At 44.4% G+C, this 124,379-nt stretch overlaps 2 long non-coding RNA genes across 2 annotated transcripts; one reads left to right on the forward strand and one right to left on the reverse strand.

Annotated features, from left to right (window-relative positions):
• The first annotated feature begins 21,754 nt into the window (after positions 1-21,754).
• Positions 21,755-92,095, forward strand: LOC130277667 (uncharacterized). The gene is made up of 3 exons (XR_008845515.1): positions 21,755-21,945; positions 91,723-91,908; positions 91,980-92,095. It is a non-coding gene; the product is annotated as an uncharacterized LOC130277667 (long non-coding RNA).
• On the reverse strand, positions 77,009-94,209 carry LOC130277668 (uncharacterized). Its single transcript, XR_008845516.1, has 3 exons — positions 94,132-94,209; positions 91,695-92,036; positions 77,009-77,194 (listed from the first exon to the last, which is right to left on the reverse strand). It is a non-coding gene; the product is annotated as an uncharacterized LOC130277668 (long non-coding RNA).
• Positions 94,210-124,379: the final 30,170 nt, after the last annotated feature.

Below are 124,379 nucleotides of genomic sequence, written 5' to 3' on the forward strand. Positions count from 1 at the left end.
TGCTATTTTGTTAGCAAAATGACATTTTTACTTCCTGGAGGGGAAAAAAAAAAAACCTCTCTATGAACTGTGTAATAACACTATTTTCATAAAGCTTTTAGCAGATTGGAAGCAGGGTATAAAATAGACAATTTGTATCAACTCCTCTAATGCTTCCAAAGCAGGTATTACTGAATCCTGTTCAAAAGCGACATTTACAAATTACAATAACCTTCCACAAAGCTTCTAGCTTGGGATTTTTTTTTTCACTCCGCTGAGCACCGCAATGAATTTACATCTTTATAAGCAGGTACTGTATACTCAGGAAATAGCAGACATAAAGGGAGTTTAATGTTTAGCAACAGTTTTATGTTTGTCTTTCAGGTCTGCAAGGTGGAAATTGTAAGGCATCTACTGTAGATCTACATTGGAATGTCTTATCGGGATTAAAGAAAGTTGGATATATTTTATATTGATTGATTCACAAATGCAATATGTCTACTTTATGTTGGCATCATAAAATGGACATATTTTTACTTTTTGAAAAAATTAGAGGGCTTCAAAGTAGAGCAGCAATTTTCCAAATTTTCCAGAAAATTGCAAAATCTGAAGGGACAGATGTTACAGAACTACAACTCCCAGCATGCCTGGGCAATCTAGGCAATCTGTAATAGTGGTCTCCAAACTGTGACCCTCCAGATGTTGCAAAACTACAACTCCCAGCATGCTGGGAGTTGCAGTTTGGCAACCACTAGGAATGCACGGCATCTTCTTTGCAGGTAATGGCCGCCATCTTCTCCCCCCATTCTGCCCGACATCCAGGGGCGGGCAGAGCGGGAGGTTTCCATGGCAACCCCCCATCTTCCACTGCCATTGGTCAGCACTCATTGCTGACTAATGGCAGGGGATAGGAGGGGGCTGCAGCACTGCAACCTTGCTCCTATCCCTTAGGATGATCGTGGCTGTCACTGAGACCCGATCAGCCCGGAATAGCAGAAACTCGCATGTCTGAATTGACATGCAATTTCCTGCGATCGCCAAAATGGGGGGGGGGGGGGGTTCAGGACCCCCCTCGGCAATGTGCCGGGATGCCTGCTGAATGATTTCAGCAGGCATCCCGGTCCCCAACCGGCTAGCGGCGGGGACTGGAATTCCCAGGGGCGTATCCATATGCCCTACGTCCTTAAGGACTCGGGATGCAGGGCGTATGCATACGCCCTGCGTCCTGAACAGGTTAAAAATAATTCAAGGCAAAGTGAAGAAGTTGGTGTTAGCCAGGGTACTGTGGAATCACACTTGCCCAAATCCGTCACAATATTTGTATATCTTACAAGTGGATTTTGATGTGAATTTAAAGAGTATAGTTGCCAATTTAACTCTTGCAAAGCAAAGGTTGAAATCTAAATTCAAAGTCACACAATAATTCACAGGTGAGATGTATGGGTTCTGCTGTAGATCTGTTTGGCATATAAATTAAAATCTTTTCTTCAGAGTCACCCACTGCCCTTAAGTCGATGTATACTTAGTTTGAGATCCAATAAATGTTAAGTTTTAGTCTATTTTTGGTTTTTCACATACTTACTTTGGCCCAGTAAAATATAAATATATAAATCAGTGTGTATATGTTTGTGTATGTCCCTGCATCACTTACAAATGGCTGGGGATATTTTGATGAAACTTGGTAACATGTCACATATATGCATATATGTTACCTAAAAATATAGGATAGTTAAATTAACCCTGAATTATTCCCATTTACAAAGGCAAGGGTTTTTGTCTAAACTCCCACGCAAGTCTATGGCCCAGATTTATCAAACTGTGTGAGAGAAAAAGTTGAGAGATTTTCCCATAACAACCAATCACAGCTCAGCTAATGAGCTCTGGTAAAATGAAAGCTGAGCTGTGATTGGTTGCTATGGGAAAATCTCTCCACTTTTTGTGTCACACGGTTTTATAAATCTGAGCCATTCTGTCCCTAACTCCACAAGCTCCGCTCTGCATTTTCCGATCAGTGGTTCGATCCAGCTTGCAAGCCACGGCCCACCGTATGCCACACATGAGGATGGGATAGAAGCATGAGACATGAGGGCAGGACAGGAGGGTCAGGATATGAGGATGAAATATGTATCTCTCATTGGGAAAACCTCACAGAGGAGAGGGAGGAGAACACACTTATGCAGTACAGACACTAATATTGGGGAATGCTGGAGTGATGCCACCCCAACGCATGTTTTGGTGAATCCTTCGTCCTGGGGCCTCCAAAACATGCATTGGGGTGGTGCCAATGGTAGTAATTTGATTAGACATATGTTTGCCATGTGACATTGCTTTTGTTCAGTTTCCTATTTGTAAAAAACTATATATGAGGAATGGGTGTGTGTGTGGGGTAGGCTATAACTAGATATATAGGGGCATATAGGGGCCTATAACTTGGCTGGGAGGAGTCATCATGATGGTCTTGGCTGGATAGTGAAGAAAATAAAAAGTAAGCAACTCTAATCAGAAAAGGAGCCACTTATGATTGGGAGAAGACGTCACAAGCCTGGGGTCTGTATTATGCATGGGGATTGACACTGGTGTTTGTATTATGTTAGGGAGCCTGATATTGGGGTTTGTTTTGGGGTCAGTATTATGTTGAGGTCTGATTCTGGGGTCTCTATAGTGCAAGTGGGGTCTGATTCTGGGGTCTGTTTTGTGCACCGGGACTGATAATGAGGTCTGTATTATGCAGGGGGGTCATACTGGGGTCTGTATTATGCAGAGGGGTGATACAAGGATCTGATTCTGAGGTTTGTATTATCTAGGGGGGTGATTCTGGAGTCTAAATCTGGGGTCTGTAAAATGAATGGGAAAACAAAATGCAATATTATATTTTGTGGAAATTGAAAAAAAACAACACAATTTTGCTACTTTTGGAGGGTTTAGTTCTTACTCAATACACTTTACGGTAAAAGTGACACAGTGGGGGAGATTTTTCAAAACCTTTGTGAAGGAAGAGTTGAGCAGTTGCCCATAGCAGAGGCCTTTTTTAAATTAAAGAACCAATCTGATTGGTTGCCATGGGCAACTGCACCACTCTTCCTTTATAGAGGTTTTAATAATACTCCCCCAGTATCTTTATTCTGTGGGTCAATACGATTAAAATGATACCTATATTTATGTAGCTTATCACTTATTGTTTTATTGTATGGTATTTTAAAAAAAGTCTAAACTTATTTGACAAAATAAGTATTTCTTAACATTGCCCTCTTCTGACCCTAATATATATATATATATATATATATATATATATATATATATATTTTTTTTTTTTTTTTTTTTTTGCACCATGATCCAAAATTTTTATTGGTACTCTTTTTGTTTAGATGTGACTTTTAGAGATGAGCAAATGTTTGAAAAATTTGATTCGACTGGAGGTGAAACGAAGGTGGCAACAGCCTCATGAGACCATAGGGACAATTGAAAAGATTAACCCCTTAAGGACCGAGGTCATTTTGGCCTTAAGGTCCAGAGCATTTTTTGCACATCTAACCACTGTCACTTTAAGCAATGATAACTCTGGAATGTTTTTTCGTGACATATTATACTTTATGTTAGTGGTAAATTTTTGTCTATACTTTCATCTTTTTTTAATAAAAATTACAAAATTTGAACATTTTGCATTTTTCTAACTTTGAAGCTCTCTGCTTGTGTGGAAAATAGACATACCAAATAAATTATATGTTGATTCACACATACAATATGTCTACTTAATGCTTGCATCATAAAGTTGACATGTTTTTACTTTTGGAAGACCTCAGAGGGCTTCAAAGTTCAGCAGCAATTTTCCAATTTTTCACATTTTCAAAATCGGAATTTTTCAGGGACCAGTTCAGTTTTGCAGTGGATAAATTACACCATTATAAAAACTGCACCTCTCAAAGTATACATAATGATATTCAGAAAGTTTGTTTACCCTTTAGGTGTTTCACAGGAATAGCAGCAAAGTGAAGGAGATAATTCAAAATCTCAATTTTTTACACTAACATGTTCTTGTAGACCCAGTTTTTGAATTTTTAAAAGGGGTAAAAGAAGAAAATGCCCCCAAAAATGTGTAACCAAATTTCTCTCGAGTAAGGAAATACCTCATATGTGGATGTAAAGTGCTCTGTGGGTGCAATAGAGGGCTCAAAAGGAAAGGAGCGACAATGGGATTTTGGAGAGAGAATTTGTTTGGAATGGAAGTCAGGGGCCATGTGCGTTTACAAAGTCCCCATTGTGCCAGAACAGTGGAACCCCTCACGGAATGTAATAAGGGGTGAAGTGAGCATTTGCACCCCCACTGAAGTTCGACAGACAAAATCTGTCAGAAACCTGTGGGGTGTAAATGCTCACTGTACCCCTTATTACAATAAGTGAGGAGTGTAGTTTCCAAAATGGGGTCAGATATGTGGGGGGGGGGGGGGTCCACCGTTCTGGCACTATGGAGGCTCTGTAAACACACATGGCCTTCAATTCCAGACACATTCTCTCTCCAAAACCCCAATGGCGCTCATTCTCTTCTGAGCATTGTAGTTCGCCCGCAGAGCACTTTATATCCACATATGGGGAATATGGGGTTACAAATTTTGGCGAGCTTTTTCCTATTACCCCTTGTGAAAATGTGAAAAATTTGGGATAACACCAGCATTTTTGTGAAAAATAAAAAAATTTCATATTCAATGAAAATTCTTCAAACACCTGTGGGGTGTTAAGGCTCACTAATACCCCTTGTTACGTTCCGTGAGGGGTGTAGTTTCCAAAATGGGGTCACATGTGGGCGTTTTCTTTTTTTGTGTTTCTGTCAGAACCGCTGTAACAACCAGTCACCCCTGTGCAAATCACCTCAAATGTACATAGTGCTCTCACTCCTGACCCTTGTTCTGCACCCACAAAGCATTTTACGTCCACATAGGGGGCATTTCCATACTCAGAAGAAATTGTGTTACAAATTTTGGGGGTCTTTTTTTCCTTTTACCTCTTATGAAAATGAAAAGTATGGGGCAACACCAGCATGTTAGTGTAAAAAAATATTTTCTTTTTACAATAACATGCTGGGGTAGACCCAAACTTTACCTTTTCATAAGGGGTAAAAGGAGAAAAAGCCCCACAAAATGTGTAACGTAATTTCTCCCGAGTACGGAAATACCCCATATGTGGCCCTAAACTGTTGCCTTGAAATACGACAGGGCTCCGAAGTGAGAGAGCGACATGTGCATTTGAGGACTAAATTAGGGATCGCATAGGGTGGGCATAGGGGTATTCCACGGTGCCTCCAGCTGTTGCAAAACTCCCAGTATGCCTAGACAGTCAGTGGCTGTCCGGAAATGCTGGGAGTTGTTGTTTTGCAACAGCTGGAGGCTCCATTTTGGAAACACTGCCTTACCAGATGTTTTTCATTTTATTGGTGGGGGGGACAGTGTAAGGGTGTGTATATGTAGTGTTTTACTATTTATTATGTGTTAGTGTAGTGTAGTGTTTTTAGGATACATTCACATGCTCGGGTTCCCGCGCTGGGAGTTTGAGCTGCAGCAGAAAATTTGCTGCGTCTCAAACTTGCAGCGAGAAACTAGCTGTAATCCCGACCGTGTGAATGTACCCTGTACATTCACATGGGGGGGGGGGGCAAACCTCCAACTGTTGCAAAACTACAACTCTCAGCATGCAGTGACAGAAGGGCATGCTGGGACTTGTAGTTATGCAACAGCTGGAGGAGAACAGATTGGAGACTTCAACTCCAAGCATGCCCAGACTGCCCAGGCATGCTGGAGTTGTAATTTGGCAACATCTGCTGGGCCAGATGTTACAGAACTACATCTCCCAGCATGCCTGGACTGTCTGGGCATGCTGAGAGTTCAAGTTTTGCAACATCTGGAAGAGCACAGATTGGAGACCACTGCACAGTGGGCTCCAAACTGTGGTCCTCCAGATATTGCAAAACTACAACTCCCAGCATGATCAGACAGCCAAAGGCTGTCTGGGCATGCAGGGAGTTGTAGTTTTGAAACTCCTAGAAGCAGCCACGAAGATCAGTGACAATCTTCACTGCTGCCTCTGATGCCAACGGCGCCGCTGCCTTCTCCACTTGCCGGTCCCCGGTCATGTGCCGTGGTATCCCGCAGCTCTGGGGGTCCTCTTCACCCACTCTGCCCGACGTCTAGGGGAGAGCAGAGGGAGGGATCTGAACTTTCACCCCGTGTCAGCTGAGACACTGTGATTGGTCCACAGCAACCAATCACAGTGATGGCTGACCAGGACAATCCACAGATAGTCCTGGGGGGCTAACAGAAGTTGTCCCCCGCTGGTAACAGCGGGACTTCTGCCAGTCTGCCAGTAGGCCGCGCATCGCTGGGTTAACTGAATGCCGTTTATAAACGGCAGAATGCACGAAGGACCTGCACAATCCGCAGTTTATATAAGGCATTATGCGTGAAGGGGTTAAAGATATTTTTTATATTTAAATTGAAAATTTCAAATAGATTAACCTAAAAAGTTTTATTTAATGTGCCAGCAGCATGAGGAGACCACATGGTGGCACAGTGACACAGCCTGGAGGTGGAAGCAGCATGGGGAGACCATAATCTGGCTGAATGACACAGCCTGTAGTTGGTGGCAGCAAGAGGAGGCAATATAGTGGCTGGATGACACAGCCTGGAGTTGACGGCAGCATGAGGAGAACATATGGTGGCAGAATGAGACAGCCTGGAGTTGGCATCAGCATGAGGAGAACATATGTTGGCAGAATGAGAAAGCCTGGAGGTTGCATCAGCAGCATCAGGAGTCCTGAAAGTGACCCGGTGACAAAGTGGGTAGGTTGGTGGCAATACCAGTACCCGGTGAGGAAGGTGGGTGAAAAAAGGAGAACTTGGCATCAGATGTGTGGCATCAGGCGGGTGGCAGGATCAGAATAGTAGCTGAGGCAGGTAGGCAGAAGAAAACGGACTCTTTTGTAAAAGTGTTAGCGTGCACAGCACAAGTAAGTATTGAGGATATGCATTAAAAAAACATAACTTTTAATATTATTCTTAGAATAAAATATACATACCCAATTTTTTTTTTAAATTAACAAATGGAAAGGTGTGCAAAAAACACCAGGTGCCACCTACGCCACCAAGTATTGATGTGATGCAAAGACCTCTAAAATGTGGAAGGGAACAACGTATGGTCCATTGTAACTGGTGGGGGTAAAAACTTCCCCTGTACAGTGACCCCCCGACTTATGATGGCCCCGACATATGATCATTTCAACATATGATGGCCTCTCAGAGCCCATCGTATGTTGAAGGCAGCATCAACATATGATGCTGCTGTGTGTCGGGGCCATCATACAAACAGCTATCTGACAGCGCTGACAACTTCAGCAACTGACAGATAGTTGTTTAATGTGCCCCGTGTGCCCCGTTTTGCCTCCTGTTACTCACATGCTTTCCTGCTAACATGCTGTCCAGGCTTCCACTGTGAGCTCCGTGTAAGCCCCCCCCCCCCCCCCCCAGTGCAGCTATAGCCAATAGCCTGCAGCATCTTGCTGCAGGCATACAATGAGCTGCTGGCTGCCCTCCCCTTCCTTTCCTATAGAGCTGTAGTCGGCAGGATCGTAATGGAGGACATTCTGTCCCCCCTGAAGGTATTTAAAGAACTGTACAGTACTGTATGCAATGTCACACATCACATACAATACATATACACACAATAAACCCCATGCATCAATGTTTCCCTATCAGTGTGCCTCCAGCAGTTACAAAACTATAACTCCCAGCATGCCCAGACAGTCAATGGCTGTACATGCATGCTGGGAGTTGTAGTTGTGCAACAGCTGGAGGCACCCTGGGTTGTTAAACACTCCCCATACACTCCACATACAATGGTCATCCTAGAACCAATTAGCAGTTTCCCATAGAGATATGTATTCAACATACAATGGTTCCAAGGCCCCAGAATCAATTACCATTTTTACATAGACATATGTACTCGACATATAATGGTTTCAACATATGATGGTTCTCCTGGAACCAATTAATATCATATGTTGAGGGACCACTGTAAAGCCCTACTCTCGCACTATCAATTCCCATCTTGGCACGTGTTGCTCACCTTTAAAAGGATGGCCCCATACAGGAACCTCTCCCTATTTCCACCTACAAGCACTGCCATTTCCAAGGTTTTTTACTGTAGGTGGAAATAGGGAGAGGTTCCTGTGTGGGGCTGCCCTTTTTAAGACGAATAACACTTTCCTCGAAAAGGTGGAAGGGAACAACTTATTGTGGTGTTACTCGTAGGTGTTATCACGTGTGAGAGCTGGACAATATTCTAAGCTTAAAACTGTATAAGGCTACAGAAACAAGGGTGTAGCTTTGGCTGGCATTTCAGAGTAACTAGGCTCAAATTAGTTTTTCAAGAAAAAAAAAACGTACACTATGCAGGTGTACCTACACTTTACACTTATGAGAGCTGGACAATATGCTCAGCTTTAAACTGTATAAGGCTACAGAAACAAGGGTGTAGCTTTGGCTGGCCTTTCACAGTAACTAGGCCCCAAAAAAATTTCAGGAAAAAAAATGTACACGACATAGTTGTACCTACAGTTTAAACTTATGAGAGGAGAACTATGTGCTCCCCTAAAAACTGTATAAGGCTACAGAAACAAGGGTGTAGCTTTGGCTGGCCTTTCACAGTAACTAGGCCAAAAATTAGTTTTCAGAAAAAAAAAAAAAAAAAAAACGTACACCACCTATGTACACACAGGTTACACTTCTGAGAGGACAATAAGCACCGCTACTCAACCTGTATTAGGCACTGTAATCAGGTGACAATGGCTTTTCTTTCACTCTAACTGGCCCCTATTAGCTTTACAGTTGTTGTACAACCAACTGCAGCAGTATAGAATCGCTGTGTAGAAGAGCCCAGTACAGTACTATTAGGGACTAATAGCAGGTGACAATGGCTTTTACTGCTCTGTCTAAATGGCCTCTTTAAGCTTTAGAGTTGCTATACACCCCACTGCAGCAGTGGTGTCGCTGTGTATCACACCCAAAAGTGTACTTTCTCTCTCTCTCTGTGTCAGTGCTTTTATGCAGTGATTTGGGCTTGTGGCGAATCTCTGCTGTGAAGCTGTTTTTCTGTGCAACGCACACAATGCTCTATCTCTCCCTGCAGTGAAACACTCATTTTGAAATAAAACACTGATGTGACTGGTCACAAGATGGCTGCCGATCATCCTGCCTATCCGCCTTCCCAGAGTTCCTTGCTTCATGTCCTCACATGTGGATCCGCCATTTTAGATGCCCGGAAGCCTGGTCCGCACAATTTTAGCGATAGAATGGCAACAATATTCGGATTCGTTGCAAGCAAATTTTTCCTGAAATGTACATCCGATGTCCTGAAAAAGTTAAAGAGACTGTTAGATTTTTATTGTGTTTTCACATTTCTAAATAAGTGATATTCTTCGGCTAGATACAATCAGAAATATCTTCAACTATTCAAACTTGAACAAGCAAAGCAGCAGCAGTAAGATAACCCTATGTTCCTTCTTTTTTTCCTTGATGTTATTCTACTTTTAAGGATGTTTTATGATTCCGACTATTGCAATTAATGGAATGGAAATAAATCTCTAGATTCATGCAGCGACCCCAAATCAAAAGAATTATTTTCTACAGACTTAGAAAATTATATACTTCACAAAAATACATTTTAGATTTATCTTAATTCATAATGAGCTTTCATGTACTTTAAGTTCTTCTCAGGTCTTCTGGTATTTTCTTTGTAGTTTCTTTGTATTTTGTAGATTTTCCACTAGAAGACTTTTTTATGTTTTTGAGTTAAATTATTCAGTTTTTGTTTTATCATGTTAATTAGAAAACCTTGTAAATTACACTTCAGATCAAGATAATCTAATCTATGTTACAGTTTTTGTTAACAAGTATCTCAATCAACAAATAGACCACATAACAACATAGATGTTATCTTGTAAAGAACCACCAAGAGCAACTGTTCCTCTACCATTATGCTTTGATTAGGAAATTAGGAATAAGTTATTTTCCAATCTTTCCAATAACTATAAGCATGAACCCTGAGAAAAGGGACGTTGGGCTGAATCATGGATTAGTTGCTTCTAACCACTGCTAGAGGTGCGAGACCAACAGGGGTGCTCCATCTCACATATGTTGTTTTTGTTCGGGAATACGCTCTTTTATTATTTGAGATTGTTAAGATCACCCGACAAATCATGAATACACAAATCCACTTTACCCTGGTAGTTCTCCTTGAAGCACCCTCCTTATGTTTCTAATCTAGTTCCTCCTCTCTGGTTACGGATCTCCTGTCAATGGCTAGACAAATGATCCCCCTAAGGCTGTATTGACACGTACAGTACCCTGCGCATATTTGATGTTGCAGATTTAAAGCTATGTTCACTCATTTACTTTACAATAAAATCTGCTGTATAAAATCTGCAGCTTCAAATATGTGCTGGATCTTGTACGTGTGGATACACCCTTTCTACTGGCTAGGAAGTACCTCTCATTGGTGAGATAAGGTTACTAAAGTATGTTGGATGAAAGAACTTGTCAGTTGACAGAATTGTACTCATAAGTAGTTTGTAGATGTCTGGTCTCCTTGGAACACCTCAAAATCTAAGGTTGGGTCAGTAGTGGGATCCCCCTGCTCTAACCCGCATACCATACTGTAAGTATGAGATCACCTTTGGTTTTTCTACCCCCTACCAGCTACTTATGTACCGCATGTCTGTTGCTATACTTTCCATTGGAAACCCTTCCTACTTCCCTTTCCCTCTCTATAATTTCCCTCTTCCTTCCTGGTTTATTCTAGTTTTTTTGAGTGAATACTACCATGTGTTTATCTACAATGTTCGCCTTATCGTGATTTATTTTTAAGTAAGGCACTCTATTGAATTACATACTGCTTCAATTGTGTGTTGTTCTGTGCTTTCATCATTACATTTTGCTTGTTTTCCTTGTTATACAGGGTGGACCATTTATATGGATACACCTTAATAAAATGGGAATGGTTGGTGATATTAACTTCCTGTTTGTGGCACATTGGTATATGTTAGGGGGGAAACTTTTCAAGATGGGTGGTGACCATGGTGGCCATTTTGAAGTCGGACATTTTGAATCCAACTTTAGTTTTTTCAATAGGAAGAGGGCCATGTGACACATCAAACTTATTGGGAATTTCACAAGAAAAACAATGATGTGCTTGGTTTTAACGTAACTTTATTCTTTCATGAGTTATTTACAATGTGCTGTCCATTGTGTTGGATTGTCAATGCAACTCTCTTCTCCCACTCTTCACACACTGATAGCAACACCGCAGGAGAAATGCTAGCACAGGCTTCCAGTATCCGTAGTTTCAGGTGCTGCAGAATGGACAAAACAAAAATTGGAACAGGACCCTCAGTTTACGCAGAAGATTTTGTTCAGTGATGAGGCAAACTTTTATGTGAATGGTGAAGTTAACAAACAAAACCACCGCTATTGGTCTGACATTAACCCACATTGGATAGATCCCTCCAAGACTGTTAGAACACAAAAATTGATGGTATGGTGTGGTATATGGGGTACAAAGATAGTGGGGCCATTCTTCATCAATTGAAACCTCAAGGCCACTGGATATACGAAATTGCTACATGATCATGTGTTTCCCTCTTTATGCACTGAAGCTGGCACATTCCCTGAGTTTTTTCAGCAAGATGGTGCACCACCACATTATGGGTGTCAGGTCCGAGCATTCCTAGATGAACAGTTTCCTGGAAAGTGGATTGGTCGTCATGGGCCAGTTGAATAGCCCCCAAGGTCTCCCGATCTGACCCCCTTAGACTTTTATCTTTGGGGTCATCTGAAGGCAATTGTCTAGGCTGTGAAGATACGAGATGTGCAGCACCTGAAACTACAGATACTGGAAGGCAGTGCTAGCATTTCTCCTGCGGTGTTGCTATCAGTGTCTGAAGAGTGGGAGAAGAGGTTTGCATTGACAATCCAACACAATGGACAGCACATTGAACACATTTAATAAGTGGTCAGAAACTTGTAAATAACTCATGAAAGAATAAAGTTACGTTAAAACCAAGCACATCATTGTTTTTCTTGTGAAATTCCCAATAAGTTTGATGTGTCACATGACCCTCTTCCTATTGAAAAAACAAAAGTTGGATTCAAAATGTCCTACTTCAAAATGGCCACCATGGTCACCACCCATCTTGAAAAGTTTCCCCCCTCACATATACTAATGTGCCACAAACAGGAAGTTAATATTACTAACCATTCCCATTTTATTAAGGTGTATCCATATAAATGGCCCACCCTGTATAATTATATAAAATATTTTTGCAGCTGCAGCTGTTCCCGAAGAGAGCAAGGGAGATTGTGGGGGGTCCCCAGCGATCAGAACCCCTGCAGATAGGGGATAATATTTTGGTCATGATATATCTCCTTTAAAAGACTTTGTGTTTGCATATTGATTTATTGGGAATGTAACTGTGAGGCCTCTATGCAGTGACTCCCATAATAGGCTGCATAATAGGCTCCCATATAGGCTTCCAATTTGACTGGGCCCTTGACTATGATACCACATGTACGGTCCCAGTGGTAACTGGGCATCCTGTCCTCATATCCTGACGTCATATCCCGTCATCATGTCCCCTCCTCATATCCCGATCTCATATCCCGACCTAATATCTCAAACCTAAAATCTTGTCCTCATATGCCATCCTCATTTCCTGTACTCATGTCCCTACCTCATATCCCGTCCTCATGTCCTGACCTCATATCCCGTCCTCATATCTCATCCTTATATCGCATCCTCAGGTGGGGCTGAGAGTCATGTAATGGGCCTAGGCACCAGGAAGAGGGCTGGGCCCAGTAGTTCTCCTTTAAGCTTTCTTGTTTAAAATATTATCCCCTACCATTACATTCCTCCGAGTTCCACTGACTGTTATCATTGATAGGTAATCCCAATATTGTGTACAGCACAGCAGTGTTGCCTGACTGTGAAGTGCAGAGAAAAGATTCTATTTAAAGTAATATAAGGTAGGTCCTGGCTCTGATAGGGCTTGTTCTATCTGAACCAAGCTTTTTAAGGTTTAACAGAAGCTTGAAAAAAGTTTTGTACATCTCTATCTAAGATGATTACACATGTTTTGCACTTTCCAGGCTCTTGGGCCCTGGCATACCAAGATTGGTAGAATAGAATTCTAGTGTAAACAAAATTACTTCATAAATCTTTAGCTAGTGCTTCCATTACTTATTTATTGGGGTGCCAATGCTTGGCCATCAGTAGTTAAGCCTGTTATCACAACTAATAACCTGCTTTAAGGACAAACATATGTGGCATAGTTAATGCTTTTCTTTGTTTCATTTAATAAAATATTCCTTATTCTAGGTAAGTTTATGTGAAAAGTGAACTGTTTGCTAGGCACAACTATATTTTAACACTCTGTAGTAATGAAATTTTTAACACCCTCTGTTCTTGTGAAGATGTATCTGAATTTAATTTACAGACTTACAGTTTCCATTATGTTTTTTTTAAGCTATAAACATACTTTTTTTTGGTCTGTGTTATAAAATATGTGCATATGTGCAAAAACTTTAGCTCTATAATAGAAGACAAAAACTCCTCACCTGTCAATCAGCTCCTGACTGTTCCTAAGGGGAGGAGCTTAGAACAGTGCCCATTCAGTGATGTGATTAAGTGTAAGGCTCCTTTCACACTATGAGTATTCATCCGTTATTAAACATCCATTTTCTGTGTAAAAAGGGATGTATAACAGATGAAATAACGGATGAATATGAATATGAATATGAAGAGACTTCCATGATGGGAGTAGTAGTTCCCTGGCTGCGTGAGTCTGCTGGTGGCTGGGGAGGCTACATTAGTGTTTGTACTTCAACCCCCATCATGGAACAGACTCTGTTCCATGATGGGGGTTGTAGTACAGGGGCTGAGGGATTGATCGCACTGGGTCTCTATTCTGAGACCAGATGCAAATAGAAGTTATTAAACAGGTGAGATGGCGGCATGCTCCACCCCCCTGTGATGTACTATGTATTTTACTTTCATTTTTAAATTCCCCGCCGGGAGCCCTGAATGGCCGGTACGGAGGGGCCATTCAGGGCTCCCAGCAGGGTTTTTAAACTTCAGTGTTCCTTACTGTATAATCACATTCCCCCTTAAGTATATTCATTTTATTCTCCCCATGTGTATATGTATGATTCCCCCACTGCCTGCTGCCCAGTCATCATCACAACACACAGCAGGGACATGCCATTCCATTCCCTGCTGCTCATCTCCGTATCTGTCCCTCCTGTGCGCTGTTATAGCGCTCCATTCCCTGCCGCCGGTACCTGACCTGTACCCCCAATGCTCTGTCTCATTCATATATTGCCTACCGCCGCCCAACATGTCCCCGCTGTTGCCCTGCTCCAAGCGCAATCAGAGCGCATAGTGGGGACATGTCATATATAAATGAGGCAGCGCATTGGGAGTACAGGTCAGGTACGACGGTGGCGGGGAATGGAGCGCTGCTCCTCTCTGTCAGATACGAAGATGAGCAGCAGGGAATGGAATCCCTGCTGTGCGCTGTGACAGCGCTAGAAGACCAGGCAGCAGACAGGGAGGGGGATCATACGTATACACATGGGGGGAATAAAATTAATATATCTAAGGGGGAATGTGATTATACAATAGGTTTAAGAACCCCGCCGGGAGCCCTGAATGGCTCATCCGTACCGGCCATTCAAGGCTCCCAGCGGGGAATTTTAAAATGAAAGTAAAATACATTTTACATCGTAGGGCAGAGCAACATGCCACCCGCCTTCTGTTTAATAACTTCTAATCACATCAGATCCCAGAAGTGAGACCCGGTGTGCCCAATCCCTCAGCCCCTGTTCTACAACCACCATCATGGCACAGAGTCTGTTCCATGATGGAGGTTGTAGTACAAACACTAATGTAGCCTCCCCAACCACCTGCACACTCCTGCAGATGGGGAATTACAACTCCCATCATGGAAACAAGTCTTCCATGATGGGAGTATCAGAAGTAATAACAATATTATAAACCAAGTGCAATCCGATGACATAAAGGCTCATCTGTTTGCCATGGACTTCAATGCTAAAAAATAGCGGGCGTTAATTTACCTGTTTGTTGTGACAGAAGAAAAATTAGTGCATGTGCCGTTTTTTCTTCAGTCACAAATAATGTCTGTTATTCATGACAGGTTATAACGGGTCATAACGGATAATCAAATAATCCCATAGACTTTAATGGGATTTTGTAACGGCCGTTTAACATCCATTTTTAAGGCTTTTCTAATGGAAGTTTATAATGAGTCTTTTAACGGAGCAACTTTATAGTGTGAAAGGGGCCTTAGATGCTCTTCCATTATTTGTCTGTTAATCAGTATTGAGGCAAGTAAAAATTCCACCAAAAACTTACAATGGTAGTCCATTGCTTGGCATACAAATTGTCCACACATAAATAATTTTGCTATATAACAGCATGCTCATTTCTAGTCCCCCACCCCAAGGAACAGTTAGAAAGCACTTGATAGACAGCACTTGTGATTGCTTTCATACGAGGAGGTGCTGATAAGTCCTTAGCTGTGCAATCTTAATAAATGCATCATTTGGAAGCTTGCAATTCTCTGTGGGCAAATTTTATTGTAATATCGTATTCAATTGTCATGTTATGCAGGTTTGAAGACAACATGGCAGTAGATTTCACTGCAAAAAAGTGTGAGAAACTGGCTACAAACATTCACAGTGACATGGTGCAAACATTAGGTAAAATTGCCTTTCATACTTTACAGTAAAAAAACTGTGTTGCCAAATTTAAAACTGGCCATTTCAACACTGATGACAAAAATGGTTTTGGGAAACCTACAGTGGTAACTGATCTAGAAGCCATACACACAATCCATCATATGATTCTGGAACACATGTACATTTCTTCTTTAAAGATAGTCTCTGAACATTTCCTGAGAAAAGGTTGGGTCCAAAATGTATAAACAAACAGGCTGACCTGGGCTTTGAAGTACTAGATCCTACTTCTTCTTCACCTGATCTAGCCCCTCAGACTACCATTGTTTTCTAATATGAAGATGCTCCTCAAAGGAACCAAATTTGATGCCTGGTTTGCTTCCCAACCAAAGGATTTAAATCTGGGGTAGTTGAAGAAGTTGCAACATCACACTTAGAAGTACATTGATATCCAAGAGCACTATATGAAATAAATTAAAAAGTTCTATCTTATTTTTTATTTTTTTTGTGTGTGGTTAAAGCCATGAACTAAATAACACCCCTCATACATATCCTTAATAACTTTAAATTGTATGAAACAATTGGAAGTTTAGGAAAAATGTATCTAAAAAAAATAATAATTGAAAAATTGACCTAAAATGTATCGTTTTACATATGAAGGGTATTCGTTTTAAAAATAGCATCAATGTTTCCCGCATGCTTGACCACCAGACATCATAAGGGCCTGTCCACACTACTGAATCTTTGTTTAGATGTATTCAGGGCCGAGAGTCTTTGTGGAGCTGGCACTGCCAAAATCATTTTTATTCATAACACACAGACGTGCACCATCTCCAGAGACTGCAATGTAGTCCAGTGGCATTCGGCCAAAAGAATGAACATTCATACTTTTGATTGATGTCCGTTTCGCTGGCTGTATTCTGCCGAAGCAAAAGCGCATGGAAAACACTGAATTTCAGAAGGGTAAATGGGCACTAAATTTTGCTCATGTGCTCAATAGTGTTGAGCGGCATAGGCCATATTCGAATTCGCGAATATTCGCGAATATATGGACGAATATTCGTCATATATTCGCGAATATTCGCATATTCGTTATATTCCCGTTTTATTTTCGCATATGCGAACATTCGCGTATGCGAAAACTATCATATGTGCATATTAGCATATACAAAATTAACATACGCGAAAATTCGCATGTGCTAATTTTCGCATATGCGAATTTTCGCATATGCGAATTTTCGCGCGCCAGTCTCACACAGTAGTATTAGAGCCTTCTTTACACCACACAAGCTGGAAGCAGAGAGGGATGATCACTGTGATGTGAACTGTGAAAAAAAAAAAAAAAAAAAAAAAAAAAAAAAAACGAATATTCGTAATTACGAATATATAGCGCTATATTCGCGAAATTCGCGAATTCGCGAATATGCGATATTCGCGAATAATATTCGAATTGCGAATATTCGTGAGCAACACTAGTGCTCAACCACCACCGTTGAGGGGGCTGCAACTCTCCGAGGAGCTATGTAGTTACTAGAAACATCTACATACTTTCTAACTGTCCCTTTTAACCCACATCTCCTTGATCCTCTTTGCTGCTTAAATGTTCCCACTTTTGACCCAATAAATACATTTATATTAATATATTTTTACTGCCATCTTTTAACTATTTAAATAGTTGGAAGGTATGTATTTGACACATCATTTAAAGTAAATGATCATTAAAATCCAATTTGTAATGAAAGTGTCAAATAGATTTGCATTCTCTTATCATTTTAAAGAGTACCTGTCATGATCGTGTTACATTTTACAATCCTTCCAGGTCACTGCCCCCATCATGATAAACCACCCCTGCCTTTATTTGTATTATTTTTTAGTTTTCTACCTTAATATTGCTTTGTATTTTCTGCTTAGTCTCAGGCAGATTCACAGACTGGGAAGGGGCGTTACCCTGCAGCCATTAAATCATCTGAAGCCATACAGGGAAGAACTTCCTCCCTCACTCTGCTACACACAGCCCAGAGCTGAGATGTGTTAGCTATGATTGGATAAGGCTGCACACACACCCCTCAGCACTCCAGACTGCATTTCCTGATTTTGCATTTCTGCCAGGCCAGCAGGAGTCCAAAGTCTGTGCAAGAGATAGGGGGAAATGTGCTCTTGACAAGTTGGGAGACACCAAGTGGCAGCTTTTTTAAACACAAATAAAACATAGAAAACTTCATTTTTTTAAACAAAGTACATTGGAAAGATGTGAATCCTGGTAGAAAAAAACAGAACTGGCCGCACATCCACAATTTTGTATTATGATCTAATTACTTCTCAGCATAATTTCAAAAACTAACAGGTTGTTAGTATACATTTTCATCAAAAGGTACAAAGCCCACTCGCCATGTCAAGGCCACCTATTAAGAGTGGGTCCCTAACGTCCCTAGCCTAAAATGGTGTAGCACCGGACGGCGCCCACCACAGCCGCGACACCAGTGTCCACAGGGGGGAACGACCCACTGGCAGAGTGGCCCCAGTGCACTCAAACCAGTGTCCGGGCCGCATCCCCCACAGACATAGCACCACACCAGTGTGAACAAGCTGTAACAGCACACTTACCATGTGCTCCCAGTCAGACTGGGAGACTGCTAGAAAATGAAAAGGCCCAGGTGTAGCTACCTGCTACTTATATAGGGTTGGGCTGAGGGGGTAGGGAGGAGTGGGGAGGAGTGCAGGCCAAGTGGAAAAAACAAAAAAAAAGGAGGGGATAGAATACACAATGTGAATCCTGGTAGAAAAAACAGGCATGGCCGCACATCCACAATTTTGCACCCTGTTCACACTGGTGTGGTGCTGTTGCTGCCGTGGCACCGTGTCTGTGGGGAGGTGCGACCCATAGACTGGTTTGAGTGGCATTGGGGCCGCTCTGCCAATGGGTCGTTCCCCCCGTGGGCACTGGTGTCGCGGCGGTGGTGGTCGCCGCCCAGTGCTACGCCATTTTATGCTAGGGACGTTAGGGACCCACTCTAAATTGGTAGCCTTAACGTGGCGAGTGGGCTTTGTACTTTTTGATCAAAAATGTATACTAACAACCTGTTAGTTTTTGATATTATGCTGAGAAGCAATTAGATCATTATACAAGAGTGTAGATGTGCGACCATGTCTGTTTCTTCTATCTGAATTCACATTGTGTTTTCTATCCCCTCCTTTTTTTTTTTTTAACAAGTGTCTGCACTCTTCCCCACCCCCTCAGCCCAACCCTATATAAGTAGTAGTTAGCTACACAAGGGCCATTTCTTTCCTAGCAGCCTCCCAGTCTGACTGGGAGAGCATGGTAAGTGAGCTTTTGCACCCTGTTCACATTGGTGTGGTGCTGTGCGGCGTCCGTTGCTGCCGTGGCGCCATGTCTGTGGGGAGGTGCGACCCATAGACTAGTTTGAGTGTCATTGGTATATACAAAGATCCCCCATGGGGTACCCGGGGTATTTAATTCATAAATTCCAATTCCCTTCAGGGTTAACAACCCCTCCGGGACTAAGACCCCCAACTAGGGTCACCCTTTTAAAACTTCACTTTTATTTATTATTTGTTAAGAACAAAATGAGGTGCAAAAAATAATACAAACGAAAGTGTTTAAAAACACAATATATAGGAATTGGATTGGTCCATAACTGGTTCCACTAATTCTGATTCACTAGGGGTTATATGTTAGGGACTTTTTATCATTGATCTGGATCCTAAGATTCCAATCTACATAGTCCACCTGACATGCACCTCCTCTATCTAATTTGCCAATTCCTATTATTGCTGTTTAAAAAGTGTTCCCTAGCATCCCCCCGACGTTTCGCTGGAAAGACCCAGCTTTATCAAGGTATAGGACACAAATGTTGGGAGTGGGTAATCACTGTGATATATATGTCCTCTGTTTGTAGGTGTGGTCACTTACCAATTAGTTTTGACCAATCAGGGACTGCCACATCACTATTTTGTCTCTTAGTTATGATTCTATATCCTGTTAACTTCTATCTTATTACCGGATCACTTCCGGGTTATCTAGGTCATGTGATATCCATTTCCATCCGAACCTATCAACAATCACGTTCCATCCTTATTTCTTACTTGTTTATAATTCATGGTCCAATCCAGATAGGTCTTGTAAGCTTTCCTCTTCTTACGTCACTGAACCAATGATGTTAGTGCGATCAGGCATGCGCATTCGTCCCGTCCTACCCCTTCTATCATGCCACGACTTTCCTCTATGGTATTTCCGGCGCAAGCGCCGGAAATACCATAGAGGAAAGTCGTGGCATGATAGAAGGGGTAGGACGGGACGAATGCGCATGCCTGATCGCACTAACATCATTGGTTCAGTGACGTAAGAAGAGGAAAGCTTACAAGACCTATCTGGATTGGACCATGAATTATAAACAAGTAAGAAATAAGGATGGAACATGATTGTTGATAGGTTCGGATGGAAATGGATATCACATGACCTAGATAACCCGGAAGTGATCCGGTAATAAGATAGAAGTTAACAGGATATAGAATCATAACTAAGAGACAAAATAGTGATGTGGCAGTCCCTGATTGGTCAAAACTAATTGGTAAGTGACCACACCTACAAACAGAGGACATATATATCACAGTGATTACCCACTCCCAACATTTGTGTCCTATACCTTGATAAAGCTGGGTCTTTCCAGCGAAACGTCGGGGGGATGCTAGGGAACACTTTTTAAACAGCAATAATAGGAATTGGCAAATTAGATAGAGGAGGTGCATGTCAGGTGGACTATGTAGATTAGAATCTTAGGATCCAGATCAATGATAAAAAGTCCCTAACATATAACCCCTAGTGAATCAGAATTAGTGGAACCAGTTATGGACCAATCCAATTCCTATATATTGTGTTTTTAAACACTTTCGTTTGTATTATTTTTTGCACCTCATTTTGTTCTTAACAAATAATAAATAAAAGTGAAGTTTTAAAAGGGTGACCCTAGTTGGGGGTCTTAATCCCGCAGGGGTTGTTAACCCTGAAGGGAATTGGAATTTATGAGTGTCATTGGGGCCGCTCTGCCAGTGGGTCGTTCCCCCCATTGGCACTGGTGTTGCAGCGGTGGTGGTCACCGCCCAGTGCTACACCATTTAATGCTAGGGACATTAGGGACCCACTCTAAATAGGTGGCCTTGACGTGGTGAGTGGGCTTTGTACTTTTTGATCAAAAATGTATACTAACAACCTGTTAGATTTTGATATTATGCTGAGAAGCAATTAGATCATTATACAAGATTGTAGATGTGCAACCATGTCTGTTTCTTCTACCTGAATTTACATTGGAAAGATATTTTCTTTCCCATAAGGAATCCAGTAGCAAACGCTATGTGGTAAGCTTGTGAGGGTATAGGGTATGTGGGGTGTAGCTGTGTAGTGATGAAAGGGTGCTGGTTTAACCCTAACTGTTGTAACACCAGGGTGAGGGCTCCTCAACATATACTTGTCCTATCGCCACCCGTCCCAAGAACGATAGGGAGGAATAAATGATTGTCTACAACCGGAGATTCAGAGAACTGTAGGAAACTTTACTGCAGATTTTATGCAGAGGTAAAACAGGAACAGTCTTTACATATGTACAGTCCATGAGGATCCTGACAGTTGGTTGGGACCTTGTGAGTATAAGCTCTGGAGATTGATTTACGCTGTTCCGCTGGATTTAGGGGATTGGTTTTAGGTCCAGCAGTCACGCAAGCATTAGCGAGGATTTGGTTAGTAAGTTGCGGGATTGTTAGGCTTCAGGCCTAAGTTCTCTTGAAGAATTGTACAGAGTGATGCTTTCTCTAGAGATGATCAGGAACAAGAGAGCAAGGATTGGCTGGCAGCTCCCTTATATGGGCAGGGGCTGGCCTTGAGCTGATTGGTTCATCTCAACTGTCAGTCCTTTACACAAAGGATTATGGTAGAACATGTGACTACCCACGTGAGCTGGAAGGTCCTTTAGCATACCATCACAGTAGAAACATTAGTCATGTTACCTAAGGTCCTGCAGACACTATATAGATAAATACAATTACACTAATTATATACATGTAACACATAAAATTAAGGAACAAAGAGGTGACCAGGGATTATCTCAGCAAGCGGACCCCAACGGTACTAAGGAACTCTGACTTTGGGGACCCAGCATACCAGGTACAGTATGAAATACAGTACTAGGACACAACAATTAGTTTTAAAAACAGTGTCCATTTAAATGTATTTTACTGGCACATCTCTATGATATGTCAAAAACATATATTCTGTGTGCATTGCTCCTTTAAAACCAATTAAAATAGTTAAAAGCCATTACCAAGAAGCGCATGATGCTCTGGATTAGAATTTTCAATCAAGGCAGACATAGACCGTAGAAGGAACAATGCATGTCTCTCCAAGAAGGTCTCTCCATCTTTAATGGTGCATTATTTTTAGATTACATTTTCAATAGGAAAGAAGGAAAATGTACACTCCACTGACCCTACAGATCATTAAAATTGTGGAAGATTTGGCATTGCCGGCAAATTGGCAAGTACCAAATCAATACTGTGTTATGCCCATCTCCTGACATCTTCTTAAAAGTAATCTCAAATTGCCTAGAGTGCAGAATATTGAATTTTCACATAATATAACTTATTTGCGATGCTACCTTATTTTAACTGCATGAACAGTGTGGGCAGAAAACGGATTGGTTGAGAACCTTAGAAGTAGTTATCAAAATTGTTTGGAAATTACACATTTCGCAGTGTACCTGCTGGTATTCTAAACAACAGCAACACATTCTGTGATATGACTATTTTTAGATTTATTTTATTATATTTTTTTTTATGAAGGTAAATAAAAAGGCAATAGATCTATTGATCTTTGTAAGGCCGAGCAACTTCTTTGGTTGGGGTCAAACAGCTATGATCGTCAAAGCTTTCCTCTATAGCCTAGGCCAGTGGTCTTCAAACTGTGGACCTCCAGACAACTCTCGGGCATGCTGGGAATTGTAGTTTTGCAGCATCTGGAGGTCCACAGTTTAGGGACCACTGGCCTAATGTGAGTAGTGTGTGCCACCAAATCAGGTCAAGTGGGTCCTATAGGACCATTGATGATAGGCAGTCTAATCCTGGTTAGTTCTATCATCTTTGCTGTTTGGAGGCTACACTATGGAATTTCCAACAAAATCGCCTAAAAAATTCTGCTCTGAAATTCTGTTGCATCAGAATCCCATTAATTTATAATAGCATTCTGCTGCACCGTGCACACAACGGAATTTGCTCTGCAAATACAGATTTCGGCCTCCACCAAATCAAGTTACATATCAATTTTTTGGGTGGAATCCACTCAGAAATGCATTGCTGCCTAGTTAGACGGCACATTTCTAAGTGTTCCTGACACATTCTGCCGGCACCCACTGTCTACAAGAGGTCCTCCCGGAAATTTTCCAGGTGGGCATTGCTCTGTGTGAACATACCCTTGTATGGGGCCCAGTTTGATTTTAAGTTTGTGCCTCACTATTCTATGTACACAGCTGATAAAAAGGATGTTTCATGGTTATATGTTTTTATTACCTCTATATGAAGAAACATAAAAATATTGTGTTCGCAAATAAATAGGGAATAGGGGCTTTATGGTAACTGCGGCTATCCATTCCCAATTTTATAAAACAAAGAAATAGGAAGTATAAAAAAAAAAATCATAAATAATCAACATTAGCCCGTAATGCCAATTGAAATTTTTGGAGACTGTGAATGTGACATGAAAAGTGAAATACTCCTGGACAACAAATGGTTAAACACAATGTATATGTAGAAGGTTATGTAAAAACATTACAGTATCCGAGTTTCATAGCCTCTATGCAGAGAAGTCACTATCTGGAGCTAGTAAACGCATTTTGTTATTGATATTACCAGGACTTGGGTATATATTATCTCACTGATATCCCCTTAAATATATTCCTCTAGGACAGGGATTGCTAGCCTGTTTGTAAGAAAATGCTCATAATACAATGTCACAGATGGTTACTGTATATATTAGGTGGTATATAATGGGGGATTATTGGATATTGTATCTAAAACTGATTCCTATTGAGGTTCTAAGTGGAATATGGAATATACGAGGCATAAATAAATATTGAATAATATAAAGTACACAATGAAATATTCAGGATAATAAAAATCGGAGCAAGATGTCTTTATTTTGTCCATGGGGATTTAGATACAATAATAGGCTTGTAAATTGCTGGCTTCATTCAATGTAGATAAATGTCATAGCATACATCTGTGAGAATGCTATATACAGTTAACAAAATAATAGGAATACAGGCTTTGGCAAATAATAATCCAAAAAACAAGTATATTTATATAAATATTATTTATATATATATACACTTGTTTTTTGCATTATTCCTTGCCAAAGGCTGTATTCCTATTATTTAATAATTTCCTATTGCTATATATATATATATATATATATATATATATATATATATATATATATACAGCAATAGGAAATTAAAATGAGTAAAAATGTCAACAACAAAAAAAATAACACAAAACAAAAAAACTAAGATAGAAGAGGAGTCTCATATCAAAATGGGTTCCATTCTATGGAGTACATTTATCAAGTCTTTTACACTAGTTTTTATGTAAATTTTTCGAAGATTTGTCACCTTTGCCAAAAAGTGAGTGACTTTTTGCTAAAATTACTTGAGAGATTTGTATGGTGCGATTCTCAAAAAGTTGCAGATTTGTCGCATAGCTTTCAATTACACGACAAACATACACCAGCCCAGACCTGGCTTACAAAACTGGCTGTAGACAGCAAAGTCGCAGAGATGGAGTCCTACAGAGTTGTGTTCTTTCACAAAAATGTTTACTAGCCCTTCACCATTTAAAGGGGTTGTGCGCTGCCCTGACTTTTGGAGCTCAGCTCACAGTGTCCAGAGGTTCATTACTCCGAATGCTGTGTGAGGGCTTCCGTGTTCGCGGCCGCCGGACGTAACGTCACGCCCGGCCCCTCGTGACGTCTTGCCCGCCCCCTCTACCAAAGTCTATGGGAAGGGGGCGTGGCAGCGGTCGCGCCCCCTTCCCTTAGACTTTCATTGAGGGGGCGGGCGAGACGTCACGAGGGGGCGGGCGAGACGTCACGAGGGGCCGGGCGAGACGTCACGTCTGGCGGCCACGAACATGGAAACCCGCACACAGCGTTCGGAGTAATGAACTTCCGGACGCTGTGAGCTGAGCTCCGAAAGAGCCCTTTGATACTGGGTTTTACTACCTAAAATGGAAGGTCTAGTGGGCATTTCCCACTCTATAGGGGAGATTATCAAACTTGTGCAGATAAATAGTTGACCGGTTGCCCATAGCAACCAATCAGATTGCTTTTTTTCATTTTTAAAAAGGCTCCTGAAAAATAAAATAAAAGATCTGATTGGTTGCTATTGGTGACTGGTAAACTTTTCCTCTACACATTTTTCGATAAATCACCCCCCTTTGTCCTTTTTATTACTCTGTGATCAATTCATCCCCTCTGGATAGAGGAAACATGCAGAAGTCCTTGCCACTCAGTAGCACAGTGTATGAAATAATCTAGGAATGCACCCCCTCTTTCCAAGGGCCCCATTATAGCCACCTAATCATGTGTATGCCCTTGTTGGCTTTATACACAATAATAATCATTGGGGATTGAGGCGGGTCACTATATAAACATGATTATCAATATCATGATTCTAAAAGGTTAACCAAGAGCTCACTGGAGCTCCAAGTGTTAGAGGGACTATACACTGCTTTCTTTTTTGGTGATGCTTCCTTCTTAATGTAATGCCCAGTCACCCATTTCAGTGGATGCAGTAAGCAGCTCATTAAAGCTCCATATTGGGTTCTCTTAGGTTCCATCTTACAGATCCTTCTTTGGGTTTGAAGCTACTTAAAAAAATAATATTACCCCTACATGTCTGTCTGGGATTTGGGTTAATTCTTTGAACTGAAGGGTTGGACCCAAGAGGCTGGTTGGAAGGTCTTACTTAGATTGTATCTGGTCTCTACTAGAGTGGTATAAAATGTATTCATAAGCCTTCCCTCTTTGCTTTTTTGAATTCCAAACAAGGGGAACCAAGCTTCACATATGATGGGACTGCCCCATGTGCAATACTTCTGGATTCACATTTATCCCTCATGTTCTTGTCACTTGGGTTTACCTTAAAAAGAGAATGGAGTAAGCATTACTGAATGCTCCTAAGCCAGAGACAACTAGAGGAGATTGGAAACTTTTCTATTTTATGTTTTTGGTTGCCAAGATTGCCACTGCATTTGGTCAAATCCAAATTGAATTATCATCGCCATCATTAAGTTGACCAGTCTTGAATTTTCAGAAAGTCTTTGAAACAAATTGACAGCAGGAGATCTTTTTTAGGTTCCTCCTCTTGAATCTCTTTTCCAATTAACTTCCCTTACTCCTCTTGCACATATGAAGGGTTCCTGATTTCCCAACAGTGGATCTAATGTCTAGAAACCACAGCATAAATTTCTATGAGGCTTTTAGTTTTGGTCATTAGACTCCCTAGTCTCAGTACAAAGCTTCTGAGGTGAGGTATATGTTAGAGTTCCTAGAGCAGGGGTAGGCAACCTTTTGGTAATGCTGTGCCCACATTTTTTTTTAAGACACTTGGTGTGCCGACCACATTGGTGTGGCTTGTTGTGGGTGTGGTTTGTTATGAGTGTGGCTTGCTGTAGGTGTGTTTTGTGGGGGTGTGGCTTATCACAGGGTGGTTTTTTTTACACAATTGTCCCTATATATTGTTCTTGCTGTAAGACCTTACAGTGAGAACAACGATTTTAACTCAGACCTGTATAATACAAACCCCAGAATCAGTCCACACCACAATACAGACCCCAGAATCACCACCTGTCATAATACAGACCCCAGAATCACCACCCACCATAATACAGACCCCAGAATCACCACCCACCATAATACAGACCCCAGAATCAGACCCCACTATAATACAGACCCCAGAATCTGACTCCTCCATAATACAGACCCCAGAATCACCACCCACCATAATACAGACCCCAGAATCACCACTCACCATAATACAGACCCCAGAATCAGACCCCACCATAATACAGACCCCACAATCACCACCCACCATAATACAGACCCAAGAATCACCACCCACCATAATACAGACCTAATAATCACCATCCACCATAATACAGACTCAAGAATCGCCACTCACCATAATACAGACCTAAAAATCACCACCCACCATAATACACACCCCACAATCACTACCCACCATAATACAGACCCAAGAATCACTACCCACCATAATACAGACCTAATAATCACCACCCACCATAATACAGACCCCGGAATCAGACCCCACCATAATACAGACCCCAGAATCACCACCCACCATAATACACACCCCAGAATCACCACCCAACATAATACAGACCCAAGAATCACCACCCACCATAATACACACCCCAGAATCACCACCCACCATAATACAGACCCAAGAATCATCACCCACCATAATACAGACTCAAGAATCGCCACCCACCATAATACAGACCTAAGAATCACCACCCACCATAATAAACACCCCAGAATCACCACCCACCATAATACAGACCCAAGAATCACCACCCTCCATAATACACACCCCAGAATCACCACCCACCATAATACAGACCCAAGAATCACCACCCACCATAATACAGACCCAAGAATCACCACCCACCATAATACAGACACCACCATAATACAGACCCCAGATTCAGACCCCACCATAATACAGACCCCAGAATCACCACCCACCATAATACAGACCCCAGAATCACCACCTACCATAATACACAATCCAGAATCACCACCCACCATAATACAGACCCCAGAATAACCAGCCACCATAATATAAACCCCAGAATCACCGCCCACCATAATACAGACCCCAGTATCACTGCCCACGATATCAGACCCCACCATAATACAGAATCAGACCCCACATACAGACCCCAGAATCAGACCTCAACATAATACAGACCCTAGAATCAGACCCCACCATAATACAGACCCCAGAATCAACACCCACCATAATACATATCCCAGAATCAGACCCCACCATAATACAGATCCCAGAATGACCACCCACCATAATACAGACCCCTGAAACAGACCCCATCATAGTGCAGACCCCAAAATCACCACCCACCATAATACAGACCCCAAAATCAGACCCCACCATAATACAGACCCTAGAAGCACCACCCACCATAATACAGACCCCAGAAGCACTACCCACCATAATACAGACCCCAGAATCACCACCCACCATAATACAGACCCCAGGATCAGACCCCACCATAATACAGACCCCAGAATCAGACCCCACCATAATACAGACCCCAGAATGAGATACCTCCATAATACAGACCCTCCCCTCCACACACACACACAAACACACATAATACAGACCCCAGTCATGTCGCGCAATAATATACATACAGTTACATTAACTGACTCACAATTGACATCTTTTATGGTCGGCATCATCCTCTTTCCTTCTGTTCTCCATCTGGTTCAGACCGACATGATGACTTCTTCCAGCCAAAACCCATCCCTGCAGCATCTGCAAGACAAACATCTTAGTTTCTGCATTTTTCCAGTGCAGTCCCCAGAAGTCCAGAATTCAGTGGTGTTTATTCCATTTCAAACAGTGTTACAGAGCAGACTGTGTTTCAGTGACCTTTTTCTTCCCCTTTGTCAAGCACTAGAAGCGACAAATCATAGCCTGCTCTGTAACTCTGTTTGGAATGAAATAAACTCCACTGAATTCTGCACTTTATACTTTGGTGTTCTGCCTTGGATATAGGTAGCTAGCTAGGTTGGTAGGCAGCCAATTAGGTAGGTAGCTATGTAGATATGGAGGTTCATAGGTAGGTAGAAAAGTAGCTAAGTAGGTAGCCAGGTAGGTAAGTGGTAGGTAAGTGGTAAGGTTGGAAGCCAGGTAGGGAAGTTGCCAGGCAGGTAATTAGGTAGGTTTAAGGTAGCGAAATAGCCTGGCAGGTAACTTGGTAGGTAACCATGTAGGGGAATAGCCAGGTAGGTAACTAGATAGGTTGCCAGGTAGGCAAATAGACAAACAGGTAACTACAGTAGGTAGGTTGCCAGGTATGGAAGTAGCCAAGTAGGTAATTGGCTAGGTAGCCAGGTAGGGAAGTAACCAGTGCTCCTCCACATCATCCCCCCCCCTCACCTGCACACCCTCCCCCACACTTCCTCCACATCATCACCCCCCTCTTATCTACACCCCCTTCACCTCCTTCATATCATCACCCCCTCTCACCTGCATGCACACCCCTCACCTCCTCCACATCATCACCGCCCCCCCTCTCACCTCCTCCACATCATCACCCCCTCTCTCCTCCTCGTCATTATCACCACCCTCTCACCTCCTCCACATCATCACCCCCCTCTCACCTCTTCCACATCATCACCCCCTCTCACCTACTCCACATCATCACCCCGTCTCACCTCTTCCACATCATCACCCCCCTCTCTCCTCCTCATTATCACCACCCTCTCACCTCCTCCACATCATCACCCCCCTCTCACCTCCTCCACATCATCACCCCCTCTCACCTCCTCCACATCATCACCCCCCTCTCACCTCTTCCACATCATCAACATCCCTCACCTCCTCCACATCATCACCCCCCTCTCACCTCCTCCACATCATCACCCCCTCTCTCCTCCTCATCATCATAACCACCCTCTCACCTCTTCCACATCATCACCCCCCCTCACCTCCTCCACGTCATCACCCCCCTCTAACCTCCTCCACATCATCAACCCCCCTCTAACATCTTCCACATCATCACCACCCCCCTCTCACCTCTTCCACATCATCACCCCCCCTCACCTCTTCCACATCATCACCCCCCTCTAACCTCTTCCACATCATCACCCCCCTCACCTCTTTCACCTCACCACCCCCTCACCTCTTTCACATCATCACCCCCCTCTTCAACATCATCAACCCCCCCTCGTCCACATCATCAACCCCCCTCTTCCACATCATCACCCTTCCCTCTTTCACATCAGCACCCCCCCTCTTCCATATCATCCCTCCCCCCTCTTCCACATCATCATCACCCCCCCTCACCTGCAAACCCCCCCCCTCTCACCTCCTCCACATCCTCACCCCCTCTCACCTGCACACCCTTTCATCACCTCCCCTCTCCAGCTGATGCCAGGATGATTAAAATAGAAAAATAAATAAAATAAATGTATTATTGAGTATTGTTGAGTATTATGTATTGAGTGGATGAATCTGGAGTGGTTGAATCTAACCATCTAGCGAACAGACGGCGCACAATGCAACTAGCAGGACAACATGTATAAACCGGGGATACCTCGTATCCCCCTCCCCTCCTCCCTCTGGTGGTCATAATTGGTGGAATATCAGTGACTGTAGTGTGAATGGGACCCGCACCTCACAATGACCCCATATGTACAACTTTACAAGGCGCCAGTAATCAACTGAGTGAGGGCATTCCCAGACTCCATTATACAAATTTGTGAGTGGGGTACAACACTTAGGGCAGTGAGTGATCCTGTCTGGGAAAGATGGAGAGGACAAAACGTTAAAACCATATATGGCAGCATGGGCCACCATGAAATGTCTGTATGTCTGCATGGACTATGTCTGTAATGTCAGTATCTTCTGTCCACCGCTCTCATGTGCGGAACACATGTTTGGGGTTGAGTTTTAGAAAGCGGTTACGGAATACTACATACAAATCGGAAATCGATCGTCTCTCGGGTACACTACCTATGATGTCATCTAAAATATGAGTTAGGGCTTCCTTCAATAGATCCCGCAATCAAGAGGAGCAAAAGGTGGGAACCTGGTTGGCATATAGAGTATGAGACCAGGGAAGGTCTAACATATTGAGCATTTCCCCCGGGGAGAGCCATCTGTGGTCAACACTATGGATCAGTCGCCTCACCATCCAAACCCATTTATAGAGCCAAAGTCTAAGCCACAGGGAACAGATGTGGGAATTCTGGATGGTCATGCAAGGGCATCCATTTAGAAAGCAGAAACGGGACTTCACGAATCCCACCTGGTGGTCACCAACAAGGGACGGCAGAAACTTAGCAAGGCGATCAGCCAGCATCCTGGCCAGGCGATTGGAGCCCGGCTCCAAGGGGTCCTTGCCAGGCTTAGGGAGTTCCTTAATATAAGCTAGCTTTGCCGCCGAAGAGAGTACCCCAGTATGTAATATTTCATTAAAATATGCCACAATGGGGCGTGATACCTGGTCTACTAAGGGTTTGTAAAATTCCCTCGGACAGCCATCTGGTCCTGGTGCTTTCACAGCCACCACTTTCTCTAGCGTAACATCTACATTGAGTTACTGATGCTGCTCATCGGACAAAGATGGTAAGGTCAGCTTCCCTAGAAATTTCGCCACTTCATCAGTTGGGGTGAGGGGAAAGAATAAAGAGCAGCTTAATAGGAGCCCAATACATTGTTAATGGAGTGCCGGTCGTGTGTTTTGTGCCCTGTCGAGTCATGCAACGCTAGAACGTGTACGGTCATGTACGATCCCTTCGCTATACGCACAATTAAGTGACTCGCCTTATTGCCCTGTCTAAATAAATCTGCCTCAAAATGTGATCTATATTTGCGTGTACTCATGACCGTGAGGGTGTAAATGTCGACAAGAGTCTAGCAGTCCCTTGTGCGTCAGAAAGTGAGGGAGGACTTTGTCACTCTGGCGTGGAGAGGTAGAAGGAATGACTGAGCAACTCCTGTCCAGTAGCGGGTTGACCATGGTATTCAGGTCCCCTCCCAGGATGGTGAGCGGACCACTAGAGCCATTAACTGTATCTGTTAGGGATGCAAAGAAGTAAGAGTTATCACCATTAGGTGCATAAACATTATATATAGGAAAAGTGTCACCATTATGAACTAGTTGTAAATGTGAGAAGCGCCCCTCATGTAGGAGAACACGGTGCGGGAACGATTTACTAATCAATGCTAAAACTCCAGATCTGCCCTCCAGTGCTGGGCTGCCCAGTACCTTGCCCACCCACCCAGAGCTTCTGCATCCTCTGGAAATCCGGCTCCGTCAGATGAGTCTCCCGAAGATGTCCGGATGCAGGCATTTCAGGAAATGCTGAATTTTCATGCACTTGTGAGGTGAGCCCAAGCTCTTGACATTGCACGTCACTATCTTACACATGGCTAACTAACAGCCCCCTGGGGGCAAGGAGGAGATGCGGAAAACTGGACCAGACAATGGACGACTAAAATGTACCAGACATAGGGGAGCAGAGCGGACACGGGTGGAACATGGGGGAGAAGGAGAAGAGGGGACAATGGAGGGAGCAGTCAATGAACTGAAGATAGAGATTAAAGTGGACTAAGCATCTATGTAAATGCACAAAGGTGGGGAAGGGAGACCAGAATAGAAAGGCAAAGAAAAGAAACCAGGAGGAGAGCAATAACGGGGAAACAAAAACAACCAGGTAGACCAATCCCCAGAATGGAATGAGAACGGTCATAAATTTGGGTAAGGGACCCAAGAGAGCAAAGGCCCAGGATAACTGAAAAAGAAAGAGGGGCAGAAGAGGTAGACTTGTAATATGACTACCAGCGTGTAAGAGCAGCGAATGTCAACACATATATAATAGATAACATCAAAAAGCAATAACTACATAAGGCATTACAAAACACTATCCCCAAGAATTATGAGAAAAGTGACCCTGTGGGCCCATATCAACTGAAGCCACCTAAGAGTGATGCATCTCCCATGGAGAGGAAGATTGGCTGCTTCTACTCCTACTACGCCTCTCCACCGACTTGCGGCGCTTTCTGGATTCGCCCGGACATCTCGTGTGCCTTGATCTGCGTCGAGAGGGATTATGAGATAGTTCATTCCGGTCTCTGGGAGATGGTGTGTGGTGAGAAGGAGAGCAGGCAGGGTGGGCAGACTCCCTCAATAATTCCTGTAGAGTGGCATCCGCCATGGCCGGAGTTGAATTTGTGGAAAAGGACCCATCTGGGTGGAACACCTTCAAAACAGCAGTTTACTGGAGTTGGAAATGTCTTTTTGCCTTGAACAGTTGAGTGCAAATTTTACCATATGCCCTCGGGCGCTTGGCAATTTCAGCAGAAAAGTCCTCAAAGAGCATTATTTTTTTATTGCGGAAAGTGAGAGGAGAGGAGTGTTTTCTGTAAGCTCCATTTTGTCGTTATAGTCCAGCAGTTTGAATATGATCTGCCGCGGGCGGCAATCTTCCACCTGCCGAGACTGTGAGGGGGTTGACTGGGGCCTTCCTAGTCGATGAGCCTGCTCAACCCTGCATTTATGTGCAAGACCAAGGGCTTAGGGTAAATCGCTTTCACAGAAGTCCTGTAGGTAAGAAGGGGGAAGAGATTCACTGACCCCTGCAATGCGTAAATTGTTACGGCGTGATCTGTTTTCCACAACTTCTAGCTTCTCATTGACGTAACAGAGGTTTTAGCTAGACCACTGTTTTCATCTTCCAGAGCGATAATGCGCTGTTCTGCCTCATCCAGACGGCCTGTCTGAACACCTAGATCCACCTGTAGTTGAGTTAACGTGGAGCACATGTTGTTTTCAAGAGTCAGCTGTATATTAGGGGTAATCAGCTTGACCAGGGTAACCGCCAGGGTCTGTAGATCCATTGTAGAGGCGAAGGAAACCTATGAGGCTCCCACCAAGGGGGAAGTTAAAGGGGGGCGGGTAGTACAGCGGCTGGCTGTCAGGAATTTCCATAGCCACAGGGAGTGACTGTGAGCCCGCAGAAGGTGCAGGTAAGGACCCCTTCTGGCTGGCGGTACAGTGCGGCGATGAGGTCTGGGGTGCGGGAACTCCGGTCCTGTGCTACTCACAAACCGGCAGTGGAACCGGAAGGCTGGATTTGCACTTTAAGGCATAGCCACTATTTAAAGCAGTGGTCTCCAATCTGTTGTAGAACTACAACTGCAAGCATACAACAGCTTATACGCTGCAGGTAACAAGTTTCCACTAATTTAAAGTATCATTCACTGTGCACTTGTATTATTGTTATGTCTTGTGTATAGATGAAAACCCTACAATTATGTGACTTTTACAAAGCTGTAGTCGAAATATGAAATAAACAAGAAACGTCTGGGTCATATTTATTTTATCTCACTGAAAAACAGACACCATAAATTATGTCGGATGAAGGATTTGTGGAGCATTTATAATAAATTATACTCTGAAAGCTCTGCATGTAATTAAATTGTTCCTCAGGCTTCTACAGTAGGATTTCTATTGACCGACTGTAAATTTTACATATACCAGTTTATTCAGGCAACTTCATGCCATCAATCTCTCTTAAACCCTCTTTATTAGATCTCAACTTTGATCAAGACCCCCTCACCCCCATTGAGTTTAGTATTCATTGCATTCCATAAGTATAAGATGTGCTTTGTCTCACCTGTTCCTATGATATATTGTTGTCAGGACTGACACGGCTGATATACTTATCCATAATATTGGCTGACACTATTCTCTGTCGCCAGTCAGCACTTGTCAAAAGTTTGGCCTTGGTTTATGAAGGAGCACTGTTTATCACTGTCTCACTGCCATAGGCTTAGATTACAGGATTTTCCCCTTATAACAAAGAAATGAAATTGACAAAGAAGCTTTAACGTGGGATTTTCCCTCTACTGTACATGAGAGGCACAATTTTCCATTTGCCACAAAATTATTTTTAACATGAGCAGAGTCCTTACTAGAGAGACAGTTCATCATATTGCAACTACCAGGGTAGCAGGCAATGCATCTGCTGTAGTGCCAAAAAACTAAAAGGGTTCATTTCCATTGACACCTTTAGTACAGTTAAAAAAAAACTTAAGTGAGCTTTGTTTTTTTTTTGTTTTTTTAAATATAACTTCTGCTTGGCTTTCCGGCTTTTGGTGGCCTACATGTCGTCACACTATGACATCACAACAATACAGTACTTGGACATTTTTGTGCCTGCAATTGATAGAATTGTTTATTTTACTATGGTGTGATGTCCCAATGTACATGGTGACTTTTTTTGAATTCCTGGGCTGTAACCCCACTGAGCTGGTTATCCCTATAGTGTGACTTTACAGTGTGCATTTTCCTTTTACTGGGACTAAAGGGATGATTTTTCTCCTTGTGTAGAGAATACCATAAATATGTGTGGAGACTCCACTGGGAATTCTGGAAAGAAGGATATGCAAAGCGGCTCTATGATGCTACCTTCTGGAAAAATGCCTGGCTCTCCTTAAATCCCCAGTCATGTTCTAAGGCTTCATATCAGTCAGAAACGAACTTGAAGGAAAATTTACCTCTCAAATGTAGTGTCAAAAAACTGCTTAGCATTTCCTTCTTCCCCAAATTCCTAGTGAAGCGTAAATGGTCTATAAGTCATCACAAGACATTATCCTTCTAGTCCTACAATGATAGGCTTATCTACAGCCAGCCATCATCTTGCTCTATAGTGATGGGTAGCAAGTACCCCAAAAAAGCTGTCTACAGATGGGTATAATCTCCTTCTGAAGGATTGTTCAGCTTGACTTAAATCCCTAGTCATGTTCTAAGATTTCTTATAATAGTTAGACACTGACTTGAAGGGGAAGCTACTTTTTAAAGAGGTAATCAGAGAGCAGTTTTTTTTTAAATTCCCAATTGAGCATGAATGAGCTATAAGTCTGCACACAACTTTACGATGCTTTTGTCAAGGAGAGACATTACTTCATTGGTCCCATGATAATAGGCAGAGATGAGCAAATTTTTGGAAAATTCAATTCAGAACGATTTGCAGGATTTTTGGAAGAAATTTGGTTTGATCCGAATTTATTCGGGGCAAATCTGTGTTAAAACCGGATATTTCTGGCCTACAGATAGCCTCAATAGTGGTGTAGAACACTTTGCCTTTCTGTAACACGCATAAGGTGTGTGCTGGGTTAGTGAAATAATACTGTTACTCACTATGACATGTAGATTAGAGGTGTCGCTATTAGAATCCCTGTCGCAGAGCAGCACAATGTCAGAGCCTGGAGGTGGCATCAGTATGAGGAGACCTTATAGTGGCTGAATGACACAGCGTGGAGGTGTTGGCAGTATGAGGAGACCATATAGTGCCTGAATGACACAGCGTGGAGGTGGCGGCAGCATGAGGAGACCATATAGTGACTGAATGACACAGTGTGGAGGTGGCGGCAGAATGAGGATACCATATAGTGGCTGAATGACACAGCCTGGAGGTGGCAGCAGCATGAGGAGACCATATAGTGGCCAAATGACCCAGCCTGGATTTGGCAACAGCCTGACGAGACCATACCATACCTCACAATTGAAAAGATCAAAGATATTTTTTTACATTTAAATTGAAGATTTCAAACAGATGAACCTAAAATGTTTTATTTAATACGCCAGCAGCATGAGGAGACCACATTGCAGTATAGCGACACAGCCTGGAGGTGGCAGAAGCATGAGGAGACCATATAGTGGCTGAATGAGACAGTGTAGAGTTGGAGGCAGCATGACAAGACCATATAGTAGCTGAATGACACAGCCTGGAGTTGGCGGCAGCATGAGGAGATCACATAGTGGCTGAATGACACAGTGTGGAGTTGGCAGCAGCATGAGGAGACCATTTAGTGGCTGAATGACACAGCGTGGAGGTGGCGGCAGCATGAGGAGACCATATAGTGGATGAATGACACAGCCTGAAGGTGGCGGCAGCATGAGGAGACCATATAGTGGCTGAATGACCAGCCTGGAGGTGGCAACAGTCTGACGAGACCATATGGCCTCACAATTAATTTTTTTTTTTTTATGTGACAGCAACATGAGGAGACCACATGGCGGTACAGTGACACAGCCTGGAGTTGGCAGCAGCATGAGGAGACCATATAGTGGCTGAATGACAGCCTGGAGGTGGCGGAAGCATGAGGAGACCATATAGTTGCAGAATAAGGCAGCTTGGAGGTGGTAGCAGCATGAGGAGAACATATGGTGGCAGAATGAGACAGCCTGGAGCTGGAATCAGCATGAGGAGAACATATTGTGGCAGTATGAGAAAGCAAAGGCATCAGCAGCATCGGGAGTCCTGAAAGTGACCTGGTGTTCTTTTTCTCTTTTTATGTAATATGGAAAATGAAAAAAAAAAAAAAATAATAATATGCTTAGGATAAAATATATGGACCCAAATTATTATTTTTTTTATCAAACAAAAGGAAAGGTGTGCAAAAAGCACCAAAAAACACCAGGTGCCATCTACACCACCAAGTATTGATTTTATGCAAAGACCTCTAAGAGGTAGAAGGGAACAACGTATGGTCCATTGTAACCGGTGGGGGTAAAAACTTCCCCTGTAAGGCTCTACTCTCGCATTATTAATTCCCTTCTTGGCAAGTGTTACTCGCTCTAAAATGGACAGCTCCACACAGGAACCTCTCCCTATTTCCCCCTATAAACACTGCAATTTCCCAGGGTTTTTAGATGGAAATAGGGATTGGTTCCTGTGTGGGGCCGCCCTTTTTAAAAGGAGTAAAACTTTCCTCGAAAAGGTGGAAGGGAACAACATATGGTCCATTGTAGCAGGTGGGGGTAAAAAATTCCCGGTTACAATGGACCATACGTTGTTCCCTTCCACCTTTTAGGTCTTTGCATCACATCAATACTTGGTGGTGAGGTGGCAGATGGAGTTTTTTGCACACCTTTCAATTTGTTTGATTTCCCAAAAATTTGGGGTACCTATATTTTTTCCTAAGAAAAGTTGAGTATTACATAATGCATATCCTCAATATTTACTTGTGATCTGATGCAAAGGAATTTCTGTAACTGGGGAGCAGTACCTTAAATATGTTTAGCACTATCCATAGTTGTGAAGTGTTGGTGTGGCACCATGGTCAATCTACTCTGATGCATCAGGAATTGGTGGGTGGAAATCCCTACTGATCCATGCCTGATTAATCTTCACAAAGGTCAGTCTCTTCACATTTTTCGTGGACAGATGAGTTCTCCTTGGGGTTACTATGGCCCCCACCACACTAAACACCCGCTCTGATGGCACACCACTGGCCGGGCAGGACAGCTTTTCCAGGGCAAACTCTGCTAGTTGCGGCCACAAATCAAGTTTGCCTGCCCAGAAGGCCAGCGGATCTTAAAGGTGTGTTGGCATGGGCATGTCAAGGTATGCAACCACCTGCTGGTTCAGGTCCTGCTCCAGATCTACTTGCGGCTGATAAGTTGTTACACTATGGGGGTGAAGAAAGTTTCTCATCAGCGACTGTAGACTAAGGCTGCCACTGATGGAGCTGGTACTGCTCCTACCGCCCCACCACTCCCCAGCAGCCATGGCAGTGGAAGGTGAGTGCAGAAGGCCCCCCAAGTCAGACCTGCGAGAGGATGGATTATGGTGCAGATGTCATAGGCCAACTGACTACGTAGGATGTCTCTGTAGTTGGTCAGTTTGTCCTCCCTCTCAGTGGGTGTGAAAAAGGCCCCCATTTTGTGCCAGTAGCAAGGTTCCAATAAGGTGGAGAGCCAGAAGTCATCCCGCTGTTGAATGGTGACAATTCAGCGGTCACTACGCAAGCAGGTGAGCATGCAATGTGCCATTTGTGAAAGTGACTCGGAGGGACTCCCTGCCTCGATCTCCACTGCATACTGCCACGGTGTGTCTGGGTCCTCTGTCTCGCCTTCCTCATAACCCTCTAGCTCCTCTAGATCCTTCTGCTCCTCCTCTCCTGTCAGATGACTAGAAAAACCACCCATCTTGCAAAACCTAAACTGTGCTCCACTGTGCCCCTCCCCCTCCTCCTCCAGTTCAGCCCCCACTAGGCTCATGTGGCCGTGAGATGTAGACTCCATGTCTCCAGTGCCCTGACCAGCCATTGTTTCCAATACGTGTTGTAGTAGGTGAAGCAGTGGAATGAAATTGTTCATCCTGTTATCCTGGCAACTGACTCATAATGTGGCTCCCTCAAAGGGCCTGAGCAAACGGCAGGTGTCACGCATGAGCTGATACACAGGGGAGTCCCCCTATCCACTTGGATCATCAAGAAATTGGTGATGGCTTTTCTCCGGTCGCATAGTCGGTCCTACAATTGGAGGGTGAGATTCCAACGTGTGGAAACGTCGCAAATCAGACTATGTTGGGAGATACTGTTCTGACGCTGAAGCTCAAGGAGGGTGTGCTTTGCGGTGTACGAGTGGATGAATTGCATGCAAAGTTTCCTTCCCATTGTTAGGATGTCTTGCAGATGGGGGGAACACTTCAGGAACCGCTTGACAACCAGATTGAACACGTCTGCCATGCAGGGCGCATGTCTCAGGCTTTCTTGTCGCAGCGCAGACAAGATGTTCTTCCCGTTGTCGGTCACCATGGTTCCCATTTACAGTTTTCGTGGGGTAAGCCATGATTCAATTTCTTGATGAATGACTTTTAGCAGTTCCTCCCCTGTGTGAACCATGTAATGGAATAGAACAGAGTCAGCAGGTACTGCACGCTAACTTGTACTATCAGTCTAAATGTGGGAGTTTAATCGACGGTGGAGGTTCCAGCTATCAGGTGGTGCTCATTTGTGAGAAGCAGCAGCATGTGAATACAATTCAATGTAGAAGAGGACAAAGGCACTCACCCAGCGCTATGAGAAAGCTTCATTATTTCATATGATTCATATCAAAGCAGGATAGTGGTGGCTTGCCGTGGCGAGCACAGAAGGCCAGTGTGTAAGATTGCTGGTGACAGCGGTTTGCTTCCCAAAAAAACTTCAACAGACCATTTCCTCTGACCTGGGAACTCCTCTTTTAAGTGCACTCTCCTTCTAGTGACGTGGAACACAGGTGAGTGGAAATTAGTTTACAAGTAGAAACTAATGTAGTGCAAATATTAAGATGCAATTGCAGATTCAATAAGTGTAATAAATACAAACATATATATAAAAATTCTACTTGAAATTTTTTTATTTCACACAATGCTATAGAAAGACTCCCATGTCTATTCGGTCATTAAGACCTACTTTTTCTTGTGCTTGTGTGCGAAGTATCTATTTTGCCTCAAGTTCACGTAATCTCTTGACATTATCATATCCTTCTATTAATTTTTATTTTTGTATACCTGTAAACATAAGTTTTTTTTGTATCGCCATTGTGTATGGTATTGATATGTTCTATTAGTCGCAGGGATCCTTTTCCTGTACTAATAGATTTGACATGTTCCAGAAACCTGACGTTTACTGTTCTAATAGGGCTTCCTATGTAGAATTGCTTGCATTCACATATAATAGCATAAACAATATATTTTGTTTTGCAACACATAGGTTCTTTGATTTCTCTTGTGACAGCTCCTATGTTCAAGTATTTCCGTGTGAGGTATTGTGCACACCAGTTACAGTGTCCACACTTGCAATTCCCATTTATTTGCATTTTTCTCAGCCAGTTTTCTGATTTCTTAGTATTGGTAGAAAAATGACTTCTCACTAATACATCTTTTAAATTCTTTGTTCGTTGGAATGTGACCATTGGTTTTTGTAACCTGATATTTCTTATTGTGGGGTCTCTTTCTATTAGTCCCCAATGGGAATAAATTGATTTTTTAATTACTTCTGCCAGAGGGCTAAATTTAAATGAAAAGGAGAAGCGGACAATATCAGTTTCAGAAGTTTTGTATCTAGTGTGTTTTCGGTGACTTTTTTTCAGGAGTGTGTTTCGATCTGTTTTTCTTGCTTTTTGTAGGGCTTTTTCTAATACCTCCATAGGGTATCCTCTGTCTAACAGACGCAAGGACAGGGCTTTGGCTTGAAAGTCGAATGTATCGTCTGCACTATTTATGCGCTTTATGCGCAAAAACTGGCCATAGGGTATTGCAGTCTTAGTGTGAATGGGGTGGTAACTGTCATAATGTAATACAGTATTGGTTGCTGTGGGTTTTCGATATCCTAGTGTGTTTAATTGACCTTCTGATATTTTGACCTGTACATCTAGGAACTCAATTTCCTCATAACTCCTTTTGAAGTAAACCGCAAATTCATATCTTTTGTGTTTAAGAAGGTAACAAAATATCGAACTCGTCCAGGGACACATCCCAAAGTATGAAGATGTCATCCACGAAACGTAGATAGTATCTCACATGCTTCAGGATGGCTTCCCGGACGAGAAAACATAACGCTCTTCAAAAAATGCCAAAAATAAATTAGCTTAAATTCATACTGGAAAACAATGTTTTCCAGTTTGGGGATGAATGGTACGCCCATATCGCGGGACGGCGAAGGGGACACCCACCGCATGCACCCTAGCTAATTTATTTTTGGCATTTTTTGAAGAGTGTTATATTTTCTCGTCCGATAACCCATACCTGAAGCATGTGAGATGCTATCTGCATTTCGTGGATGACATCTTCATGCTTCGAGATGGGTCCCCGGACGGGTTCGATATTTTCGTTTCCTTCTTAAACACAAACGATATGAATATGCGGTTTACTTTGAAATGGAGTTATGAGGAAATTGAGTTCCTAGATGTACAGGTCAAAATATCAGAAGGTCAATTAAACACACTAGGATATCGAAAAACCCATAGCAACCAACACTATATTACATTATAACAGTTACCACCCCATTCACACTAAGACTGCAATACCCTATGACCAGTTTCTGCTCTTAAAGCGCATAAATGGTGCAGACGATACATTCGAGTTTCAAGCCAAAGCCCTGTCCTTGCGTCTGTTAGACAGAAGATGCCCTATGGAGGTATTAGAAAAAGCCCTACAAAAAGCAAGAAAAACAGATCGAAACACACTCCTGAAAAAAAGTCACAGAAAACACACTAGATACAAAACTTCTGAAACTGATATTGGCCGCTTCTCCTTTTCATTTAAATTTAGCCTTCTGGCAGAAGTAATTAAAAAATCAATTTATTCCCATTGGGGACCAAAAGAAAGAGACCCCACAATAGGAAATATCAGGTTGCAAAAACCAATGGTCACATTCCAACGAACAAAAAAAATTTAAAGATGTATTAGTGAGAAGTCGTTTTTCTGACAATACTAAGAAATCAGAAAAATGGCAGAGAAAAATGCAAATAAAAGGGAATTGCAAGTGCGGACACTGAAACTGGTGTGCGCAATACCTCACAGGGAAATACGTGAACATAGGAGGTGTCATGAGAGAAATCAAAGAACATATGTGTTGCAGAATTAAATATATTGTTTATGCCATCACAGGCGGGGGTTCTTTACTGTAAGAGCAGTGAGACTGTGGAATTCTCTCCCGGAGCAGGTGGTCTTGTTGAACTCTGTAATAGAGTTCAAAAAGGGTCTGGATACATTTTTGGAGAGTAATAACATTGCTGGTTATGTATACTAGATTTATAGGGACAGAAAGTTATTCCAGGGATTTATTCTGACTGCCATATTTGGAGTCGGGAAGGAATTTTTACCTCTAGTATGAGGGTTTTTTGCCTTCCTCTGGATCAACTCAATTCAATAGGGACTTATTAGGGTTATAGGTTGAACTTGATGGACTCATTTTTCAATCTTATGAACTATGTATGTTACTATGTGAATGCAAAAAAATTCTACATAGGAAGCACTAGTAGACCAGTAAACGTCAGGTTTCGGGAACATGTAAAATCTATTAGTACAGGAAAAGGGTCCCCGCGATTAAAAGAACATATCTACCATACACAATGGCGATACAAAAAAACTTATGTTTACAGGTATACAAAAATTTGAATTAATGGAAGGATATGATAATGTCAAGAGATTACGTGAACTTGAGGCAAGATAGATACTTCGCACACAAGCACAAGAGAAAGTAGGTCTTAATGACCGAATAGACATGGGAGTCTTTCTATAGCATTGCGTGAAATAATATATATATATATATATATATATATAGATATATATATATGTTTGTATCTATTACACTTATTGAATCTGCAATTGCATCTTAATATTTGCACTACATTAGTTTATACTTGTAAACTAATTTCCACTCACCTGTATTCCACGTCACTAGAAGGAGAGTGCACTTAAAAGAGGAGTTCACAGGTCAGAGGAAATGGTCCGTTGAAGATCCTTTGGGAAGGAAACAGCTGTCACCAGCAATCTTACATACTGGCATTCTGCGCTCGCCGCGGCAAGCCACCGCTATCCTGCTTTGATATGAATTTAACAAAATAAAGAAGCTTTCTCACAGCGCTGGGTGAGTGCCTTTGTCCTCTTCTACATTGAATCGCCTCCCCTGTGTGACTCTGTTCGCCAAGTATGTAACATAGTGACACAGTTTATAAGGTTGAAAAAAGATCAACAAGTTCAACATATACCCCTAATGAGTCCATTACTGAGTTGATCAAGAGGAATGCAAAAAAAATACCTCATACTCAAGGTAAAAATTAATTCCCGCTTCCAAATATGGCATCAGAATAGATCCCTGGATCAACCTGTCCATATAGATCCATAACCTGTGATGTTATTATTCTCCAAAAATGCATCCAGACCCCTTTTAAATTCTTTTATAGAGTTCACCATGACGACCTCCTCTGACAGAGAATTCCACAGTCTCACTGCTTTTACAATAAAGAACCCCCATCTGTGCTGGTGTAGAAACCTTCTTTCCTTAACCCCTTAAGGACCCGGGATTTTTCAGTTTTTGCATTTTCGTTTTTTCCTCCTTACGTTTAAAAAATCATAACTCTTTCAATTTTTCACCTAAATATCCATATAATGGCTTATTTTTTGCACCACCAATATCTACTTTGTAATGACGTCAGTCATTTTACTCAAAAATCTACGGCGAAACGGAAAAAAAAAATCAATGTGAGACAAAATTGGAAAAAAAAACACCATTTTGTAACTTTTGGGGGCTTCAGTTTCTACGTAGTAAATTTTTTGGTAAAAATGAAACCTTCTCTTTATTCTGTAGGTCCATACTGTTAAAATGATACCCTACTTATATAGGTTTGATTTTGTCGTACTTCTGGAAAAAATCAAAACGTTTAAAATTGTCATCTTCTGACCCCTATAACTTTTTTCTTTTTCCGCGTATGGGGCGATATGAGGGCTCATTTTTTGCGCCGTGATCTGAAGTATTTAGTGGTACCATTTTTGCATTGATAGGACTTTATTCATTTTTTTGCATTGATAGGACTTTATTCATTTTTTCATGATATAAAAAGTGACCAAAAATGCACTATTTTGGACTCTGGAATTTTTTTGCGCGTACGCCATTGACCGTTCGGTTTCATTAACGATATATTTTTATAATTCGGACACTTCCACATGCGGCGATACCACATATATATATTTTTATTTACACTGTTTTTTTTTTTTGTTATGGGAAAAAGGGGGTGATTCAAACTTTTATTTGGGGAGGGGTTAAATGATCTTTATTCACTTTTTTCACTTTTTTTTTTTTGGATGTTATAGCTCCCATAGGGGGCTTTAACAATGCACACACTGATCTTTTACTTTGATCACTGGTTTCTCATAAGAAACCAGTGATCAATGATTCTGCCGCTTGACTGCTCATGCCTGGATCTCAGGCACTAAGCAGTCATTCGGCGATCGGACAGCGAGGAGGCAGGTAGGGACCCTCCTGCTGTCATGTAAGCTGTTCAGGATGCCGCAATTTCGCTATTAGCCTCGGGATGCTGCATGCTATTAGCTACGTGTCCCTGCCGTTGTTAAAGGTCGGGCCCGACCCGCTATGACGCGGGGCCACGCCGTGGCCCCGTGTTATAGATCGGGAGCGGACTCAGAGCGTACTTGTACGCCCTGGGTCCTTAACAGGTTAAGATGTAGAGGATGCCCCCTTGTTATGGATACAATCCTGGGTATAAATAGATCATGGGAGAGATATTTATACATAGTTGTTAGATCACCCCTAAGCCTTCTTTATTCTAAACTAAATAACCCTAATTCTGATAATCTTTCTGGGTACTGTAGTCCTCCCATTCCCCGTATTACTCTGGTTGCCCGTCTTTGAACCCTCTCCAGATCCACTATATCTTTCTTTGTACACTGGTGGCCAGTACTGTACACAGTATTCCATGTGTGGTCTGACTATTGATTTGTACAGCGGTAGAATTATTTCCTTGTCGTGGGCATCTATGCTCCTATTGATGCACCCCATGATTTTATTTGCCTTGGCCGCAGCTGCCCTACACTGATCACTACAGCTAAATTTACTATTAACTAAGACTCCCAAGTCCTTTTTCACATCAGTTGTCCCAAGTGTTCTCCCATTTAACACATAATCCCAGCCCGGATTTTTCTTCCCCATGTGCATTACCTTACATTTATCAGTGTTGAACCTCATCTGCCACTTCCCAGCCCAAACCTCCAATCTATCCAGATCCATGTGTAACAGTGCACTGTTCTCCATAGTGTTTACCACTTTACAGAGTTTAGTATCATCTGAAAAGATTGCTACTTTACTATTAAACTCCTCTACAAGGTCATTAATGAATATATTAAATAGGACAGGACCCAAGATGGACCCCTGTGTTACACCACTAGTAACAGTCACCCAATCAGAATAAGTACCATTAATAACCACCCTCTGTTTCCTATCACTGAGCCAGTTACTTATCCGCTTATACACATTTTCCCCCAGTCCAAGCATTCTCATTTTATGCACCAACCTTTTATCTGAAACCGTATCAAATGCTTTGGAAAAATCCAGATATACGGCATCCATCGATTCCCCCTGGTCCAGTCTGGTGCTCACCTCCTCATAAAAGCTCATCAGGTTAGTTTGACAGGAACGATCCCTCATAAACCCATGCTGATATGGAGTCATACATTTATTTTTATCAAGATACTCCAAAATAGCATCCCTTAGAAAACCCTCAAACAATTTATATACATTGGAGGTTAAACTAACAGGCCTATAATTCCTGGGGTCCCCTTTTGACCCCTTTTTAAATATTGGTGCCACATTTGACATGCGCAAATCCTGGGGAACAGTCCCTGAATATTTAAAATAGGGGTCTGTCTATTACATTACTTAATTCCTTTAGAACACGGGGGGTGAATGCCATCTGGACCTGGTGATTTGTCTATTTAGATTTTTTGTAGGCCACACTGTACTTCTTCCTGGGTTAGACAGGTGACCATTACTGGGGAGTTTACCTTATCTCGCTGTATTTCACCTGCTATTTCATTTTCCTCAGTGAATACAGTGGAGAAGAATCTGTTTAAAGGGGTATTCCAGCCCAAAACTTTTTTTTATATATCAACTGGCTCCGGAAAGTTAAACAGATTTGTAAATTACTTCGATTAAAAAATCTTAATCCTTAATAGTTATTAGCTTCTGAAGTTGTGTTGTTTTTTACTGTCTAATTGCTTTCTGATGACTCATGTCCCAGGAGCTGTGCAGTTCCTATGGGGATATTCTCCCATCATGCACAGCTCCCGGGACGTGACATCATCATTGAGCAGTTAGACAGAAAACTTCAGAAGCTAATAACTATTGGAAGGATTAAGATTTTTTAATAGAAGTAATTTACAAATCTGTTTAACTTTCCAGAGCCAGTTGATATATAAAAAAAGTTAGCTAGCCGGTTGGGGACCAGAGCCGGATGCCTGCTGAAATCGTTCAGCAGGCATCCCGGCATATCGCCCAGGGGGGTCATTATGCCCCCCCATGTCGGCGATCACAGCAGATTGCTGGACAATTCAGTCCAGCGATCTGCGGCGATTCCGGGTCAATCGGGTCTCCAGTGACCCGATGACCCGGAATTACCGGCTGTTCGGGGCCGTCTCTGAAGGCCCCGAACAGCCAGAGCCTGCAGGGGTGAGGTGGCACTGGTGCAACCTCACGATCGCCTTGATTCGTCGGCCGGATTACCGGCCGACCAATCAGGGCGCCTGCTGCGGGTGTCACTCCCGCACCCGCTCCGCCCCTCTTCCGGAGGACGTGAGCGGGTGCGGGACGTGCACCCCGGGTGCTGGGGACCCCGATCCCCGGCGCCCCTGTTGGGATCGGGGCCCCAGGAGCAGCTGCGGCGGCGGAGACGACGAGGGACTGACCTGCAGCGTCTGGATCGTTGGAGGTGAGTGACAGCCTCCTGCTGTTGCTTAGCAACAGCTCCCAGCATGCAAAAAGGGCATGCTGGGAGCTGTAGTTATGCAACAGCAGGAGGCAGACCACCACAACTCCCAGCATTCCCTTATGGGCATGCTGGGACTTATGGTTTTGTAACAGCTGGAGGCACATTCTTTCTATGGAAAAGTGTACCTTCAGCTGTTGTATAACTACAACTCCCAGCTTGCACAAACAGCTAAAGTGCATGCTGGGAGTTGTAGTGGTGCATCTGCTGGTTGCATAACTACAACTCCCAGCATGCCCGTTGGCTGTCGGTGACTGCTGAGAGTTGTAGTTTTGCAACAGCTGAAGGCACACTGGTTGTGAAACTCAGTTTTTTTTACCTAACTCAGTGTTTCACGACCGGTGTGCCTCCAGCTGTTGCAAACTACAACTCTCAGCAGTCACCGTACACCATGCACCGTACATGCTGGGAGTTGTAGTTTTGCAACAGCTGGAGGCACACTGGTTGTGAAACACTGAGTTAGGTCACAAACTCCGTGATACATAACCAGTGTGCCTACAGTTGTTGCAAAACTGCAACTCTCAGCAGTCACCGACAGCCAACGGGCATGCTGGGAGTTGTAGTTATGCAACAGCTGGATGTCCCCCCCAATGTGAACGTACAGGGTACACTCACATGGGCGGAGGATTACAGTAAGTATCTGGCTGCAAATTTGAGCTGCCGCAAACTTTCTGCTGCAGCTCAAATTGCCAGCGAGAAACTACTGTGAACCCCCGCCCGTGCGACTGTACCCTAAAAACACTACACTACACTAACACAAAAAATAAAATAAAAAGTAAAAAACACTACATATACACATACCCCTACAAAGCCCCCCTCCCCTCCCCAATAAAAATGAAAAACGTCTTGTACGCCACTGTTTCCAGAACGGAGCCTCCAGCTGTTGCAAAACAACTCCCAGTATTGTCGGACAGCCGTTGACTGTCCAGGCATGCTGGGAGTTTTGCAACAGCTGGAGGCACCCTGTTTGGGAATCACTGGCGTAGAATACCCCTATGTCCACCCCTATGCAATCCCTAATTTGGACCTCAAATGTGCATGGCGCTCTCACTTTGGAGCCCTGTCGTATTTCAAGGCAACAGTTTAGGGTCACATATGGGGTATCGCCGTACTCGGGAGAAATTGTGTTACAAATTTTGGGGGGTATTTTCTGCTTTTACCCTTTTTAAAAATGTAAAATTTTTGGGAAAACAAGCATTTTAGGTAAAAAAAAAATTTTTTTTTTACATATGCAAAAGTCGTGAAACACCTGTGGGGTATAAAGGTTCACTTAACCCCTTGTTACGTTCCCCGAGGGGTCTAGTCCTGGCACCATAGGGGCTTCCTAAATGCGGCAAGCCCCCAGAGAAAAATTTGCGTTCAAAAAGCCAAATGTGACTCCTTCTCTTCAGAGACCTGTAGTGCCCCAGCAGAGCACTTTTCACCCCCATATGGGGTGTTTTCTGAATCGGGAGAAATTGGGCTTCAAATTTTTAGGGGTATTTTCTGCTATTACCCTTTTTAAAAATACAAATTTTTTGGGAAAACAAGCATTTTAGGTAAATTTTTTTTTTTTTTTTTTACATTTGCAAAAGTCGTGAAACACATGTGGGGTATTAAGGTTCACTTTATCCCATGTTACATTCCCCGAGGGGTCTAGTTTCCAAAATGGTATGCCATGGTGGTTTTTTTTTTGCTGTTCTGGCACCATAAGGGCTTCCTAAAGGTAACATGCCCCCCAAAAACCATTTCAGAAAAACGTACTCTCCAAAATCCCCTTGTCGCTCCTTCCCTTCTGAGCCCTCTCCTGCGCCCGCCGAACACTTTACATAGACATATGAGGTATGTCCTTACTCGAGAGAAATTGGGCTACAAATACAAGTATGTACAAAAATGAAGATTGTGAATTTTCTCCTTCACTTTGCTGCTATTCGTGTGAAACACCTAAAGGGTTAAAACGCTGACTGAATGTCATTTTGAATACTTTGGGGGGTGTAGTTTTTATAATGGGGTCATTTATGGGGTATTTCTAATATGAAGACCCTTCAAATCCACTTCAAACCTGAACTGGTCCCTGAAAAATACTGAGTTTGAAAATTTTGTGAAAAATCGGAAAATTGCTGCTGACCATTGAAGCCCTCTGGGGTCTTCCAAAAGTAAAAACACGTCAATTTTATGATGCAAACATAAAGTAGACATATTGTATATGTGAAACAAAAAAAATGTATTCGTAATATCCATTTTCCTTACAAGCAGAGAGCTTCAAAGTTAGAAAAATTCAAAATTTTCAAATTTTTCATCAAATTTATGGATTTTTCACCAAGAAAGGATGCAAGTATCGACAAAAATTTACCACTATGTTAAAGTAGAATATGTTACGAAAAAACAATCTCGGAATTAGAATGATAACTAAAAGCATTCCAGAGTTATTAATGTTTAAAGTGACAGTGGTCAGATGTGCAAAAAACGCTCTGGTCCTTAAGGCCAAAATGGGCTCCGTCCTGAAGGGGTTAATATATTAGCTTTTTCCTGATCCCCGTTTATAATTTCCTCCTCATCATTTTTTAAAGGGCCAACACTTTCATATATAACATTTTTGGTATTTATATAGTTAAAAAACATTTTGGGGTTAGTTTTACTTTCTTTGGGAATGAGTCTTTCTGTCTCTATTTTTGCGGCTTTTATCTGTTTTTTACATATTTTAAATTTTTCTCTATAGCTTTTTAATGCTTCTTTACTGCAGTCCTGTTTTGGTAGTTTAAATGCTTTATTGTAGTCATTTATTGTCCCCTTAATATTTTTATTCATCCATGTTGTTTTTATTTTATTTCTGACCCTTTCATTCCAATAAGGTATATACATCTTACCGTGAGAATTTAAGATGTGAAGAACAGCATGACACCGCCGTGCCCTGCACACAGGGTATGCTGGAGGGACACTGAGACTTGTCTGTGCAGTGGAGGCTGAGGACATGGTGGAGGATGAGGAGGTGGAGTCGCACACTGTCACAGGACCAACAGCCTGAGAGCGTTTAGGCAGAAGCGGCGTGACCTGTTCAAATTGCTGTTGAGGCTGTGCAGGAACCACATTCACCCAGTGGGCTGTAATGGAATGTATTGTCCTTGACCGTTGTTACAGCTCCACACGTAGGCGCTGCTGTGCATTTTGGTACACACCAACAGGCTCAAGGACTGGCCCACCTTCTGTTCCACATAATTGTGCTCGGCTGGCACTGCCTTCTTCGCAAAGAAATGACGGCTTGGGAATCTCCACCTCTGCTTGGCACAAGCCATCAGTTCTCTGAAATGTGCAGAGTCCACCACTTGAAAAGGGAGGGACTGCAGCACCACTAATTTGGACACGAGCACATTAAGCTTGGGGTGGGCGCATACTGTTGTCTCTGGGACATGGCTTCGCCGATGGATTGCTGGCGGAATGACTGACTCAAAGTAGGAGGAGAAGAGCATCTGGAGCGACAGAAGATGGGTATGACACACAGCTCCCTTTGGTTGAGGTGATGGAGCTTTACCTGGCTGAAACAGGGGGCAGTGTGCCAATGGGGGAAGCAGCAGGCTGGACCACCTCATCGGAGCCATGGTTCTCCCAGGCCGCTTTATGGTGATGCTGCATGTGTTTACGCAGGGCCGTGGTGCCAACATTGGAACCCTGGCCACACTTCACCTTCTGCCCACACAACTTGCATGTGGCTAGGTTAACATCATCCGGATGCTTGATGAAAATCTGCCACACCGCTGAGTAGCTGGTTTTCCCACCAACAGTCAATATTGATTGACTGCTCCTTCCGCTGACTCCAGGAACCCCTGTTCCACTACCTTTTGAAAAGGTAGGCTGCTGTGAAGCAGGTAGTGTACCCCAGGCACATTTGGCTCCTGAACTTCCACTTCTGCCACCATGCTGACTGCCAAATATGCTACCACCTTGCTGGCTCAGCTGCGGCCTCACGGGCACCCTGCAACTTTCTTCTCCTGATGATGATGAAGCCCTTTCGGCACCTGGCTCCCAAGTGGGATCGGTTTCATCATCATCATCGAGATGTGTCTGCACATCACTGATGTCCTCTTCAAGTTCCTCAGTGTCTGCTTCAGGAGCCTGAATGCTCGCAACACCGCCTCCCACACCACTCTCCTCATCACTACTTGCCCACCTAGTGGAGGAAGCGGTGGATGTCTCCTTCACTTCTTGGCTGGGCAGTAGCTGCTGACTGTCCTCTAGTAGATCATCTTCACTAAATAGTGGAGCTAAACACACAGCGTAAGATACTTCTGTGGGAGAGGGAACAGCATAGGACAGAGGCTAAGGGAGGACAGGGACTGCTCCTGGGCCATGCCAACTGAGGGTTGTGTCTGAGGAACCCACCGACTGTTGACTTGGGGTGTCAGATGTCACTTGTGATGAAATGGATGACCGTGTTAACTAATCAATGACGGCAGATGGGTTGCTGGTCGAGACAAGACCACTAGCTGATACCGGGAGCTCAAGCCTCTCACTGCGACTCCTGCTGCCACCAGGGCCGGCCTTTGGGGTGTGCGAGCTGTGCGGAGGCACAGGGCGCCATAGCAACAGGGGCGCAGGGCGGCCGACACATCTCGTTTTTATAAATTTTTTAATACATTTTTTTAACCTATTTCTAGGACGCGGGCCCCTTAAGAATCATTGCAGGGCCGGTCCATTACACATAGCAGTCATTAGGGAGATGAGGAGCTGTGCATGTATGTCCTCTCTTCCCTGCTGTGGCTTATTTTGACTGTGCAAACTTATGTCCTCCATGGTGTTATGTGAGATTTCCGAACCTGTGCAGTGACAGGCAGGGGGGGTTATGGGGGTGATGAGAGGTGCAGGGGGGTGTTATGGGGGTGATGAGAAGTACAGGGGGGTTATGGGGGTGATGAGAGTGGCAGGGGGTTTTATGGGGGTGATGAGAGGTGCAGGGGGGTTATGGGGGGGTGAGAGGTGCATGGGGGGTTATGGGGGTAATGAGAGGTGCAGGAGGGGTTATGGGGTGATGAGAGGTGCAGGGGGTTATGGAGGTGATGAGAGGTGCAGGGGGGCTATGGGGGTGATGAGAGGTGCAGGGGGGTTATGGGGGCCATGAGAGGTGCAGGGGGGGTTATGGGGATGATGAGAGGTGAAGGGGGGGTTATGGGGGTGATGAGAGGTGCAGGGGGGTTTATGGGGTGATGAGGGGTGCAGGGGGGTTATGGGGGTGATGAGAGGTGCAGAGGGGGTTATGGGAGTGATGAGAGGTGCAGGGGGTTTATGGGGGTGATGAGAGGTGCAGGGGGGGTTATGGGGGTGATTTGGAGAGGGGTTATAGTAGTGATGAGGAATGGTTTAGCGGGGGTTTTGGGGTGATGAGGACACAGGATAAGAGGGGGTGTATATATGATGTGTATGCATGTATGTCAGAATTATATTCAGGGTACAGTGTGTGACAGTATTATATTCAGGGGGTACAGTGTGTGGCAGGATTTTATTTAGTGGGTACAGTGTATGGCAGTATTATATTCAGGGGGTACAGTGTGTGGCAGGATTATATTCAGGATACAGTGTGTGGCAGTATTATATTTAGTGGGTACAGTGTTTAGCAGTATTTTATTTAGGGTACAGTGTGGGGCAGCATTATATTTAGTGAGTACAGTGTATAGCAGTATTATATTCAGGGTACAGTGTGTAGCAGGATTATATTCAGGGTACAGTGTGTGGCAGGATTATATTTAGTGGGTACAGTGTATAGCAGTATTATAATCAGGGTACAGTGCGGGGCAGTATTTTATTTAGGGTACAGTGTGTGGCAGGATTATATTCAGGGTACAGTGTGTGGCAGTATTATATTCAGGGTACAGTGTGTGGCACGATTATATTCAGGGTACAGTGTGTGACATCATTATATTTAGTAAGTACAGTGTATGGCAGTATTATATTCAGGGTACAGTGTGGGGCAGTATTATATTCAGGGTACAGTGTGGGGCAGTATTTTATTTAGGGTTCACTTTCTGCAAAGGTTATAATGATTACTGTCTTCATGCAGAGGATGAGGATCTGCTGACAAAGTGAGGAGCCAATGATGTCTGAATGTCAGACTTTGCAGAGAAGATGGAGCTGGAGTAAGACCTGGTCTCTGGACCAGAGAACAGAGAAGATATCACTCAAGTCAGAAGACGTCACTCAGGTCACTGATGTCATTGTGTATTCTCCTGACTGTCCCATCAGAGCTGTAGTCACTCGTAAGTTCTGCAGTGTTGATGGGTAAAACTGTGTCCAATCTGTGTCTCTCCAGCTGTTACAAAACTACAACTCCCATAATGCCTGAGGCTCTCCAGACATGATGGGAGTTTAAGCTTTCCAACAGCTGGAGAACCACTTAAACCGAGGTGATCGGTGGGGGTCTCAGCGGCCCCCCCCCCCCCCCCCAATGCTTGGACCATCCGCGATCTGTAACTTATCCTTAAAATAATATTGGGAGCAGGCCACGCGGGGGGGGGGGGGGCACAAGGTTGGCTTGCACCGGGCGCCTGAACACCTAAGGCCGGCCCTGGCTGCCACTCGCACCTAGTCTGCTGCGACCTCTGCCTGATGATTTGGGCCACTTTCACTCCTCTGTGCGTGTCCTGGCACTTCTCTGCCTGACATACTTAGTGCGTATGTGAGGGGAGTACAATACGCTTCACTACGCTTAAAACAGTATTTGTCTACAACACCAGCATGTTTGTGCTTTTGCCTGGCCTTTCACAGTATCTAGGCCCTTAAGCCTTTAGTAGGAACAAAATGGTACACTACTTAGATGTACGTATGTGGATGGACTTATGAGGGGAGGACAATGCGCTCCAGTACACTTAAAACAGTATTTCTCTATAACACCAGCAGGTGTGTACTTTTGCCTGGCCTTTCACAGTATCTAGGCCCTTAAGACTTTTACAGGAACAAAATAGTACACCACTTAGGTGTACATATGTGGTATGCACTTATGAGGGAAGACAATGCGCTCCAGTACGCTTAAAACAGTATTTCTCTATAACACCAGCAGGTGTGTACTTTTGCCTGGCCTTTCACAGTATCTAGGCCCTTAAGACTTTTACAGGAACAAAATAGTACACCACTTAGATGTACGTATCTGGCAGGCACTTATGAGGGGAGGACAATGCGCTCCATTACAATTAACTCCTTAACAAAGCAGGACGTATATTTACGTCCTGCCCTGGCTCCGGCGATATGACGCGGTGGCCCCACGTCATATCGGGTCGGTCCCGACGGCCATCAACAGCCGAGACCCATGGCTAATACCGGACATCACCGTGGTGATGCCCATTATTAACCCTTCAGACGCGGCAGTCAACTTTGAAGTGAAACCGAAAGCATCCTGGCAGTTCAGTCAAGCGTCCCAAACAGCTTGCAGAACACGAGGAGGATCCCTACCTGCCTCCTGCGTGCCCAATCACCCAATGACTGCTCCGTACCTTAGATCCAGGCAGTAGCAGTTGAGCGGCGATAACACTGTACAATGCCATGTTAATGCATGGCAGTGAACAGTGTAGGAAATCAATGTCCCAGACCCCTATGGGGGCTATAACATTGCAAAAAAAAAGTGAAAAAAAGTGTTAATAAATGTGATTTAACCCCTTGCCTAATAAAAGTCAGAATAACCCCCCCCCCCTTTTTCCCATAAAAAAAATAAATAAAAAAAAGGGCAATTGCCGTGTGTGTAAATGTCCAAACTATAAATATACATCTTTAACTCCTTGGGGACGGAGGGCGTATCCATATGCCCTCCGTATTTCCGATCACTGCCGCTCGCCGGGCGGTGATCGGACCGGGATGCCTGCTGATATCTATCAGCAGGCATCCCGTGGCAATGCCTAGGGGGGTCCTGAGACCCCCCCCCCCCCCCATGTCAGCGATCGCAGCAAATTGCAGGTCAATTCAGACCTGCGATTTGCGGCGATCCGGGCAAATCGGGTCACTGATGACCCGATCTCCCGGCAAAATAAGCATGATCGGAGCTGTCAGAGACAGCTCCGAACAGCCTAAAGCATAAGAGGGAGGTGGCAGTTTTGCCACCCCCTCCTATCCCCTGTCATTGGTCGGTCAGGCTGACCACCAATGGCAGGAGGGGGGCGGGGGGTTAGAGTTCATTTCCCCCCGCTCTGCCCACCGATCGAAGTTGGTGCAGAGCCGGGGGAACACGGGCGGAGAGGTGGGAGTATGGCCCGGCTTACCCGGACCTTCGGAGGCGGCGGAGGCGGCATCAGGAACCAGCGGCTGCAGCAGGAGGAACGGCGGCCGGAAAGTGCGGCGGAGAAGGCTGTAGTGAAGATCGCGATAAGTGATCTTCACTGTGGCCTTCTAAAAGCTGCAAAACTACAACTCCCAGCATATAACCAAAATGACAAAAATTTACCACTAACATAAAGTAGAATATGTCACGAAAAAATAATCTCGGAATCAGAATGAAAATTAAAAACATCCCAGAGTTATTAATGCTTAAAGTGATAGTGGTCAGAATTGCAAAAAATGCTCCCGTCCTTAGGGTTATAATGGGCTCCGTCCCCAAGGAGTTAAAGGAAAACTGTCACTTGTTTTCTCCCGCACTATCCACAGGTACTGGTGGATAGTGCAGGAGATGCTGATTAAAATGAGCCCTACCTTGTCCAGATCTGCGCCACCGTTCTCCCGCAATTGTAGTTTTATTATCTGTTGAAATCTTCCTGTAACTGGCACTGGCGGGGCTTGGCGCTTAACTGGCACTGACATCAGCGCCGCTTATTAATATTCATTCCCCCTCCCTCCAGTTCTACCTCTCTTTGCCGCTCCTAACTGGAGGGAGGGGGGATTCATAAGCAGCGCTGGCGTCAATGCCAGTTAAGCGCCGAAGCCCCGCCCATGCCAGTTACAGGAAGATTTCAACACATAATAAAACTACAATTGCAAGAGAACGGCGGCGCAGATCCGGACATGGTAGGGCTCGTTTCAATCAGCGTCTCCCCCACTATCCACCAGTACCTGTGGATAGTGGGGGAGAAAACATGTGACAGTTTTCCTTTAATTAAACCACATGGTCAATGGCATGCACATAAAAAAAATCCAAGGTCCAAAATTGCGTATTTTTGGTCACTTTTTATACCATTAAAAAAATTATAAAAAGCAATCAAAAAGTCCAATCAAAACAAAAATGGTACAGATAAAAACTCACCCTAACTAGCTGGCTACAATTAGCTTTTCAGTTGTTGTACACACCAGTGCTGCAGCGCACAGTTGCTGTGTACTTCACCCAAAATTGCACTTTCTCTCTCAATCTCACTCCCTTCCCTATCAGTGCTTCTAGGCTAGATTTGGGCTTGAGGTGAAATGCTGCTGTAAAAATGTATTTCTTTACTGTGCAACACACACTGCTCTCTGTCCCTCTCTCAGCAATAGAACGCTGGTGTGACTGGGAGGTGAATTGCTGCTGTAAAAATACTTTTCTGTGCAACACACACTGCTGTCTGTTCCTCTCTCTCTCTGAAACAAAAGGCTGAAGTGACTGGCCGCAAGATGGCTGCCGATTATATAGGGCTATGACATCCCAGGGGTGGCTGACTGCTGATAGGCTGCATGCTGCATGTGATTCAGGGTCATCCCGCCGACCCTTGTTCCCACCATCCCAAGATTCCTTGCCCCATGTCCTCACATGTGGATTCACCATTTTAGATGCCCAGCCCCTGGAGCCTGTACCACCCTAAATGGAGTTTAATGAGGCGATTTGCACAATGGAATCACGGTGACATTCACATTCTTTACGAATCAAATTTTCCTTAAATTTGTAATGAATTCAGATACATCAGATTTGATTCCCTCATCCCTAATTATTGGCACCTCAACAGCCAGCCATCATCTGGCTACAGAAACGAATACTGTCATTAAGAAGGGTTGGATGGTTTGACTTAAATCCCCAGTCATGTTTTAAGACTTTTAATCAGAGTCAAGGAAAAGCTACCTTTCAATATTGGTATCATGGAACTGATTTGCATATATTCAAAGTTTTCCCTTAACCGTGATATCACTGCTTGTATTATTAATTTACTTTAATGTTACTAAATGTGGAGAGATTTATCAATCAGGCTGGAACCCTAATTGTCTGGTTTTCTCCACAGCAACCAATCACAGCTCAATTTGCATATCTTAACAGACTCTTGTAAAGTGAAAGTTGAGCTGTGATTGGCTGCTATGGGAAAATCCAGACAATTAGGTTCACTGAAGGTTTCCATCCAACCTGACAGAGCCTGAGAGAATCTCCAGAAAATGGCAGAAAATCTCCAAATCCAGATCTTGAAGACCTTGTAGCTCTAATCACTGCCAAATGTTTTTTCACTAAGTACTGGGTAAATGGTCTGAATACTTATATTAATGCAATATTTTAGTTTTTCATTTACAAAAAATTTGGAAAATTCTCTAACATTCTGTTTTTACTGATTGTCATTATGGGGTATCGAGTGCAGAATGATGGGGCGAACTTGAAAGAAGTGAAATGGTCTGAAAACTTATAAAATTGACACATATCAAGGAGCTTTTGGAAGTAAATTATCTGATATTACAACATTGTTTAACTCCTTGGGGACGGAGGGCGTATGCATACGCCCTCGCGTCCCGTCACTTAAGGACGGAGGGCGTATCCATACGCCCTCCGCATTTCCGATCACTGCCGCTCGCCGGGCGGTGATCGGACTGGGATGCCTGCTGATATCTATCAGCAGGCATCCCGTGGCAATGCCTAGGGGGGTCCTGAGACCCCCCCATATCGGCGATCGCAGCAAATCGCAGGTCAATTCAGACCTGTGATTTGCCGCGATCCGGGCAAATCGGGTCACTGGTGACCCGATCTCCTGGAAAATAAGACTGATCGGAGCTGTCAGAGACAGCTCCGACCAGCCTAAAGCATAGGAGTGAGGTGGCAGTGTTGCCACCCCCTCCTATCCCCTGCCATTGGTCGGTCAGGCTGACCACCAATGGCAGGAGGGGGCAGGGGGTTAGAGTTCATTTCCCCCCGCTCTGCGCACCAATCGAAGTCGGTACAGAGCGGGGGGAACACAGGCGGCGAGGGGGGATGGAGACATGGCCCGGCTTACCCGGACCTGCATCGGCGGCAGCAGGAACAAGCGGCGCGAGAAGGCTGAGAAGGCTGCAGTGAAGATCGCGATAAGTGATCTTCACTGTGGCCTTCTAAAAGCTGCAAAACTACAACTCCCAGCATGCCCACACAGCCAAAGGCTGTCTGGGCATGCTGGGAGTTGTAGTTTTGCAACATCTGGAGGGTCACAGTTTGGAGACCACTGTGTGGTGGTCTCTAAACTGTGGTCCTCCAGATGTTGCAAAACTACAACTCCCAGCATGCACGGACTGTCTGGGCATGCTGGGAATTGTAGTTTTGCAACATCTGAAGTGGCACAGTTTGGAGACCACTTTATGGTGGTCTCCAAACTGTAGCCCTCCAGATGTTGCAAAACTACAACTCCCAGCATGCCCAGACAGTCAGGGATGCTGGGTGTGTAGTTCTGCAATATCTGGCCCTTCAGATGTTGCAGAACTACAACTCCCAGCATGCCTGGACAGTCTGGGCATGCTTGGAGTTGTAGTTTTGCAACATCTGGAGGGCTACAGTTTGGAGGCCACTGTTCTTCCTCAGTTGTTGCATAACTACAACTCCTAGCATGCCCAGACTGTCCAGGCATGCTGGGACTTGTAGTTCTGCAACATCTGAAGGGCCAGATATTGCAGAACTACACGCCCAGCATCCCTGACTGTACGGGCATGCTGGGAATTGTAGTTTTGCAACAGCTGTAGGCACACTGGTTGGGAAACACTGAGCTAGAGTCTGTTTCCTAACTCAGTGATTCCAACCCGTGTGCCTCCAGCTGTTGCAAAACTACAACTCCCAGAGTGCACTGACAGACCGTACATGCTGGGAGTTGTAGTCTTGCAACAGCTGGAGGCACATGGGTTGGAATCACTGAGCTAGGGTCTGTTTTCTAACTCAGTGGTTCCCCACCAGTGTGCCTACAGCTGTTGTAAAACTACAACTCCCAGCATGTACGGTCTGTCAGTGCATTCCGGGAGTTGTCATTTTGCCACAGTTGAAGGCTTGGGGCGCCCCCCACCCCCCCATGTGAATGTACAGGGTACATTCACACGGGCGGGTTTACAGTGGGTTTCCTTCAAGGAAACGTACTGTGAACCCCTGCCTGTGTGAATATTCCCTAGAAACACTACACTACACTAACAAATAATAAAAAGTAAAACACTACACATACACCCCCTTACACGTCGCCCCCCCCCCAATAAAAATGAAAAACGTCTCATAAGGCAGTGTTTCCTAAACGGCGCCTCTAGCTGTTCCAAAACCACAACTCCCAGTGTTGCCGGACAGCCATAGACTGTCCTGGCAGGCTGGGAGTCTTGCAACAGCTGGAGGCACCCTGTGGGAGACACTGCTGTAGGGTTTTGGTGGAGACAAGCCCCATACTTGTAACCGGGTCCACCCCTACTGCAAATTCCTTATTCAGGCCTCAAATGCGCATGGCGCTCTCTCACTTCAGTGCCCTGTCGTATTTCAAGGTGACAGTTTAAGGCCACATATGGGGTATCTCCGTACTCGGGAGAAATTGCGTTACATATTTTGGGGGGATTTTTCTCCCATTACCCTTTGTAGAAATGGTAAATTTGGGGAAAAAACCTGCACTTTAGTGAAAATTTTTTATTTTTCATTTACACATCCGAATTTAATGAAAAGTCGTCTAACACCTGTGGGGTGTTAAGGCTCACTGGAACCCTTGTTATGTGCCTTGAGGGGTGTAGTTTCCAAAATAGTATGCCATGTGTTTTTTTTTTTTTTTTTGCTGTTCTGGCACAATAGGGGCTTCTTAAATGCGACATGCCCCCAAAAACCATTTCAGCAAAACTCCCTCTCCAAAATCCCATTGTCGCTCCTTCCCTTCTGAGCCCTCTACTGCGCCCGCCGAACACTTGACATACACATATGAGGTATTTCCATACTCGAGAGAAATTGGGTTACATTTTTTTTTCTTTCTCCTTTTACCCCTTGTAAAATTTCAAAAACTGGGTCTACAAGAACATGCGAGTGTAAAAAATGAAGATTTTCTCCTTCACTTTGCTGCTATTCCTGTGAAACATCTAAAGGGTTAACAAACTTACTGAATGTCATTTTGAATACTTTGAGGGGTGCAGTTTTTATAATGGGGTAATTTATGGTGTATTTGTAATATGAAGACCCCTCAAATCCACTTAAAAACTGAACTGGCCCCTAAAAAATTCCGATTTAGAAAATTTTGTGAAACATTGGAAAATTGCTTCTGAACTTTGAAGCCCTCTGATGTTTTCCAAAAGTAAAAACTTGTCAACTTTATGATGCAAACATAAAGTGGACATATTGTATATGTGAATCAAAATATTATTTATTTAGAATGTTTATTTTCCTTACAAGCAGAGAGCTTCAAAGTTAGAAAAATGCAAAATTTTCAATTTTTTCATCAAATTTTTGAATTTTTCACCAAGAGATGATGCAAGTATCGACAAAAATTTACCACTAACATAAAGTAGAATATGTCTCGGAATCAGAATGAAAAGTAAAAGCATCCCAGAGTTATTAATGTTTAAAGTGACAGTGGTCAGAATTGCAAAAAATGCTCCCGTCCTTAGGGTTATAATGAGCTCCGTCCCCAAGGAGTTAATCAGTCTTGCTGTATTTTTTTTTTTTATTTTTTTTTTTTACTTTGTTGTGTCTGTACAGTCTGGAATTACCCTGTTTCTGGGTAGCAGTTTATTTAATAGTAGATACCCTTTACAGCTATTATCATCTGCTTGTCTACAAGATAAATTATGCTGTTTAATTTCTAATATGTCAATTTTTGGTTATCATCCAGCTTATCTGTGCACATGTGTTTGTTGAAACTTTGTCTTGCTTGTCATCTGTCCAATAAGCATTTGCAGGCATGTCCAGCTCCATGTCAGTCCTGTCATAGTTCTCTTTTTCTGTTGACGGGCTGCACTACTGCTCATCCAACTTTGTCATATCTTTTGCTTTTGCATTCCCTATTCCCCCTCAATATTAAGTGTTATGCCCACATAAAATGGTGGCACTAGACAAAGCACTTCTGCTTTGTTGTGTCAGGTTGATTTATTCTATATTCACACTTCATTTCCAAATCTTATGGGTTTTAGTATTTTTGTGCATTTGTCATAGTTTCTCATGTATGTTTCGTTTATTTTTGTCGGTACAGTTTATTCAGGGGATCAGTTCCACTGATGTACTTTGTATTGGTGGTCAGTGTGCCTGGAAATCATTATCCTCCTCTGTAAATGCCGCAGATATCTGGTCCTTACAGGGCCGGTTTTAGGCTTTGCGTGGCAGTGGGCAGAATCAAAAGTGGGGCCCCAAAAGTGGTAATAGTGCACTAACCAGATTTGCACATTTTTGGTCACTTCAAATACGAAAAAAAATATCTAAAAATCAATTGAAAAGTCCCATCAAAACAAAAATGGTACCGATAAAAACTATATACAGATATAGAAAAATAAAAGAGTTATAGGGATCAGAATAGTACAATTTTATATTATTGTATAGTTCCCGCACATTAGGTTGGCAGCACAGTTCCCCCACATTAGGTTGGCAGAATAGTTCCCCCACATTAGGTTGGCAGTATAGTTCCCCACATTAGGTTGGCAGTATAGTTCCCCCCACATTAGGTTGTAGTTCCCCCACATTAGGTTTGCAGTATAGGTCCCCCCACATTAGGTTGGCAGTATAGTTCACCCCACATTAGGTTGGCAGTATAGTTCCCCCACATTAGGTTGGCAGCATAGTTCCCCCACATTAGGTTGGCAGTATAGTCCCCCCACATTAGGTTGTAGTTCCCCCATATTACATTGGCAGTATAACCCCCCCACATTAGGTTGGCAGCATCGCTCCCCACATTAGGTTGTAGTATAGGTCCCCCCACATTAGGTTGTCAGTATAGTTCCCTCACATTAGGCTGGCAGTATAGGTCCCCCCACATTAGGTTGGCAGTATAATTCCCCCCACATTAGGTTGACAGTATAGTTTCCCCACATTAGGTTGTAGTTTCCCCACATTAGGCTGGCAGTATAGTTCCCCCACATTAGGTTGTAGTTCCCCCACATTAAACTGGCAGTATAGTTCCCCAACATTAGGTTGTAGTTCCCCCACATTAGGTTGGCAGTATAGTTCCCCCACATTAGGTTGTAGTTCCCTCACATTAGGTTGTTGTTCCCCCACATTAGGTTGGCAGTTCCCTCACATTAGGTTGTAGTTCCCCCACACTTGGTTGGCAGTATAGTTCCCCCACATTAGGTTGTAGTACCCCCACATTAGGTTGTAGTTCCCCCACATTAGATTGGCAGCACAGTTCTCCCACATTAGGCTGGCAGTATAAGTCCCCCACATTAGGTTGTAGATCCCCCACATTCGGGTGTCAGTGTAGTTCCCCCACATTAGGTTTCAGTTACCAAACATTAGGTTGTCAGTATAGGTCCCCCCCACATTAGGTTGTCAGTATAGTTCCCCCACATTAGGCTGGTAGTATAGTTCCACCCACATTAGGTTGCCAGTATAGTTCCCCCACATTAGGTTGTAGTTTCCCCACATTAGGCTGTCAGTATAGTTCCCCCACATTAGGTTGTAGTTCCCCCACATAAGTTGGCAGTATAGTTCCCCCACATTAGGTTGTAGTTCCCTCACATTAGGTTGTAGTTCCCCCACATTAGGTTGGCAGTATAGCTCCCCCACATTAGTTTGGCAGTATAGTTCCCTCACATTAGGTTGTAGTTCCCCCACATTGGGTTATCAGTATAGTTCCTCCACATTAGTTTCTAGTTCCCCCACATTAGGCTGGCAGTATAGTTCCCCCACATTAGGTTGTAATTCCCCCACATTAGGTTGTAATTCCCCCACATTAGGTTGTAGTTCCCTCACATTAGGTTGTAGTTCCCCCATATTAGCTTGGCAGTATAGTTCCCCCACATTAGGTTGTAGTACCCCCACATTAGAATGTAGTTCCCCCACATTAGATTGGCAGCACAGTTTCCCCACATTAGGTTGTAGTTCCTCCACATTCGGGTGGCAGTGTAGTTCCCCCCCATTAGGTTGCAGTTCCCACACATTAGCTTGGCAGTATAGTTCCCCCACATTAGGTTGGCAGTATAGTTCCCCCACATTAGGTTGGCAGTATAGTTCCCCCACATTAGGCTGGCAGTATAGTTCCCCCACAATAGTTTGGCAATATAAGTCCCCCCACAATAGCTTGGCAGTATAGTTCCCCCACATTAGGTTGGCAGTATAATTCCCCCACATTACGTGCAGTATAGTTCCCCCACATTACGTGCAGTATTGTTCCCCCACATTACGTGCAGTATAGTTTCCCCACATTAGGCTGGCAGTATAGTTCCCCCACATTAGGTGCAGTATAGTTCCCCCAAATTAGGTGCAGTATAGTTCCCCCACATTAGGTTGTAGTTCCCCCACATAAGGTACAGTTTAGTTACCCACATTAGGTGCAGTATAGCTCCCCCACAGACATACAGCCTTCAGCCATATACAGTGTATGGCTGGAGGCTGTATGCCTGTGTACTGCCCCACTTCAGTGCTCCGTCCACCGCGCACGCTACCCCTCGGCGGCCCTTGTGTTTTTAAAGTTAACGCGGGGCTACAGAAAGGTAACCGGGACATCCTTGTGTCCCGAAAAGATCTTTCGGGACACAGGGATGTCCCAAATGTGACGGGCCCCCTGCGGCTGCTCAGTGGTGAAACCCCCCCTCCTGGATCCGCCACTGAGCAGCCTGCAGGGGCCTCCTGGGGGATGGGGGCTCTGGGCAATTGCCTGGATTGCCCCGTCCTAATGCTGGCGCTGGGTCCCTATCTTTCTCTCACATTGATCAGCTGCCACTGCCAAGTTCAGTAAGGTGTATGAGTAAGCAGAGCAAAGAGACAATTCCACCACCCCATCAGCAAAGCTGACCACATATACTTTTGTTAGGTCTAATCACATTTGATGACCAGGGTCAGATGACAATATGAAAGAGACAGAGACCCCTAGTGGACATTTTTTTCTTACAAGTTTTTTACATCTTTCCATTTCTATGCTGTGAACTTTTTTGGTAAATATGACATGTTATCCTTTTTCTGTAAGTACATACAATTACAATGATATCTATGTTATATAGGTTTTGTTTTATTTTACTATTTTTAAAAATTATAACATTTTGTATAAATATCTATAAAATAGTCCGCTTTTGACCCCATTAACATTTTTATTTTTTCACATACGGGGGATGCATGATGGCTCATTTTTTGTGCTGTGATCTGCATTTTTTATCAGTGTCATATTTGTTGTGGTTTTGAAAACTTTTTATGAACCCATAGGGGACTATTTACATCAATTAATAAATTGCAGATACTGAACAGTGCTATGCATTGGCATAGCACCGATCAGTATTATTGGCGATCTTCTTCTCTGGTCTGATCTCAGACCAGAAGAGAAGACCCCAGGATAATGGCCGGAGCAGGAGAGGGACCTCAGCCATCATTTTAGATGTTCGGATCCCCCCAGCAGCGGTATTGATCATGGCATCTGAGGGGTAAATGGCGGGCATCAGCACGATCGCTCGTGTCATGTATAGGGTGTAAATGCACATCCTGGTGCGTTAAGTACCAGGGCATCAGGACGTACACTTACTGTGCGTCATATGTCATTAAGTGGTTAAAGCATACTTGTCCTTTTTACATGATTTTTGCAAACCTGCATGGTTTTGTTACATTAACTCAAGCAACTTCTAGCAAAGCCAGACAGCCTTTAGCTGTCCATTTGGTTGGCCTTTTTCCCTTTTTTCCTAAATTCATCATTCACTCTTGAGGTCCTGCTCAGATCTGTCTTGAGAAAGATCAGTAACAGAAGAATCTAGTTACAGCTTCCCAAAAAATTATATTAAGAGAGGAAGGGAAAGGAGGGGAGTGGCTGAAGATCAACAAAGACAGAGTGTTATGGCAGGTGGTAGTGGATCCTCTGGACCTGTGTGGAAGATCACATGAGCCGTACCAGGGAGCAGAGTCTAAGGTGCTGCTGTTTTTCACCAAAGCAGGATGGTCTTGCTGTGGCAGGCGGCACCCAGGTCACTACCCCTGCCACGACTCGACCACACAGGCTGCTAGGGGTATCTTGATTCAGGAGAGATGACACGTAGAGAGGCTAGCAGAAAGGCAGGGCAGGCGGTACAGAAGCATAGTCAGGACATAGCAAGGTCAGTTGGCTGGTGGCACAGGAGCGTAGTCAGGTCACAAGTGGGGTAGTCAGGAACACAGAAAGGCAAACACAATGACTGCTTTGTCTGAGGCACTAGGTGCAAAGATCCGGCAGGGGGTGTGGAAGGTGACCACACTTATAGACAAGGCACAGATGAAAGCAACAATCAAGGGAGCACTGGCCGTTTAAATCTTAAAGCACCAGCACGTGCGGCCTAGGAAGCGGGGACACGTTCGCCAGCGATGCAAGACTACTCGAGGAACAGCAGATAGGGAAGGTGAGTGACGGCCTGAGATTCGCATGTGGGCACGTTCCAGCAGAAGCGGACGGAGCAGGGGAGTGCTTATGGCCAGCGTATACAGCCGGATTGCTAGGAGTAACACAAAGAGAGACGCAGGGAGAGGTTGCAACCTGCTTAGTGCTGTTCTATAATGTTTTTCATGCTGCTGCATTGGAGAGTGTGCTATGCAGACAATGGGGAGAAAAATCCACATCTACGATGTGTGGGCTGTGTATGAGAAACATAGCAGCTATTCTTCACATATGAGCTCAGGGACAACTAAAAGTTAGAAATGGAGCCTGAAGAGAGGAAAACACTATAAGCCGCCCCGAATATAAGCCGAGGCCCCCAATTTCACCCCAAAATCCCAGGAAAAGTTATTGACTCGAGTATAAGCCTAGGGTGGGAAATACATCATCCCCCCTTTCATCATCCAGACCCCCGTCATTAACACCCTCATCATCATCCCCTTGTCATCATCCCACCCCCCCTTCATCATCCCCCTGTCATCATCCCACACACCCCCTTCATCATCCCCCTGTCATCATCCCACACCCCCCCTTCATCATCCCCATGTCATCATCCCACACCCCCCCTTCATCATCCCCCTGTCATCATCCCACACCCCCCTTTCATCATCCCCCTGTCATCATCCCACACACCCCCTTCATCATCCCCCTGTCATCATCCCACACCCCCCCCTTCATCATCCCCCTGTCATCATCCCACACCCCCCCTTCATCATCCCCCTGTCATCATCCCACACCCCCCTTCATCATCCCCTTGTCATCATCACCACATGTCATCAGTCCCCCCCCCCCCCCTTCATCATCATCACCACTTGTCAAAGTCTGATACAGTGGACTTCAACCTGCGGACCTCCAGTTGTTTCAAAACTTGTAGTTTTGAAACATCTGGAGGTCCGCAGGTTGAAGACCACTGCGGCCTTCGACATCATCCAGACCCCCCACCCCCTTTAGTTTTGTACTCACCTCCGCTCGGCGGGACGTTAGGGTGCGCTGGTCCGGTGCTGCAGGATTGTCCGGTGGGGAGGTCGTCTGGTGGGATAGTCGTTCCAGGCTGTCCATCTTCACCGGGGGGGCCTCTTCTCTCTTGCTGGGAGTTGTAGTTTTGAAACATCTGGAGGTCCGCAGGGTGAAGACCACTGAGGGTGGAGAGTTCACTTGAGTATAAGCCGAGGGGGGTGTTTTCAGCACGAAAAATTGTGCTGAAAAACTCGGCTTATACTCGAGTATATATGGTATATACAAGTTTTGTAATGACCAGAAATAGTGCTGCCACTTATGTACACACTTATTCTGAAAAAGTTACATAAAAATGCAGGTACTTTTTATGGATACCTTCTAAATGAATTCTTGTACTAAGGGGGATTTGCCAAAATCTGTTTGCTCCATCCAAGAATATTAATATCTTTACATTTGCCATTTCACTCAGATTTCATTTTGGCTACTAATATAAAAATGTTATCAATTTTGACCCAAGTACAATCCGAGGGAACTATCCTTTTAATCCAGATGCTGTAGTTCCCCTTTAAACCTCCATCTCAGTGTTACTGGTATGCGTCTTATATTTTGTATAACTGGTTTTGTATCTACTTTCAAGTAGTGTTCATCTCAGAAATTTCTCTGTAACTTTATTTTGTGTAATATTTGTTTGTGTTCCAGAATTTACTTGTCATATTCATTGATTTCAGTCTGAAAAAAACATATCTTTTCTCTATTTCCTGTTAAGGCTTTGCTTGGGTGTTTTCAACTGCCTGGCACATTCTCATATATGATGCCCATGAGGAGAATAGGTGGAGTGGTCCAGGCCAACTGAGGGCAGTAGTTCGGTAGTTCGGTAGGCACTTAAAGGGGTTCTCCCGTGGAAAACTTTTTATTTATATTAAATCAACTGGTGCCAGAAAGTTAAAAAGTTAAAACATCTGAATCCTTACAGTACTTTTTAGGGGCTGTATACTACAGAGGAAATGGTTTTCTTTTTGGATTTCTCTTCTGTCACAACCACAGTGCTCTCTGCTGACCTCTGCTGTCCATTTTAGGAACTGTCTAGAGCAGCATATGTTTGCTGTGGGGATTTTTTCCTGCTCTGGACAGTTCCTAAAATGGACAGCAGAGGTCAGCAGAGAGCACTGTGGTCATGACAGAAGAGAAATCCAAAAAGAAAACCATTTCCTCTGTAGTATACACCAGTTGATTAAAAAAAAAAAGTTTTCCATGGGAGTACCCCTTTAACACATGTTTCAGTCCCAGAAGATAAGTACAGCAGGGAATGAATTGCAGCACTCACAGTTCTTCTGCAGATAAATTCTCTTAATTCCAGCTAAACTGGACGCGTTGTGGTTCACACCCAAGCCTTTATCAACAGCTTCTTCATAACGTGGTGGTTTTGCATTAACAGTTTGTTCTATATTTGTGTGTTCTGCTAATTACACTTCTACTGGCTATGTTGATGTGTTGGATTTATGTGTTAGATGGATGATATGCCACTTCTATGTTAGTTGTAATACATCATACAGTATCTTACATAAGTCAGTACACTCTTCACATTTATGTAAATATTTGATTATATCTTTTCATGTGACAGTACTGAAGAAAGTGCACAACCTTTACAACAGTGTTTAATGTTGTGTTCCCTCAAAATAACTGAACACACAGCTATTAATGTCTAAACCTTGTCAACAAAAGTCAGTGCCACCCTAAGAGGGAATGTCCAAATTGGGCCCAATGTGTCAATAATTTGTGTGGCTACCCTTTTTTTCCAGCACTGACTTAAGCTTCCTGAGATTTACAGGTTGTCACTCAATGTCTTCTTCCACTCCTCCATGATGACATCATGGAGCCGGTGTATGTTAGAGACCTTGCGCTTCCCCAGCTTCCGTTTGAGGATACCCCATAGATGACCAATAAAATCTAGGTTTGGAGACATACTTTGCCAGTAGTGTTTGGCGCGAATATTCGCAATGTGAATATTTATCACGAATATTGCATATTCACGGATTTGCGAATATTGCGAATATAGCGCTAAATATTCACAATTACAAATATTTGCATAATTTTTCTTCACAGTACACATCACAGTGATCAACCCTCCCTGCTTCCAGGTTGTGGTGTAAACTAGGCTCCAATATTAGTTACTGTGTCAGACTGGCGGGCACCCGAAAAGGCAAATTTTATGGTGAATGCGAATGCGCATGCAAATTTTATGGTGCATAGTAAAAAAAAGACTGCAAATATGCAAATTTTGCAAATATATGACGAATATTCGTCCATATATGTGCGAAATATTGTGAATTTGAATGTGGCCTATGCCGCTCAACACTATTGGCCAGTCCATCACGTTTGATCTTAGCTTCTTTAGCAAGGCAGTGGTCATCTTGGAGGTGTGTTTTATACAGTTTCAGTAAACCATGCCCAGAGTCTACATGTCTTCAGTAAACTGTGTGCTGGCTTTCTTGTACATAATGTTTAGCAGGGGCTTCCTTCTGACAAGACAGCCATGCAGAACAATTTGATGGCGTAAGGTCTGACAGGCTGATCCCACACCCTTTCATCCTCTGCAGCAGAGCTCGTAACATTCTTTCCCAAAAACAACCTCTGGGTATGATGCTGAACATGTACACTCAACTTTATTAGTCCACCAAACAGGCCAGAACAGGCCTGTTCTGAGTGGAAAAACTGTCCCAGCCTAGGCTATCTGTATGTAGAGCAACAATTATTTTTTCAGATCGATCCTCAGAGAGTTCTTTGCCATGCAATGCCATGTTGAACTTCCCATAACCAGTATTAGCAAGTATGAAAGCGATAACACCACATTTTAGAAACCTTTTCCCCATTCACACCTTAGACCTTGTAACATTAACTAGTCACATGACACAGAGGAGGAAAATGACTAACTGGGCCAAATTTCAACATTTCGACCTAGGGGTGAGATTTCTGACCATATTTCATATATAGACACTATTCTGTGCACTTAGATCCCTTGAGTTCTTGTTACATTCTTTGTGATACTTTTGGATGCCATGCATTGCATGTTTTCAAAGCCTGCTACAGGAGTAAGACCTATATCACAAGTGAAGTAGGTAGTCTTGATGTATAAGCATTGTTTCTGTTTGAATATTGTTATATTTACCCTCATATTTCCAACAAACAACCAGAAAGGGTTTACAGACTGATTTCATTGTATGAACCATCAAAGTTATTGGATATGATGGTCCTCTTGTGCTATTTGTATTTCTTGCTGGGTCTGAGTCACCACTGATATCATGTGGTGGTGTTTTTTTTTTTTGACTAACCATCTTTCTAGATATACACTTTAACAACTGTCAACACAGAGTGGATCCCCATTAGATATTTTGCTATGGCGCCCCAACAGATACCTTGATATGAAGCCAAATGGTTATTTGTTACTCCCTTGCATATCACCTTTTATATGTTTAGGAGCTTAGAAAATTCATTCAAAATTACCCTTTTAGATTATTGGAAGTTTTTAGAGGTTGGTGCCATACAACATTTATTTGGAGGAGCAGGAGCAAAGAAGCCCCTCTTGAGGTTGCGTCAAACAGTTATTCGGCCTGAAGGATCTAGAGTATCTATTAATCAGATATCCCATTCATTTCAATGAGAACCATAGTTCTGTAGTGGAATTGAAAACTTGCTGTCAGGTTCCCTAATATATTATTTGTTAACTGCATTGTGATACCCTGGAATTGGTGCACATTTTTTTAGTCTAATGCCACTATCTCTTGCCTCTCAGGATTTTGATCACTGTCCATACATATGTTCTGATAAAAGTGATAAGTCATAGATGGCAGATAATTTTGTGCAAGCACATATTGGTTCCTGTTAGAAGAGCAGACACCAGTGAAGGTCCTTGGAGTAGATAAATATGTTGTATTATATGGGAACTAGCAATGGTCCACTCACGTGCATCACTAAATCTTGCAAAGAACGCTGCAGGGTAATCCTGTTTTATAAAAATATGGTTGCTCCAGTTTTAACATAAAAAATTGCCTGTTGTTACGCCGAGCGCTCCGGGTCCCCGCTCCTCCCCGGAGCGCTCGCTACACTCCTCTCACTGCAGCGCTCCGGTCGGTTCCACGGACCCGGGGCGCTGCGATACCGCCTCTGGCCGGGATGCGATTCGCGATGCGGGTAGCGCCCGCTCGCGATGCGCACCCCGGCTCCCGTACCTGACTCGCTCTCCGTCAGTTCTGTCCCGGCGCGCGCGGCCCCGCTCCCTAGGGCGCGCGCGCGCCGGGTCTTTGCGATTTAAAGGGCCACTGCGCCGCTGATTGGCGCAGTGGTTCCAATTAGTGTTTACACCTGTGCACTTCCCTATATCACCTCACTTCCCCTTCACTCCCTCGCCGGATCTTGTTGCCTTAGTGCCAGTGAAAGCGTTTCCTTGTGTGTTCCTAGCCTGTGTTCCAGACCTCCTGCCGTTGCCCCTGACTACGATCCTTGCTGCCTGCCCCGACCTTCTGCTACGTCCGACCTTGCTTCTGTCTACTCCCTTGTACCGCGCCTATCTTCAGCAGCCAGAGAGGTTGAGCCGTTGCTAGGGGATACGACCTGGTCACTACCGCCGCAGCAAGACCATCCCGCTTTGCGGCGGGCTCTGGTGAAAACCAGTAGTGACTTAGAACCGATCCTCTAGCACGGTCCACGCCAATCCCTCTCTGGCACAGAGGATCCACTACCTGCCAGCCGGCATCGTGACAGTAGATCCGGCCATGGATCCCGCTGAAGTTCCTCTGCCAGTTGTCGCTGACCTCACCACGGTGGTCGCCCAGCAGTCACAACAGATTGCGCAACAAGGCCAACAGCTGTCTCAACTGACTGTTATGCTACAACAGTTACTACCACAGCTCCAGCAACCATCTCCTCCGCCAGCTCCTGTACCTCCTCCGCAGCGAGTGGCCGCTTCTGGACTACGACTATCCTTGCCGGATAAATTTGATGGGGACTCTAAGCTTTGCCGTGGCTTCCTTTCCCAATGTTCATTACACTTGGAGATGATGTCGGACCAGTTCCCCACTGAAAGGTCTAAGGTGGCTTTCGTAGTCAGCCTGCTGTCTGGAAAAGCCCTGGCTTGGGCCACACCGCTCTGGGACCGCAATGACCCCGTCACTGCCTCTGTACACTCCTTCTTCTCGGAAATTCGAAGTGTCTTTGAGGAACCTGCCCGAGCCTCTTCTGCTGAGACTGCCCTGTTGAACCTGGTCCAGGGTAATTCTTCCGTTGGCGAGTATGCCGTACAATTCCGTACTCTTGCTTCTGAATTATCCTGGAACAATGAGGCCCTCTGCGCGACCTTTAAAAAAGGCCTATCCAGCAACATTAAAGATGTTCTGGCCGCACGAGAAATGCCTGCTAATCTTCATGAACTTATTCACCTAGCCACTCGCATTGACATGCGTTTTTCCGAAAGGCGTCAGGAGCTCCGCCAAGATATGGACTCTGTTCGCACGAGGCGTTTCTTCTCCTCGGCTCCTCTCTCCTCTGGTTCCCTGCAATCTGTTCCTGTGCCTCCCGCCGTGGAGGCTATGCAGGTCGACCGGTCTCGCCTGACATCTCAAGAGAGGACACGACGCCGCATGGAGAATCTCTGCCTGTACTGTGCTAGTACCGAACACTTCCTGAGAGATTGTCCTATCCGCCCTCCCCGCCTGGAAAGACGTACCCTGACTCCGCACAAAGGTGAGACAATCCTTGATGTCCACTCTGCTTCTCCACGTCTTACTGTGCCTGTGCGGATGTCTGCCTCTGCCTTCTCCTTCTCTTCTGTGGCCTTCTTGGACTCTGGATCTGCAGGAAATTTTATTTTGGCCTCTCTCGTCAACAGGTTCAACATCCCAGTGACCGGTCTCACCAGACCCCTTTACATCAATTGTATAAACAATGAAAGATTGGACTGTTCCATACGTTTCCGCACGGAGCCCCTTCTAATGAGCATCGGATCTCATCACGAGAGGATTGAACTTTTGGTCCTCCCCAATTGCACCTCGGAAATTCTCCTTGGACTTCCCTGGCTTCAACTTCATTCCCCAACCCTGGATTGGTCCACTGGGGAGATCAAGAGTTGGGGGCCCTCTTGTTCCAAGGACTGTCTAAAACCGGTTCCCAGTAACCCTTGCCGTAACTCTGTGCTTCCTCCAGTAACCGGTCTCCCTAAGGCCTATATGGACTTCGCGGATGTTTTCTGCAAAAAACAAGCGGAGACTCTACCTCCTCACAGGCCTTATGATTGTCCTATCGACCTCCTCCCGGGCACTACTCCACCCCGGGGCAGAATTTATCCTCTCTCTGCCCCAGAGACTCTTGCCATGTCTGAATACGTCCAGGAGAATCTAAAAAAGGGCTTTATCCGTAAATCCTCCTCTCCTGCCGGAGCCGGATTTTTCTTTGTGTCCAAAAAAGATGGCTCTCTACGTCCTTGCATTGACTACCGCGGACTTAATAAAATCACGGTTAAGAACCGCTACCCCTTACCCCTCATCTCTGAACTCTTTGATCGCCTCCAAGGTGCCCACATCTTTACTAAATTGGACTTAAGAGGCGCCTATAACCTCATCCGCATCAGAGAGGGGGATGAGTGGAAAACAGCATTTAACACCAGAGATGGACACTTTGAGTATCTGGTCATGCCCTTTGGCCTGTGCAACGCCCCTGCTGTCTTCCAAGACTTTGTTAATGAAATTTTTCGTGATCTGTTATACTCCTGTGTTGTTGTATATCTTGATGATATCCTAATTTTTTCGGCCAATCTAGAAGAACACCGCCAGCATGTCCGTATGGTTCTTCAGAGACTTCGTGACAATCAACTCTATGCTAAAATTGAGAAATGTCTGTTTGAATGCCAATCTCTTCCTTTTCTAGGATACTTGGTCTCTGGCCAGGGACTACAAATGGATCCAGATAAACTCTCTGCCGTCTTAGATTGGCCACGCCCCTCCGGACTCCGTGCCATCCAACGTTTTTTGGGGTTCGCCAATTATTACAGGCAATTTATTCCACATTTTTCTACCATTGTGGCTCCTATTGTGGCTTTAACCAAAAAAAATGCCGATCCCAAGTCTTGGCCTCCTCAAGCAGAAGACGCCTTTAAACGACTCAAGTCTGCCTTCTCTTCGGCTCCCGTGCTCTCCAGACCTGACCCATCTAAACCCTTCCTATTGGAGGTTGATGCCTCCTCAGTGGGAGCTGGAGCTGTCCTTCTACAAAAAAACTCTTCCGGGCATGCTGTTACTTGTGGTTTTTTTTCTAGGACCTTCTCTCCGGCGGAGAGGAACTACTCCATCGGGGATCGAGAGCTTCTAGCCATTAAATTAGCACTTGAGGAATGGAGGCATCTGCTGGAGGGATCAAGATTTCCAGTTATTATTTACACCGATCACAAGAACCTCTCATACCTCGAGTCTGCCCAACGGCTGAATCCTCGTCAGGCCAGGTGGTCTCTGTTCTTTGCCCGATTTAATTTTGAAATTCACTTTCGGCCTGCTGATAAGAACATTAGGGCCGATGCTCTCTCTCGTTCCTCAGATGCTTCTGAAATTGAACTTTCTCCTCAACACATCATTCCTCCTGACTGCCTGATTTCCACTTCTCCAGCCTCCATCAGGCAAACTCCTCCAGGAAAGACCTTTGTTTCTCCACGCCAACGCCTCGGAATCCTCAAATGGGGTCACTCCTCCCATCTCGCAGGTCATGCGGGCATCAAGAAATCTGTGCAACTCATCTCTCGCTTCTATTGGTGGCCGACTCTAGAGACTGATGTGGTGGACTTTGTGCGAGCCTGCACTATCTGTGCCCGGGATAAGACTCCTCGCCAGAAGCCCGCTGGTTTTCTTCTTCCTCTGCCTGTTCCCGAACAACCTTGGTCTCTGATTGGTATGGATTTTATTACTGACTTACCCCCATCCCATGGCAACACTGTTATTTGGGTGGTCGTTGATCGATTCTCCAAAATGGCACATTTCATCCCTCTTCCTGGTCTTCCTTCAGCGCCTCAGTTGGCTAAACAATTTTTTGTACACATTTTTCGTCTTCACGGGTTGCCTACGCAGATCGTCTCGGATAGAGGCGTCCAATTTGTGTCTAAATTCTGGAGGGCTCTCTGTAAACAACTCAAGATTAAATTAAATTTTTCTTCTGCATACCATCCTCAATCCAATGGACAAGTAGAAAGAATTAACCAGATCTTGGGTGACTATTTACGACATTTTGTTTCCTCCCGCCAGGATGACTGGGCAGATCTTCTACCTTGGGCCGAATTCTCGTATAATTTCAGAATCTCTGAATCTTCCTCCAAATCCCCGTTTTTCGTGGTGTACGGCCGTCACCCTCTTCCCCCCCTCCCTACCCCCTTGCCCTCTGGTCTGCCCGCTGTGGATGAAATTTCTCGTGATCTCTCCATCATATGGAGAGAGACCCAAAATTCTCTCTTACAGGCTTCTTCACGCATGAAGAGATTCGCGGATAAGAAAAGAAGAGCTCCTCCCATTTTTTCCCCTGGAGACAAGGTATGGCTCTCCGCCAAATATGTCCGCTTCCGTGTCCCTAGCTATAAGTTGGGACCACGCTATCTTGGTCCTTTCAAGATTTTGCGCCAGATTAATCCTGTCTCTTACAAACTTCTTCTTCCCCCTTCTCTTCGTATTCCTAATGCCTTTCATGTTTCTCTTCTTAAACCACTTATCATTAACCGTTTCTCTCCCAAATCTGTTCCCCCCACTCCTGTCTCCGGCTCCTCGGACATCTTCTCCGTCAAAGAAATTTTAGCATCTAAAAAGGTCAGAGGGAAAACCTTCTTTTTAGTGGATTGGGAGGGTTGTGGTCCAGAAGAGAGGTCCTGGGAACCTGAGGACAATATCCTGGACAAAAGTCTGGTCCTCAGGTTCTCAGGCTCCAAGAAGAGGGGGAGACCCAAGGGGGGGGGTACTGTTACGCCGAGCGCTCCGGGTCCCCGCTCCTCCCCGGAGCGCTCGCTACACTCCTCTCACTGCAGCGCTCCGGTCGGTTCCACGGACCCGGGGCGCTGCGATACCGCCTCTGGCCGGGATGCGATTCGCGATGCGGGTAGCGCCCGCTCGCGATGCGCACCCCGGCTCCCGTACCTGACTCGCTCTCCGTCAGTTCTGTCCCGGCGCGCGCGGCCCCGCTCCCTAGGGCGCGCGCGCGCCGGGTCTTTGCGATTTAAAGGGCCACTGCGCCGCTGATTGGCGCAGTGGTTCCAATTAGTGTTTACACCTGTGCACTTCCCTATATCACCTCACTTCCCCTTCACTCCCTCGCCGGATCTTGTTGCCTTAGTGCCAGTGAAAGCGTTTCCTTGTGTGTTCCTAGCCTGTGTTCCAGACCTCCTGCCGTTGCCCCTGACTACGATCCTTGCTGCCTGCCCCGACCTTCTGCTACGTCCGACCTTGCTTCTGTCTACTCCCTTGTACCGCGCCTATCTTCAGCAGCCAGAGAGGTTGAGCCGTTGCTAGGGGATACGACCTGGTCACTACCGCCGCAGCAAGACCATCCCGCTTTGCGGCGGGCTCTGGTGAAAACCAGTAGTGACTTAGAACCGATCCTCTAGCACGGTCCACGCCAATCCCTCTCTGGCACAGAGGATCCACTACCTGCCAGCCGGCATCGTGACACCTGTGCCCATCTCTATACCTAAATCAAGGCAAAACATATACAAAAACTGCAACCTAAAATTAAAGAGATAAATATATTATAAATGTAACATTTCATCTCTTCCTTATGTAGTTTTAGCGGATCTGATTTTTCACTAATTGCTCTTGTAAATCTTGGCACATTATGCCTTACCCATTCATATTCAGTAGCTGCACTGCCTTACATAATGCTTGATTTACCCAGAAATCTCTCATTTCCAGCCGCGTGTGTTTATTGAGAACTTATCGGATCATCTCAGTGGTAAACTCTTAATACCATATTAATGATGCACCATCATGCATTTCATGACCATTTTTAACAACATTTTATTAGGCAGGACACATTATTATTATTAAAAATGTTTACACATCTTTAAATTGTTATTAAACGTAATGCGGAAGGTCACCTGTAATCTTATAAGGCGGATGAGTCTTGTGCGCTCAGGAGATTTCTAACTAGATCAAGAGGCCATCTCCAGATTAATTAGATACTGTGCCTGTGTAGTATTGACAGGAAAAGCACAAAAGGGTCAGGTCTTTGGGCCAGAGACAATTATTCCCAGCTAATGATAGCCCTTCAGGTATCAGAGCTTGAGGCTGGAGATGCATGGACACTTGTATTACATCTAGCTGTACATCTAGTCAATATACATTTCGATAAGGCTGCAAATCCTTTGTTACTTCATGGCCTAAAATAATTGAGTTTATAATGCATGTGTTCTACCAATTTCTAATGCCAAAGAGCTGACACAAGGCTTTGTATTACATTTTACTATTTATATTTATCTCTCTTGGGGTTAAGTTCACCTGCTGTTGGTGGCGCTTGCCAGCTGCTTTCTGAAATGCCTAAGGTACCCTGTCACACCATTAGGAGAGGCTGGGAACGACTTTGTTCTATAGCACAGTGTCTCAGATTGTGGACATTCATATGGGGCTGTGCCATTATCTCCATCTGGAAACCTCGATCTATGTCATTGCAGATCATTTTCTACAGGAGGATATAGTGGACAAATATATTTTAAATTGTTTTCAGTGGGGGTTAGAAAGTTAATGGCTGAGCTTGATTAAGTTAATATGTTAGAAATGAACAGGTCTTGGTCTAAATATATCACTGGAAGCAGACATCATCATCACTAAATCAAACTAACTGAAAAAAGCACAGAAAAAAAGATAGTGAAAATAATCGGCACCTGCAATAAAGGCCCTACACCTATATGTCCAGGTGGAGGGAGAAAAATTGTTACCTCAGGTTACAGAAAAAACACGGCAGGTAGGGGGGCGTGGCTTGACGCGCTGATGGAAAGCAGCTCAGTGTGAGAGCTCCGGCCGGGGTCACGCTTCTATGGCAGCAAACTAGATTATGGGAGGCAGACATCGGGGCAAAAAGAAGGGAAGAGCAGCACCAAAGCCCACAGACCGACAGGGATCAATCACAGCTTTCTTTAAGCCGGGAGCAGAGCTGCAAGGAGACCCGCGGCCTCCGTCCCCTGACTCCCGCCCGCCATTATCCTTAGCACAGGAGAGTGTGCTTCCGGCTAACACCGCTGAGACGGCGCGAACGCCACTGCAGAAGTCGCATTCCCGGCGGGGACTTAACCATACACGAGAGATGGATCAAGCGGAGACAAGTGCTGGTCTCACCCCGCAGACTCGAGGAGACAAGCACCGACCCCAGACGCCGGAGACTGTGTGTGCCGCAGACATGCCCGAGACGAGGTACAGTAAAGCCAACCAGCCTGTGGCCTCCTCCCAGCCTGCTCCATCTACACATGGGAGTGGAGGCCTCACTGGTCAATTGGACATAGCTAGCCCACTGCCACCACTGACCAAGGGGTCACCCACAGCGGTGATGCATATTAGTCCTGCACCACTGGACATTCAGGACGGTCCCCTGCCCTTTTCACAGCAAGCTGGTTGCTATGACGACTCACCTGCAACTTCTCACCATCAGCCTGCAGCAGCTAAAAGCGGGCAGCTAACACAGGCTTCCCCAGCATCGGCTGCTACAACGCTCGCCACTTCTGGCAGTGGACCCACACCAACAGAAAAACGCCCTAGAGAAAACTCTACCCGCTATCCTGCCATTTCCAACAGTCACTCACCCTCAGCTACCTCCTCCGACAAAACTCAACAGGTTGTTCTCCCAGTGGTCCCTGGGCCACCACCGCAAGATGTGACAGATTGGACACAAGAAATGGACTCTGATTCCGATGGGGACTCGCAGGACTCAGCTGCAGATAGTGACAATCTTGATTACTGGAGTGCAAGCCCCCCGGCTAAAAAGACCCTATTTAAGACTCCCCGCAAGTTGCCACCGCGTGCCGCTCCTAACTCGGGTCACTCCTCGTCTGATGACACTATAAAGGAACAGAGGCGCCCTGCTCGCCGTTACCTTACACCGGAACGTTCTCAGGATGCAGCCCATTCACACATGATATCTTCGCTGCCCTCGCCTGAAGCTGCAACCAACACGCTGAAACATTTCCCGGAACTGCAAGCGTTGTTGGCACTACTGCCCACCAAAGCAGACATGCAGTCCCTAGCAGCAGATCTGAAGACAGCCTGGAGAAAAGATCTTAAACCAGTGAAAGAAGAAGTCTCCAAGTTGTCAACTAGGGTACGCGACTTGGAGGAATTTCGCTCCTCAATTTCTGCTCAACTACATGCCATCAATGACACTGCTAAAGCTACTACAATGCAACAATCGAGCATGATAGATCACCTCGATGACATGGACAACCGTAACAGGAGAAACAACGTTAGAATAAAAGGACTACCTGAATCGGTTGCCCCCAGGGAGCTTACTGGTACTCTACAAAAAATCTTCAATGAAATCCTGCGCAAGCCGCCTGACACACCTATGGAATTTGATAGGGCACATCGAGCCTTGAAAGCGAAGAACCCAGATCCCTCCAAACCTAGAGACGTGATCTGCAGAATTCATCACTACGTACTGAAGGAGGAGATTATGCGCAAGGCGAGAGACGTAAAACAGCTCACTTATAATGGTGCTCCTATCCATATATTTCCAGATCTGTCTTTGAGGACACTCAAACTACGGGCCTCTCTTAAACCGCTTCTCAGCAAACTACAAAACGCCCAAATTGTATACCGCTGGGGTTTCCCTTTCTCCCTGACGGCCAAACATGGACACACTACCGCAACGATTCGCAGACCCGAGGACCTGCCAGCATTCTGGGCAACGTTCAAACTCCCACCGGTACCCCTCCCTGAATGGGAAGGATTGTTTCTATCTGCGACCTGGCCAAGGGCCAAACCACCAGACCAGCGACAACAACAACGGGAAAGAGAGAACTTACTGACCCTCACCCAGCGTTTCTCCCACCATGTGCCCAACGCTTGATGACTTGGAGAGACAGTTATAGTGTTGCTGATCTTTTCTTCCTTTAGTTGAGAAACATTACTCTCCTACCTGAAACTGTGAATCCTGTTGACTGCTCTTCTTAATGACCTCTTGTATTTTGTGTTGTTCCATACCCATCCAGCTTATAATACTCCATATAGCTCCATTACTATATCCAGTTCAAGGTGGATATCGTATAGGTGCCCCATGTCCCACCTCCCGAAGCCCTTTCATAGAAAAGAGTGATGAAAACCTCTTTGCCGATTTGTATGCCTCTACTCCTTCTTCTTCCTTTCCTACCATCTTCACAGATTCTACTATCTCATATTGGAAAGGGAATAATAATATACTACAAAGCCCTGATTCCACCGCCCCTAGGTTCTTTATAGTAACTTGAGATTGCACCCCCTAATAGTGCGCCTTCCACGATGACCTCCACTAGGTTTTTGATTGGGCAGGTCCCAATCCAGTTTTGGGTCCTTATGACCACTCTTTGTAGTCCCCTTGCCCCCATTCCCTTATGGGGTCTTCTTCTTCTCTTGTTCCTTATTTTCTTCCTACTCATACCCTCTCTGTTTTACCTCAGTTACAGATTGCAAGCACCGGCTATCCCTGCAGCCTCCGGACCGGACCCTCCGGCATCTCCTAACACTGGTGAGTTGATGTCATCCCCTCTTACACGACATGGCAGCTGACATTAAATTAATCACATTGAATACACAGGGGCTTAACACTCCAGAAAAACGCAATAAACTTTTATACTCCCTCCACAAACAAAGAGCTCATATAATCTCACTACAAGAGACACACTTTAAAACAGGACACGTCCCGAACATTCCCTCAAAATACTATACATCTTGGCTCCATAGCACGAACCCGGATGCTAGGTCGAAGGGAGTGTCATTAGCCTTCCATAAGTCCATCCCTGTCAAACTGATATCCTCTCAAATTGACCCTAATGCCAGATTTATCTTTACCAATTGTGAGATTGCCAACCGCCCCTTGACAATAGCGTCTATTTATGCACCAAACAGAGACCAGACACCGTTTCTCCTCAAAACTCTTACATCCCTCTCTGCTTTCGCAACGGGCCCCATAATAATGAGTGGAGATTTCAACATATCCTTATTCCCGAGGATGGATACGTCTACGGGCGCCTCTACAATTTCGCATAGTAAACTGAGAGCATTACGCACAAAACTCCACTCCATGCAGTTGAGTGACGCCTGGCGAGTATTCCACCCAGATGATAGGGATTATACGTTCTTTTCCCACTCTAGGCAAACATATAGTCGAATAGATTACATTTTTTGCCCACACTCCTTGCTTCCTTCTATCACACACACCTCTATAGGGCTCCGTATCCTCTCAGACCACGCCCCAGTGACTTGCTCGCTGACGCTTCCCTCTCTCGGGAGACCCCAATCCTCATGGAAGCTGAACGAATCCCTACTTAAGGACTTAGTGTGCTTACACGACTTGCGAGACACGATACAAAACTTTATTGCAGACCATGCCTCTGATGACTCCTCTCCCATGATGAAATGGGAGGCTCTAAAATGTGTACTTAGGGGAGTGTTAATTAAACATGGTGCCAGGCTGAAGAGGGAGGCGTCAGCAAAGCTGTCACAACTACACCAAACATTACACCGACTGGAAACACAACATAAACTCACTCAACAAGATAATACAATGAGAGAACTTATTAAAGCCCGAGGTGAACTCCTTGCCTTGTTATCATCACAACATAAATACTACAAGCAGATTACGGGCCGCCTTTTTTATGAATGGGGCAACAAAGCTGGTAGACTTCTTGCAGCGGCCCTCAGGGAGAAAAGGTCATCCCTATTTATTCCCTCAATTAAGGACCCCAAAGGCTCCCCATGTGTCCTAACGCCTGATATTCTTGAGGCGTTCCGTCAATATTATTTATCGTTATACAATCTCCCAGCCCAGCTCACATCCCCATCCACAGGGACACAAAAGGAAACGTTATCTCACTATATCTCACGGACGGCCCTCCCACGCCTAGACCCGACAGTGATACAAAACCTAGAAGCTCCATTTACAGCACTGTTACGCCGAGCGCTCCGGGTCCCCGCTCCTCCCCGGAGCGCTCGCTTCACTCTCCCCGCGGCAGCGCTCCGGTCACGTCCTCTGACCCGGGGCGCTGCGATTCCGCGGCCAGCCGGGATGCGATTCGCGATGCGGGTAGCGCCCGCTCGCGATGCGCACCCCGGCTCCCCTACCTGACTCGCTCTCCGTCTGTTCTGTCCCGGCGCGCGCGGCCCCGCTCCCTAGGGCGCGCGCGCGCCGGGTCTCTGCGATTTAAAGGGCCACTGCGCCGCTGATTGGCGCAGTGGTTCCAATTAGTGTTTACACCTGTGCACTTCCCTATATCACCTCACTTCCCCTTCACTCCCTCGCCGGATCTTGTTGCCTTAGTGCCAGTGAAAGCGTTCCTTGTGTGTTCCTTGCCTGTGTTTCCAGACCTTCTGCCGTTGCCCCTGACTACGATCCTTGCTGCCTGCCCCGACCTTCTGCTACGTCCGACCTTGCTTTTGCCTACTCCCTTGTACCGCGCCTATCTTCAGCAGCCAGAGAGGTGAGCCGTTGCTAGTGGATACGACCTGGTCACTACCGCCGCAGCAAGACCATCCCGCTTTGCGGCGGGCTCTGGTGAAAACCAGTAGTGGCTTAGAACCGGTCCACTAGCACGGTCCACGCCAATCCCTCTCTGGCACAGAGGATCCACTACCTGCCAGCCGGCATCGTGACAGTAGATCCGGCCATGGATCCCGCTGAAGTTCCTCTGCCAGTTGTCGCTGACCTCACCACGGTGGTCGCCCAGCAGTCACAACAGATAGCGCAACAAGGCCAACAGCTGTCTCAACTGACCGTTATGCTACAACAGTTACTACCACAGCTTCAGCAGTCATCTCCTCCGCCAGCTCCTGCACCTCCTCCGCAGCGAGTGGCCGCTCCTGGGATACGCTTATCCTTGCCGGATAAATTTGATGGGGACTCTAAGTTTTGCCGTGGCTTTCTTTCCCAATGTTCCCTGCATCTGGAGATGATGTCGGACCTGTTTCCCACTGAAAGGTCTAAGGTGGCTTTCGTAGTCAGCCTTCTGTCCGGAAAAGCCCTGTCATGGGCCACACCGCTCTGGGACCGCAATGACCCCGTCACTGCCTCTGTACACTCCTTCTTCTCGGAAATCCGAAGTGTCTTTGAGGAACCTGCCCGAGCCTCTTCTGCTGAGACTGCCCTGTTGAACCTGGTCCAGGGTAATTCTTCCGTTGGCGAGTATGCCGTACAATTCCGTACTCTTGCTTCAGAATTGTCCTGGAATAATGAGGCCCTCTGCGCGACCTTCAAAAAAGGCCTATCCAGCAACATTAAAGATGTTCTGGCCGCACGAGAAATTCCTGCTAATCTACATGAACTTATTCACCTAGCCACTCGCATTGACATGCGTTTTTCCGAAAGGCGTCAGGAACTCCGCCAAGATATGGACTCTGTTCGCACGAGGCGTTTCTTCTCCTCGGCTCCTCTCTCCTCTGGTCCCCTGCAATCTGTTCCTGTGCCTCCCGCCGTGGAGGCTATGCAGGTCGACCGGTCTCGCCTGACACCTCAAGAGAGGACACGACGCCGTATGGAGAACCTCTGCCTGTACTGTGCTAGTACCGAACACTTCCTGAGAGATTGTCCTATCCGTCCTCCCCGCCTGGAAAGACGTACGCTGACTCCGCACAAAGGTGAGACAGTCCTTGATGTCTACTCAGCTTCTCCACGTCTTACTGTGCCTGTGCGGATGTCTGCCTCTGCCTTCTCCTTCTCTACAGTGGCCTTCTTGGACTCTGGATCTGCAGGAAATTTTATTTTGGCCTCTCTCGTCAACAGGTTCAACATCCCGATGACCAGTCTCGCCAGACCCCTCTACATCAATTGTGTAAATAATGAAAGATTGGACTGTACCATACGTTTCCGCACGGAGCCCCTTCTTATGAGCATCGGATCTCATCATGAGAGGATTGAACTTTTGGTCCTCCCCAATTGCACCTCGGAAATTCTCCTTGGACTTCCCTGGCTTCAACTTCATTCCCCTACCCTGGATTGGTCCACTGGGGAGATCAAGAGTTGGGGGTCCTCTTGTTCCAAGAACTGTCTAAAACCGGTTCCCAGTAACCCTTGCCGTAACTCTGTGGTTCCTCCAGTAACCGGTCTCCCTAAGGCCTATATGGACTTTGCGGATGTTTTCTGCAAAAAACAAGCTGAGACTCTACCTCCTCACAGGCCTTATGATTGCCCTATCGACCTCCTCCCGGGCACTACTCCACCCCGGGGCAGAATTTATCCTCTCTCTGCCCCAGAGACTCTTGCCATGTCCGAATACGTCCAGGAGAATCTAAAAAAGGGCTTTATCCGTAAATCCTCCTCTCCTGCCGGAGCCGGATTTTTCTTTGTGTCTAAAAAGGATGGCTCCCTACGTCCTTGCATTGACTACCGCGGTCTTAATAAAATCACGGTTAAGAACCGCTACCCCTTACCCCTCATCTCTGAACTCTTTGATCGCCTCCAAGGTGCCCACATCTTCACTAAATTGGACTTAAGAGGCGCCTATAACCTCATCCGCATCAGAGAGGGGGACGAGTGGAAAACGGCATTTAACACCAGAGATGGACACTTTGAGTATCTGGTCATGCCCTTTGGACTGTGCAACGCCCCTGCCGTCTTCCAAGACTTTGTCAATGAAATTTTTCGTGATCTGTTATACTCCTGTGTTGTTGTATATCTGGACGATATCCTAATTTTTTCTGCCAATCTAGAAGAACACCGCCAGCATGTCCGTATGGTTCTTCAGAGACTTCGTGACAACCAACTCTATGCCAAAATTGAGAAATGTCTGTTTGAATGCCAATCTCTTCCTTTTCTAGGATATTTGGTCTCTGGCCAGGGACTACAGATGGATCCAGACAAACTCTCTGCCGTCTTAGATTGGCCACGCCCCTCCGGACTCCGTGCTATCCAACGCTTTTTGGGGTTCGCCAATTATTACAGGCAATTTATTCCACATTTTTCTACCATTGTGGCTCCTATCGTGGCTTTAACCAAAAAAAATGCTGATCCCAAGTCCTGGCCTCCTCAAGCAGAAGACGCCTTTAAACGACTCAAGTCTGCCTTTTCTTCGGCTCCCGTCCTCTCCAGACCTGACCCTTCCAAACCCTTCCTATTGGAGGTTGATGCCTCCTCAGTGGGAGCTGGAGCTGTTCTTCTACAAAAAAATTCTTCCGGGCATGCTGTCACTTGTGGTTTTTTCTCTAGGACCTTCTCTCCAGCGGAGAGGAACTACTCCATCGGGGATCGAGAGCTTCTAGCCATTAAATTAGCACTTGAGGAATGGAGGCATCTGCTGGAGGGATCAAGTTCTCCTGTTATCATCTACACCGACCACAAGAACCTCTCCTACCTCCAGTCTGCCCAACGGCTGAATCCTCGCCAGGCCCGGTGGTCTCTGTTCTTTGCCCGATTTAATTTTGAGATTCACTTTCGTCCTGCCGATAAGAACATTAGGGCCGATGCTCTCTCTCGTTCCTCGGATGCCTCAGAAGTTGAACTCTCTCCGCAACACATCATTCCACCTGACTGCCTGATCTCCACTTCTCCTGCCTCCATCAGGCAGACTCCTCCAGGAAAGACCTTTGTTTCTCCTCGCCAACGCCTCGGAATCCTCAAATGGGGTCACTCCTCCCATCTCGCAGGTCATGCGGGTATCAAGAAATCTGTGCAACTCATCTCCCGCTTCTATTGGTGGCCGACTCTGGAGACGGATGTTGTGGACTTTGTGCGAGCCTGCACTATCTGTGCCCGGGATAAGACTCCTCGCCAGAAGCCCGCTGGTTTTCTTCATCCTCTGCCTGTCCCCGAACAGCCTTGGTCTCTGATTGGTATGGATTTTATTACTGATTTACCCCCTTCCCGTGGCAACACTGTTATTTGGGTGGTCGTTGATCGATTCTCCAAAATGGCACATTTCATCCCTCTTCCTGGTCTTCCTTCTGCGCCTCAGTTGGCTAAACAATTTTTTGTACACATTTTTCGTCTTCACGGGTTGCCTACGCAGATTGTCTCGGATAGAGGCGTCCAATTCGTGTCTAAATTCTGGAGGGCTCTCTGTAAACAACTCAAGATTAAATAAAATTTTTCTTCTGCATATCATCAATGTCCAGTCCAATGGACAAGTAGAAAGGATTAACCAGATCTTGGGTGATTATTTGCGACATTTTGTTTCCTCCCGCCAGGATGACTGGGCAGATCTCCTCCCATGGGCCGAATTCTCGTATAACTTCAGGGTCTCTGAGTCTTCCTCCAAATCCCCATTTTTCGTGGTGTACGGCCGTCACCCTCTTCCCCCCCTCCCTACTCCCTTGCCCTCTGGTCTGCCCGCTGTGGATGAAATTTCTCGTGACCTTTCCATCATATGGAGAGAGACCCAAAATTCTCTCTTACAGGCTTCATCACGCATGAAGAAGTTCGCGGATAAGAAAAGAAGAGCTCCCCCCGTTTTTTCCCCTGGAGACAAGGTATGGCTCTCCGCTAAATATGTCCGCTTCCGTGTCCCTAGCTACAAGTTGGGACCACGCTATCTTGGTCCTTTCAAAATTTTGTGTCAAATTAATCCTGTCTCTTATAAACTTCTTCTTCCTCCCTCTCTTCGTATCCCTAATGCCTTTCACGTCTCTCTTCTCAAACCACTCATCCTCAACCGTTTTTCTCCCAAGTCTGTTCCTCCCACTCCTTTTTCCGGCTCCTCGGACATCTTCTCGGTCAAAGAAATTATAGCTGCCAAAAAGGTCAGAGGGAAAAATTTTTTTTTTAGTGGACTGGGAGGGTTGTGGTCCTGAAGAGAGATCCTGGGAACCTGAGGACAACATCCTAGACAAAAGTCTGCTCCTCAGGTTCTCAGGCTCTAAGAAGAGGGGGAGACCCAAGGGGGGGGGTACTGTTACGCCGAGCGCTCCGGGTCCCCGCTCCTCCCCGGAGCGCTCGCTTCACTCTCCCCGCGGCAGCGCTCCGGTCACGTCCTCTGACCCGGGGCGCTGCGATTCCGCGGCCAGCCGGGATGCGATTCGCGATGCGGGTAGCGCCCGCTCGCGATGCGCACCCCGGCTCCCCTACCTGACTCGCTCTCCGTCTGTTCTGTCCCGGCGCGCGCGGCCCCGCTCCCTAGGGCGCGCGCGCGCCGGGTCTCTGCGATTTAAAGGGCCACTGCGCCGCTGATTGGCGCAGTGGTTCCAATTAGTGTTTACACCTGTGCACTTCCCTATATCACCTCACTTCCCCTTCACTCCCTCGCCGGATCTTGTTGCCTTAGTGCCAGTGAAAGCGTTCCTTGTGTGTTCCTTGCCTGTGTTTCCAGACCTTCTGCCGTTGCCCCTGACTACGATCCTTGCTGCCTGCCCCGACCTTCTGCTACGTCCGACCTTGCTTTTGCCTACTCCCTTGTACCGCGCCTATCTTCAGCAGCCAGAGAGGTGAGCCGTTGCTAGTGGATACGACCTGGTCACTACCGCCGCAGCAAGACCATCCCGCTTTGCGGCGGGCTCTGGTGAAAACCAGTAGTGGCTTAGAACCGGTCCACTAGCACGGTCCACGCCAATCCCTCTCTGGCACAGAGGATCCACTACCTGCCAGCCGGCATCGTGACAAGCACTAGAACTGGACAGGGTCATCTCCTCATTGCCCGAAGGTAAAAGTCCGGGCCCTGACGGCTATACCTCAAAACTCTATAAAACACTTCAATCTGATCTATCTCCCCTACTCCTAACGGCATTCAATGACATTTCCAGCTCATGCCCCCCCCCACCTTCCTTTTTACGGGCATACATCACAGTTATTCCAAAAGAGGGTAAAGACCCACTGATGTGCTCCAGTTACCGCCCCATCTCACTAATAAACACTGATGCAAAACTTTTTGCTAAACTTATAGCCAACAGACTGTCTGACCACATGACATCTCTAGTCCATCCGGACCAAGTGGGCTTTGTTAAGGGGAGGGAAGCCAGAGACAATACCTTACGTACGTTCTCGACTGTTCATCATGCTCGTACGTCAGGAACCCCCCTTTTCCTCCTTTCTCTGGATGCCGAGAAGGCCTTTGACCGGGTGGACTGGAGATTCATGTCGGCCACTCTGGCACAAATTGGTCTAGGCGTAAAAATGATGTCACGGATAATGGCCCTATACACCCAACCCCAAGCACAAATTAGAATAAATGGTCGACTCTCCCAACCTTTCAACATTTGCAATGGCACGCGACAAGGCTGCCCTCTCTCACCCTTACTGTACGTCTTGTGTATGGAACATCTACTGGTGGACATTAGGCAGAACCCCAACATCAGAGGTCTGGACATTGGAGCGAGCCATGGCAAATGTGCTGCTTTTGCAGACGACCTTTTATTATATCTTTCCCAACCTCTCACTTCCCTCCCTTCACTACTTTCTACCATAAACTGCTTCTCAAAATTTAGTAACTATAAACTCAATCCAACCAAATGTGAGGCTTTAAATTTGACTCTCCCGACCCCCATGGTCCAACACCTCGGTGACACTTATCCCTTCAAATGGCAGTCTTCATCTCTTAAATATCTTGGAATACAGGTTCCGTCCAATCTAGCTGACACTTTCAAGCTCAACTTTCCACCCCTCCTCACCTCCCTGAAGGGGGATCTCTCGAGATGGGAGAGAAAAGATTTCTCTTGGCTGGGAAGAGTGAACATACTAAAAATGAATGTCCTACCCAGGTTTCTCTACTTATTCTCTTGCATACCCCTCCATCTCCCTAGATCCTTCTTTGGAGACTTAGCGACACTTCAGGGGGAATTTGTATGGGCCAAACAACGGTCGAGGTTAGCGAGACGTGTCCTCGTCCGAAGGAAAAGGGATGGTGGCCTGGCTTTGCCAGACCTCCTCTCTTACTACCTAGCGGCTGTCTTGAATAGAGTGTTGGACTGCTGCTCTAAAGATGAAACAAAACAATGGATGACACTGGAGAGCCACATAGTGGACACTGACTTGAAGGCATTTCTTTGGACTCCAGAATCCACTGTGCGCCACAATAGGCTTGGTGCTCTGCCTCCAATACTCCTTTCGATACACCGTGCACGTAGACTATACCTGTCTAAGTCTGGTCTCTTCCCGATAGATGGCCCCCTCACCCCATTGTTTCACAACCCCGACTTTCCCCCAACGAAATCTAGAAGCACCTTCCTGGATTTTCAGCAAAGCGCTGGTATAACTTTCCACTCTCTAGTGGAACGCTCTAACTTGAAACCCTTATCGGCGCTAGTGACTAGAGGCCCCCCGACATCTCTACAATGCTATCAGTACATGCAATTGCAACACTATTATCGGACAAGGAGGGACAGCAGGCACCTGAACCGGCCCCTGACCAAACTTGAACAATTGTGTGTGTCTCCTTCTCGGGTAGCTCACTCTATTAGCTATTTGTACGCTATTCTCCTAGATGACATGTCCTCTCAGCCTCTCCCGTACATGAGAAAATGGGAGGAGGAGATAGGACATCTCATACCCGAAGCAGACAGCTTGAAAGCGATTCAGCTCTGTCATAAATCCTCCCTGTCCTGTAAAGCACAGGAAACTAATTATAAAATACTGACGCGTTGGTATAGAGTTCCTTCGCTATTAGCATCCTTCTACCCGGGAGTCTCAGACAGATGTTGGCGCTGCAAAACAGAAAAAGGCACGATGCTTCATGTGTGGCTCACCTGTCCCTCGTTGTCCGATTTTTGGGCAAACGTACTCAACACCATCCATCACATAACTTCATTACAACTCCGACCGACTCCTGAGATCACCTTATTGTCTATTCTTCCCCCCTCCTTGCCCAAACACACCTCTAGACTGGTTGTACACCTTCTGTTGGCTGCCAGGACAGTAATACCAAGACTTTGGAAAACAACAGTTTGCCCTACTGTTACTTCCTGGCTCCAGGAGGTGTCCCACATACACAGAATGGAGGAACTGACTGCTGACACGAGAGACACAATGTCTAGTTACATACTTACCTGGAGCCCTTGGCTCGCCTTCCTGAACTCCCCAGAGTTCGCATCCTTACACCTTATACCGTAACACCACCTATATTGCGACTTAAGACGCAGGCCCACCTCCCCTGTACACTACTCTGCCATGCATCTGCTACCTACCATGAAGACCTCGCCAGCCCCCATTCAAACAGCTTGCCAGGAGATGCTGGAGACGGTCCGCTCCGTGAGGTAATCGCTCCTACACGCCCCCATTACTCTTGCTTCCTACCCCTCTCTTTCTCTCCATCCTCTCCTTCCCTTCCTCCCCTTCTTTCTCCTTTCTCTCCTCCACCCCCTCTCTCCCCCCCCATCCTCCTGACTATCTTTTCTCTTTATTTTCCCTATATGCCGCTTAAAGTTACGTATTACGTTTTACTGGGTTGTGTAAAAACTTATGTGTACGAGTTCACTGTTTATTTCTTGATGATTAAGGCACTCCTCTCACTACGAGATCCCAGGACTTTCTCCCAGACTAGCCATGGAGCTAGACTTTTCCTAAGAGGAGTGGAGTTGTGATACTCTGGACTACAGTTGCTCACCTTCAACCTCAAGTGCTTGTATTAAGTGTTCCCTTAAAGTGAATTTATTTTTGTTCTGATGTGCTTTTCTGACGAAAACAATAAAAAATTTGAATTGAAAAAAAAAAAAAAAAAAGAAAAAACACGGCAAGAAATGCCATTCTTCATTACAAATCATCCCACCCCAAAAAAGTAAAGACTAGCATTCCCTTTAGCCAGTTAGTTTGTCTAAAAATAATTAATTTAGATCCAAAGATTTTTTCAGAACAAGCTAAGGAATTGGAGAATCGATTGATTACTAGGGGTTACCCCCGCACAGTCCTCACTCAAGCGAGAAAAATAATTGACAAAATCCCGAGAGAAGAGCTGTTAAAGAAAAAAACTAAAAAAGATGAGTTACAGAGATACGTTTTTTCTTTTAAGAATGGACCTATGAATGAGTAGATACGGAGATCAATTAATTCAAACTGGTATATCCTACAGAGTGACCTTGATATTATGGACCTTACCAAAAATAAACCCATCATAACCTATAAAAGAAATAAAACTATTCTGGATTATTTAAAAGTGAAAAATAAAGCTAACAAACAAAAGAAAAACATGTGGTTGGAAAATGAAAATTTAAAGGGTAATCATGCCTGCGGTTCATGTTCTTTTTGTGCTTATAATATGAAAAAGAAAATATTTTCTCTAGGTGAGCACCAAATTCAAGTAAAACATTTTATTACATGTAGATCTAAAATGGTAGTCTATTGCATAATTTGCCCTTGTGGCAAATATTATATAGGCAAAAAACCATCCGACCATTATTTCATCATATACGTGAACACTAGAGATGAGCGAACTTACAGTAAATTCAATTCGTCACGAACTTCTCGGCTCGGCAGTTGATGGCTTTTCCTGCGTAAATTAGTTCAGCCTTCAGGTGCTCCGGTGGGCTGGAAAAGGTGGATACATTCCTAGGAAAGAGTCTGCTAGGACTGTATGCACCTTTTCCAGCCCACCGGAGCACCGGAAAGCTGAACTAATTTATGCAGGAAAAGTCATCAACTGCCGAGCCGAGAAGTTCGTGACAAATCAAATTACTGTAAGTTTGCTCATCTCTAGTGAACACCTGAGATCGTTTGTAACTGGAAAAAATGCTGCAAAATTAATACAGCATATGCAGAGTTGCCATAAGGAAGAGGTCAATCGGAAAAAATTCACAGCATTGGAAAAAGTGGATACCTCCATTAAAGGAAAAAACTTGCATGAAACTTTGCTACTAAAGGAATCAAGGCGGATTCTAAAATTAGATGCTGCAGGTCCTCTTGGACTTAATGATAAGAATGAATATGCAGCACTATTATGAACTTTTAGTTTGTTTCCTTTTACAACCTTATTCACATGTACGTTACCTCCTAGTATTGTTTTTTTTACTGGTACTACACCTAAATAATGAACTTTTGTTTGGCACTTTATTAGTTAACCCTTCACTCGTTTAGGATGGGACCCTCTCACCTGTTTTGCCTTTTTTGTTCATTCACAGCAATGGTTAAAAAACATTGAGGAGTGGAATGACGATTATCCTGCCTGAAGAAGCACACATTGGCGCGATACGGGACCGTGGCCGCCGTCCGAGCTTCCCCCTTATTCCATCTGCGTCTCCCTGCAGAGGTTGCCAATGTTCAGACCTCCGTGAATTAAGCCTGAATTGAAGGCCTCCAGCAGTAATGTGAGTGCTCCGTTTTCTTTTTCTTCTATGTTCGCATAATCATCACTAAATCCTTCTCTTCTAAAAAGCAGGGCTTACACAGAACTGCCAATACGATTCCAGAGGATTCCTTTTCCCAACTGCATTATCTTACAAATGGAAACATGGAACTGAATGGATGTGATGTGATTTTTTCATACAGCAAAACGTTCACCAACTCTTTTTTGTTTTGCAATGCTGAACTCAACAAAGCCTATACAGTGACCCCCTGACTTACGATGGCCTCAACATATGATCAGCCATCGCCATCGCATGAACGGCTATCCGGCAGCGCAGACTGCTTCAGCTGCTGCCGGATAGCCGTTTAATGTGCCCCGTGTGCCCCTGTGAGTGTCACTCAGCTGTCCCCGCCACTCCGGGCCATCCACTTCATGCTCCGCTGCACGGCCGTTGTTCTCCTTCGTCGTCATCATGTCGACTTGATGACGGTGATGGAGAGCCAAGATCCAGGGCAGCAGTGATGGTCCGGAGCGGCGGGTACACGTAAGTATAACTTTGTCTATTATTATTGCACGGATCCCTCAACATACGATGGATTAAAGTAACAATGGTTCATTTGGAACGAATTACCATCGTATGTTGAGGGACCACTGTACTTGCAAGAGGAACTTATGCTAACAGAGGTTGACATGTATATACAAGGTTAAGAAAGTAAATGTCTCACAAAGAGGTGCTTAGGCTGTGCTCACATATATTAGGTGTCTGGCATAGTTTTCCTCTGGCATGCACCGGAGGGAAACTGATGCTAAAACTGATCCCATTCAAGTGAATGGGACATTTCACAATAATCCAGCATCTCAATGGTTGGACACGCCGGAGAGCACCGGACAGGAGAATGCAGCTTGCTGCGTTCCGCCGTACACCGTCCAGAAACAATGAACTCTGGATGCCATACAACTGATGACAACTTGTGATCAGTTGTGGCATCAGTTGCGTCGAGATCTAGGCTGAGTTCACCAATGCTGGATGCCGGACATATATGAACCATGCCTTACACAGTTGTGCCTGCAGTTTCAGTATGGCTTGGACTAAATGAAAGTGTGACTTTTCATAATATGCTGCCCTTTGTATTTACATAAGAAGCATCACTATACCTGGATGTTATTTAAAGGGGTTATCCACCATAAGGTGATTTTAGTACGTACCTGGCAGAAAGTAATGGACATGCTTAGAAAGGATCTGCGCTTGTCTTGGGGCTAAATGGCTATGTTGTGAGATTACCATAATACTGTGGCTAGCTTTTTGTGAACTGGTATTTCCTGTTTGACTTTTCTTTTTTTGACTACAAATCCCACAATTCCATTTTCCTCCCTACCACACATCAGCCACCCCACCCATTGAAACATAAATAAGCTGCATTAATTCAAAAGACCTGTGATTTTCAAGCAGGGTGCCTACAGCTGTTGCATTAGTTGCAGATTGATCTCTCTCCCACCAAGCAATCCCTCCACCCGTTGAAGCAGACAGGCTACCTGTCATCAGCTGACTAGTGAGTGAGGTCTCGGCCGCATTGCAACCTGGGAAAAATCTGAGACAACAGTAATTTTGTGTGCTGGTAAAAATAAATATTGGAGTGAAAAATCACTGAAGAATTGTGAGAAAACTGTCACACACATGTACAGACACTATATTGTGAACTACACTAACTTTACAGCCCTTTTTCACATAGTCAAATAAATAAAAAAAATCCTAGAATACCCCCTTTAACTTGTATATTGCATATTTTAGCACTTTTCTGCTCTGTAGGCTTAATCTCTAATTTGCAGTTCTCACAGGGCTGGTGGACAAAGGACCCTCCTCCCCCTTCATAGTCTTATATTGCTTGTCTTACAGACATTAGATAAATCTGAAATTATTTTCATAGATGAAGATTTGAGCAGTGGTGAGGGTTAGGAATGTTGGTTAAGGGAAGAAGCTGGATAACAGAAGAAATAAGCATTTTTGTCTACTAAGATATATTATAAAGCTTTTTTTAAATATTTTCTTGTACTATTGACCTCTGTAAAGTTTGTTCTAATGAAAGTGCCTATTTAAGTTTCTCTTCATGATTCTAGGCTTTTGCTCCAGAGACTAAAAATACATGTGACCTTTGTTACTAGGTCTCTCTGTACACAGAAAAACTTTGCATTCTGATCCCCACATTCCACAACTCTGGTTCTTACTTCAAGACCTACACACACTTACCTGTGACATCTTTTCCAAGAGCTCTTTAATCTCATGACATCTCATGGCACCTCTTACCCTCTGGCTGCTCACTCTCACCTACAGAGTAAGCATACTCTTCTACTCAGTAGTATAAAGGCCATCACAAACTCACCTCAGCTTGAGAGGCCTACTGACTAGGTACTTTCTTGGTACTGATTGAGTTGTCTCCAATAGCTCACAGCTTCTTACTCTCAGCCTGTTATGACCTAGGACCACTTATGCTTGGCATTGCACTGCTGCTTCAGCAGGCATTTCTTTCGGACCATACTCCTCTTAGGCTTCTTCAGAACAGCCCAGGGCAAACTCACTTATGAACCACATTCTGGCTGAAACCTCTCCAATGCTAACAGTTGGACCCTTCCACAAGCGGTTACATGCTCTAACATTTACCAATTAGCTGCTACCTGAAGGGCTTCCCATGTTAGTCCATCTTCCTAACAAAAACATGGCCCATGAGGCTGGCGTTCTCCTGCTCCTGTTACAGTGATACCATATAAAGTAATATCTGGGGTAATAGCTCGGGAGATGGAACACATATACATGACTCCTGATGTATTTACTCATGGACAAGTACATATAATTGTGAAGCCCCAGAGGATAGGTAGTAATAAAGATGTGGTTGTCTCTGGTCCTGGTCCAATGAAAAACTGTTAAGTCAGGGAACTTTTCCTGGATGTGTCTATATGACCGTGTCTCAGCACTGTCCATTCAAAGTAAGTGGAGTGAAGTTCTACACATTTACATTTCCACCCCCATCTCCCAAGCTAAATATCTGCCAATATCTGCAAAAAGCATTGTCTGAAACCAATACACAATCTTATAGGGACAATGACCAGGGACCAAATTCTGCCTCTCAACCTGTACCATCAAAACTGGTCTACCAATGCTACACAAAATTTCAAGCAACATTTCAAAGTATCTGTATTGTACTGATTTGCCTCAGAAGTAAAGTAAAGTTTGCAATGGTTTCCCAAAACTCAGAAGTCTTTTTCCTGGACTTTGTGTGAGAAGAATAGCTTCCTTTGGAAAGGAAATTTTGGGTTCACAGAGGGAGATGGGGTTTTACCATTCAAGCCACATGACAAGTGAGGGATTACTACCCCCATCAAACTTACCCACCAGATCATCACATTCAAGTCCCCTGGCATATCATGGGGAGGAATTAGGATACATTTTATTGCAAAAGAAGATTTAAAGATTAAAGGTTAAAGTTCCTATTAATTGCTTAAATTTCTTATTTTTTCCACTAGAATCCTGCAGAATAATATCAAAGTGACTACAAAGCTTATTCTTTGTGTTCTGCAGTGTTTTCCCAATATGTTTTTGGCACAGAACAAATAAGCAACTGGTTAAATAAGATTTTGTTTTCCTCCCTGAGAAAGGACATGTCTGCACACTGTGTTATCTACAGTACAATGAAAGCGTTGTTAGCTCTTCATTAAATGGTAGCTGTAGAAATTTCAAGGACTCGTCACTTGGGAATAATATATTTGCCAAAACGGTCATAACACCAAGGTCCTAATCATTGTTGTAATCATTTGTCCAAAAACACTGTGGCAGCAATTTTTCCAGTTACAAATTGAGCGGATAAAAGACGTCTTTGTCCGGCTATCTCATGTGCTGTTTATGCTTACAAATGAGGTATTTTGGAGGCAGGAGAGGCCTGACTGAAAATAATCTATTGCTGATGCTTATAGAAGCTGAAGTTTAAGCAAATGCAGCAGAAGATGGGGATATTGCAATCCCTCACAATATCAGTAAAATCTGGTTAATGGATTTGGGAAAAAGCCAAGCACACAGTTGGTTTCTAGAATTAGACACATCTTCATAGAAGATATTTTTATATAGTATCTAATTAATTTCCCTTTGGGATTTGCCCCTGGAGATGTTATGGCTATAGGAGGCAAATATCCACTGGGAGAAAAAAAATTATGAAAAAATGAAACAAACTATTTATTGTTATACATATTTCACCAACTGAATAGTAATGGAAAACACACAGCAATGTATTAGGAGAAATAAACCATACTAAAATGTGTCCCTTAGCCTGAAAGACCAGTTTGGATAAATAACATTTGCCCAATATTATTTTGAGCTTAAACGGCAAGTGTAAACTGAGAAAAATATTTTCTGCTACACGATAGACTGCCTGTATAGGCTACCTAAGCATTTTCTAAGCCACTCCCCATATCAGGAATACAGCTTTAGGGTAGGGTCACATGTCACATATTCTGCTGTGTATTTGCTGGCGTGTATTTTTTTTTTACCCATTGAAGTCAATGGGTATTCAAAATTATCTGTATATTTTGCCACCCATAGATTTAAAGGGGTAATCATGCCAAATACATCTTATCCCATATCCAAAGAATAGGGGATAAGATGTCTGATTGTGGGGGCCCCGCCGCTCGGACCCCCCGCGATCTCCGTGCAGTACCCGCATTCTATGCGGGGCTGTGTCTCCAGTCTCGGAATCCTCTTTGTTTCCGGGACTGGAGATATGACGTCATGCCATGCCCTCTACATTCATGTCAATGGGAGGGGGCATCTCTCCTGCATACTGAAATGGTATGTCTGGGTCCTCTGTATTGTCTTCCTCATCACCCTGTAGCTCCACTGGCTGCTCCTGCTCCTCCTCTGCTGTCAGATTACTAGAAAAACCACCCATCTCATGAAACCTAAACTTTGCTTCACTGTCCCCCTCCCCCTCCTCCTCATCTTCCAGTTAAGGCCCCACAGGGCTCATGTGGCCAAAAGATGTAGGTGCCACATCTCCAGTGCCCTGACCAGCCATCGTTTCCAACACGTGTTGTAGGAAATGAAGCAGTGGAATGACGTCATTCATCCCGTAATCCTGGTGACTGACTAATAATGTGGCTTCATCAAAGGGCCTGAACAAACGGCAGGTGTCACGTATGAGCTGCCACTGGTTGACATTGAAGTTACACAGGGGAGTCCCCCTATGCGATTGGATCATCAAGAAATCAGTGATGGCTTTTCTCTATTCGTATAGTCGGTCAAACATATGAAGGGTGGAATTCCAACATGTGGAAATGTCGCAAATCAGACTATGTTGGCAGATGCCGTTTTGACTCTGCAGCTCCAGGAGGGTGTGCTTTGCGGTGTACGAGTGGCTGAAGTGGATGCAAAGTTTTCTTCCCATTGTTAGGATGTCTTGTAGATGGGAGGAACATTTCAGGAACCGCTTGGACAACAGATTGAACATGTGTGCCATGCAGGGCGCATGCCTCAGGCTTACTTGTCACATAGCCGACAAGATGTCGGTCACCATGGTTCCCATTGCCAGTTTTCATAGAGTAAGCCATGATTTGATTTCTTGATGAATGACTTTTAGCAGTTCCTTCCCTGCGTGACTCCATTTGCCAAGTCAAACCATGTGAAGAACAGCGTGACACCGCAGTGCCCTGCACACATATGTTGCTGGAGGGGCACTGAGACTTGTCCATGCAGTGGAGGCTGAGGACACGGTGGAGGTTGAGGAGGCAGGATCGCACACTGTCACAGGACCAATGGCCTGAGAGCATGGAGGTAGAAGCGGCGTGACCTGTCCAAGTTGCTGTTGTTGTGGCTGTGCAGGAACCACATTCACCCAGTGGGCCGTAAAGGACATGTATTGTCCATGACCATAGTTACAGCTCCACACATTGGCGCTGCCATGCACTTTGGTACACACTGACAGGCTCAAGGACTGGCCCATCTTCTGTTCCACAAAATTGTGCAAGGCTGTTACTGCCTTTTTTTGCAAAGAAGTGACGGCTTGGGACTCTCCACCTCGGGTCGGCACAAGTCACTTGAAAAGGGAGAGACTGGAGCACCAGCAACTTGGACAGTAGCACATTCAGCTTCTGTACCGTTGGATGTCTCTTGGACATGGATTCGCTGATGGATTGCTGGCGGAATGACTGACTCGAAGTAGGAGGAGCAGGAGCATCTGCAGCAACAGAAGATGGGTATGACAGACAGCTCCCTTGGGCTGAGGTGTTGGAGCCTTGGCTGGCTGAAACATGGAGCGGCGTGCCACTGGGTGATGCAGCAGGCTGGACCACCACATCGGAACCACAGTTCTCCCAGGCCACTTTATGGTGACACTGCATATGTTGAGGCATCGACGTGGTGCCAACATTGGGACCCTGGCCACGGGAAGGTAGGCTGCCGTGAAGCAGGTGGTCTAAGGTAGGCTGACGTGAAGCAGGTGGTCTACCCCAGGCACATTTGGCTCCAGACTTCCCACTTTTGCCACCATGCTGACTGCCAACTAAGCTACTACCTTGCTGGTTCAGCTGCGGCCTCACGGGCAACCTGCAATACTCTTTTTTCTGATGATAATGAAGCCCTTTCTGCTCACAGCTTCATCATCATCGAGTAGTGTCTGCACGTCACTGATGTCCTCCTCAGGTTCCTCATATGTTGATAGAAGATACGGCACTCTCTGTCTAAGCGTGGGTGCACTGTTAGGGTCCCAACCCATGTAGATTCAAAGAAATGATAACATAGCACTCCACTTTGCGGTGAAAATAGTGGTGAATTTTATTCTTGCAATCCAAAAATATATGTGACGTTTCGGTCAAACATGACCTTCCTCAGACCGGATTGCTGCGGAGGAGAGGTGGAGTTAAGGAGAAGACGGTATCCTGTGACCGTGTGGCAGGTAAGTGGAAATGGCGACAGAAGTCGCATGTGGCTTCTGTCGCCATTTCCACTTACCTGCCACACGGTCACAGGATACCGTCTTCTCCTTAACTCCACCTCTCCTCCGCAGCAATCCGGTCTGAGGAAGGTCATGTTTGACCGAAACGTCACATATATTTTTGGATTGCAAGAATAAAATTCACCACTATTTTCACCGCAAAGTGGAGTGCTATGTTATCATTTCTTTGACTCCTCAGGTTCCTCAACAGTGTCTGATTCAGGACCCTGAACGTTGGCAACACCACCTCCCATGCCACTCTCCTCATCACTACTTGCCCGCCTAGCAGAGGAAGCGGCGGATGTCTCCTCCACTTCTTGGCTGGGCAGTAGCTGCTGACTGTTCTCTAGTAGATCATCCTCACTAAATAATGGAGCTGAACCCACAGCATAAGATACTTCTGTGGAGGAAGGAACAGCATAGGACAGAGGCAATGGGAGGACAGGGATGGCTCCCGGGCCATGCCAACTGAGGGTTGTGTCTGAGGAACCCACTGGCTTTTGACTGGGGGTGTCAGAAGTCACTTGTGATGAAGTGGATGACCAAGTTAACCAATCGATGACGGCAGATGGGTTGCTGGTCAAGACACTACCGCTAGCGGATACCGGGAGCTCAGGCCTCTTGCAGCAATGCTGCTACGACTTCTGCCTAATGAATTTAGGCCTCTGCCACCCCTCTGTTCATGTCCTGGAACTTCTCTGTCTGACATACTTATACACCAGATGAGTGGGAATATGTTACACTTATGAGAAGAGGACAATAAGCTCCACTACCCTTAAAACTGTATTAGACTACAGAAACAAGTGTGTAGCTTTGGCTGGCCTTTCACAGTAACTAGGCCCAAATTAGTTTATCAGGAACATATATAAAGGACACCACGTAGGTGTATGTACAGGCTAAACTTAGGAGAGGAGGACTATGCACTCCACTACAAACTGTATAAGGCTACAGAAACAAGTGTATAGCTTTGGCTGACCTTTCACAGTAACTAGGCCCAAATAAGTGTAACAGAAAAATATAAAGGACACCACATAGTTTATCAGGAACATATATAAAGGACACCACATAGGTGTATGTACAGGCTAAACTTAGGAGAGAAGGGCTGTGCGTTCCACTACAAACTGTATAAGGCTATAGAAAAAAGTGGGTAGCTATGGCTGGCCTTTACCAGTAACTAGGCCCAATTTAGTTTTACAGGTAAAAAAATGTGCACCACATAGGTGTACGAACAGTTTAAACTTATGAGAGGAGGACAATGCGGTCTATTTCAAACTGTATAAGGCTACAGAAAAAAGTGAGTAGCTGTAATGGCTGGTTCTGCCAGAACATATAGGGGGAGATTTATCAAAACCTATGCAAAGGAAAAGTTGCCCAGTTGCCCATAGCAACCAATCAGATCCCTTCTTTCATTTTGCAGAGGCCTTGTTAAAAATGAAAGAAGCAAGCTGATTGGTTGCCATGGGCAACTGGACAACCTTTCCTTTGCACAGGTTTTGATAAATCTCCCCCATAGGGTTGATGATTTCTAGCCCTGTTGTTTGTTTTGGTTGCTAGGATGTCACCTCTGTGCTCCTGTGTGTGGTTAAGCTTGCTGAGCCAATTAGAGTCCTCCTGGTTGCAGCTCAGGCATATATAAGGAGGCCCTTTTGAGTCATTTGCAGCTTGTGATAGTTCTTAGTAACTTACCTAGCTATCTCTGGGCTTATTCTGTTTATTAGTGATGAGTGGCATAGGCCATATTCAAAATCGCGATATTTCGCGATAATATGGACGAATATTGAGCCCTCCCTTCTTTATAGGGAACTAATGGGCTAGTGCATTAACTCTAGTGATTTTTTGCATGTTGAAACCAATAGGCCCATTGTGGTCTATGGGGATCTCATGGTATGTAAAACTGTAAGATGAGCAGGAGGGTCTCAGCAGTACAGTGTAGGGGAGACCTGTGCGGTGGTTCGAGTCCCGGGGTGGGATGGAGTGTTACAGTGTTGTGGTTAAACTTTACTTTGCTGGAAAAGCTGCTTAGTTACCCATAGCAACCAATCAGATTGCTTCTTTCATTTAGCAGAGGCCTTGTGAAAAATGAAAGAAGCGATCTGATTGGTTGCTATGGGCAACTCAGCAGATTTTCCTGGAAAACCTGCTGAGTTGCGCATAGCAACGAATCAGATCTCTTCTTTCATTTTTCACAAGGCCTCTGCAAAATGAAAGAAGCGGTCTGATTGGTTGCTATGGGCAACTGGACAACTTTTCCTCTGGACAGATTGATCAAAACCTGTCCAGAGGAAAAGTTTCTGAGTTGCCCATAGCAACCAATCAGATTGCTTCTTTTATTTTTTAAAAGGCCTCTGAAAAATAAAGTAAGCAATCTGATTGGTTGCTATGGGCTACTCAGAAACTTTTCTTCTAGACAGGTTTTGATAAATCTCCCTCATAGGGGGAGATTTATCAAAACCTGTGCAGAGTAAAGGTTGCCCAGTTGCCCATAGCAACCAATCAGATTGCTTCTTTCATTTTTCAAAGGACTTGTTAAAAATGAAAGAAAAATTTTAATTGGTTGCTATGGGCAACTGTACTACTCTTCCTCTACACTGGTTTTGATGAATCTCCCCCTATGGGGGAGATGTATCAATGTTGTTGTTGGTAGACGTTTTTTGTAGATCATTTTGGTTGGTCTAAATTTGGTGCAATTTCTCCAAATTTGTGCAAGCCCCATGATAAATTTCGTGCAATGGTCTAAATCTCCACACAGTTCTATTTGTAGACCTGATCTACACCTCACAGGAAAAGTGGTGTATCCTGGACGCTGGGCTTTTGTTCTATTGTTTTTCAGGATTCCACTGAGGTTTTTTTTTGTCCACCAGAAAAAACGCCTGAAAAACGGTCCCAGCTTTTCCTGCATTTTGATCATTTTTCTTGGGGGAGATTTATCAAAAACTGTACAGAGGAAGAGTAGTGCAGTTGCCCATGGCAACCAATTAGATTGCTTCTTTAAAAAAATGAAAGGAGCTCTTCCTCTACATAGGTTTTGATTAATCTCCCCCTTGTGTTTTTTCTTGCATTTTTGCTGGTGTGCGGAAACAAACATTTTTGTACCTTGCGTGCATTTTTTTCACTGCTTTCAGGTACTACTCCATGGGTCGGATGCAGAACGCCCACCCCACGGAGTGTAAGGAGGTAAGCAGTGATGTATAGCATAAACATATACAGGGTGCAGAGCAGCACTACTTACCTCCGCCCACTGTATAGTATACAGGGGGCATAGTGTATCCATGTATACTATACAGGAGCCCAGCAAGGAAAGAGTTAACCCACACTGCTGTTGAGCAGTTCTGAGTTAAATCTTTGTTTGCTCTCCTGTATTTACAGCAATTTATAGATGACGGTATATACAGGATACAGTAGGCAGACAAGAACAATTGGAGGCTCCCTGTTACACACTGCAGTATGGGCACACTCCCCAGGTGAGATCGCAAATGATATCCTAACCTTTTTTTTTCTCATTTCAGATACGTGAATGGAGAGGACTACGTCAGATTCAGTGTATTGCGATGATGACCAGCTTTTTTTTTAATGTCAATAAAAGGTTTAATGAGGGCTGTGTGGGGAGTGTTTTTTTTTTTTTATAATTTTTTTTTCAATGTGTAATGTTTTTTTTTATTGAATTTTTCAGGCTTAGTAGTGGAAGCTGTCTTGTAGACAGGATCTATTACTAAGCTGGGCTTAGCGTTAGCCACAAAAACAGCTAGCGATAACCTCCAATTATTACCCTGTTACCCACCGCCACAGGGTTGCCAGGAAGAGCCAGTACCAACAGGCCTGGAGTGTCAAAAATAGCGCTCCTGGGCCTAGGCGGTAACAGGCTGGGGTTATTTAGGTTGGGGAGAGCCAGTAACAATGGTCCTCACCCACCCTGGTACTGTCAGGCTGTTGCTGATTGGTTGGTATCTGACTGACACTGAAAATATGGGGAACCACACACTTTTTTTTATTACAAAAAAAACAACAACACATAGGGTTCCCCATATTTCCAGTGTCAGTCAGACACCAACAAATCAGCAACAGCCTGACATTACCAGGAGGGGCGAGGACCATTGTTACTTGCCCTCCACAGCCTAAATAACCCCAGCCTGTAACCGCCTAGGCCAAGGAGCGCTATTATTGACGCTCCAAGCCTGTTGGTACCGTCTCTTCCTGGCAACCCTGTGCGGTGAGTACCGGGGTAATAATTGGGGGTTAAAGCTAGCTGTTTTTGGGGCTAACGCTAAGCCCAGCTTAGTAATAGATTCCATCTACAAGACGGCTTCCACTACTAAGCCTGAAATTTCAATTATAAAAACACAACACATTAAATAAAAAAAATATTTAAAAAAGCACTCCCCCACAGCCCTCGTTAACCCTTTTATTGACATTAAAAAACGCTGGTCATCGTCACAGTCCACCGAATCTCAGGTAGTTCTCCGCATTCACGTATCTGAAATGACAAGAAAATAAAAACACGAAAAATGGGTTAGTACATTTTTGGCGCTCTCCCCTGGGGAGAGCGCACATAATGCAGTGTGTTCCTAAAGAGGGAGCCTCCAATTGTTGCTAAACTACAACTCCCATCATGGGGGCTGTAGGTAAACAACAGCTGGAGTCTCCCTGTTTGGGAACACACAACCAAAAAGGCTCTGTTCCCATTATGCAAAACGCATAATGAGAACAGAGCCATACTTACCACCTTGGCTTCAGGCCTGGACTGTGAAGCTCCGCCCCCTAATTATGTCATCACTAGGGGGCAGGGGCGGAGAAGTTACAAGGGGTCTCAAGAGTGAGACCCCTGAGATCTGTCAGTCTGCCCTTGGACTACTACTCCCATCATGGGACATTTTGTGTCCCATGATGGGAGTAGTTGTAGTACCGCAGTGCTGAGGGATGGCTCTTGCACATCCCTCAGCTGCGAAACTGTATTGTGACTGTTAGGACTACTACTCCCATCATGGACAGACTCTGTCCATGATGGGAGTTGTAGTCCTTGGGCTGAAGGACAGATCGCAGCAGGTCATTCTCCAGAGACCCGCTGCGATCTGCATTTATTAACTTAAAAAGCTGGCGGCAACACTGCACTCCCCGCCACCTCCTCTATACAGATGTCACGATTCATAATCCCCGCCGCCGGGAGACCGTAGCTCTGATTCGTGGAAAGCTATTCACCACTATACACCAATCAGAGCTCCTGTCTTCTGGCGGGGATTATGAATTGTGACAGGTCTATACAGGGGAGCGAGTGGAGCCGCTTCTACAGTCTATAATTGTTATGTGTATTTCCCCACCACATACTAATAGTGACCCCCTGTAAAGTGAGCGCTGGGACCGCTGTGTGATTGACACACAGGTCCCCAGCGCAAGTGTCCGGCCCCACTGACCTTTATATGTTATAAATCTTTATGATACACATTGCCCGTCCTCCTCTTCTTTCTTCTGATACCGGAGACGCGCGGCTTCTGCTTTCACCATAGTCAGAGCGCCCCCTGCCGTTGTCTGGCCCCAGCCCTGTGCAGTGTGGAGGCAGGGAGGGAGCGCTCTGTTTATAGACTATAACACAGAAGCTGCTCATCTCCGGCATCAGAAGAATGAAGAGGAGGACGGGCAGTGGACATCATGAAGATTTACAACATGTAAAGGTCAGTGGGGCCGGACACTTGCGCTGGGGACCTGTCAATCATACAGCGGTCCCAGCGCTCACTATAGAAGGGTTCAGTATTAGTCTGGGGGGGGGGGTACAGTACACATAACAATTATATACTGTAGAAGCGGCTCCACTCGCTACCCTGTATAGACCTGTCACAATTCATAATCCCCGCCAGAAGACAGGAGCTCTGATTGGTGAATAGTGGTGAATAGCTTTCCACCAATCAGAGCTCCTGTCTCCCGGCGGCGGGGATTATGAATCGTGACATCTTCATACGGGAGCCGGCGGCAGCGCAGTGGAGCCGCATGTACCGCAGGCTTTTTAAGTTAATAAATGCAGATTGCAGCGGGTCTCTGGAGAATGACCTGCTGCGATCTGTCCTTCAGCCCCAGGACTACAACTCCCATCATGGACAGAGTCTGTCCATGATGGGAGTAGTCCTAACAGTCACAATAGAGTCCCGCAGACGGGGATGTGCGTCTCTCAGCGCTGCGGTACTACAACTACTCCCATTATGGGACAGATTCTGTCCCATGATGGGAGAAGTTGTAGTAATGCAGTGCTGAGAGACGGCTCCTGCATCCCCCACCTGCATCTTCCACCGTCTGCCATTTTCTACGAGTCCTTGCTAGCACTCTTAGGTTAGACTACTTATCTTGCAAAAAAAAAAAAGCGCAATTGCGCAAAAAAAAAACATCTACTGTTTTATTGCGCAATTGATACATACCAGTCCACTGGATTAGGTGGTGTACGGTAGACCAAACTGGTGACAACTTTAGAAAACTGTCCACCAAAAAAAATGCAGCTCTATGCAAAAAAACCCCAATTGAGCAAAATTTGTAGATGTGAAAAATGGTCTAAATACAATGATACATCTCCCCTATGTTCCTTAACCTCCCATTCATTCATTCATACCCAGCATTACACATTACATCCAGTTTCAATTAACCCCAATACGCATATCTGGTACCCCATTAACCTAGTTCCCACGGTTCAAACACTCAGTTAATTGCCAATTGACATAGTTCCCATGGTTCAAAGGCTTTCTTAATTACCAATTGACCTACATTTGTCAATCACGAGTAAAAATTTAAAACCACAACACTGTAACACTGTAACACTTCATCCCACCCCAGGACTCGAACCACTGCACAGGTCTCCCATACACTGTAATGCCGAGTCCCTCCTGTTTATCTTACGGTTTTACATACTGTGAGATCCCCATAGACCACAATGGGCCTATTGGTTTCAATGGGCAAAAAATCACAGAGTTAATGCACTTGCCTATTAGTTCCCTATACCATTAAAGAAGGGAGGGCTCAATATTCGCAAATATGCACATATGCAAAGAGCAGAGAGGGGTGATCACTGTGATGTGTACTGTGAACAAAAAAAAAGTGAATATTCGTAATTGGGAATATATAGTGCTACATTCGCAATATTCTAGAATTCGCGAATATGCGATATTCGCGATTAAAATTCAAATTGTGAATATTCTCGAGCACCACTACTGTTTATTCTGGTTTTGTGACTTTTGGCTTGGCATTTGATGTCCCTTTGATACTTTGTTACTGTACTTTGTGCTCTCCAGGTTTAGGCTCGGCCCTCTGACTACATATTTTTGTGTGTGCGTGTTTAGGTTTGTTTTATGTTAATCGTGTACCTCCAGCCTTTCCCAACCTTTTGTCAGTTTTGTAGTTTATTGTTTTGACTTTTTGACTGTCCCTCACTTATTTAGGAAGGGACTGTCACCGTGGTTACGGACCTGTCGTCTAGGGCAGGTATGTAAGTAGGCAGGGACAGGGGAGTGGGCGAGAATAGTGTGCACTCCTTCCCTGCCCAGACGTGACAGTAGCTTTGGCTGGCCTTTAACTAGGCCAAAATTTGTTTTTTCAGGAAAAAAAGATGTACACCATGTAGGTGTACATAGTTTTCACTTATGAGAGGTGGACAATACGAATAGGCTCTTCTTAAAACTGTATTAGGCTACAAGAACAAGGGTGTAGCTTTGGCTAGCCTTTCACAGTATCTAGGCCCAAATTAGTTTTTCAGGAAAAAAAAACGTACACCACGTAGGTTTACATACAATTTAAACTTATGAGAGGAGGATTATGTACGTATTTTTGTGTGTGCGTGTTTAGGTTTGTTTTATGTTAATCGTGTACCTCCAGCCTTTCCCAACCTATTGTCAGTTTTGTAGTTTATTGTTTTGACTTTTTGACTGTCCCTCACTTATTTAGGAAGGGACTGTCACCGTGCTTACGGACCTGTCGTCTAGGGCAGGTATGTAGGTAGGCAGGGACAGGGGAGTGGGCGAGAATAGTGTGCACTCCTTCCCTGCCCAGACGTGACAGTAGCTTTGGCTGGCCTTTAACTAGGCCAAAATTAGTTTTTCAGGAAAAAAAAAACGTACACCATGTAGGTGTACATAGTTTTCACTTATGAGAGGTGGACAATACGAATACGCTCCACTTAAAACTGTATTAGGCTACAAAAACAAGGGTGTAGCTTTGGCTGGCCTTTCACAGTATCTAGACCCAAATTAGTTTTTCAGGAAAAAAAAAAAACGTACACCACGTAGGTTTACATACAATTTAAACTTATGAGAGGAGGATTATGCCCTCCACTACAAACTGTATAAGGCTACAGAAAAAAGTGGGTAGCTTTGGCTGGCCTTTCACAGTAACTAGGCCAAAATTTGTTTTTCAGGAAAAAAATAAAAAACATACATCACGTAGGTGTACATACAGTTTAGACTTATGAGAGGTGGACAATACGCTTTGCTTAAAACTGTATTAGATTACAAAAACAAGGGTTTAGCTTTGGCTGGCCTTTCATAGTAACTAATCCCAAATTAGTTTTACAGGGAAAAAAAATGTACACCACCTATGTACACACAGGTTACACTTATGGGAGGACAATAAGCTTTGCTATGCAACCTGTATTAGGCACTGTCCCCTGTTAGCTTTACAGTTGTTGTGCAACCAACTGCAGCAGTACAGAATCGCTGTGTAGTAGAGCCCAGTACAGTATTATTAGGCACTAATAGCAGGTGACAATGGCTTTTAGTGCTCAGCCTAACTGGCCCCCATAAGCTTTAGAGTTGTTGCTCACCACTGCAGCAGTAGAGTCGCTGAGTATTACACCCAAAAGTGTACTTTCTCTCTTCCTTCCCTGTCAGTGCTTTTCTGCAGGTATTTTGGCTTGAATAACTGCTGTCAAGCTGTTTTTCTGTGCAACGCACACAATGCTCTATCTATCCCTGCAATGAAATGCTCTCTGAAATAAAATTCTGCAATGCCTGGCCGCAAGATGGCTGCCGATTATATAGGGCTGTGACATCACAGGGGTTACTGGCTGCTGATAGGCTGCATGTGATTCAGGGTCATCCTGCCTAACCGCCTTCCCAGAGTTCCTTGCCCCATGTCCTCACATGTGGATCTGCCATTTTAGATGCCCTGGAGCCTGGACCTCACTAAATGGAGTTTAATGAATCGAATCACAGCAATATTCGGATTCATTGCAAAACAAATTTTTCCTGAAATTTGTAACAAATTCGGATTCGCCAGATTCGATTCGCTCATCCCATTTTTTTTATGTTATGGCTGAAATTGAAAAAAATGACTTACCATCACTGACCACAGTTATCCTTACTACCTGTATTTCCAATGTCAATCTTATGTGACTGCTCTGAATGATATATACATTTATACATACATTTTCAGTGACTCTGCCCCCAGCTGAATCAAAGCTCGGCGCCAGCAGAGTACTTTGTCTTGATCCACAGAAGTGGCCAAAAATAAACTGTCCAAATTGGATCTTTTCCTTGGTATTGCAGGATCCACAAAATTGTAATTCCCAGTGGTACCAATGATTTAAGGCATTATTATTATTATATAATACTTTAACTATTATATATTATTATATTTTTATTATGCTAATGTCATTGTTTCTAAGCTTCACAAAGAATGAAGGTAATCTAATAAGGCATAATAAAGGGTTAAACCATTGATTATGTTTTTATGTGAAAATGTAGAACACCATAAACCTAAATATTTCATTTGGATTACTTTAATTTCCTATGCAGTCTAGACATTACAATTCTACAGCTCAAGTTTCTGGCAATAGTCTTAACATTTTTACCAAAATAATAAGAACAAAAATAAAAATGAATGGAACTTGCTTGCTAGACTCCGTAGTGTTTAAACCTCCTTAACAAAAGCTTAGTCATTTAATCTTCTGACCCAGTTTTCTGCATATGCAAAATATATTCCCAGAGTTAATTCCCAAATCCTTCTCCAAATGGAAAAAGTATTGCCAATAGGCAAGTGTTCTGGTTTCACTTGAGATTTGAAGTTTTTTTTTTTTTTGTTTGTAATCCTTTTTTGTAGTCAAAGGGTTTTTGTTACATTTAAGTTTTGTAAGTTTGACGGAAGAAAATGCAAGAATTTGGCACAGAACAGGATGATGAATAGGCTTATATAAATATGAAGCATCGATGAAAAAAGATAACTAAAACCTTGTCACCAGAACCATACTATAGGGAGTGCAAATGGCACAAATGCCTTTCACACCTCCGTAATGTTTAGGTCTTGTCCCCTGAGGATGAACATTAAACATTAGTGTACACTGGTGGTATTTAGAGATAAAAGAATCTCCCAAGATTTGCTTTAGGTCAGAGAAGGCAAATCTGACTGGCAGATGAGTTTTTGATCCCGATTCAAATTCAAAATTGCTACAATTACCCTTCAACTATGGCTGCTTATGAAAAGCTTATATTGGAGCAGGGACTCCTTTCAAATGCTCAAAATTTAATGAGTAAAAGCTACAATGCATACATCATCACTGCTTACTTCCAGGCTGCTTAGTGGGTAAGGAATAGAGAGGATGAGGAATAAAACAGATCTCAAATAATTCATGAATATCAAATTTAAACTATATTGGATTTTTGCACAATTCAGAACAAGTCAATTTGCTCATCTCTAATGGCATTATTTGGACACTATTTGGAGATTTGTGGACTCCATTAAGGTTTATGTAAAAGTACTATTCTCTTCCTTAGAAAACTACCACTGCTTTTGTTTGCAGCATTTTTTTTTGATTTTTTTTGTGGTGTTTTTATTTTATTTCAGTGGAAATGCACCGCTGTATACAGTATCAGAGTCAGGACTCCCGCTACAATACTGACTGGAGTCTTTGCTTCTCGGGGGGCTTGCCAGATGCTATACAGACGTTGGTACTTCTCAGGCTGGATAGGAGGAATTCCTTTTATACCTCCTGCCCAGCAAGGAAAGAGTTATGTTACAATGCTATGCTTCACTACTTAACTCTTTAGACAGCATACATTAAACCAGCTATCTCTATAGATCGCTGCTTTAATGTCACCCCCTTGCTAGTCTGAGGGCTTTGCACCGGCCCAGAAAGGAAAGAGTTAAAAAGCAAAAGGTGCTGCCACTTGGCATTTTTTGTCAGCCTAAAGGCCAAAAATATTCCATTGATAAACTAAAATAGTATGCTAATGTTCATACAGGGAATGATTGCTCAGCCTATCAGCGGCTACAGTGGGGACCATGAATTGGCTGAGCTGGCTTTATCTTGTGTCAAGAAATGGATCAGGAATTGGAGGTCAGCGGGAACAGGTAAGTGAAAAAGAGTCACTTCTACAGCCAGTGGGCAGTGTGTTGAGACAAAAGCAAGAAACACTTATCAGCCAGGACCAGGTACCAATGAAACTGATGCAGCAGAAGATCAGGGCAAATGAGTATAAGGGTTTTTTTTGTTGTTGTTGTTTTTTTTAAGTAGAAACTTGAGCCCAACTACTATAATTGTGTTAGGTCTGGTTACAAATTAAAATAATCATTTGAGACAGTTATTTTATTTGTCAAGTTTTACTTAAAGAAAAAGACGATGATCCCGCACTTGGAAACAATAGCTTTATTGAAGATCACTTGACACTGTTAAAACTGACCATACCATGAGATGCATTTCGAGCGCATATGCTCGAAACGTGTGTAATGGTATGGTCGGTTTTAGCAGTGTCAAGTTATCTTCAATAAAGCTATTGTTTCCAAGTGCTGGACCATTGTCTTTTTCTGCACATTGTGTGTGGTAAAGGGCACAGACCCGTTCACTACATTGGAGTGGTGAGCTGGATTTCTTTCCTACATTTTGTGCAAGTTTTATTTAAAGTCTCAAATTTTTTTTTTTTATTAAATCATAAAAAAAGACAACCAGGGATGAGCACAAGGTAACTATGATATATTTCACTGCTAGAGAGTTAACGGTACATTATCTGACAGCGACTCATGTTCGGTGCTGGTTGTTCCTGTCTCCCAGTGTGGAGGACATTCATGCATAGGTGAAGTGGGGATGATTTGCTCGCTGTTTCATCTCAGCTTTCCAGCATGACCACAGACTATGGGGAGCCTCAAGCAAGTTCAATTTCAGACTATACTTTACCTCCCACTCCCACTTTTCTTTATCATTCTTAAAAAATTAAGCTTTATTTCACTGAATGCTGAATTAGACTGTCAAACTCATAATAATGTCATTTATTCACACTTTACTAGAGAACAAAAAGCTGTTACAATGCTACAGCCAAGGCACCAGAAGCTGCAAATTACAGCCATAAAAATGCGATCAGTGTGATCTGTTCTTAAGGATGTGATAGACACCACATTCATAAAATAAAGAAATTATGAAAATTACTGTAATTAGGGGACATAGATGTATGAACACATAATAGTACTGATGGATGCATAGAAGTATACTGTAGAAAAGAGAGAAACATTGAAATGAGAGCAGACTTCTTGTGCTGGTTGACACCACAATACCTTTTGACCCACCATTTCCTTTCCATGATTCCTTGGCCAATTCTCCTTTCCTTGTAAATAATTTCTCTTTAAAGGAGTAGTACGGTTTAGGAAAATGTATCCCTTATCCAAAGCATAAGTGGGGGGATAACTGGACTACTCCTCTAAGCCCTTGAGGACGCAGGGCATACAGGTATGCCCTGGGCGCCTGGGACTCAGCACACCTGCGGCTGTTCTGGTGGCTGATTTGATTGTCTGCGGCATGGCCACAGGGATCAGATCAGCTTATCATGTGATTCAATGATTTCCCTTTGAATCACACAATTTGTAAAGCTAAGTTCCCACTGCATTTTTGATAACATTTAACCCCTTAAGGACTCAGCGTTTTTGCACTTTTGTCTTTCCTCCTCACCTTCGAAAAATCATTACGCTTTCAGTTTCCCACCTACAGACCTATATGAGGGCTTGTTTTATTCGCTACCAATTTTATTTTGTAATGACATCAGTGATTTCCCTACAAAATCTATGGAGAAACCAAAAAAAATAAATTGTTTGTGGGACAAAATTGAAAAAAACAAACACCATTTTTAAAAATTTTTAACGCCTTCAATTTGTACACAGTGCACTAAAAATTACACATTATATTTATTCTGTAGGTCCATATGGTTACAATGATACCCAATTCATGTAGGTTTTATTTTTAATATACTACTTAAAAAAATTATACATGCACCAAAATTTGTATGTTTAAAATAGACATCTTCTGACCCCTATAGCTTTTTTATTTTTCTGTATATGGGGATGTGTGAGGGCAATTTTTTTGTGCCCTGGTCTGTAGATTTTATCAGTACCATTTTTGTTTTGATGGGACTTTTTGATTGCTTTTTATAAATTTTTTAAGGGTATACAAAATGACCAAAAATACATAATTTTGGACTTTGGCATTTTTTTACGTATACGCCATAGACCAAGCGGTTTAATTAACATTATATTTTTATAGTTCGGACATTTACGCACACACATTTCCTTTTGTTTACATATTTTTTTTTGTTTAAATGGGAAAAGGGGGGTGATTCAAACTTTTATTAGGGAAGGGTTAAATCCCATTTATAAACTTTTTTTTACACCCTTTTTTAGTCCCCATAGGGGACTATTACAGGCAATCTTCTGATTGCATACACTGTTAAAAGCTATGCCATAGCATTGATCAGTGTTATCAGAACTCTGCTGATCCAGCCTGCTGAGCAGGTATGGAGCAGCAGATCACCGATCGGATGGCAAGGAGGCAGGTAGGGACCCTCCCCCCACCCTCTAAGCTGTTACAGACACCGCAATTTCACCCTGGTGGCCCCTAAAAGCCCAACTGAGCTGCCAGGAGCAGTTTTACTTTCACTTTAGAAGCTGCAATCAACTTTGATCGCCTCGTCTAAGGGGTTAATGCCAGGCATCACTGCGATCGGTGATGTCCGGCATTAGACACGGGTCCTGGTGGCTGGACCACCCGGCTATGATGCGGGGTCAGCCCGTGAGCCCACGTCATAGCGGGGGAGTGGGCGCAGGGTGTACAGGAACGCCATGCGTCCTTAAAAGGTTAAGGCTTATTTCACAAAGCCAATTATACACGGCAGTGTGACGGCCATCGGGAGAGCTGAGCAGAATATCGGGAGAAAAATGGGAGCTGATGGGACCTGTTGTTACCCGTTATTCCCCATCATGTGAACGGCCGTTAAAGTCAGAAAAGAAAAAAAAAGAGACTTTGATGGCCGTTCTCAACTGTAAGCAACAGCAGTGTGAAAGGGAGGGGCCCAACATGTATGTTTTATACTCTAGCATAGAATAAAACGTACTTGAAAGGATGCTAAAAAGGAATCTGCTGAATAAAATTTTTTATTTAAACATTTTTTTTTACAGTATGAAATAATGTAGTTGATAAAATTTTTATTGTATTTTTATCCAGCAAAATTAAATGGATGAATGATAATCAATTACAATAGCCTGATTGGCCCTTTGCCACAGACATCCCTATAAGACCCTCCTCAACACCCCCCCACCCGAAAAAACCTAAAGGGACACTCTACCCCTGGACATCTTATCCCTACCAAAGAGATAGGGGATAAGATGTCTGATGGCAGGGCGTCTGGCCACTGGGACCCCCTGCAACATTTATTTTTAGAATGCCGCTTTCATCAGGGCTAGTGAGCACATGACATCCAACATGTTGGTCATGACCGTAAATAACCTCCTCACATGATATGATCCAAGTCAGTTCTGACTGAATGCACCAATCTGCTCATCTACTACAGAATCTGCCTATAAGAAGCAATTGTGAGAGTCTGTGCATATAGTCTGTGTGATAATTTGTCCCAATCATTTCGGGTGTGTCTTCATCAGCAAACTCCCCCTCATGCTGTCATTGGATAATAGCAAGCATTGTACCGCTAAATACACATGTGATCCATTCCCCTGTAAGTATGAACAAAAGTATGTATTTTTTTCCCCATGTAAATAAAGTTGTAAAATTTTATTCAAATCCAGTTACTGCAAATACCTGTAAATAAAAAATAAAAAAAACATGCTACATTTTTCTTTAACTCTATAGTAAAAAAGTATGCGTAGGGTATACATTTTTTCAAGGACAGAGAATAGTGTGTTAAGCTATTCTATTACACAAACAATGTATACATAAAGAAGGCAAAACATAGACAACATTGAGCATTTAGCCCTTTGTCTGGTGAATAAGTATATAATGTAAGTTATGTTATTTTTTTATTTATTTTTTTGTCATTTAATGAAAAATGTAAGCCATTGCTTTTACATAGTCTGTTTAGATTAATATGTAAAGAAAGATTTTTATATTTACACAGGACGGGATAAAGAGACTCGCCAGTGCCATTGTCAAATAACTCACTGGATATAAACATTAGATAATTGTCAGCAGATCCGGCTTTGAACCACAGGCTTCAAATGCATATGTCCAAGTCCTAACTATTGTCCAATATCTACTTTTGGGGCAATATGGAATTTTGGATTTTAATGCAAAATACTCTGTTTAACCGTGAGATGGGGAGCCAAGGGTACTCTGCAGCTGTCCATCTCCTTTCCCTATTGTAAATAAATACTGTACATTGTCCAGGATAAGAAAAGGATCTGTTTTTATTAAAAAGCACAGGCTAGGTTTGGCATTGCAGTTTAGAATAAGATAGAGTAGAATTCCGCTTGAAATGCATCCAGATTGTTGTAACCTTGTGGATCAATTGTGCCACAAGTGGCAGCCAGCCAGGCAGGCAGAATGGGGCAAACTGACATTAAAGATAGTGTCAAACACAGAAGAGCTGAATAAGGTGTTTATTAACCGAGCAGGGGTATTGTGACCACAGCAAGCCCACAGGAATCATGGTAGACAGTCCAAGTTCATACACATGAGATGCAGATCAGATCCCAGGGATGAGACAAAGGAAAAGTCCAGTATACATGCAGGGATCAGCAGACAGGATTGGCAGGCAGACAAAGACCTTAGCAGCTCAGGATACACAACCTTGCTGAGGCATCAGGCAACAGGTGTGGGATGTTTATATATGAAGTGCCAGGCCGAGATAGGAGGAGGATCCATTAGGGAGTGCACGTTGGCACTATAAAATACAGCAAGTGCTCGCACACGGCCCCTAGTGGACAGAGCGGAAAGAGCAGTGACAGACACACCAGAGCAAGAAGACCATGAAATTCAGCACACATATGGCACAGAGAATGTCGACTGATGCTGGTAAAAACCAGGACACATGGTACGCTGGTGGTTGCAAATCAGTAGTGTTACAATTGTGTTACCTGTATGCACTATAGTGTGATGTTCTGATTTAAACTTTCTGAAATAAAGGCTGACATTTTATCTATATGCTGGATCACCTGTCTTCTGCGATACATGTTCCATGCATTTGAGTCTGTGTGAATCTTTGTACAGAGTATAGGAGGTGAGCTGGTTTACTGCTACTCATTGCAGTTAAGGCCTAATTACTTGTATGAGTATGGGCTACAATGCCAGATATAGCCCATCAACAAGAGCAGCTCAGTTTCTGGATTTTTTCCTAAACATTAACCACCCCGTTCAAATGCTTAATTTTAAACATATGTCTTCTAGTTAACAGTGCAGAACTCAATTTCTCACAATTAAAACTGCTATACATTTCACCCTTTCGGCCATAAGAATGTCTGTAATATACTGGAAGGTGGAAGCCCTTAAGGGAACCTCATCTCACTCTTATGCACCCTTTACCACAAGTCATTAGGGTGGTCCCCATTGGCTGTTCCCCATCACATTGGTCTTATTTGATAAATTTCTCCATATGCTCAAACAGGGAGAGATATGTCAATCAAGGCTGGTGGGGCAGGAAGAAGCTTCTGTGGACCACCTCAATGACTAGTGGTTTAGGCAACACATTGAATATGATGACAGGTTCCCTTTCGTTAGCCTACTCTGTAGGATAATTACTTCTTTAGCCTTCCCTATTATCAGTTCCTGTCTTTACTTTGAATTTCTTATAAAACATTAGTTTTGGCTTAGGTTACCACTTATACTGGGTTCACATTGTACTATAGAACAACCGAAGCTCTATTAACTTAATGCCAGGTTCATCTCTTGCCAAACAAAACCTGTATGAGAAGGATAATAAGGTCAATATGAAGATACAGTTTCTAAGTCATACAGTTAAGATTCTGGCTTCACAATCTATTTATTGTAGTATCATTAAAGGGGTACTCTGAGAAATGAAACCCACAGCCCATCCTTTTCTTTCCCCAACCGATTTTATTTTCTAAATATAACTCATTATTTACATAAAGCAGTTTCCCCTCTTTCATTTGTCATTTACATGCTGGAGGGATAGAAATTACATCTTCCATCCATCCATCATGTCTCTGTCCAAGTTTTTTTTTTTTTATATATATACTTCCCTGGAACATCCTTTTAAAGTGCAGCATCTACGAGAATTACAAGGTAGTCCTTTCCTAGTAGAGGTAGCTAAGTTAAGCCTACACAAAAACTGAGAATAAAAAAAAAAAAAAATTCTATATGAATATTGAGTCCCCACTGTCATTAAATAATGCCAGATTTCACTAAATACTAAAAAACTTTTGTAAAAAACACAAACACTTTTGTTATATCAAAAAGAATGATGAAGCGGAGCACTCACCAGGTTCTATGCAGGTGCTTCTTTATTGCTCGACAAGCAAAGTGGGGTGAAACATTCAGGGGAGCAGATGGACGAGACACAGGGGTATGGAGCTGGCGACCGACCGTTGTGCACTGAAGCGCTTCGTCAGGCCAGAGCGTGATGACGCAGGGGAAAAGGTGTGCTTAAAAACATACAGGTGACCATGGACATGCAGGTAAACAAAAACATTTGCATGTTTACATATAATACACACATAAAGTTTATTCAAAAGCAATGGTGTTGAGCGCGAAAATTCGCAATTTAAATATTTATTGCAAATTTCACATATTCACGAATATGGCGAATATAGCACTATATATTTGCAAATACGAATATTCATAATTTTTTTCCCACAGAACACATCACAGTGATCTCATCCCTCCCTGCTTCTAGGTTGTGGTCTAAAGAACGGCCTCCTATACTATTTACTGTATTAGACTGGAGAGCGAATTTTCGCAAATATGGACTTATGCGAATATCCTCATATTCACGAATATCCTCATATTCGCGAATATCATCACTAAAGAATATTAGGAGATAGATAGATAATATAGAAAGATAGGTAGATAGTTATCCGCATGCTCACACGTGCATGCGAAAATAACCGTGAATATATCGAATATGCTAATTTTGCAACTATAGGACGAATGTTCATCCATATATTCACGAAATATCGCAAATTCGAATACGGCATATGCCGCTCATCGCTAAAAAGCAATACCTTAACATAGCGAAAACACTTAGAGCAGGGGATCTGACTCACAGAAAAGCTCCTAACTCATTCCTGTCATTTAAGCCGTGCGGGCCTGTTGCATCAGTGCGAACAATCCATCTGGCTTCGCTTCTTAATAGACATTGATGCTTGTTCAGACGACGCTCTGGAGGTTCAATTTTTTCTATAGTGGCAAGTCAAAAAGCTTCTGGGTTTCACAGAATTGCGGAATATGTCAGATCTCTAAATACAGGCTCAGGAGCTCCCCGCTTTATCATTTGCAAAGTGTCCATAATGGCAACCCAGAAGCTTTTCCATTTGCTGCTATAGAAAAAATTGAAAGTCCAGAGTGTGGTCTGAACAGGTATCAACATTTAAAAGAAGCGAAGCCAGATGGATTGTTTGCACTGATACCACCGGTGCACTCGGCTTAAATGATAGGAATGAGTTAGGGGCTTTTCTGTGAGTCAGATCCCCTGCTCTAAGTGTTTTTGCTAGGTTAAGGTATTGCTTTTAACCAGGGCCGAACTGGATTTGAAAACCAGCCCTGGAAAAAATGACATACCAGCCCGATAGTGTTGCGTCATTATACCAGCACGTCATCATTTTCTTGTTCATAAGAGGTAAAATCATGCATTTTAAATCATATTAGTTTCCCCACATTAGGTGCAGTATAGTTCCCCACATTAGGTGCAGTATAGTTCCCCCCACATTAGGTGCAGTATAGTTCCCCCACATTAGGTGCAGTATAGTTAACCCCACATTAGGTGCAGTATAGTTCCCCCCACATTAGGTGCAGTATAGCTCCCCACATTAGGTGCAGTATAGTTTCCCACATTAGGTGTGCAGTATAGTTCCCCCACATTAGGTGCTGTATAGTTCCCCCCACATTAGGTGCAGTACAGTTCCCCCACATTAGGTGCAGTATAGCACCCCACATTAGGTGCAGTACAGTTTCCCCACATTAGGTGCAGTACAGCTGATAAGTACTGGAAGTATTAACATTTTTTAATAGAAGTGATTTACAAATCTGTTTATCTTTCTTGCACCAGTTGATTTAAAAAAATGTTTTCCAGTGCAGGATCCCTTGAACTATCGATTGACTGTTTGTCTTCCACTCTTGTGCACACTTGAGACGTTTTGCTTACAGCATCTGCGTTCAAGATGGAAATGAATAAGTCGATGCAGGGGTATTTTTCACGTCTTGCGAATCACAAGATGAAGTCCCAGTTTTAACCCCTCAAGCCCTTAAGGACCCTTGACGTAATGACACCCTGGTACTTAAGGACCCATGACGTAAGCGTACGTCATGGACAATTCCGGACCCTGCCGGGCACCGGGCAGGGATTGGACCTGGATGCCTGCTGAAATCATTCAGCAGGCATCCTGTGCAAAGGCCCAGGGGGGTCATCAGACCCCCCCCCCCCCCATGTCGGCGATCGTGGCAAATCGCAAGTGAATTCACACTTGCGATTTGCGCGATTCTGGGTCATTACGGATCTATGGTGACCTGGTGACCCGGAATAGAAGGGGGATCGCGGGTGTCAATGACACCCACAATCCCCCTAAAGGGATAGGAGTGAGGTGGCAGGGGTGCCACCCCTCCTATCCCTGCTATTGGTGGTCTAGACGCAACTACCAATAGCAGATCGGGGGCGGGGGGGTTAACTTTCGTTTACCCCGTCCTGCCCACCCACAATAGGCAGGGCAGGACGGGAAAACCCGACAGGGACCAGCGCCGAAGATCCACTTACTGATCCGGAGGCTGCGGGCGACGGAGATTGGCGGGAGGCGACGGAGATCGGCGGGCGGCGACGTCGTGCGGCTTGATCCTATGGAAGCCGGTGAGTTGCCTATCGACATCTGGAGGGTACAGTATAAGACCACTAGATAGTGGTCTCTAACTGTAGCCCTCCAGATGTTGCAAAACTACAACACCCAGCATGCCCGGACAGCTGTTTGGGCATGCTAAAATATGTAGTTTTGCAACAGCTGGAGGGCTGCAGTTTGAGACCACTATCTAATGGTCTCTAAACTTTATCCCTCCAGATCTTGCAAAACTACAACTCCTAGCATGCCCAAACAGCTGTTTGCTGTCCGAGCATGCTGGGATTTGTTGTTTTGCAACAGCAGGAGGACCACAGTTTGGAGATCACTTTGCAGTGGTCTCTAAAACTGTAGACCTCCAGATGTTGCAAAACTGCAAATCCCAGAATGCCCAAACAGCTGTCTCGGCATGCTGGGAGTTGTAGTTGCGTACCTCCAGCTGTTGCATAACTACATCTCCCAGCATGCCCTTTGGTGATCAGTACATGCTGGGAGTTGTAGTTTTCCAACCAGTGTACCTCCAGCTGTTGCAAAACTACAACTCCCAGCATGCACGGTCTGTCAGTACATGCTGGGAGTTGTAGTTTTGAAACAGCTGGAGGTTTGCCGCACCAGGTGAACGTACAGGGTACATTCACACGGGCAGGTTTACAGTAAGTTTCTTGCTTCAAGTTTGGGCTGCGGCAATTTTTTTGTACCCTAAAAACACTACACTACACTACACTAACACATAATAAAGAGTAAATCACTACATCTACACTGTCCCCCCCAATAAAAATAAAAAAATGTATTGTACGGCAGTGTTTCCAAAATGGAGCCTCCAGCTGTTGCAAAACAACAACTCCCAGCATTTCTGGACAGCCACTGACTGTCCAGGCATGCTGGGAGTTAAGCAACAGCTGGAGGCACCCTGTTTGGGAATCACTGGTGTAGAATAGCCCTATGTCAACCCCTATGCAATCCCTAATTTAGTCCTCAAATGCGCATGGCGCTTTCTCACTTCAGAGCCCTGTCGTATTTCAAGGAAACAGTTTAGGGCCACATATGGGGTATCTCTGTACTTGGGAGAAATTGCACTACAAATTTTTGGGGGCTTTTTCTCCTTTTACCCCTTATGAAAAGGAAAAGTTGGGGGCTACACCAGCTTGTTAGTGTAAAAAAATAAAAATGCTTACACTAACATGCTGGTGTTGCCCCATACTTTTTATATTCACATGCGTTAAAAGGAAAACGCAATTTCTCCTGAGTACGGAAATACCCCGTATGTGGTCGTAAAATGCTCTGCGGATGCACAACAAGGCTCAGGAGTGAGAGCACACCATGCACATTTGAGGTCTAAATTGGTGATTTGCACAGGGGTGGCCGATTTTACAGCGGTTCTGACATAAACGCAAAAAAATAAATACCCACATGTGACCCCATTTTGGAAACTACACCCCTCACGGAATGTAATAAGGAGTACAGTGAGCATTTTTGCCCCACAGGTGTCTGACAGATTTTTGGAACAGTGGTACGTGAAAATGAAAAATGTAATTTTTCATTTGCACAGCCCACTGTTCCAAAGATCTGTCAAACGCCAGTGGGGTGTAATTACTCACTGCACCCCTTATTAAATTCTGTGAGGGGTGTAGTTTCCAAAATAGGGTCAAATGTGGGGGGGGTCCACTGTTCTGGCACCACGGGGGGCTTTTTAAACGATATGGCCCATAACTTCCATTCCAAACAATTTTTTTTCCCAAAAGCTCAATGGCACTCTTCTGAGCATTGTAGTGCGCCAGCAGAGCACTTGACGTCCACACATGGGGTATTTCCATACTCAGAAGAGATGGGGTTACAAATGTTGAGGGTCATTTTGTCCTATTATCCCTTGTAAAAAAAAATCTAAATTTGAGGGAAAACTAGCATTTTAGTGAAAAAAAAAATAATTTTCACATCCAACTTTAAGGAAAAGTCGTCAAACACCTGTGGGGTGTTAAGGCTCACTGGACCCCTTGTTACGTTCCTTGAGGGGTGTAGTTTCCAAAATAGTATGCCATGTGTTTTTTTTTTTGCGGTTCTGGCACCATAGGGGCTTCCTAAATGTGACATGCCCCCCAAAAACCATTTCAGAAAAACTCACTCTCCAAAATCCCACTGTCGCTACTTCCCTTTTGAGCCCTCTACTGCGCCCGCCGAACCCTTGACATACACATATGAGGTATTTTCTTACTCGAGAGAAATTGGGTTACACATTTTAGGAAGATTTCTCTCCTTTTACCCCTTGTAAAAATTCAATAACTGGGTCTACAAGAACATGTGAGTGTAAAAAATGAAGATTTTGAATTTTCTCCTTCAATTTGCTGCTATTCCTGTGAAACACCTAAAGGGTTAACAAACCTTTTGAATGTCATTTTGAATACTTTGAGGGGTGCAGTTTTTATAATGGGGTCATTTGTCAGTTATTTCTAATAAGAAGGTCATTCAAATCCACTTCAAAACATAACTGGTCCCTGAAAAATTTTGATTTTGAAAATGTTGTGAACAATCGGAAAATTGCTGCTAAAAACAGTAAAAACATGTCAACTTTATGATGCAATCATAAAGTAGACATGTTGTATATGTGAATCAATATATAATTTATTTGGAATATTCATTTTCCTTATAAGCAGAGAGCTTCAAAGTTAAAAAAATGCGAAATTTTCAATTTTTTTCATCAAATTTTGGAATTTTTCACCTAGAAATTATGCAAGTATCGACAAAATTTTACCACTAACATAAAGTAGAATATGTCACGTTAAAACAGTCTCGGAATCAGAATGAAAGGTAAAAGCATCCCAGAGTCATTAATGTTTAAAGTCACAGTGGTCAGATGTGCAAAAAATGGCCGTGTCCTACAGTGAAAATTGGCTGCATCCTTAAGGGGTTAAGGATGTAAGGAGTACCCGTACGCCCACGTTCCTGAATCCCTAAGGACTCAGGGCGAACAGGTACGCCCTGCGTTTCTCTGGTCCCCGCCACTCGTCGGGCGGGGACCGTTATGCCTGCTGAAATCATTCAGCAGGCATCCCATGCCAATGCCTGGGGGTTCCTGAGATCCCCCCGTGTCGTCGATCGCCGCAAATCGCCGGTCAATTCAGACGGGTGATCTGCTGCGATTATGGGTCATATGGGTCTCCGGCGACCTGGAAAATAAGGGGGATCAGGGCGGTCCAAGACAGCCTTAATCCCCCTGAAAGGATAGGAGTGAGGTGGCAGGGATGCCACCCCTCCTATCCCTACTATTGGTCAGTCAGAAGTGACCGACTAATAGCAGGCGGGGTGGTTAAAGTTCGGTTCTCCCTCTCTGCCCACCCACGGTAGTCCGGTCAGTGCGGGGAACTGTCCTACAATTGGTGCCAGAGGTCCATTACCCAGAGCGGGCGGTGATCGACGGCGGGCGATCCTGCAACTAAGTGGTGAGTTGTTGCCTAACAACATTTGAGGGCCACAGTTTGGAGATAGCTATACAGTGATTTCTAAACTGTAGCCCTCCTGGTGTTCCAAAACTACAAATGAAAAATGTCTCGTGTGGCAGTGTTTCCAAAACGGAGCCTCTAGCTGTTGCAAAACAACAACTCCCAGCATTGCCGGATAGCTACTGATTGTCCCGGCATACTGGGAGTTTAGCAACAGCTGGAGGCACCCTGTTTGGGAATCACTAGAATATTTTTGGTAGCGGAGGCAATTGTAAGGCAATATTCACATGGCAGAATTTTTGCTCATCCACCCCAATTCCGCTTCCGCTTTTGAGGATCTTGTGCTGAATTGGTGTGGAATCCAAGTGGAAATTCTGCAGAAGTGTGAACTTACTTGACAGAAATTTGGTTACAAATTTTGGGAGGAGATCTCTCCTTTTACCTCTTGTGAAATTCAAAAATTGGGTCTAGAAGAACATGCAAGTGTAAAAAAAATGAAGATTTAGAATTTTCTACTTCACTTTGCTGCTATTCCTGTGAAACACCTAAAGAGTTAAAACTAACTTTCTGAATGTCATTTTGAATACTTTGAGGGGTGCAGTTTTTATAATGGGGTCATTTATTGGATATTTCTAATATAAAGGCCCTTCAAATTCACTTTAAAACTGAACTGGTCCCTGAAAAATTCAGATTTTTAAATTGTGAATAGTTGGAAAATTGCTGCTATACTTTGAAGCCCTCTGGTGTCTTCCAAAAGATGCCAACATAAAGTAGACATATTGTTAGTGTGAATCAATATATAATTTATTTGGAATGTCCATTTCCCTTACAAGCAGAGAGTTTCAAATTTGGAAAAATGCTAAATTTTCAAAATTTTCATGAAATTTGGGGATTTTTCACCAAGAAAGGATGCAAGTAACAACAAAAATTTACCACTATGTTAAAGTAGAATATGTCACCAAAAAACTATCTCGGAATCAGAATGTAAAAGTAAAAGCATCCCAGAGTTATTAATGCTTAAAGTGACAGTGATCAGATTTGCAAAAAAGGGCTGAGTTCTTAAGGCGAAAATGGGAGTTAAAGGAGTACTCTAGTGCAGAGTATTCCTGCTCTGTCCTGCTCGAGCTACAAAATAAATGAAAATGAACCATCACTCACCTCCCTGGGTTCCCGCGGAGCGCCACTAAAGCTGATAGGTCCTCCGATCCATCTCCTTCATACTTCCGGGTGTAACGAAGCGTCACATGGTGCTCAGCCTATCGCCGGCCGCCGCGATCTTCTGCCTCGGCCGGCGATAGGCTGAGCACCATGTGACGCTTCGTTACACCCGGAAGTATGAAGGAGACGGACCGGAGGACCGATCAGCTGTAGTGGCGCTCCGCGGGAACCCAGTCAGGTGAGTGATGGTTCATTTTCATTTATTTTGCAGCCCGGGCAGAACGGAGCAGGAATGCTCTGCACTAGAGTACTCCTTTAAGTACTAAGACTCTGGAGTATAGAATTAAATCTATGGCAGAACTCGAAACCCGTCTGTTCTGGACTGTTAGTTCATTGCAGGCATATGCCGAAAATAACAGAACCCCACAGTTCTCAGAGTGTTCAAATCACCGTCTTAGTTTTTACAAGATGGTGAATTTATTAAACAATGGAATGCACAGCACCTTCAGCATTCTCTTAACCAGCAACAACTAGTGCTGTTGAAAAATTATGAGTATGAATCAGTAACCGCACAGCTGTGCAAAATGAAGTGTGAACTACGGACTAGACTATCCGAACCAGCTTATAAAACGTTCATTTCTAACTTGGGCCAAAAATTATCTGCACTTCAAGCCTCCATAAAGGACATTAAAAGAGGCAAATTC

The sequence above is a fragment of the Hyla sarda genome, chromosome 6 (assembly GCF_029499605.1).
Source record: "Hyla sarda isolate aHylSar1 chromosome 6, aHylSar1.hap1, whole genome shotgun sequence".
Taxonomy (NCBI): Eukaryota; Metazoa; Chordata; class Amphibia; order Anura; family Hylidae; genus Hyla; species Hyla sarda.